General features: G+C 43.4%; 12 protein-coding genes, 3 long non-coding RNA genes and 3 pseudogenes across 28 annotated transcripts; 11 read left to right on the top strand and 7 right to left on the bottom strand.

Moving 5' to 3' along the window:
* Positions 1-5,599: 5,599 nt before the first annotated feature.
* LOC127753495 (aspartic proteinase nepenthesin-1-like) lies at positions 5,600-6,886 on the top strand. Its single transcript, XM_052278978.1, has one exon. The coding sequence runs from the start codon at positions 5,627-5,629 to the stop codon at positions 6,884-6,886; it is 1,260 nt and encodes a 419-aa protein (XP_052134938.1). The 5' UTR covers positions 5,600-5,626.
* Positions 6,887-10,230: 3,344 nt separating this feature from the next.
* Positions 10,231-11,559, top strand: LOC127753425 (aspartic proteinase nepenthesin-1-like). Its single transcript, XM_052278910.1, has one exon. It carries the CDS (start codon positions 10,264-10,266, stop codon positions 11,488-11,490), a length of 1,227 nt encoding a protein of 408 aa, XP_052134870.1. The 5' UTR covers positions 10,231-10,263; the 3' UTR covers positions 11,491-11,559.
* Positions 11,560-13,649: 2,090 nt separating this feature from the next.
* Positions 13,650-14,867, top strand: LOC127752782 (aspartic proteinase nepenthesin-1-like). Its single transcript, XM_052278190.1, has one exon. The coding sequence runs from the start codon at positions 13,650-13,652 to the stop codon at positions 14,865-14,867; it is 1,218 nt and encodes a 405-aa protein (XP_052134150.1).
* Positions 13,794-19,489, bottom strand: LOC127752783 (protein ALTERED XYLOGLUCAN 9). Of its 2 annotated transcripts, none has more exons than XM_052278191.1 (2): positions 15,259-19,489; positions 13,794-14,908 (listed from the first exon to the last, which is right to left on the bottom strand). In XM_052278191.1, the coding sequence occupies exon 1, from the start codon at positions 19,039-19,041 to the stop codon at positions 17,986-17,988; it is 1,056 nt and encodes a 351-aa protein (XP_052134151.1). In that variant the 5' UTR covers positions 19,042-19,489; the 3' UTR covers positions 13,794-14,908; positions 15,259-17,985. The 2 variants fall into 2 exon arrangements, with proteins under 2 accessions (XP_052134151.1, XP_052134152.1); XM_052278192.1 differs by lacking the exon at positions 13,794-14,908 and adding an exon at positions 15,032-15,181.
* A 994-nt stretch (positions 19,490-20,483) lies between these two features.
* On the bottom strand, positions 20,484-21,027 carry LOC127785587 (histone H4). Its single transcript, XM_052312985.1, has one exon. It carries the CDS (start codon positions 20,948-20,950, stop codon positions 20,639-20,641), a length of 312 nt encoding a protein of 103 aa, XP_052168945.1. The 5' UTR covers positions 20,951-21,027; the 3' UTR covers positions 20,484-20,638.
* A 653-nt stretch (positions 21,028-21,680) lies between these two features.
* Positions 21,681-22,661, top strand: LOC127785953 (serine/threonine protein phosphatase 2A 57 kDa regulatory subunit B' beta isoform-like; annotated as a pseudogene).
* Positions 22,662-28,477: 5,816 nt separating this feature from the next.
* Positions 28,478-33,264, top strand: LOC127786356 (calcium-dependent protein kinase 23). The gene is made up of 8 exons (XM_052313735.1): positions 28,478-28,663; positions 29,242-29,942; positions 30,276-30,419; positions 30,502-30,654; positions 30,832-30,947; positions 31,583-31,747; positions 32,047-32,268; positions 32,837-33,264. The coding sequence occupies exons 2-8, from the start codon at positions 29,261-29,263 to the stop codon at positions 32,957-32,959; spliced, it is 1,605 nt and encodes a 534-aa protein (XP_052169695.1). The 5' UTR covers positions 28,478-28,663; positions 29,242-29,260; the 3' UTR covers positions 32,960-33,264.
* A 3,510-nt stretch (positions 33,265-36,774) lies between these two features.
* Positions 36,775-40,201, top strand: LOC127785698 (protein PLASTID MOVEMENT IMPAIRED 1-like). Its single transcript, XM_052313098.1, has one exon. It carries the CDS (start codon positions 37,327-37,329, stop codon positions 39,826-39,828), a length of 2,502 nt encoding a protein of 833 aa, XP_052169058.1. The 5' UTR covers positions 36,775-37,326; the 3' UTR covers positions 39,829-40,201.
* Positions 40,202-49,396: 9,195 nt separating this feature from the next.
* LOC127786455 (monosaccharide-sensing protein 2-like) lies at positions 49,397-53,677 on the top strand. Its single transcript, XM_052313867.1, is given in 7 exon segments — positions 49,397-49,615; positions 49,799-49,895; positions 50,285-50,851; positions 50,976-51,928; positions 52,578-52,765; positions 52,867-53,296; positions 53,298-53,677. Coding segments are annotated over 6 exon segments (2,301 nt in total). The 5' UTR covers positions 49,397-49,615; positions 49,799-49,816; the 3' UTR covers positions 53,382-53,677.
* Positions 53,678-56,273: 2,596 nt separating this feature from the next.
* On the bottom strand, positions 56,274-57,512 carry LOC127752794 (RING-H2 finger protein ATL80-like). Its single transcript, XM_052278205.1, has one exon. It carries the CDS (start codon positions 57,356-57,358, stop codon positions 56,582-56,584), a length of 777 nt encoding a protein of 258 aa, XP_052134165.1. The 5' UTR covers positions 57,359-57,512; the 3' UTR covers positions 56,274-56,581.
* A 409-nt stretch (positions 57,513-57,921) lies between these two features.
* Positions 57,922-62,449, bottom strand: LOC127752792 (putative pentatricopeptide repeat-containing protein At3g25060, mitochondrial). Its single transcript, XM_052278203.1, has 4 exons — positions 60,399-62,449; positions 59,998-60,272; positions 59,784-59,919; positions 57,922-59,670 (listed from the first exon to the last, which is right to left on the bottom strand). The coding sequence occupies exon 1, from the start codon at positions 62,447-62,449 to the stop codon at positions 60,404-60,406; it is 2,046 nt and encodes a 681-aa protein (XP_052134163.1). The 3' UTR covers positions 57,922-59,670; positions 59,784-59,919; positions 59,998-60,272; positions 60,399-60,403.
* Positions 62,410-65,742, top strand: LOC127752796 (uncharacterized). 6 transcript variants are annotated; one of them, XR_008012431.1, is made up of 5 exons: positions 62,410-62,499; positions 62,664-62,754; positions 62,966-63,705; positions 63,910-63,983; positions 65,610-65,742. It is a non-coding gene; the product is annotated as an uncharacterized LOC127752796 (long non-coding RNA). The 6 variants fall into 6 exon arrangements; XR_008012427.1 differs by having other exon boundaries at positions 62,966-63,983; XR_008012430.1 differs by lacking the exon at positions 65,610-65,742 and having other exon boundaries at positions 63,910-64,717.
* Positions 64,735-68,219, bottom strand: LOC127752797 (uncharacterized). Its single transcript, XR_008012432.1, has 5 exons — positions 66,662-68,219; positions 65,740-66,063; positions 65,586-65,660; positions 65,321-65,508; positions 64,735-65,166 (listed from the first exon to the last, which is right to left on the bottom strand). It is a non-coding gene; the product is annotated as an uncharacterized LOC127752797 (long non-coding RNA).
* A 152-nt stretch (positions 68,220-68,371) lies between these two features.
* LOC127752793 (uncharacterized) lies at positions 68,372-80,004 on the top strand. Its single transcript, XM_052278204.1, has 6 exons — positions 68,372-68,642; positions 77,130-77,186; positions 78,655-78,720; positions 79,223-79,454; positions 79,561-79,765; positions 79,863-80,004. Exons 1-6 carry the CDS (start codon positions 68,527-68,529, stop codon positions 79,967-79,969), a joined length of 783 nt encoding a protein of 260 aa, XP_052134164.1. The 5' UTR covers positions 68,372-68,526; the 3' UTR covers positions 79,970-80,004.
* A 67-nt stretch (positions 80,005-80,071) lies between these two features.
* Positions 80,072-86,471, bottom strand: LOC127752795 (uncharacterized). Of its 8 annotated transcripts, XR_008012425.1 has the most exons (7): positions 86,076-86,471; positions 85,016-85,086; positions 84,606-84,764; positions 82,159-83,535; positions 81,790-81,878; positions 81,524-81,681; positions 80,424-80,740 (listed from the first exon to the last, which is right to left on the bottom strand). It is a non-coding gene; the product is annotated as an uncharacterized LOC127752795 (long non-coding RNA). The 8 variants fall into 8 exon arrangements; XR_008012420.1 differs by adding an exon at positions 80,072-80,277 and having other exon boundaries at positions 80,694-80,740; positions 81,524-83,535; XR_008012423.1 differs by having other exon boundaries at positions 81,524-83,009; positions 83,086-83,535.
* Positions 86,472-90,251: 3,780 nt separating this feature from the next.
* Positions 90,252-94,905, top strand: LOC127785595 (uncharacterized; annotated as a pseudogene).
* Positions 94,906-108,927: 14,022 nt separating this feature from the next.
* LOC127752501 (uncharacterized) lies at positions 108,928-112,282 on the top strand (annotated as a pseudogene).
* A 254-nt stretch (positions 112,283-112,536) lies between these two features.
* LOC127752500 (MLO-like protein 9) lies at positions 112,537-117,272 on the bottom strand. Its single transcript, XM_052277899.1, has 15 exons — positions 116,984-117,272; positions 116,819-116,876; positions 116,501-116,700; positions 116,147-116,263; positions 115,931-115,991; positions 115,667-115,755; positions 115,194-115,268; positions 115,027-115,115; positions 114,501-114,550; positions 114,221-114,261; positions 113,953-114,126; positions 113,616-113,651; positions 113,464-113,531; positions 113,317-113,377; positions 112,537-113,149 (listed from the first exon to the last, which is right to left on the bottom strand). Exons 1-15 carry the CDS (start codon positions 117,134-117,136, stop codon positions 112,679-112,681), a joined length of 1,743 nt encoding a protein of 580 aa, XP_052133859.1. The 5' UTR covers positions 117,137-117,272; the 3' UTR covers positions 112,537-112,678.
* Positions 117,273-122,446: the final 5,174 nt, after the last annotated feature.

Raw genomic sequence — 122,446 nt, forward strand, 5'->3', positions numbered from 1 at the left:
ATTATAAGCCAACTATAAATATATTTTGAGGAGATAAAAGAGGAGAGAGGAGAGCAGCGAGCTATAGATTTATAGCCAGCTATAACACGGACTCCAAGATACATGTGTGTATGATAGGTTGGACCATGTATTAATGTATTAATTGTGTACTTATATATTTATAATACCTATTGTATAAACTGGCTATTAGATTGACGGCAACATATCCTATGCACACAGTCCCTCACGTGTACACACGTGCACACCAACTAAAAAATGTCACCAAAAAATCTAGAAAAAATCATACACATACTTTAAATTGTATTACACCTAGGGTTAAAATCTTAACGTCAAATTCATTATATTTTAGCCGTAACAAAAAAAACAAAAAATCTGACAGTTTTAAGGTTGCAATTTTGTCAGAATTTTATCTTTTTTGTTATTCTCTATGTAGAATGAATTTGAAGATGCGACTTTGCACGTAGATGTAATACTATTGAAAGTATATGTATGAATTTTCCTAGAATTTTTTGTGATAATTTTTAGTTGGTGTACACGGTGTGTACACGTGAGGGCCTGTGTGCATAAGATACGCTCCCTAGATTGACTATAAATAATTTAAACAATAGTTAGCTAAACTGCTAAGCTTGCTCTTACGGCAACATATCCTATGCACACAGGCCCTCACGTGTACACACGTGCACACCAACTAAAAAATATCACCAAAAAATCTAGAAAAAATCATACACATACTTTCAATTGTATTACACCTAGGGTTAAAATCTTAACGTCAAATTCATTATATTTTAGCCGTAACAAAAAAAACAAAAAATCTGACAGTTTTAAGGTTGCAATTTTGTCAGAATTTTATCTTTTTTGTTATTCTCTATGTAGAATGAATTTGAAGATGCGACTTTGCACGTAGATATAATACTATTGAAAGTATATGTATGAATTTTCCTAGAATTTTTTGTGATAATTTTTAGTTGGTGTACACGGTGTGTACATGTGAGGGCCTGTGTGCATAGGATACGCTCCCTGCTCTTACTCATCAATTCATGGCATCGTCTCGATAATACTACCACTTACCACGCGTAAATGCGTAATAGATGGCTTGACCATGGCCGTGGCGTGGCAGCAAGAAGCCGCTACCATGTCTACCACACCGTTGGTTGGAAAAAAATATTACTCCCACCATCTCATAATATAACTTGGTACAGTGTTCAAAACTAATCTTTGACTTATAATTTTTCATGTACTATAAGGTTTATTGCAACAAAATTATAATTGACTTAAAGTAAATTTAAATGTCAATATAATGATATTAAGTTTAGCAAATAAAATTTAATTTATATTACAATATGTAGCGCTCGTTCCGTCGTGGCGCCTAGCGGGAAAATTTAATTCTTAAAAAACCCTAATTACGAAATCTGTTTCTTTGCTTGTTGTCAGTCTCCGTGCCAATCTCTGATCTTGAATTCCCTACCCATCGTCGAATTCAAATTCCGAATCCAAATCTTTCCAAATTAAAATTCCTCCGCAAAAGTCTAGTTTGCCTCCCTCAAGTTCGGTGGGCCGATTCCCCTCTCGGCCCATCTCTCTCTCTCTCTCTCTCTCTCTCTCTCTCTCTCCCCCTCCCTCCCTCCCTCCCTCAGCCTTCCCCTCGCTCTGCCCGTGCACCGCGCGCGCGTGCGCGTGAGCCGACGCCGAGCCGAGCACTCTCCTCCTCTCTCGTTCTCTCTCCCCGCTCCATCCCTGGCAAGCTCCCCGCCGCGTTTTCGAGTTCCCCGCGCACCGTTGCCTCACGCGCGCGGTCGCTGCCCATGCCGCGCCTGTGCCGCCTAGCCGCTGCTCTGCCACGCCCTGCCCCGCGAGCCAGCGCGCGTGCCCGAGCCGCGCCATCCGCATCCGTCCAAAAACCGGAGGCAGCGCCTCCCGCTCCCATCTCTCTCCCTCCCCAAATCAGCTAGCGCGAGCTCCCTTTCTCCCCCTCCATTTCTCCCTTTCCCCTCTCGGCCCGGCCCCTGCTTCCTCCGTTCGGTTTCCGCGCCATGGACACAGAGGAGCAGCCGCGCCAGCCGTCGCCCCTGCCGTTTGACCACGCCCGTGAACCCATCCCTTCCCCTCGAAGCTCCCTCGCCCCAGTGCCGCTCGAGGTCGGTTTCCTCTCCTCCCGAACCGACATAGCCACCCCTTAAAAGCCGCCCCTCCCCCTCTCGCTCGATCCCCCTATTTCGCTCCAAGCCGCCGCGCCAATGCCGCCTCGTCCGTGCCCTGTTCGCCGTCGCCTTCCGCCGTTGCGTGTGCCGGAGGAGCCGGTGCGCGCTAGGAACGGAAGGGGACTCCGGGCGCACGTCTTCCTCCTCTTCCCCGGCCCGAGGCCGGAGCGATCACGCCTCGCACCGTCGGCCATCGTCACAGCGCCCTCCTCTGAAGTGGTAGTGCATCCTCTCCGTTCTCCTTCCTCGCTCCATCTCCTCCCCTTAGACTCGGGTAGTAGCTCGAGTAGACCCCCCGTAGCTAGCTGGCGCCGCCCCAAGCCTTGCCGCCGCCCGCTGTGTGCTCGCCGCCGTCGCCGCCCGAGCTCAGTAGCGCCTCTCGTCGCCGGCCTCGCTCGGCGTAGCTCCGCCCAATCCGACACTAGAAACGGACTCCGGTGGCCGCGTAGAAGCTCTGGTCCGGAGGAATCGAACTCCCGTCGCGCCGTCGCCGTTTCCCCCTTTTCTCGCCGCCGGATGCCGCCGCTGCAATCCGCCGCCGTCGAGCATCCCCCGGCGAATCCAAGCCGTTGGCTCGTCCCCTCTCAACCCGTGCTACCTTCCGGTGTGCTCGCTTTCGCCTGTACCGCCGTGGTTCGCCCCGCCGTTCGCAGCCGCCGTCCGCCGTCCATTCCGGCCGACGCCTTCTTCAACCTCCCGCCGACCCGCGTGGCAGCCACGTAGGCGCCACGTCGGCGCCACCTCGGTCAGGACCAGGTCAAGCCGACCTCGGCCCGCCGCTCCCCTCCGCCCCGCTTGCGCGCGCGGTCCACCGCAAGCCATGAGGCTGCGCGTGGGCCCGCCGCATCCGCGTCCTCCGCGAGCCGCGCGCGTGCACCGCGCCCCCCTCCGAACCCTAGCGCCGCGCTGCCTGCTCCCCGCTCACGGTGAGCCGAGCCGCCGACAAGCAGGTCCCACTCGGGGCCACGCAAGGTGGACCCGGCCCACCGGTTCCCCCCCCCTCTCCCCGGGCGTGCCCTTGGGCCGCCTTCTCAGGCCGGCCGGCCCATTTAGCTTGGCCGAGCCGCCCTTTTCTGTCGGGTCGTGCCCTAGCCGCCCGAGGGAAGTCTATTTCCCCTCCCTCTTTCTTTTCTTTTTCCAAAAGGGTTTAATTAAATCCTTTTTCCTTTAGATCAAAAATCCAATAATCTTAGAAATTCAATATCTTCTCAACCATACATCCGATTGACTCCGTTCAACTTCCAAAATTCCTCAAATCTCAAGATCTATCTAATGCCACGCTTAGAGGTCAATAATAGGGCTTTGTTTTCGCCTTTTTTTGAGTTGTCCCGTTTCGCGTGTAGTTTCGGAGCCCGAAGACCCGCAGTGCGAGGATTTCGAGGATCAAGCTCAAGATCTCGAGCAAGGCAAGTCACCTTTGATCATCTTGCACCTATAATTTAAATCTAAGTATTTCTTTTCCGCAAATGTTGCATGAATAGGTTTAACACAAGTAATTCGGCCGCAGCTTGTGAGATAGCCTGCCGGCCCCAATCCTAATTGGTGCAATTACCCTCCGTGAATTATTGAACACTTCAACCTCCTTTATCAACTGTTGTGCTTCGATGCACGGGCCTTCGGGCACGGGCATCGGAACACCTCCCCTCAAATTTAAAATATCCAACGATGGGTAAAACTTGGGGTTTTACAAAAGACTTGGAAAACCCAACACCTGGGTCAGTGCTTGCAAACTAAATGAATTTCCAAAACCGCAGACCGGGGGACATTTCGGGAGTACGGTTTCCCGTTCTTACACTTAAGGACCGTTTCCCTTGGAATTTCATCCGAACATAAGACAAGTGCGACCACATGGGTGAAATGGGACGCCCCTGGCTGAGTAATTAGCTAATCAGGGGAGTCATGATGCCAAGAGACATGTGGATTCAACGGGGTGGTGCCGGGGAGAATCCCCGGGCTTCCTGGCATAGTATGGTCTGGGACCTAACCTGATGTCGGTCTGGGACCCCTCTCGTTGGCATATGGTGAACTTGTGTCGGCTTTCGAAATGCCTTGTCATGAAAGCCTCAAGGTCTCCAGACGTGGCCGTTCTGCACGGGCTGGGTGATCCGGGTTAGTAATGTCGTGTGAGTAAAGTGTACCCCCTCTGCAGAGGTTATTAAACTGTTCGAACAGCCGTGCCCACGGTCATGGGCGGATGTGAGGTGATTCCTAGCGTAGTTTTGTTTGACTACTACTTTATGAAATTATTGTTGTGGAATGGGATCGATGTTTGGAAAATCTGCGGCTGATGGGATCAGCTAGGCCCGGGTGGCCATTTGAAAGCTGTTGGCCAGGTGCCAACCTTGATCAATTCAAAGACTGATACACTGCACATACTCCGACCGGACGAGACGCACTGTCTCATTCGTGTCGTTTGAGAAGCACTCGCTTAGTTGTTTCAAAAAGGAGTTTAAATAAAATCAATTGCAAAAACAACAGCCTTTCCTTTGAAGCCTGCATTAAACACTTAATTCACATGGCTTGCTGAGTACTCCTGTACTCACCCTTGCTCTATATAAATAATACCCCCCCCCCCAAGTTGCTGAAGAAGATAGAGTGGATCCCGCTGATGAGGAATTCTTCCAGGAGTAAGTCAGCTATGATGAGTTTTAGGGTTTCGGTCTAGTTCCCAAGTCGCGCCTGTGATGATTGGTCTAAATCTTGGCTTCCGCTTTCGCTTTTGTAATGCAGTTGTGAGCTCGGGATCTGTCCGCAGCCCAACATGACTGTACTCCTACTCTGTAATAAAGAGACCTTTGTTGCTGTGATATTCTGTCTTCCTGTGATACCAGCACTGTTTCCTAGGACTGGTATCGATTAACAGGTTAATTTAGAGCGTCACGGGCTAGTTCCGTTCGGGGCTAGTTCAGGGCGTGACACAATAATTGTTGGTCAAATACTTTTGTAGTTGAATCTTGAAATATGTCACGCCTTATATTATGGGATAGAGAGGGTAGAGGCTTATTTTTAAATTTTTATTAGAGGAAGGTTCAAAATTTTTTTAAAAATATAGATACCAATATCACTGACGTTTGAATGGTACGTTCGTTCACCATGGTGCTGTTTCGATGGTTTCTGATAATTTCCTATACCTGGCTAGCTCCATGCATGAACAGATTCAGTCTTTTTTCTTTTGGATGGAAACGTTAATGAATATTGAAATGGAGATGATGACTCCATGAAGGCTCAAATGGCTCATATTTACACTGTCAACACCTATTGACTTTGATTAAAAAAAACGCCTATTTGACATTGGTGATCTGATCCTGGTTTTAAACTTTTTATATAAACCATACATCGAGAGCCTGGAGTTGCATGGATTGTGTTGTGTAATCTCGAGGAAGAAGATAACCATGGTCATTAATCCACTCACTAACAGTAGCATAATCATGGGAAGTCTGGCGCCAATGCAACTGCTCGTGCTCTGCTTGATCTCCGTGACGACGTGCGCCGCCGCGCACGGCCTCCGGCGAGGTCTAGACCAGCAAGGCATGCGCGGCCGGATCCTCGCCGACGCGACGGCGGCGCCGCCAGGAGGCGCCGTCGTGCCCCTGCACTGGTCCGGTGCTCGCTACGTGGCGAACTTCACCATCGGCACGCCGCCGCAGGCCGTGTCGGGGATCGTCGACCTCTCCGGCGAGCTCGTCTGGACGCAGTGCGCGGCGTGCAGGAGCAGCGGGTGCTTCAAGCAGGAACTCCCCGTGTTCGACCCGTCCGCGTCGAACACCTACCGGGCGGAGCAGTGCGGCTCCCCGCTCTGCAAGTCCATCCCGACGCGCAACTGCTCCGGCGACGGCGAGTGCGGCTACGAGGCGCCCTCCATGTTCGGGGACACCTTCGGGATCGCCAGCACCGACGCCATCGCCATAGGGAACGCCGAGGGGAGGCTCGCCTTTGGGTGCGTCGTGGCGAGCGACGGCAGCATCGACGGCGCCATGGACGGGCCTTCCGGGTTCGTCGGGCTGGGGAGGACGCCGTGGTCGCTCGTCGGCCAGTCGAACGTCACCGCCTTCTCCTACTGCCTGGCGCCGCACGGCCCCGGGAAGAAGAGCGCGCTGTTCCTCGGCGCCTCCGCGAAGCTCGCCGGCGCCGGCAAGAGCAACCCGCCGACACCGTTACTCGGCCAGCACGCGTCGAACACCTCCGACGATGGCTCGGACCCCTACTACACGGTGCAGCTGGAAGGGATCAAGGCCGGCGACGTGGCCGTCGCGGCGGCATCCAGCGGCGGCGGCGCCATCACCGTCCTGCAGCTCGAGACCTTCAGGCCGTTGAGCTACCTGCCCGACGCCGCGTACCAGGCGCTCGAGAAGGTTGTCACGGCCGCCCTCGGCTCGCCGTCGATGGCGAACCCGCCGGAACCCTTCGACCTTTGCTTCCAGAATGCGGCGGTCAGCGGCGTGCCGGACCTCGTGTTCACGTTCCAGGGCGGCGCCACGTTGACGGCGCCGCCGTCGAAGTATCTTCTCGGCGACGGGAACGGGAACGGCACGGTGTGCTTGTCCATCCTGAGCTCGACGCGGCTGGACTCGGCTGATGATGGCGTGAGCATCCTGGGAAGCTTGCTGCAGGAGAACGTCCACTTCCTCTTCGACCTGGAGAAGGAGACGCTCTCCTTCGAACCTGCAGACTGCAGCTCACTCACCTAATGGCTGCGAGATTTGCTCCGGTCCAACGAAAAGTACTTCGAGGTACCAGTATCTCATTGTACTAAATCGTTTTTAATCGTTGGATCTAATTGGACAGGATGTGCATTGTTAAATCCAACGATCGGAAACGATTTGGTACCGTAAAGTATCAGTATCTTAAGGTTCTTTTTATTGGACCAGAGCAAATATCAATGGCTGCTGCTTCTTCCTGGAAGCATATATATGGTGATTGATATATGTACACATGTATGCAGTGAGGTGTGTGTGTGTTTGTGATTATTGCCAGAATAAACGCAGCTATAGACGGCATGTGCTGCGGTATGTTTTACTGTGCTCTTCAATGTGTCACTCACTCACCTGCGTGTGCTTGTCATCATAGGCTGATATGATGTCAGTTATATGTGAATGTGAGTGCAGACAATATCCAGTCCTGATCTGGAGTTCATGTATCTAATGGTTCATCAAATGGATTCATTTTGTCTAGCGTAGTTTCCTGTGGCAGAAATAATGCTATGAATGCTGTTCTGTAAAAGTAAACATACCATACCAGTGGAGTGCATACAGAGTATGGCTTCATACCTCAATTTCAAGTGGTTATACATATTAACAGCTTCAGAAACAAACAAAAAAATGATTATTACCGCAGTCAACCCTAACACACAGAAATCAGTAATCAAACCTTTAAAATCAAGCAGGTCAAGTACCACATGGTCTAAAAAAATTGAAACACAATTGTAACTTGTAAGACATCTTTTCACGGCATTTTCGCATATTATCAGGAGACTTTGTTTAAGATATATAATCTTGCCTTATGACTACTGCACGGTAAGAACAAATATGACAACTGGAAATCTTAACAGCAACATAAGGATATGTTTGACAAAGACACCTTGCATTCTGAAACACCCATGCACTGGTGCATGGATGCTCAGACAAAGAACTTCCACAAAAGCCGCATCACACTGCCCAACTCGAGGTAAATAATCACCTATATGTAGCATGGAGAGTGATCACAAATAAACATAAAATTATTATGGTGACATCAGACTTAAAAGTACAGGAGCAGAGGCATTGTGAAACATGGTACTCCCTCCGTCCAGGATTATAAGGGATTATTCCCTATTTGGCACTCATTAAGGAAGAGAAAAAAAATGCATCTAGTAATATGTGGAAGTACACATTGGCACATTAAATAAGCTGCAGAATGTACTTATTTGGAGTAAACTATTGCTTTTGGCAGGAAAAAGAGCATCAAAGGACAGTGACTTGATCTCTGCTGTACTGGATAACCAAAATCCCCTGAATCATGGACAAACCAAGGCGCCATTATCCACTATAATTGTGGCCAGAGGGAGTACCTTTGTTGCTCGGAGAAATTTTCCTTTCAAGAAGACTCGAAAGAAGAATATGTACGCTTTATAGTGCCCAGGTTTTAGCAAAATGTCAAGAAATTTGATCAATTTTAATCATACTACAGACATGTGAAAATACCATATGGGCAAAAGGATAGTGGTTCAACAATTCTAACACAAGGATCTAAAAAGTAAATGAACAGATTCACTCAAAAAAGAGTGCTAGTAAAAGTATGTCAAGCTTGCTTATTACTGTACCATAAAAAAATTGCACGGATCAAAGTGACAAATAATCAGCCTTCAGGGTTCACGCAGAGATGGGTTACCTTTACCGCAAGGTTGAGCAAAGTGAGTTCAACTAACAGATATGCTCAAGAGTGAGCGATTGCCATATAGCGCATAGAAGTTTTATTTGCACCAGTTTTTAGTTTGAAAAACGACTACTGTAATAGTGTAATTTTTTTTCAATATTTTTGTAGTATTTTAAAATATCCTCGTAAGTGGAGTACTATATCTGTCCGAAAATAACTTTATTTTCACCCATCCTTAATACATACCAATAAAAAATAAAAAAATACTCCCTCCGTGCCATTTTAAGTACAACCATAAGTTTCCGTGTTCAATTTTAATCATCCGTATTATTTAATTTTTTAAAAAAAATAAAAAAATAAGTCATGCGTAAAGTACTATTTATATTTTATCATCTAATAACAATAAAAATATTAATCATAAAAAAATTCAAATAAAACGGACGATCAAAATTGGACATATAAACTCATGGCTATATTTAAAATGAAGCGGAATCCTCTAATATAAGGTCACCCCCGACGTGGTCACTGACAAGTGGGCCCGAGAGCGGTGGGGGTCCAACTCTGACTTTATGTCAGAGAATCCCAATCCGCTTAAAATGGGATGGGTGAGTACCAATAGATCCTCAACTTTATCAAATCCTTTATCTAGTCTAACCACACACCCCACCAAAAGTACAGTGACTGATTGGAGAAGCCGGCTCCACTTGTCAGTGGCGTGCAGACGTGCAGTAGTGCAAAGAATCCCCATCACTCTATCTTACATAAGGTGTAAGATATAAATCATATTTAAAGTACTTTAAGTGATAAAACAATTCGTGATAAAATAAATTATAATTACATAATTTTTTAATAAGACGAATGGTCAATCATGTTAAAAAAAAGTCAACGGCGTTACCTGCTTAAAAACGGAGGTAGTAAGTCTTAGAGATTTCCCTTACTCCTAAATTTCCACAACAGGAAGGGTAGAAATAAATAAATTATATCCTTACCAAGACCAACATCAGTGACGGTTGAACGATAGATATGTGCAGAGTTGAAGCTTAATTTCGTCTCAATGGCACGCAGTTTCGCTGGTTTCTGAGGAATATCCAAGGTAGCTCCATGAACGTCAATGAATATTGAAATGGAGAGGATGACACCATGAAGGCTCAAGTGGCTCGTAATTACAGTGTTAATGCCTCTTGAGAAGGTTTACCTTTTCGTTTACAAAGTGAAAATCGTTTTTCATTGGTTTATCGAAAACCTAAAAAAATTGACGACTTTCAATCAGTACGGTATAAAAACATGCTAATAACGACAAACTGATAACCAGCGATCTCATAAAAATTGATCAGTTTAAGGTTAAACCCATCAGTTTCGTGAACCCTGACTCATGGTGACTTAGAGCATGTTTGAGGAGCTTTAAATTCTGAGAAACAGATGTTTGGTAGCCAGCTTCTGAGAATCTGGAAAAGCACTAAAACCCAGCTTCTCCAGCTTTTGGCTTCTTAGTTCATTTTTCAGAATATGTAACTACAGATTCTCAAAAGCTGTGGACTGTTTGAGGCAGCTTCTAGCAGAAGAAGCTCCCTAAACAGGGCCTTAGTCCAGGACTCCTTGTTCTTATATAAGCCCATGCCTCGAGTCTCGATTTGTATAGTGTGATTTGGGGAAGAGGAAGATAATCACGGTCACTAATCCTCTCATTAGCTAACTAACAGTAGTCATAATAATCATGGGAAGGCTAGTGGCAACACTAGTGCTCGTGATGTGCTCGGCGGCGTGTTCGCTCGCGCGCGCGCACGGCGGCGGCCTCCGGCGAGGTGTAGAGCGTGCCAACATGCGCGGCCGCCTCCTCGCCGACGCGGCGGCGGCCGGAGGCGGCGGCGGCGTCGTGCCGATCTACTGGTCCCAGCCGCTCTACATGGCGAACCTCACCATCGGCACGCCGCCGCAGCCGGCGTCGGCGATCATCCACCTCGCCGGGGAGTTCGTCTGGACGCAGTGCTCGCCGTGCCGCCGCTGCTTCAAGCAGGATCTTCCCCTGTTCAACCGGTCCGCGTCGTCCACCTACCGGCCGGAGCCGTGCGGCACGGCCCTGTGCGAGTCCGTCCCGGCGAGCACCTGCTCCGGCGACGGCGTGTGCAGCTACGAGGTGGAAACCATGTTCGGGGACACGTCCGGGATCGGCGGCACCGACACCTTCGCCATCGGGACGGCCACGGCGAGCCTCGCCTTCGGGTGCGCCATGGACAGCAACATCAAGCAACTGCTGGGAGCTTCCGGGGTCGTCGGGCTAGGGAGGACGCCGTGGTCGCTCGTCGGGCAGATGAACGCCACGGCGTTCTCCTACTGCCTAGCGCCGCACGGCGCGGCCGGGAAGAAGAGCGCGCTGCTCCTCGGCGCCTCCGCGAAGCTCGCCGGCGGCAAGAGCGCCGCCACGACGCCGCTCGTCAACACCTCCGACGACTCCTCCGATTACATGATCCATCTGGAAGGGATCAAATTCGGCGACGTGATAATCGCGCCGCCTCCGAACGGCAGCGTCGTCCTGGTCGACACCATCTTTGGGGTGAGCTTCCTGGTCGACGCCGCGTTCCAGGCCATCAAGAAGGCGGTGACGGTCGCCGTCGGCGCGGCGCCGATGGCGACGCCGACGAAACCGTTCGATCTCTGCTTCCCGAAAGCAGCTGCGGCGGCGGGGGCCAACAGCAGCTTGCCGTTGCCGGACGTCGTGCTCACGTTCCAGGGCGCCGCCGCGTTGACGGTGCCGCCGTCGAAGTACATGTACGACGCCGGGAACGGCACGGTGTGCCTCGCCATGATGAGCTCGGCGATGCTGAACCTGACGACGGAGCTGAGCATCCTGGGAAGATTGCATCAGGAGAACATCCACTTCCTCTTCGACCTCGACAAGGAGACGCTCTCCTTCGAACCAGCGGATTGCAGCTCACTCTCCTAATCAATGGCTGCTGCTGCTTCTTCTCTCAGGAAGAAGTTCGTGTGCTTAGCTAGTAATAGTTGGTGTGTGCTTTTGTGGACTTTTTATGCTGTGACTGCTTTAGTAATCGGTGTGTGCTCCTGTTTTTATTAGATCTTGTGTTTTCATGTCTCGTTGAATTGATGTAATAATTAACTGTAGCCTTTGAGTAAGGGCCAGGATTCTATCTCATTACCTAAAAAGTTTTTAGCTAGTAACAGTAGTTAGCTTTGCTGTTCAAATTGGCCATATATTCATGTTTATTGTCAGAATAACGCTGCCAGTGCCAGTCGGAATGAGCTGCGGCATGCTTATTTTTGCTCTCCAGTGTAGCATTGTCCAGTACTCCATTAAGTTTCTCTGTTCATTAATACACGACACCATTCAGTTTTGAGAATATTTTGTTTTTTTTTAGAATTACACGTACACTTACAACGCACGCGCACTCACCCCTATGAACACACGCACGCAAACCCTACCCCTATGATACCACTGAAAACACAACGCCATTAAATTCTGGAAAATTCGCTCTCATGGGGAGTCAAACCCAGAACCTCAGGTGCTACTGAGGCTCTTGTAATCACTAGGTTACAGGCTCTTTCGCGAGAATATTTTGATTATTTGTCTTAATTTAAATTGTTATATGAATTTAAAAGATATAAATTATGCTTAAAAGTATCTTTCATGATAAAATAATTTTAAGAAATAAATGTTAATTACTTATTTTTTTAATAAGATAAATATTGAAACATATGTCTAAAAGTCAACTGTCTAATATATTAAAAAAAGGAAGCATTTTTCTGGATGAAACTCTATAGTGTATCGGTTTCACACCTGCTTTACACGAAGAATTTTAGAGCGTTTTGGTATAAATTGCCTACGAGATTTTATAAAATTTGTGTGTTCCAAAGAAATCCTCTTATATTGATACATGGTTTCACCTGCGCTTTATCGCTCTTCTATTTTGCCGTATAAGAGTATTGTTCTTGTGTTGATTTGGCCCCTATAGGCTGACAAGGGCGCTGACTAAATGAAGTGGGCAGGGTGATAAGAATTAAGAATACAACAGTTGGAAAAGAGGCAAAGGAATTAAGAGGAAGCAGAACATAAACGGCGGGATCTGGTGTTCGCGATGAGTATTTGTATTCACTGGAGTCCGATCACAACTACTACCACTGATCACTAGGCCCATGTTATTACCAACATGCGAGATAAACATTGCGCATGTCCTAACTGAACTTTTTGTTGGGATCGGTAAAAAAATGCTCAATAAATCAACCAACCTCAACAAATTTAAATTTTTATTATATAAAAATTGGGAAACTGTGCGTTGTAGTTGTAGATGGTCGATTACTAGTCTAAAAATGATAGAATTGAACGCTCCTTTCATTTGTTAATTTCTCTATAATCAGAACTGTTCAACTTGAGTTGCTAACAAACACAAATCTCAACCATGTAATTTTTAAGAAAAACAAGCTGGTTAACCGGCCAGCTCCCACGAGTTGAGTTTCGTTATAAATTTATGAGTTGCTACGAGTATTTTTAACCTTTTCCAATAATGGTTTGGAAATATTCCAGCAACTTACTATCGAAATTTAACTTTTGTGACACATCACTCTCTTTTTTTCGCCTAAACGATACCACTCTGGCACTATATACACCACGCATAATATAAGCCTCGACAATGGCTGTGGCGTGGTACCAACACCATATTTGCCACACCGTTGATTTTTGGAAAAACTATTAGAGGTTTATTTTTAAAATTTCTATTAGAAGGTTCACTTTTTTTAAAAAAAAATATATCCTTATTGCATAAGTGACGTTAGATTGATGTATCAGTTCAGGATTGAAGCTACCATTTGAGTGGTTTCTGACAATTTCCTATATCTAGCACCATGATCAGATATCTAACAAACGCTACTGAATCCCATTTTGAGTTCATGAATATTCAAACTGATGGAGATGATGACTAAAAAGTGGCCAGTAATTACAGTGTCATTGTCTGTCTTAAATCTTAATTGGTCCTGGTCATTGCATGAACCAGCTATAGCCCCTATATAATCACTATTCACTACCACCGATCGTGTGATCTTGAGGAAGAACATAATCACGGTAGCTAATCCTTCCCTGTCGAAGTAACCATGGGAAGGCCAGTGGCAACACTGTTCGTGCTGTGCTTCATCTCTGTGACGGCGTGCTCGCTCTCGGAGCAGGCCACGCGCGGCCGCCTCCTCGCCGGCGTCGACGCGACGCCGCCGGCGGCCGGAGGCGCAGTGGCCGTGCCCATCTACCTGTCGTCCCAGGGGCTCTACGTCGCCAACTTCACCATCGGCACGCCGCCGCAGCCCGTGTCGGCGGTCGTCGACCTCACCAGCGAGCTCGTCTGGACGCAGTGCACGCCGTGCCAGCCCTGCTTCGAGCAGGACCTGCCGCTGTTCGACCCGACCAAGTCGTCCACCTTCCGTGGGCTGCCGTGCGGCTCCCACCTCTGCGAGTCCATCCCGGAGAGCAGCCGCAACTGCACCAGCGACGTGTGCATCTACGAGGCGCCCACCAAGGCCGGCGACACGGGCGGCATGGCCGGCACCGACACCTTCGCCATCGGGGCGGCCAAGGAGACCCTCGGCTTCGGCTGCGTCGTGATGACTGACAAACGCCTCAAGACCATAGGCGGGCCCTCTGGGATCGTCGGGCTAGGGAGGACGCCGTGGTCGCTCGTCACCCAGATGAACCTCACGGCGTTCTCATACTGCCTGGCCGGGAAGAGCAGCGGCGCGCTGTTCCTCGGCGCCACCGCGAAGCAGCTCGCCGGCGGCAAGAACAGCTCGACGCCGTTCGTCATCAAGACCTCAGCTGGCTCTTCCGACAACGGCTCGAACCCGTACTACATGGTCAAGCTGGCAGGGATAAAAGCCGGCGGCGCGCCGCTCCAGGCAGCGTCGAGCAGCGGCAGCACCGTCCTGCTCGACACCGTCTCGCGGGCGAGCTACCTGGCGGACGGCGCGTACAAGGCCCTGAAGAAGGCGCTGACGGCCGCCGTCGGCGTTCAGCCGGTGGCTTCGCCGCCGAAGCCTTACGACCTCTGCTTCCCGAAAGCAGTGGCTGGAGATGCGCCGGAACTCGTGTTCACGTTCGACGGCGGCGCGGCATTAACCGTGCCGCCGGCGAACTATCTGCTCGCCAGTGGGAACGGCACGGTGTGCCTGACGATCGGGAGCTCGGCAAGTCTCAACTTGACCGGTGAGCTTGAAGGAGCGAGCATCTTGGGAAGCTTGCAGCAGGAGAACGTCCATGTCCTCTTCGACCTCAAGGAGGAGACCCTCTCCTTCAAGCCTGCAGACTGCAGCTCCCTCAACTGATGAATGAACGAACGGCTGCCGCTTCTTTCTGGAAGCACCTCCTGCATTAGCTTTGCTGTTCAGTTCAAGCATCAATATATATGTCAGGTGTTTGTGTGTGTGTGTGTTGCCAGAATAACGCAGCTAGGTGGCATGGCATGTGCTGCGGCATATGTTGTGCTCTGCTCCTTAGTGTCCAGCATTTTCCTTCCTGAACCTATGTGCTTGTATCAGTTTCATGTCAATGCAAATAATACCCAGTGCTGATCTGGAGTTCGTTTTCATTCCCCGTTGAAATGGTTCATCATATAGATCATTGTGGCAGAAATAATGTCCTAATATAATGTCATGTGGTTTTGTATAAGTTACCATACCGGTACAGTAGAGGGCACACAGAAACATGACTTCGTACCTCAAACTCAATTGGCACATTTTAACAGCTTCAGAATCCAACTGCTTATTCTGCTCAACCATAACACCCAGAAAGACCTTCAAAATCAAGCAGGTCAAGCATACAAATGGTTTTAAAAAAAAAGTTGAAACATAATTGTAAGACATATCTGTTCACAGCATATTCGCATATTGTCAGGAGACTTTGTTAAGATATTTAACCATGCAATACTGAACGGCTAGAACAAATATGACAAGTGGAAATCTTAACAGTAACATGAGGATACGTTTGACAATGCCACCTTGAATTCTCTGACAAACTTCTTCCACAGAAAGCCGCTTCACACTGCCCAACTTGTGCTAATTAATCAAGTAAATGTAGTCAACTAGACAAATGGAACTAACAATTTTAACACAAGGATTGTGAAGCAGTCATGGATGTACACTGTAGTTTATCTCTGTTGACATTCTCATGAGGACATCAGACCTAAAGTTTTTTAAAAAAAAAAAAAAACTAAAGAAGAGGCAATGCAAAACAGGGTTTAATGAGTTTATCCTTTCTTGCTCTGAGAAATTCCCCTTTCAACAAGACTCAAAAGGAGAACAATATATGAACAGTATAGTGCTGCAGGTTTAACAAAATGGAAAGAAAGTTGATCAATTTTAATCATAAATACTATCAAATGTGCAAAAGGAGCATGGTAACTCAAACATAAGGATCTAAAAATTTGGTTAACAGATTCACTGAATAAGAGTGCCAATAAAATATGCCATGCTTGCGATTAACACTTACTGTACCATACAATTGCACAGATTAAAGTGGCAAACAATCAGCCTTAAGAGAAGTGAGTTCCACTAACAGATATGCTCAGAGGGACAGCCTTGGCCCATAGAAGTTTTATTTTCACTGGTTTGTAGTTTGAAAAATGAAAACACAGACTACTCTAATGGTCTAATAAACCAACAACAAGCCCACACAATTTGTCCTTCTCTATAGGAGATGTTCCAGAACTTCCATCTAAAGTTGATTAACAGTTTGTAAAGAAAACCAACTCACAGGGTGTGCAATGAAGTGTGAAATACTAAACGAAGCTAACAAAATGTCACAGTTCCAATTGCACAGAAAGTATCAATGTGACTAAGCATAGAGCTATAGTATAATGCATTGAAACAACCTTTGCATTTTTGGCATAATCTTCTTTCTGTCATTGTATTTGTAAATTTCTAACTGTGTGCTCAACTATACATGATGCATCTGTGACCTGTATGCAAGTATTAGATATAGCTAGAGAATCACACAGATATTACATCTTACTCAATCGCTATCCTTATGCAGCATAGTTATTGCTATGAAGTGATGCAATTGTGCCCATTGGTAGAACAACTATGTTGAAAAAGGATAGTAGTACAGTTAAGCTTCAATTTTGCATTTTATATACATCCTAGACTTATACAAGCCAGAAATTTGAATGTTCAGTGGACCAAAAAGAAACGTTAAGCATGTCATAGCAGCAATAGACATGATTCAGAAAACATTTGTGTGTTTATAACACAGAATATCTCCAGCTGCAAACAAAAAAGGATGACTAGTTCTTAGCATTCCATAATCTTCCCTCTCCGACATTTTGGAATCACTGTTTTCAGTTGTTGCCTAGAAACAGTATACAACACACCAGCTCGGCTTGCCATTTAGCCCAAAAAGAAAAATAAAAAAGGCAGTGTTGTTCTAAGATGCCCATTGGTAAGAAATATGTTGACGAAGGATAGTAGTACAGTTAAGCTTCAATCTGGCATTTTCTATCCATCTCGAACTTATCCAAATAAGAAACTTGAAGGTTACGTGGACCAGAAAGAAACACTAAACATGTCATGGCAGAAATACAAATAATTCAGAAAACATTTATGTGTGTGTAACAGAGAGAATACCTCCAGTTGCAAGCCAAAACGATGACTAGTACTTAACATTCCACAATATATCCTTAGCTACATTTTGGAATCACCATTTTTAGTTGTGATCTAGAAAAGATATACTCAGCTGGGCTTGTCATTTAGCCCAAAAAAAAATAGAGTGGTTCCCTTCTGCTTCGTTTAGGGTGTACGGTGCATTCTTCTTTTCTATGAATGGGGCCATTTACTGTACCATAAAATTACACAGATCAAAGTGACAAACAATCAGCCTTTAGAAGTTCAGGCAAACATCGATTACCTTTACTGCAAGGTTGAGCAAAGTGAGTTCAGCTAGCAGATATGCTCAGAGGGAGAGATTGCCATTAGGCCATAAAAGTTTTATTTGCACTAGTTTGTAGTGTGAAAAATAAAAACACAGACTACTGTAATAGTGTTATAAACGAACAACGATAAGCCCTGTTTGTAGGATATCTTTCAGAACTTTTAATCTAAAGTTGATTAAAAGTTTGTAAAGGATGACTAGTTTTTAGCATTCCAGAATGTTTCCTCTCCTACATTTTGGAATCATCATTTTCAGTTGTTACCTAGAAACAGTATACAACACAACAGCTCGGCTTGCCATTTAGCCCAAAAAGAAAAGGAGAAAAAGAGTGTTGTTCTAAGATTCCCTTAAATTACATTCTAAGGTTGAGGAATCCAACTATGGATTCTGGCAAGCGACCAAAATGTTGAAGCGATCAAAAGAACACCCCTAATTCACAACAATTCCTACTTACCCCTGTATTATACTGGACCAAAAGAACAGGGTGTGAGAACACACCTGCTTCAAGAACCCAATCAATCAAATCCTCTGTTGTGACTCGATCACCAATGCATTGAGCATGATGTGCAAGATCGCATCATACACATCGCCGTCATAATGCATTCCATCAGCCGTGCATTGCTGCCCACACCCCCGGGAGAGCTTTCCTACATCAAGCAGTAGGAACGGGCCACCGTCGCGCTGCAAGAGCCCCCTCTGCTCGACCTCAAGGTCGTAGGCTTGCAGAATGGTGTCGTTCATGTGTACTTTCTTGGCATCAGTGTTGAGCATGTGGTTCACCAGCAGCGGCAGGCCGAGCCAGAACATGTGCGGCGGCGGCACGGGGAGCGGCGACCGGAGCGACTTCGCCGCATCGACGACGGACGCCAATGCGTCGCCGTAGCGAGCGGCGTCCGTGACGTGGAGCATGTGCCAGAGGCCGGATCCGAGGACGAGCACGTCCGGTGTGCGCGGCGCGAGGCGGAGATCCTCGTGGAGCAGCCGCGTGAGGTTGCTCTCGAAGGGCGCCCAGACGAAATCGACGGAGATCCCCCTCGCAGGGACGGTGGCGCGGTAGTCGCTGTGGCGGCGGAACAGCTCCGGCTCCGCGGCCGCCGCGGCGGCCGGGTCGAGCAGGAGGCGGAGCAGCGCGAGCACCAGCAACCTCGCCTGCGAGTCCCCGGCCACCATCACCCACGACCCATTCAGCAGCAGCGACGCGTCGTCCCGCGACAGCCGCGCGAGGCCGCAGGTCGACGCCAGCGACGGCGGCCACGCCCACGCCCTACCGACGCCCGATTCCCCACCCGCGTCCGCCCATGACACGCGGTGCAGGAGAGGCACGCACGAGGAGGAGGTGGCCGAAGACGACGACGACGACGAGATGGGATGGGGGTGGAAGGATGCGGCGAGGAGGAGGTGCGGGAGGGAAGGGAGGTAAGGCGAGAGGTGTACCCCGACGGCGAGCGAGACGAACAGCGCCCCGGAGAAGAAGAGCACCTTGTTCCGGCTGAGGTGCCACCCGGCGAGCCCCATGGGGACGAACAGCACGACGCACGCCGCGACCACGCCCGCCTGCGCCGCGGCGGAAACCATCGGCCGACGGGGCCCGACGCCCCGCCACCAGATCTGCTCTCGGAGGCGAGATCGCGGGAAGCGAGCGAGCGATCGGTGGAGCGGCAGGCAGCGAGGCGTGGAGCGGAAGCGAGAAGTAGGGGAGAGGAGAGGTTGGTGGGGGGAGGCGGGCGGCGAGGTGGGAGCGGGATGGGAACAGCGGAGCGGCAAGCGGCAGGTGCGGGGTCTCCCTCCCTCCCTCCCTCCCTCCCGGCGTCGGCGCGTCGCCGGCAATCGTCGGTGGCGGGGGTGCGCGCGCCGCCGTGGATCCACCGGCGTGGTTGGTTTCACACCGCGCCGATTTCGATTGCTTCGGGGAGAGAGAAGGTGGGGATCAGTGGATGGATGGATGACTTCTGTTCCATTAATCACTGCTGTTCCCTCCTGCTTCGTTTAGGGAGAATCCTGATAAACAATTTGAGATGGTCAAATCCAGATGCCTTTACCCATATTTGAATTCTGGTGTTATCAGCGGTAAATTTAAGTTTTGAAAGTCAATTTTAAGTTGATTTTGAGGTTTTTAAGTGTATATCAATTACATTTCTCAATATTAGCTTCTAAACTGCTAACAGGTTGAAAAACTATTCATAAATTATTTTTATTGTTTCGTTTATTTTTTAAGGTAACTTCATTTATTTTTTCAATAACGGTGACAGTATCAATAATAATTTTGTTAATCTCAACATACGACTATTCAGTCTATGGAAATGCTGAGTAGTACTCCTATGTGCAATTGTAATGACAAGTGTGCGTGTTACTGTGTTTGAAAAAAGAAAACAATATGCAGGTAGAATGCCGGTGGGTGATGAGCATGTTCATAGAACCGATGGAATTTCGTGAAAAATGGTAGATTTTTGTGAAACCGTTAGTACTTGATTTGTGAAAACCAATTGGTATGAGCCAGTTTCTGTATGATGTTGACTGAAATTCATTGGTTTTTTTTGGTTCAGACATATTTCGATAAACCGTGAGAATTCTGTATGATGTTGACTGAAATTCATTGGTTTTTTTTTTGGTTCAGACATATTTCGATAAACCGTGAGAAGCGGTTTTTACTTCGAAATAAAAAGATTGGGACGGTTGAAGGCAGAAATGGCCGTGTCGCACCCCGTATAGCGTGTGCTGTACTGTACCCACCAAAGCAGTACTGTGCAGGTTCGCCATGGTCCCCACTCCAGGCGACCGCATTGTCACGACTCACGCCGCGTCGTCTTCTGACATCTTGTGTTCTCTGTACCAACATTTTTCAACTCCACACGCTGATTACACATACTTGGCAGACTACAAATTTCCCCAAATATTAAATGCACAACCAATCTGAACTTCCACGAAAACAAAATTCGTTTCATCCGAAAGGCAGTTTCACGAACTTCGCACAAATTCACATCACAGGAAACAGAAATATAAAATGACGGAATCACAGGGGAACCAAATCTTCAGTTCAGATTCATCGAATTCATTTAAACAGAAGAGTCGCTACACAGAAGCCAACACAAAAGCAGAAATTCCCCCCGAATCCCATCGAAACCCTAGCTCCTACACCACCACCACCACCCGCACGCCACCAGGAAGGAAGGAATCAGCCGCCGAAGCCGTAGAGGGTGCGGCCCTGGCGCTTGAGCGCGTAGACGACGTCCATGGCGGTGACGGTCTTGCGGCGGGCGTGCTCGGTGTAGGTGACGGCGTCGCGGATGACGTTCTCGAGGAAGATCTTGAGCACGCCGCGGGTCTCCTCGTAGATCAGCCCGGAGATGCGCTTCACGCCGCCCCTCCTCGCCAGCCTCCGGATCGCCGGCTTCGTGATCCCCTGGATGTTGTCGCGCAGCACCTTCCTGTGCCTCTTCGCGCCTCCCTTGCCCAGCCCCTTGCCTCCCTTGCCACGGCCCGACATGTCTGACGACGACGACGAGAGCTTGGAGACGGAGGAGGATTTGAGATTTGGGGATTTTTTTGGTTTAGATGGAGAGACACACTTGGGGTGTGCGGATATTTATAGGAGGTGAAGGCGAGGGGTGCGATCCGTGGGGTGTTGGGTTTGGAGCGTTGGATTGGAAATGGAGGGGTGGGATTGGGTGGTGGGGGATCGGTGCGGATCGATGACGTGGCTTGTGACGACGGGGAGGAGGGACGCGATCCGTGGGAGGGTTGTGCTCCACCGTTGGATGAGAATGGACGGTGGATTCTGGTTTTGAAATGGGGGAGTATGGATCGATGACGTGGTTGGTTGTAGGTGCACGGCCACATGGGCCTTGGGCCTTTACAAGTAGATGGGCCTATTTGTGTCATTTCGATTTAGGAAAAAGTCCACTTAGACTCCCTTAATTGTTCACCGAATCTAGTTCGTCACCCGTAACTGTAAAACCGGGTAGGACGACTCCCCGAATTATTAAAACCAGTGCAATTTGACTCCTCCAGCGGTTTTGGAGGGTAGTTTTGCTCACATGGCGCTGACGTGGCGAGCGGGAAGAAGCAGCCGCCGCAGGGGCTGGACCACCGGGTGATGGTGGCGCTGGTCAAGATGGTCGCCGCCAACTTGTTCCTACCTCCGGGCAGTGCCGCCGTCCGCCTACCCGTCGTCGCTCTCGCCGCCGTCCGACGTGCTCGACGACGAGGTCCCCGTGATGGTGCTGCTCCCGTCAATCGTGGCCGCACCTCCACCTCGTCTACGACGTGCTCACCGCCGCGGACGCCAGGATGCTCCGCAACCACGTCGATCGGAGCTTCCTCGCCGGCCTCGTGGCGCTCTTCGCCTCCAAGGACCCGCGCGAACGCGACCGCCTCAAGTACGTCTACCACCAGCTCTACTCCAAGCTCACCGTCGAGCGCGCGTTTATGCAGCGCATCATGGCCGCCGCGCTACTCCGGTTCGTCTACGACACGTCCCCGGCGGAGGCCGAGCGCCACTGCGGCGTCGGCGAGCTGCTCGAGATCTGCGGCAGCATCATCAACGGCTTCGTCGTGCCACTCAAGGAGGAGCACCGGGCGTTCATGGCGCGCGTGTTGCTGCCGCTGCACCGGACGCGGTGGGTGCACACGTACCACCGCCAGCTCTCCTACTGCGGCAGCATTCGTCGCCCGGGACATCTTCCTCCGCCACTAGCCGGCGACCAACTGCCAGAAGGAGGTGCTGCTCATCGACGAGCTCGAGGAGATCGTCAAGATCCACTGTCTGCTCCCGGATTGCTCGCTGCGTCAGCAGCTGCAGCTCACAGGTTTGTGTGCTTCTTCATCCATTTTCACAATCGATTTCATTTCAGTCAAAAAAAATCGATTTCATCTACATTTGCACATTCAATTAAGTGGCACATGCATAATTACTGCTTGCTTCCAACATCCGGGTTCGCACTGGATCCGAGCGCCAGCTGGGCCTAGAGGGGGAGCGGCAGCGGGCCTGCTTGGAGACGGGGCAGGCGGTGGCGCGGCCGTCGCCGCTCCAACCCTCGCCTGCACGCTCCCGTCGCCACTCCAGCCCCCGGCCGCCGCCGCCACCGATGCTTCCCAAGGGGGAAGAGAAAAGGGGGAGAGAGAAGAGAGAGAAGGGAGAGAGAAGGAGGAGGAAGAAGGAAAGGAAAAAGGATGACACGTGGGCCCACATGTCGGTGGGTCCCATAATATATTTTGTGTTTGAATGGCAGATGGGTCCCACATATATTTTTTTTTAATTTTAAATGCCACATAAGCACCACGTAGAATGAAAACCGGGTTAGCACTGCCATATTAGCGCCACGTAAGCAAAACCGCTCTCCAAAATCGCTGGAGGAGTCAAATTGCACTGGTTTCAATAATTCGGGGAGTCATCCTATCCGGTTTCACAGTTAAGGGTCACGAATTAGATTCGGTGAACAATTAAAGGAGTCTAAGTGGACTTTTTCCTTTCGATTTACGGCATGTCTGTACGTATCCCCTTCTGAGTGTCTTGTACTACTCCATTTGTTACGAGTCGCTTTTGACTTTTATTTATCTACTTCCTCCGTTTCATAATCTAAGTCATTTTAGTATTGTCCATATTCATATGGATGTTAATGAATCTATATATATATATATATATATATATATATATATATATATATATATATGTCTAGATTTATTAATATCCATATGAATTGTGGACAATGCTAGAATGACTTACATTATGAAACAAAGAGAGTAAGTTTATATAAAAATATAGTAATATTTATAATAGAAAATAAATATATTGTTAAGATATATTCAATGCTATATTTAGTTAAACTTATTTGGTGTTGTAGATGTTGCTAATTTTTTATATAGATTTAATCAAACCTATAGAAGTTTAACAAAAACATTTACCTTTCGCCCTATACACAATGGGAAGTGAAAATATATATTGCGGTAACAAAATGAGGTACAAACACATTGAGAAATTTTATGCGGTAAGGTGACTTGCGGTGAAATTTGACAACATATAAGAAACAGTTGGCTACTTGGCTTGATTTGGATGAGAATTTGAGAAACTTTTGGAGATACAGAATTCAGTATGGGCTAGGGATGGTCTCCGATCCGACCGTACAACCACAACACTGGGCCCATGTACCGTACTCGGTCCACGGAACGCCGCCCACTAGGCTTTCACGCACCGGACGAGCTGGTGGGCACCAGTGAAAGTGAATGAACGGCTCTGCATGAGTCCCTCGTGCGAAGTTTTTGCCCGGCTGGTGGGCCCATGGGCCCATTGTGGGGCCCAGCCAGCACGCAATCTCTACGGCCACTCTTCTGCCAGTGCAAAGTGTTGCTCTCTCTCTAAACTCTGAAAAATCATTTACCTCTGGCTTTAAAAAATCATCGCATTTACCTCCTGTTTATTGATGGACCATGTTAAAGAAAGTACTAACATACTTTATTCACGTTCTAATCGGAGGATGAGAACGGCTTATTAGTCACATGCAAAATGAAAAATAATTGAAAAATGAAAAATAATCGCAAAATGAAGCATTAATAATTGAATAAATAAATAAATTTAATTTATTTTTCTAAAAAAATGCAAAGTTTAACAATTTAAAAATATGCTAACGAAAATCAAGAAATTAAGTAGCCAATCCAATTTTCCCATTAGAACACAGTAACGGTAGAAATCAACTAAATTGGATGACAGGTTCATCTGACATAAGCCGGTTGAACTAGTGAGACAAGTTTATTATGGATTTATGGATAGAAAAAGTATAATGCATGGTCGTCACAGAAAAGGAGAACTGAAGAAGCACATGGTGACAATTAACCTTAGCTTCGGGTTGGATGATGTTCACTGTCAAGAGCGCATAGTGATAATATTAACCTTGTCTATGAAAGAATGATTCACTGTCATGTAGTACGTGTAGTGTCTAGCAAGTTGTGTTAGTTTTAAACCTTAATTATCTTAGTATAACACAGGTGCTTTCGGAGTTACATATGGTTAGTACCTGCAGCTTGCTTGTGTGGATGGATAAATGCAACAGGAGGAATCATTAAATTAGTAGGGTAGGAAAACAAGTGTGTTGAGCACATAGTTGTGTCTTTTGTTTTTGCCTTTTAGATGCGCCAAAGATTTGTTTAGGGTTAAAGTAGTGACGATCTGGGCAGAAGGCAAAACATGATCTTCTCCTCAATCTCATGTAGTTTCGTTCTTTTTCACACAAAGTTTTTTTTTTCTAAGGTGGGGCAGGTTTGTTTTTATAATTGTATCTCTACTACTTAAATTTGTAATGGTGGTCTCGATTTTTATATAGCAGACACATCTGACAAACATGCTAAGAGCAAGGCTAATAATACAACCAGCTGCTGACTGTATAGATCTTTATAGCCTATCTCTCAGCTCACTCATATAGTGGTTAGCTCTTCACTATAAATATATGATCCACCTGTCTGTCTCACTGATTTTCTTGGTTCCTGTGTCTAAACCGGCTGTAAGCTTACAGCCCGCTTCTCATCTCTATCCTCTATCATCCACCTCAACATTCAGCATTTTTACAGCCCACTATTATTCTTGCTTTAATATTAACCATCAGATCGCCATATCCAATAGCCTGGACCTCCCACCTATCGCGTAACCCACCCATCGCGCACTCCGACTCCTCCTCCGCCTACCCATCCCCGTCGGTGACTCCTCCACCCGCTTGCCTCCTTCGCTCCAGATTCCTGCCAGCGACACTGTCGATGTCCACCTGTGATCGCCGCCAACACCCCCACTGCCTCCTACTCCGCTACAGATCCTCACTGCCGGGCCTACTCCTTCTCCTCCCCGCCGTCGACGCCTACTCCTCCGCCCACCCGCCACACGCCCTGACCACCTGCCTCCTTCACCCACCTACCACCGCCGCCGCCGACACGAGTGATGGTACAGTAACTAAAAACCACATCTCTAGCTAGCTAGTAAAAACCACATCTCTAGCTAGCTAGATAACCTAAAAGATATTTGTTGTCAAAATATAGATGGATTGACGGCACAAATTATGTAGAATTAAAGAACGAGATAATGTAATATATGGCTAGCCATGCATGTTTGTGAGAGTTAGTTTAACTTTGTCTTAATGTTTATGGTTGTGACGGCGTGTTATTGATTAGTAGTATTATATATCAATTAAACAGAATTCATATATAGTCGAGTTATTAAAAATGGTACTCCCTACTTTTTCGAGATTTTTTTTTAACTAGATGGTACTACTAGCTAGTGGTAAATCCACCTTCATGTTTTTCAACAAGCATGCATGTGTGTAGTGGACTTGTGGTACGAATTGGACACAAAACGCAACACTTCACCTAACCCTCCAAAAATTAAATCACATATGAATGAAAGCAACGGGGCCCCATAGGCCATAATTAAGTTAACCAAGCAGAAATCAGGTATGGTAACATCGACGCTTCACCTATAGCTATATATAGCTGGTAGTACATGCAAAACACTGTAAGAACATAGGCAACAACTACTACTTTTAATTTAAATTATCCATAGTCAATTCATATAATATTTACTTATAAACATACAAAATATACAATTAATATCTAGTCTCACATATCATACACACATTACGTTTTAGAGTCTGTAACAGTTTAGCTATAAATTTGTAGCTCGTTGTTCTACTCTCTTCTTTTATCTTTTCGATATGTGTTTATAGTAGTAGGGTGCAAGCGGGCCGATCCGCGAGTTTAAATAAATAATAATTTATGGGTTTTCGCATTGCGGTCCGGCTTGCCGCATCTAAATATATAAGTGGATCGAACTATAAACCCATTTATAAGTCAAATTCATAGTTAACCCGCTAGTCAAACCGGCGAGTTACGCACTATTTTTGTCTATAAGCAGATTCGCGGGTAAACCCACTTACACCTTTAGAAGTTTATAGTTGATTTATAATTTGCTACTGTATCTGCTCTAACCTAGCGAGAGCTCACCCAAGCTTGGGTACGTACGGTGTTCGGAAATCAGCGGAGACGATCGATATTTTATCGCGAGTGACGACGAAACGAAGAGATCGAGCTAGCCAGTACGTACCATCTCGCATGCAGCGTGACACACGGCAGTCGGCAGGCGGCATGGTGTAATGCATGTCAGATCTAATTTGGTGCCTTGTGCAGGGTGCATGAAGCCGTGCGCTCACTGCTGCTCAAGCTGGAGCTTAGCTAGCGTCACTTCGATCGGCCCCGTGAGCGTAAACTCACGGCGATGGATGGCAGCAGTGTACATGTACGTACATCACGATATCCACTGTCATCGTGATGCTCGTCATATATGCATGTTTTGGTACGATCACGATGGCAATATAAATGAGCATGTTAGAATTTTATATTACGGTGAATAAAGTTTTAGGATTGTGCTATGTATTATTAAAAAAAATGTTCTACTAACCATTGGGCTTCAAACCGAACTATCACTTTTACTATTCAACTACCAAAAAAAATCAATATGGCGCATTTTGGCATCAATCAAAAATAACCCACATCATGTACTGTAGGCTATAACTCCCTCTACATTCCCGTAAAAATTATGGTCAAGTCTGTTTTTTTTTACTTTAAACTATAAAATTGATTATTTTTCCCCTGCAACTTTTAAAACTGGACATGTGAAACCCTATAATATATTTCAAGGTGATTTTCTCTATGAAAGTCTTTTCGCTTACAGAAACCCCATTTAGGTAGATTTTATAAGGTGTGTTCTTTTTTTTGTTGGGAACCCCTCCTATCCACACGCAAAACTATGCAATGGATTAATGCATGATTAGTTAGTATTAGCTATAATTAACTTAAAAAAGAACTAATATGTTTTTTAAAACAACTTTCCTATAGTATTTCTTTAAAAAAACATATTGTTTAGCAATTTGGGAAACATGAGCGTGAAAAACGAGGCAGGTGAATTGTGAACTTAGGCTAAAAAACACAGCCATAATCATGGGCCTACCTAAATAACATTTACATCGACAAATTTTGCACGATACGAGCATATGAATTAGTAAACCACCTCTATTTCCAATAAAACATCTAAAATAACATTATAGGGTGTTTTTTTACCTGTTTTTTTTTTCAAGGCGAAAAATAAATTAACTTCGAGCAAGGTTTAAGGGTTGAAAATATACTTCACCCTAAAATTTATCCATACCAAAGAAAGCTAGCTTAAGACGTGATTGCCATTAACTATATAAGTTTGAGACATTTCTTTTATACATTTGAGAAAGGGTTTGATGTAACTAAGCTGCTGAAATAACGAAAAACCCCACACCCTATGTAAGGTTAATGGTTTCTTGTCATATTAGATATAATTTATTAAACTTTCACGCTATATCAATTAACTGAAACATCTAGAACCATCCGTTCAAATATACCATGAGCCAAAATTTCTTATCAGGACACATCACTATTTTTCCGTGACGCAATGATTTCTTCTCTTTACATAAATGTTTTATCGTACCTAAAAGCAACGATAACGTATCCGAAACCTGGCTATTTTATGTCGCGATGTAATTAGAACACGAAACATACCAAATTAGTGCATCCAGCTTAGAAAGGCATTTGTCATTTCACCGTTCTGTTACAACCTTTTACCTTTCCACGTAACACTCGGTTTGTCGTTGAACCCCTGCATCCTCCCGCACTCCACGCCACATCATTGTACCGCATCAACGCCGCGGACACATCTGGCTAAAATCCCGGTAGCAGATCACCATCTTTATCTTAAGCATTGCTGACTCCCCGAGAAACACCAATCACCAGTTCACCACTTCACCATTGCCTTCCAGCAACCCAAAAAAAAAAAAAAAGCTTACCAAATGGCGTGTATGAGTGTATCCTCAATTCCTCACCATGACATCCCAGCCGCTCATCAACGTTTCCATCATCCGCGATCGACAAATCCTGGCCGTTGATGCGTCCAGCCCCCTCCCCCACGAGGCCCTGCTGACGTGGCGCGACCAACCACCCTCTCCTCCCCCGGCCGGGGGTATAAAAGGGGGGTCTCCTGCCACCTCCGTCTCCTCAGTGCTCTCCTCTCCATTTTTTTCCTCCTATCGATTTTGCAATTTAGCCCCTAGGGAGGCAGGGAATCCGGCTCCGGTCCCTGTGCCGCTCCCCCCGGCTCTCCTTGCCTCCCTTGCTCCTCCGATCGAGGCTGAAGCGGCTTCAGGTGAGCCCCCTCCTGGCGATTCTTGATTCGCTTGGATATACATTTTGTAGCGAGTTCATCGTCTCGATTTAGATTTCGTTTGTTTTTGGCTGGCCATGGCTTTGGGGTTGGGTGGATTGGAGGAGGTGAAGTGAAGTGGTTCTTCCAGGAGGAGATTTTTGGTGGAGATTTTGGTGCTGGGAGCCTTTGGGTTGGGGATTGTGAGCTGTAGGAAGGTTTAAAGGGAGATGCCTTTGGAGGAAACTGTACTGAATTTGGTGAGGGTGTAGGATGCATAGAGCTATAGAAGGTTGGGGAATTTGCTGCTCGTAGGAGCTTAGGAGAGCTCGAAACTTTGGATAATATCACAATTGTTTAGGTGATTAGTTACTTGTCGATTGGTTGTGTTTTGATAACATAGTCTGGTTGTTGGGGTGTCCAGTTTTAGGCTAAGGTCTTGCTCTACTCTTACTGTATTACTACAATAAGTACAAGTTCTGAATGAGTACTAAATTAAGCTGGAGTTCTCCTTTTTAGCAGACTTTTCCGGATCCCTGTGAAGTGTTGTAGATATCTAACTTGCATATTGTATCATGCAGGATATACATTTTTGTGGGAATGGGGAATTCTTGCCAAAATGGAACCTATGGGAACAATTACCAGAACAGCAACCGGTTTCAGAATGACCGTTTTGCTTCTCGGTACGTTGATGGGAATGATACTGAGGATTGCTACTCGGGCTCGTCAAGGGCCAGCTTAGCGGGTGCTCTGCGGCAAGGGCTGAACCTAAAGTCCCCTGTCCTTGGATACAAGACTCCAAATGTAAGGGAGCTCTATACTCTTGGCCGGGAGCTTGGACAGGGACAGTTCGGGAAAACATACCTCTGCACTGAGATTAGCACAGGGTGTCAATATGCATGCAAGACTATCTTAAAGAGTAATCTCCGATGTGTGTCAGATATCGAGGACGTGCGCCGTGAAATCCAGATAATGCACCATCTTTCGGGCCAGAAGAATATAGTGACAATCAAGGACGCATATGAGGATGAGCAGGCCGTGCACATCGTCATGGAGCTCTGTGCAGGTGGTGAGCTCTTCAGCAAGATTCAGAAGCGAGGTCATTACAGTGAACGGAAGGCTGCAGAGCTTATAAAAATTATAGTTGGCATCATAGAAACATGCCATTCACATGGAGTGATGCATCGGGATCTCAAGCCAGAAAATTTCCTCTTACTGGACGCAGATGATGAATTCTCGGTTAAAGCAATTGACTTTGGTCTATCTGTGTTCTTCAGACCAGGTATTATGTCAGAGTAAATAAGTATATTCAATGGGGTTGTTTCTATATTTAGTCATGTTAGCAATCAGCTGTTTGATATCCTGCTAACTTATTTAGTTATGATGTAAATAGTTCCGTACAAAGAGCGAGTAAGGTGAAAGTATGGCAGAGTAGAAAAACAATCCCAATCAAATTTTCTACCAGTAATTTAGTCTTGGAAACATTAGTTTGTTGTAGTTCCTTATAATGCAGCTTTAACAAAAACAAATAATAATGCAATTGTTTGCTCTTGCATACAATCTATGCTTCCTTTGGCTGTTTTTCCTAACTGATTCATATCTATCCACAAATCAGGTCAGGTTTTCAGAGAGGTAGTGGGAAGTCCATATTATATTGCTCCAGAGGTATTGGAGAAGCGTTATGGACCAGAGGCTGATATATGGACTGCTGGAGTGATTCTCTATGTATTGCTGACTGGTGTTCCTCCATTTTGGGCAGGTGATTGATTTGACAAGATTTGCAAAATTCTGCTTCATTGGTTTTAGTGAATTGCTAAAAGGACTTCTTTCACTCTTACTAGATACACAAAGCGGGATATATGAAAAAGTACTGGATGGACGTATTGATTTTAAATCAAACCGGTGGCCCAGGATATCTGACAGTGCAAAGGATCTTATAAAAAAGATGCTCTGCCCTTATCCATCAGAGCGTTTGAAAGCCCATGAAGTGCTAAGTTAGTATATTTAATATTTCGTTCATTAGTATCACTTTTATTCAATTTAGTACCTCGTAGAATAATTTTGGACCAATGTTTTTGTTATCCACGAAATTTCATAAGTTCCGAAACTATAGTAAGATCTCAAGAGTAAACAAAGAGCAGTTTCTTACAGTTTTTCTATTATATGTTCAGAGCATCCATGGATATGTGATAATGGAGTGGCTACTGATCGAGCTCTGGATCCAAGTGTACTTCCTCGTCTCAAGCAATTTTCTGCAATGAATAGGTTAAAGAAATTGTCTCTCCAGGTATATTTTTTTTACCGTTTCATCTTGTCATAGAAAAGTCATTTATTTGTTGCCATTTTGTCATCATGGTGAAGCATCATTAAGTGCTTTCACAATTTCCGGGGAAATCATTATTCTATTACTGCTGTCCTTTAATACTAAATCTAACAGAAGTGTGAACCTTTTTAAATTCCAGAAGCATAGCTACTTCTACAAGAATAAAAACAACGCTACCTTGTGTACATCATGCCATCATGGCCAAATTGATTTGCTGCAGTTCAGAATTTTCCTCGTAGGATCTTAAAAATTTGACAGCACTGAAATTGTTTTTAAATCTGACTCAGTAATATTTTCTTCATTGGTGAATTGTTTATTGTTATCATATACGAAGATTTTTTGTCGGTATTGTACCTGTTCCAGCATTGCTTCCAAGTTGAGAGTTACAGACTTTTGTGGTGCACCTAAATTTACTATTCTAAATTGACCCAGATATAATTTCATAAATTGCTATGATACAAAAGTAGGAGATGCTAGGAATCAGGATGAGATTAATTAAGGCATCAATTTTTACTTAAACTATTATGTCTATCTATTTCTCATATTTAAAAATATTACAGATTGCAGTAATCTATGTTTCTTACTTGCTGTTCATCCAGATTATTGCTGAGCGTCTTTCAGAAGAGGAGATTGTTGGGTTAAGAGAAATGTTCAAGGCTATGGACACCAAAAACAGAAGTGTGGTTACATTTGGTGAGCTTAAGGGACTGAAAAGATACAGCTCAGTGTTCAAGGATACTGAAATTAACGACTTAATGGAAGCAGTAAGTGGTCACTGTTATTGCAAAATACGATGCAAAATGTACTGTAGCACACTTAAACCATATACATGGTATCTGTAGTATATAGACTGGATATTGTTTGTCAACCTTTTGATCATGCTGCTTTTCAGAATTCTGTATTGTTTTGAATGTGTGAAAAGTCGGGGCCAACACATTCATGTCAAAAGATTACTTAAACCATTGGTTTAGTTGAAATGGAGTATGTCATGCATCTGTGATGAAATACTGTCTTCATTGCAGAACTGTTTTATATATTTTAACCTTTTTGAGTACTACTTCAGGCTGATGACACCACCTCCACCATCAACTGGGAAGAGTTTATTGCTGCAGCAGTGTCTCTTAATAAAATAGAACGTGAGAAACACTTGATGGCAGCCTTTACATACTTTGACAAAGATGGAAGTGGTTTTATCACAGTTGACAAGCTTCAAAAGGCTTGCATGGAACGTAACATGGAAGATACTTTCCTTGAAGAGATGATTCTGGAGGTTGATCAAAACAATGTAAGTTCTGTACTGTTTTTCAAGCTATAAGATCAGTGTGCTAGTATTAGTTATTGCTGTTCAGTAGCTAATTGTTCTACTCCTGAAGAATTTGATGGCACTGGTTATAGAATAGCAGCATGTATGTGGTAGAAGTTGGTCCTAAATGATGTTTCACTTTCAGTATTACCTTCAGCAATAGATATGAACCAATTTGGATCCTCTGCAGTGGAAGACCTGGATCCGATATGAACACCTATAATGATGTTATTTACAGGCTGTTTAAAAATGTATAGTTTAGAGGTTTCATACTTTTGCGCTTTCACCCCCAACTTATTGTCCTCTTTGTTTGAGGATAAACTGAACAGCTGAGGGAAGACTTCCCATATGTTCAAAAGGGCCTCAATTATTTGGCATATACTGTTGAATTATCATAAGATGAAAACTTATATTTGCTTAGTAACATAGGAAAGCAAGTTATGTTTTTATCAGAACAGAAAAGGTGTCATTGAGATTATTTTTGCTTCCTTGCTGAACATCTCATCAGTAATTATGTTTTTCTTTTTCTTTTTTTTTGGTAAATTTTCAGGATGGTCAAATCGATTATGCTGAATTTGTCACAATGATGCAAAGCAACAACTTTGGACTTGGGTGGCAAACGGTGGAAAGCAGCCTGAATGTAGCCCTGAGGGAGGCACCCCAAGTATACTGAACTCCTGTCGCCTGGCACCCCCAAGAATTCAGTTTGTTCTCCTGAGCCTTTCATCTGTTTATCACAACACATAGTTGTGGATTTGAGAGAAGAGAGCCAAGACTAGATGGTTTATCAGTAATCACCCTATAGCAGTGGTGGAAGAAGACTCTCTTAGTACCTAATAGCATATAAATGTGTGGTCTAAAGACATCGTATATGTATGAACCTCATAAGTTCGTTCGTTCGTTTGGTTGGTTGGTTTGCTACCCTGCTATCTAATAATAATATCAATAATACCCGAAGAACCCTCTTGGTTCTGCATATATCTCTGTGCTGGTGTTGTTAATTGTGTTTATTTTCCTGCAGTTTTTAAGTGATTTTTTTTTGTGCAAGTGGTTATCTCATATCTCTTCGATGGTGAAGAGTTTTGGTGTGGTAACAGCAATCAGAAATTCAGACAGAAACCAGAACTTTTGGAACTGCAGAAATGATATGAAGGCCAGGCGCTGAAAGTCTGAAGAATCAAAACATGACAAACCCGATCAAAAGCTGCGAAGAGAGGATGATGATCCGAGACCTGGATGGATGCTGCCGCAAGCCGCGGCGCGCTCTGCCCGCTCCACCACGAAGCCGCGCCGCGCGCACGGTGGCACACGGCCACACGCCGCGGGGGCGGGCTGCGGCGCCCTCGCCGCCGCGTCGGCGTCGGCGCGCGCGCGCTCGTGTTGATCTCGATCTTCTCGTGGCTGTGGGGAAAGGGGGGAAAAAATCATACGCGGATGCGCGCGCGGTGGTGAAGCGTGCGGCGCGTTGCGTTTTGTGTGGTGTGGGTGGGAGAGGAGAGGAGCAGCCCGGCCGCGCGCGGCGCGTCGCGTGGTGGCGACGCGACGCGACGCCGAGGGGGGGATCTGATCCGAGTGGGCTCGCCGTCCCGAGTGGGCCACAGCTGCTAGCCTGTTTCTTCTGGGCCGCGGCCTGCAAGGGGAAATATCACGTACTCCCTCCGTCCAAAATAAATTTATTTTTTTACTCACCTTACGCATACCCAAAAAATAATAGAATACCCCCATTTTATTAAATTATAATACAGTAATTTTCACTTTATCTACACCCAATTCATTTATCCTTCTACTTAAAGAAACTCTGATACAATGATATTCAAAAATAAACTTATTCTAAAACAAACGGAAGAAGAAAAAATAAACTTATTCTAAAGACAGGGGAGTTTGAGAAACGTGTGTCCGCGTCACTTGTTTGTCTTGCAGCTTGTAAGTTGCTGATCTTTTTTTTTTTCAGGGAGATCAAATTTAAATTTTAAAAGTTGGTTTAAGAAGTTATTTTTTTATCGCTATCATAGTTCAATTTTCAACATTAGCTTTTAAAACATAAGTAGCGCATATATAAAAGTTTTACGTCTAAACTTATTTTTAGCTGTTTATAAGTTGTTTTACTGCTTATTATTAGCCGTAGCCCAAATGATCATTTAAGTACGTTGTCCGGTGCTCGGATAGCTTGCTTGTTTGGGTCACAGGACGGTGGCGACGTGGTGTGGTGGCTGGCTCCGATCCGACCCTGACGTGCCACACCACTCCATATGTCCTTCCTGTACAAGTACCTGCCTCATCTGCCATTCCTGATGGCAATCGACCACGACCAACAAACTGACCAGTTTCTTCTTGTACTCATTAACAAGACCCCCAAGCTAACAGCGAAGAAGAAACTGAAAAACACACAGCCAATCAGAGACCCACCTGCTGGGCACCTCTCTTTTTCGTCCTTTACCAAGTCTAATCCAATCCAATCCTCGCAACATCTCACCACGAATCAGGATTTCAACGGCTGCTTCTGGACACGAACCTGTGAACGGATCCCACGAAATCCATACAGAGATATCACGTCCCTGTCCTACTCGTACAGTACTCTTGCTACTGTAGCCTACTACTCGCAACTTACTTATACACGTGTGAATGGAGAGATATGTTACGGTTGTGCCGTTCGCATCCGCGGTGGAATAGCGACTCGTCTTCAGGGTTTACCTTGCTAGAAAGGATTGGAGGGGCGAGGATAAGGGTGTCTTTAGTTCACGCCAAAATTAAAAGTTGAGTAAAGTCCATCACCGGTCCCTAAACTTGTACCGATGTGTTATCTCGGTCCCTAAACTCGCAAATTGACCGTGTAGGTCCTCAAACTTATTCGATTGTGTCATTCTGGTCTCTAAACTTGCAGATCACTCGTTTAGATCCTCCAACTTGTTCAGTTGTCTCACCCTGGTCCCTAAAGAGGACGGTCTAAAAACTTTATATCAAAAAATAATTCATAATTTTTTCATGTGAACTCTAATGAGACAAACTTTATATCAAAATTGTAGCCCTCGACGCGATCTACAACTTTGTAGTTGAAATTTTTTTGAATTAAAACCGTTTAGGGTCCCAAAATATTGTTGCATGTTTATAGATTTTGAAATTTTAATTTTAAAATTACATTTTGGGACAAAAAATGACTTAAAATAAAAAAAAATTCAACTACAAAGTTGTAGATCGCGTCGAGGGTTACAAGTTTGATATAAAGTTTGTCTTTATTAGAGTTCACATGAAAAAGTTATAAATTATTTTTAAATATAAAGTCTTTAGACCATCCTATTTGACCCAGATGATATTCAAATCTAAGTTTAGGGACCGGAGTGACACATTTGAACAAGTTGGAGGATCTAAACGAGTGATCTGCAAGTTTAGGGACCGGGATAACACAGTCGAACAAGTTTAAGGACCTGAACGATCGATTTGCGAGTTTAGGGACCGAGATGACACAACGGTACAAGTTTAGGGACCGGTGATGGACTTTACTCTTAAAAGTTTGGTTGAAATTGGAACGATGTGACAGAAAAGTTTAAAGTTTGTGTATGTAGAAAAATTTTGATGTGGTGGAAAAGTTTAAAGTTTGAAGAAAAATTTTGGAACTAAACTCGGCCTAAGAAGTAATACATGCTGCATGTCGAAACTAGCTACTATTCTAGTTTCTTTACATTTTCTAAAAATTTTAGTTTTTCTCCCCAAACTTTCTACTCTCGAAGGATCCTTAGGATTCTTTTTGTAATCTGGGTTTGTACAAAACCTTTGTTGTCTTTCTCTCTTCTCCTTAAATGAAATTGGCAGAGCTCCTGCCCGTTACCCCTCAAAAAAAAAATGTCGAAACTAACTAGGAATCTGTCGTGTAGATCTTTGCTAATTTTGAATGGAGACTTATAAATAAGATGTATTTCATTTGTTTTATGTTGAAGTTCTTAAACTTATTACCTTGTCATATATGAAATAAAACTCTATATCGAGTGAATAATGTTTATAACATATCGTTGTAACTTATTTTGAAGCAAAGGTCGAAGGGGTGGGAGGCTACCGCAAATACAAAAGACGCTCCAAAGAAAGCCCTGCGCATGCTAGCGCCCCTGTTAGCTTGGGAAATCTGGAACGAAAGAAACCACAAAACCTTTCAACAAAAGGAGCTATGGTAGCCTTCTGGCTAAAATTAAATAGGAGGCCAAATCGTGGTTCTTGGCAGGAGTGAGAGATCTCGCTAGTTGGCTTTCTTTTTTTTTTTTTTGCTCGGATTGAAGTTCCTGAGCCTTGATTTTTTTCTTTGACACTTGTAAAGTTTACTCCTCCTCTATTCAATGAAAGTGACAGCTTGCCGATTCGTTTAATTTTTTTAAGCAAAGGCCATATATTATTCTATTATTAAGAGAAATAGCGGATCGAAGGGGTTACCGTATCACGACAATAAAACCGACTACCAAGATCAACGTATTACTATTTTTAAAGAAAAACTTGGTAGGATTATGGGACTATCATTGTGGTAATTAACCGACGGTAAAGGAAACCGTAAGTCGTCTCTGGTTACCTCGGCAGCTAGCAGTCATCACCACCACGCGAGCTCGCTCAGCAACACGACACGCTCACCGCTCCCATCCCAGTAGCTCCCATCGCCGTGGCGATCGAAAACCACCGCGTTTCATTTTCCTCCTCTTCTTCTACCAACGCCCATTAATTCCCCTCGCTCGCTTGCTTTGCTCGCATTAACACCTGATCACATCAACTTTGCCCAAGTCGTAAAGCTTCCTCTCTACTAATCCAAGTCACAGGTCGGCCATGACCCAAATCCCGTGGCGTCAATTCGATCACTCGCTCGACCTCGCGTGCGTCGCCACCGTCGTGGACGAGCCGCGGCCATCGGAGACGAAACAGGAACGCCCAGAGCGCTCCTGGCCGTCGATCCGACCAACGAGGCGAATCTGAGCCGTCCGATGGAGTAGTTGCGCCTCCTTTTTCAACCCCCCCACCCTTCGCGCCAACGCCACAGTGCGCGCGCTCCGCGTCGTGACACGGACGGACATGGCGGGCTCCGGTGGCGAGGCGATGGCGAGCTCTGGGCTTGACCTGGGCGAGTACCTCGATCGGCCGGACGCTATCCACCGGCGAGCGGCGTCGGTCGCCATCGTGAGGTCCGGTGGTGGCGATGGGCCGAGGATTGTGGATGGAGGGAGGGATGATCGGAGGGCGCGGTCGTCGCGCCGGCTCTCGCTGTCGTCGTGGAGGAGGCCGGCCGGCGGCGAGACGTCGGTGGAGTCGAGGAGGTATGGTTTTACGGCGGCGGCGGCGGCGGCCGAGGTTGGGGGGAAGACGAGGGCGGCGGCGATATGGGAGTGGAAGCCGGTGCGCGTGCTCTCTCGCATCGGGAAGCGCCGGTGCGGGTGCCTCCTGTCCGTCGAGGTGGCCGGCGTCCGCGGCGTTCCGGCCTCCATGGACGGCCTCCGCCTCGCCGTCACGGTGCGCAAGGCGGAGACGAAGGACGGCGCGGTGCAGACGATGCCGGCGACGGTGCGCGGCGGCTGCGCCGACTTCGACGAGACGCTCTTCGTCAGGTGCAACATCTACTTCGCCGGCGGCGCCGGCACCGGGAAGCCGCTGAAGCTCGAGCCGCGGCGGTTCGTCGTGTCCGTCGTCCCCGCCGAGGCGCCCGGCGTCCGTCTCGGGGCGCATGCCGTCGACGTCAGCTCCCTCGTGCTCGACTCCCTCCAGAAGAGCTCCGAGGGCCGCCGTGTCCGGTGGTTCGACACGGCCGTCACCCTCTCCGGCAAGGCCACCGGCGGCGAGCTGCTGCTCAAGCTGGGGTTCCAGCTCATGGACGACGCCGGCCTCTGCCTCTACACCCAGGCGGCAACGGAGAAGGTCGACGTCGTCGACGACGTGTCGCCGGCTCGTGCCAGAGCTCACAACAAGAACTCGTTCAGCGTCGCGAGGACGTCGGGGCCCAAGCTTTCAGCATCCGACGCGGCCATCTCGCCCTCCATGAGAGCCTACAAGCAGCTCATCGATAGGCTCAGCGTCGACGAGCATGGAGATCCTGTGACGTCGCTGATCCCTCGGAAGCTCGCCGACGACGAACTTTCCGGCGACGTCGGCCTCCCGGAGTACGAGGTGGTTGACAAGGGCGTCGAGACCGTCAAAGAGGTCGTCCACTACCATGCTCACCGCGACGTGCTCAAAGAGCTCGACTCCATTGCCGAGCAGATCGAGGCCATCGAGGCGCTGATGACGAACGGCGGCAAGAAGTCGCCGCCGTCGCCGAAGAAGGTGGATCAGAAGCAGTGCCTCGACGCGGATGAGGAGATGGTGACGGTGGAGTTTCTACGGAAGCTCGAGGTAGTCGACGATAAGGGCAGGAAGCTGAAGCAGCCCATGACGCCGAGAAGCGAGTCGGAGAAGAAGGCGGCGGCGGCGGCGCCGCCGGTGTTGCCGGACTTGGGGCCGGGCCTTGGGACGGCGGTGCAAACGCGCGACGGCGGATTCTTGGTGTCCATGAACCCGTTCGACTTGCCTCTTGAGAAAGGAGATGCACCCCCGAAGCTCGCCATGCAGGTGTCGAGGCCGTTCGTGCTGCCGAGCTCCATGGCCGCGACTGGGTTCGACGTCCTCCAGAAGATGGCGGCGGCGGGCTGCGCCGACGAGGTCCGGGACAAGGTGGCGAGGCTCGGCGGCATGGACAACCTCACGGGGAAGACGCCCGAGCAGGTGGGCTTCGAGGGCATCGCGGAGGCGGTCATCGGCGGGCGGCGCACCGAGGGCGCGAGCTCGAGCGCCGCCCGGTCCGTCCGGCTCGTCCGGAAGCTCGCCGCCGCCGTGTCCGATGGCCGGAGCGAGCGCGTCGCCACCGGCATCTGGACCGCGGCGGACGACCCGGAGACGCTGGAGGAGGTGATCGCCTTCTCCCTGCAGAAGCTGGAGGCCATGGCCGTGGACGCGCTCATGATCCAGGCCGAGATGGCCGACGAGGACGCGCCGTTCGAGGTGGCGCCGGCCGCGGGCGACGCCACCACCGTGTTCGACGCGCTGGTGTCGCCCGACGAGTGGTCGGAGTCACGCGGCTCCGACGGCCGCGTCACGGTGGTGGCGGCCATCCAGCTGCGCGACCCGTCGCGGCGCTACGAGGCGGTGGGCGCGCCGATGGTGGCCGTCGTGCAGTCGGCGAGGCTGCTCGGCGCGGCGGGGAACAGCGGCGGGAGGTTCAAGGTGAGGAGCCTGCACGTCGGCGGCGTGCAGCTGCGGTGCCCGGTGGGAGGCGGCGCCGGCGGCGGCCGCGCGAGCTGGGGCGCGGAGAGGCAGAAGCTGACGGCAATGCAGTGGGCGCTCGCGCACGGGCCGGCGCGCGCCGCGGGCAGGAGAGCGCGGACGCCGACGACGACGACGACGCCGTCGTCTCAGGCGAGGCAGCGACCGGACGTCGTGTGGAGCTTGTCGTCGCGGGTGCTCGCCGGGATGTGGCTCAAGACGGTGCGCAACCCGGACGTCAGAGTTGGCGCCACCGCCGGCGGCGGCGGCGGCGGCGGCAACTGAGACGGCGCCGGCCGGCCGGGATGGCACGTTACACAATTTGTAGGTTTGCATGATATGTATGCAAACTCCAGTACTCCCCGTACTGGTACATTACATAAGTATTAGCATAAAATCGTTTTATCTGAAGTCTGTTTGAAACGCAGGAATTTTATAGAATTTTTAGAAATCAGATAAAATTCCTGCATTTGAAACAGGCCTTGTGTTGTATGTGTAGGCAGTGTAGCCAAGTTGTCAGTGTGTTACTGTGCAGAATCATGCGTTCGCTTGCCTTGTTTGGTACTACAATGTTATCATTTTAATTCATTCTTAACTACATATGAGAGTAAAAAAAAAAAATCAAAACTACTATATTGGACATACTTATTTTTCCTAAGTTAACATTCTGGGAGGAGCAGTCTAGTTTCATATAGTAAGTTGATATGAACAGTCCTGATCGAACTGATTAACTAGTAGTCTAGTTCTGATTTCTGAATCTGCTTCGTAAAGCTGACTGTTTGTGTGTAGGAAAGTTTTGATGTGATGGAAAAGTTGGAAGTTTGAAGAATAACTTTGGAACTAAACACGTCGTGATTAACTGTTTCTGCACATTGGGCCTCACAAAAGCCCAAGAAAGACAGGTATCGCCATTGCCTGTCAGACATGTAACCCAAACTGCAAATTAACCATATCAAATGCCATGAGCCCATGAGAAAATTTCTAATTAACATCTTTCAATGCAACAATACGTTTGTAATCCGTACAGCAACAGTGTCAGTACGTGATCGACTCGAGATCATTGCCACAAAGTACAGTACTTTGGAAGGAACTAAAGCTCGTAGCGTAGCGATCATACACTCGTATACAGTGACCCGTCGTCAACCGTGTTCACACTAATCCAGAGAGCCGTCTCCTTCGTCTTTGCTCCGGGGAACGCCATCGCAAAGGTCGCTGTTGCATAGTTATGGCGAGGACACTTCAGAGCTATCCATGGACCAATGACCATGGACACAAATTTGCTTTCCTGTTGCTGATAGTGGCCATGCTCCCTCTCCACGTTGCTGTCCATTTTACGAGCTTGGAGCTCATCTTTCTGTCCTAAAATATAATCATTTTTACTTGTCAAATTAAAATTTATATGGCAATGTAATTTTTTTGTGGGCGCTGATTTCATTACGCGGAAATTCATATATTTTCAGCTGATCAGATGCTTGGGAGGTGAATCTAAATAATTCAAAATTTAAAATTCGACCACCGAGACAACTGAAAGACGATAGTTTTCCTTAATTTTAATACTTATTAAATAATTAAGAAATGTTTATATTTTTCGAAGGGAGAAAGTACATGAGAGTGCAACAGTCAGCGGGCTCAATTTTGGTACGGCTCTAGGTCTGAAAATGACCCTGGTCCAATGCACTGCAGGGAGGGAAAGATGCTAGCTCTCGGATGCATCCTCTGAACAGAGAGATTCTGCATTTGTGATTTGAGTTTTTGGGCGAGATATTTGGAGGGCCATGACCGGTTGCAAGAGGCCACTATTGGAGAGGAGCAGAGTAGGAACAAGTCAGGCTCGCAGGTGGGCCGGCATATATGGGCCAACCCATCTAGTGACAGAGTGACACATCCTAGTCATTCGACGAATAATTTGCAAAGTTCATTTGGAATATGATTGCTGCCCACTGTTGTTTTTGCTCTTAAATATGTTTTTTAGCAAGCTGAATTTCATGTATTTTAAACTTATGTGAATTAATGCATGTTGTTTTTTTCTCCAAAAACAGAAGCCATGTTTTTTTCAGCTTATTCACTAAATTATTGAAACGGATTATTAGCTCCACATGAAAAATACATTTTCTCAAAAAACTTTCTTCGATTGTATTATTTAGATTACTTGTTTTACAATACTCCCTCCGTCACATAATATAGCAACCTAAGACTGAGTCTCTCTGTTCAGATTCGTTGTACTATGAAATGTCCCATTCAGTCCTAGGTTGCTATATAATGAGACGGATGGAGTATTTATTATGTTTATTTGTAAAAAAAATTAATCTAATCTTATAATCAAGTTGATAATCAATTAATTAATCAGTGATGATAATTAATCTAAATGAAAGCCCGGTTACTTGCTTAACGGCAGAAACCATATCTAAGAGCAAATTTATCTGAACAGCTAACCAAAACACCGGTTTTTAGATGTATCTCATAGCTCCAGTTGCTAAACGCAGAGAGCAATTTATGCTCAAATTCGGTCAAATTTGGATGAAATGGTCCAGGCATGACAGAAAAAAAAATAATCCAGATGACCAGAAACCGATCAGAACCCATATGGATGTTAAGAAAAAATCAGAGTTTCAGATGTCTCCAGAGCACGGACAACTCCTCGCTCGTCTCGTCGTGGCGTTCGCAGCAGATGCCCAGCTAGCGAACGTCACTCTCGCTTCCAATCCAATCCAATCTCACCCCCATTCGCTAGCGCCGCAGCACACGCGTGCCCACGCACGCGAGCATCCAGCCGCCGCCGGCGCGACGCGACACCTCATCTCCTCGTCGCCAGCAGCGGAGAGCCACGCGTCCATGCCTGCGAGAGCCAGAACGTAGCGAGCGAGTAAGCAAGCGCCGGCGCCGAACGCGCGCGCGGGGCGACGTCAGCGTTGCGTCGGCGCGCGCCCGCCGCCGTCGCGCGCCGTCGCGCGTGGGGGGTGAGGTGGACGGGAGGGGGAATATATCCGCAGGTGAAGTTACAGCGACGTGGCGGTGGATTAATCAGTGGGCTGGGGGCATGGAATTTTTTTTACATTTTAAATCTATTTAAAAATTTACTCCTCCCAGAATTTATAAAACCGTACGATTATCCTATTATCCTAGTTATATATCACCTGAGCTAACCTTTCCGGATTTTAAAACCATGGTATACCTCGCGATAACCGCCAAACTGCGGGGTGGCGGCAGGGGCGGATCCAGGAACAAAAAATTTAGGGACTCAACGTACCGAGTACACCGGCATAAATACATCAACTCAATATTAAACTATGTTAAAATACTATTAAGAAACCTTTAGCACATTCTATCATATTAACAATGACGAAAAAATTGAAGGGGAGATTCAGAGGGTATCCATGGATTTGGGTTTCCGCCCCTAGGTGACGATAACTCCACCCTAAATGGTTTGGTAGAATAATGACGATGAGTTTGTTTTTTTATGGGACGGAGAAGTATTTTATAAATAATCCTTTAGACAAACTTATTTTACAAATGATTATAAATAAGTTTTTTTAATTATTTTTATAAGTAAATCCTTGGCTCTAGTGTTATTGACGCCAAACACTATTGAGCTTTTGCGGGCGGGTTTTCAAAAAGGAAAAAAAAATCATGGGGCTGTGGCTAAGGAAGCTTCACTTCACAAAAGCTGCTGCTGAGGATAATACGTTAAAGCTGATGGCAATGTGCTGCTGAAAGCAACGTTGTAGTGACGCAATGTAGGCCACACGGTATGATAAATCTTTTTGGCGTCGCTCACCCACTAGGTTCCGTCCCATTTGGCCATAATTTGGTTTGAAATATTTCACGTGACACTTAGTTTGTGTGGAAATTTGACGATCAAATAATGGAGCGTGATAGGGAAAAAAAAAGAAGAAGAACGAAGTAAAGCAAACAAGGTAAATCAACTCTAGAGGCTGCAGTGTTCTTGTAAAAGAAAATCCCAAAGGTAATTCTGGAGGGAACATGTGAAAATTGTGTTTTTCAGAAGGGCAAGACTATATTCTGCACGTTTTGCAGGTATTTTTAGGCGAGCGGTTGATTTGCAATACAGTTAATCGCCGATGATATCTTTCATTTCGGTTCGATGTTGCTAGCAAAGTTCCAATCGGCGGGAACAATCAGGCATTGATTTCGAGGAGTTTGTTTTCAGGTTTGATGAGAACAAGGACTACATACAAGCAAATTGTAGATTTTTCGCCAACTATAGATAACGCTGTCTCTGTCTTTAGGGTGATGTTCTGATTAATTTTTTTATCTAATTTCTGTTTCAAAATATAACAATCTTGAACTGAATAGAACATATCCTATTTCCTAGAACAACATCCTGTTCAGATTCATATTCTTAGTACGTGTCTTCTTCAATAGCAGGTTATTATGTTATGAGACGGAGAGAGTATCAAATTGTGATATGTAATGGCAATGCATAGTCTTTCAAGCTGCAAACACTGTAATAATTAACTATAATTTCTTGGAAACAAGGTCTGAAATAAATTTCATTATCTTAAAATATACATTACTATAACTATTTTAGATTGCCTATAATTTAGTAATATATGAATAACAAACTAATAGCCCGCAAATGCCACCACTAGGCCACAATAGAAACTTCCATGGTTTTCTTTCTAGAATTGGAGTAAGAAGACACTTGCGTTTGGAGCATGAATTCCATTAGTCCCAAAGTGGAAAAATACCTTATAATAATTCCGATTAGGTTATCTTCCCTTATTCTCTCCTTCTCGAAATGACACAACACCTTTACAAGTTTGCATTCTCCGCAGAAAATATAAATTAATTTAGGAAGAAGAAGTTGTTCAGACTTGTACAACGTAGAACTCTAGAATATCCAGCTCATAGAATAGACCTCGTGTGACGTGTGAGCTCCAATAAATAATTAAATTTGATAACCTATTGTACTCCATCCGTCCAATAAAAAATCCAACCTAAACATGCTTATGTTTAGATTCGTTGGTCTAAAATATCCATGTCTAGGTTGACTTTTTTCGGGTCTGCTGTGTTTAAGATAAGGAAATAGGAGAAGATTGGGAAGATACGTAAAATAAAGTGAGCTATTAGCACATGATTAATTGATTATTAACTATTTTAAACTCCAAAAATAGATTAATATGATTTTTTAAAGCAACTTTTCTATAGAATTTTTTTTAAAAAAACATACCGTTTAACAGTTCAGGAAACGTGCGCGCGGAGAACGAGATGAATCTCCTCTTTCTCACAATCCCTCAAAAGCACACACATAATATATATATATATATATATATATATATATATATATATATATATATATATATATATATATATATATATATATATATATATATATATATATATATATATATATATATATATATATATATATTTATAAAGAAATGTACACACGATATTAATTGCTTTCTGGTGAGTCAGTAGGATCTAAAACTCGGAGGAATTGCCACGGGAAGAACAATAGAACATCCAGAAAAGCCAGCACACAAAAAAGGGTACAATTAATCTCTGCAGAAAAAGGAAGAAGAAGAGAGTGAGAGGTGGACTGCTTTTGCCTCGCTGTTGCAATCAAATGGCGCCATTTGGAATAAAGTAATCCAACATGCTGCGTCAGATTGACAAAAATAATTAACCACTCTAAACAAAAGTGTCATTGTCTTGATAGGCATCTTAGTATATAGATCGGGCCCAACATGTCACCCATTTTCTGAGAGCCTTTCTGAAACTACTGCAAAAATGTTCGGCGAATTTGATCTGAAAAAAAATGTTCAGAGATGGGGCCAACTCTTATTTTGGAGAAACCTGGTCCGCTGCTGTCCGTTTCATAGAACTATTGTACCCATCTCTAGTTATAATCCTACCGAAAAGGAGGCACCAATGGGTATATTGATTGCAATTGTCTGGCACATTTTTCTGTTTTTGAGAATGGAAAATTGTGCTAGACATAAATAAGCTAAAATGGAGTGAGATCTAGATCTATCAGTGGAGATCATCAGTAGGGGAATATGTGATGTGCATACTTGCATGTTCTGATTTTAAGTGCTTGCTAATTATGTGCCATTAGGCTTGTGATGTTTGTCACCTAGTGTTCACCTGCTGCTTGATCATTAATTTATTCAATTCAATCACGATGCACAGGGCTAATTAGTAACAATGTAAGTGGGGAGCAAAGGGCCTTTTTATTTGACTAGGAAACGGAATTAAGTTGATGGTAGAAAGTAGTAGAAGTGTAGAACATGGTAACACAATAATATCAACATTTTGGCACCCTAGGAGATGTGTTCAATGAAAATGTTGGTGACCAACTGACCATAGATGAGCATACAAAAAGTCATGTGTATTAAGAGAAGTTTGAAGTCTGGTCCTCAAGGGGGTCACATTTATTGTGATTATAGAGTGCTAACACCAACACACGTCATATGTGTTCCATCGATATTCTCTGGCTACCAAATCGCATTATAAATAGTTCAATAAATGTCCTCTCCAAAAAAAATGATCGATGCCTTCATGAGACATAGCACTCATATTCTAACATATTATGTGATTGATACTTTTTACACTAGAAGTTTGATAATATGAACATTCAACACTTATGAATACCATAGGACATTCAATTTTGTTCCCAATTAACGGTTATAACTGGAGGGAAGACCGAAAAGGAGATATATGTATTTTTTTATTCACCACTACTAAATAACGGTATGTGTTGGATTCACGTTTAAAGGGTCATATGTGGATCATGCAATTCACTTCTCACTTCTTTTATTTAGACTCCTAAAATTGAGTAACACTAGCTCACACACCCCTCGATATTTACATGCCTTACCCCTCTCTTGCACGGCGATGGTCAAGCGGTGGCGGTCAGCATGACCATTGGCACGTCAGCATACTTCCCCTATTTAGAGACCTAAAATTGAGCAACCCTAACACACACTCCTCAATCTCTACACACCTTACCCTTCCCTTGCATGAGGTGATGATCGAGTGGCGGTGATCACTGCGACCATTGGCACGTCGACGCACTCTCCCTATTTAGACTCCTGAAATTGAGCAAACCTAGCGCACACTCCTCATCTCTATAAACCTTACCCCTCCCTTGCACGGTGATGATGGAGCAGCGGCTGTCACCGCGATACTTGTCTTGTCACCACACTTCCCTTCTCCTAACTGAAAGGGATCAATCGTAATATACGCCCCTTATTCTCTACACACTTTACCCTTCCCTTGCAATGATTGTCTGGTGATGGCTATCACCATGATCCTTGGCTCGTCACCACACTTCCCCTATCTAGACTCCTAAAATTGAGCAACTCTAACACAAGTCCCTCAATCGGTACAAACCTTATCCTTTATTTGCATGGGATGGTCGGTGGTGACAGTTGCCATCATCCTTGACTCGTTATCAGTTGCCTATGTTCCCTCAAATCTCTTCTATCCTGAAACATGTGAACGGGATTTGACCGATGATGTTAAATCATAGCGCCACTACAATCAACCCTAATTTTGGTACCTAAGGCGACATCATTTTGAAAGGAAGAGTCAGAGAGGAAAGCCATGGAGTAAGGTTGATGTGCCCGCCGTTGTGATTGATGGCATCCTTAGATCAGATCTGATGGTGTCGCCACAATCAACCCTTATCCGATACCTAAGGGACATTGTTTCCAAAGGAAGATTAAGTGAGTGAAGCCATAGAGCAAGTTTGATGTGCCCACCGCCACAACTAGATCCCCTATCTGCCGCGCCAAAACCACTCAAGTTTTATCCCCCTTCCTTTTCTTTTTTGAAATAGTACTAGAACTCATTCATACCTTATGAAACCTAAACTTGAAATGTGCTAAAAACACTCTTCTATAATTTTGCAATCAATGCAAATAGTTTAAAAACCAACTTCCAAAGTATTTTAGAGGAATTTTATAGGAATCCATTCCTTCACGCATTATCCTTCCCTTGCATGGTGATGGTCGGGTGGCGGCGATCCTTGGCTCCTCATGGCTCTTCCCCTATTAAGACTTCTAAAATGTAGCAACTCTAACACACGCCCCCTCAATCTGTGCACCTTATCCTTCCCTTGCATGGTGATGGTCGGGTGGTGGCGGTCACCGCGTTCCTTGGCTCGTCATGGCTCTTCCCCTATTTAGACTCCTAAAATTGAGCAACTCTAACACACACCCCCTCAATCTGTACACATTATCCTTCCCTTGCATGGTGATGGTCGGGTGGCGGCGGTCACCACAATCCTTGTCTCTTCTCCAGTTGCCCATGTTCCCCTCAAATATTTTCTATCCCAAAACTTAGGATGGGGATTTGGCCTATGAGATTAGATCTGAGGCACCACCAGATCAGATCTGTTAGCGCCGCCACAATCAATCCTAATATGACACCTAAGAGGACACCGCTTTCAAAGGAAGAATCAGCGAGCGAAGCCATAGAGCAAGTTTGAAGTGCCTGCCGTGGTGATTGATGGCGCCACCAAATCAGATCTGATGGTGCCACCACAATCAATCCTAACTTGGTACCTAAGAGGGTATCATTTTCAAGGAAGAGTCGACGAGTGAATCCATAGATCAAGTTGGATGTGCCCCGTGGCTGCATCTAGATCCCCAATCTGCTACGCCAAAAGCAGTCAGGTTTTATTCCCTTTTCCTTTTTTTTGTTGAAATACTACTTGAAGCCTAGATCTTACTCATGCCTAACGAAACATAAGCTTGAAACATGCTAAAAACACTTTGAAGTTCTTGTGTAATTCCACAACCAATGCAAATAGTTTTAAAAACTAACTCTCAATGTATTTTAGTGGAATTTTATAGGACATCTGTGGTCTTTAGGACAAAGGACTGCACCCGTATTCGTATGATTTGGGATGCACCCATATTTTTTTAAATCCCTATGGAATGTCTCATTCTACAGGAATTTTGGGAGCATCATTTGTACCAAATTTCGTATCCAAATTCCTCAATTATAATCTATCCCGAGTTTAAGATTAGGACTTGTTTGGTTAAGATTGATTATAGAGCAAAGAGAAGGGTTTCCGATGGAGTGTTAGTGGAATAATATATAGAACTGAATGTTTTTTTTTAATAATGAACACTAATAATTAGATACTTTGTAGGGTAAAAAAAGAATTTGGTGCAACAAGAAACTATACATGTTTCTATTCTCCCAAAATTCCTATAGAACGAGATATTTCATAGGAATTTTAAAATATCATATGAATACATGTCTATCTAAAAGTTGGAACCAAACATGTCTTGTTTCTTGAACGCGGAGATAGACTAAAATGAGGAAAATAGCTTTTAAAATTGGCACACATGATGCATCCCTTTGCTCTATAATCCATATGAACCAATCAAGTCTTGCATCTCAAACTTGGGTTGTATTATAATCGAAGAATTAAGATCTGAAAATTAGTACACATGACACATCCCATTACAAGCTAGCATTTCAACCTTAAAAAAACTAAAATGGTATTGATTTCCTCTGATACACCACACATAGTATGCTTTCAAAATTCTTGTGGTGAACATGGCAATTCATCAAAATACCAATTTTTTTGCCAGCATCAAGTACATAATGGTTGGTTGTCCTACATGGAGCACAAGGATGGATCCGAAGGCATCCAGCTCAATAATTCTCCTCTGACACTGGCTGGCTCTACTGCTAATGCTCACCTGTCAAATAAACATCCCAAAATCAACTTCTCACCTGTCAGATCACCACCCTCTCTCACTGAACCAACTGGCCCACAACCTGCATGGCCCCACCTGTCAGTCACCTAAGCAATGCAAAGAAGGGGTAGAGGAGAAAAAAACATTGCCTGTCTAGAGCAAAATCTATGGTAGTCCAAAGAGTCCACAGCCCACACTCACACTCCTCACCCCCCCCTCGGCCCTGGACTCCCTCCTCCAAATCTCCCCTAAAATTCCCAATTTGGCGAGAATTCCCCATATATTTGCCCCATCTCGGCGTCCCAACGAGCCCTTCCAGATTCCCAGCCGCCTCTCTTCTTGTTAGGGGATCCGAAATCTCGGTGGACGAGAGACTTGGGTAAAGAAAGGTTTCTTTCTCTCTCTGGGGGGAGGCATGTTCTTGATTCTAGGAGGGGATTTGTTAGATCGAATCAAGTTTTGTTTGTGGGTGGGGGGAGTTTTGTTGTAAGATTTGGGTTGCTGATGGCGTTCTTTGTTGTGGTGTTGATGGTGGTGTTCGTTGTTTTCTTTTCTTTTTCTTTCTTGTGCAGTGGTAAGATTCGCCGGCCATGGCGGGCGCCGTGCTGGTCGCCATCGCGGCCTCCATCGGCAACTTGCTGCAGGGCTGGGATAATGCAACCATTGCAGGTAAGTTCGTGGTTAGAGAAAAAACGAATCTTTTTTTTCTGCCATAGTTTGTGTGCCATGTCGTTATGTGACGCTAGGGCCCGTGTTTGGTGGCAATTATTGTGATACTTGTGGAGATCATGATGGATTTGGTGGAATCATCTGCAGTAAAAATAGTTTTAGTTGTTCTTCTCTGTTCATGATATCACAAAAAAAAACAACTGATATTTTTTTTCAGTAGAATTTTGAGTCAATTATGAGTAGGATTTAACAAATGTACGGATCTCATGAATGATCTGTATTTATGGAACTTGATACTGTCTGCATCGTAAGGTTTCAGAAATTTGATTGATACCGATGGTTTTGACTTCTTGCTGACCCTGTGGACTTGTTGGGATGATCTTTATCAGGTGCGGTACTGTACATCAAGAAGGAATTCAACTTGCAGAGCGAGCCCCTTATCGAAGGCCTGATCGTGGCCATGTCGCTCATTGGGGCGACGATCATCACGACGTTCTCTGGAGCAGTGGCTGATTCTTTTGGTAGGCGGCCCATGCTGATCGCGTCGGCTGTCCTCTACTTTGTTAGTGGGTTAGTGATGCTTTGGGCGCCAAATGTGTATGTGTTGCTCTTGGCGAGGCTCATTGACGGGTTCGGGATCGGTTTGGCTGTCACGCTTGTACCATTGTACATCTCTGAGACTGCCCCGACGGACATCAGAGGACTGCTAAACACGCTGCCGCAGTTCAGTGGGTCTGGAGGGATGTTCCTTTCATACTGCATGGTATTTGGCATGTCCCTCATGCCACAGCCAGATTGGAGGATCATGCTTGGCGTTCTATCGATACCATCACTTATATACTTTGCATTGACCATCTTTTACTTACCTGAATCGCCGAGGTGGCTCGTGAGCAAAGGAAGAATGGCTGAGGCCAAGCGTGTGTTGCAAGGCCTGCGTGGAAGAGAAGATGTTTCAGGTTTGTATGTCTTACCCAGCATTTTTCCCTGTGAGGATCTAGAAAGTGGAGAAACTATTTAATGCTATCAGTATAGGTATATAATCTATGCGATGGAGTTTCTCATGTTGAATTAACTGTGCAGGAGAAATGGCCCTTCTCGTTGAAGGTCTGGGGGTTGGGAAAGACACAAAAATTGAGGAATACATAATTGGACCTGATGATGAGCTTGCTGATGAAGGGCTGGCTCCAGATCCAGAGAAGATCAAACTGTATGGTCCTGAAGAAGGCTTATCGTGGGTTGCCCGTCCTGTTCACGGGCAAAGTGCACTTGGAAGTGCATTAGGTCTCATCTCTCGTCATGGTAGTATGGTCAGTCAGGGTAAGCCCCTTGTGGATCCTGTTGTCACCCTTTTTGGAAGTGTCCATGAGAAGATGCCTGAGATAATGGGAAGCATGCGGAGCACATTGTTTCCTAACTTTGGCAGCATGTTTAGTGTGGCGGAACAGCAGCAAGCTAAAGGTGATTGGGATGCTGAGAGTCAAAGGGAGGGTGAAGATTATGGATCAGACCATGGTGGGGATGACATTGAAGATAGCCTCCAAAGCCCACTTATTTCTCGTCAAGCGACAAGCGTGGAAGGAAAGGAGATCGCTGCACCTCATGGCAGTATAATGGGTGCTGTGGGAAGAAGTAGTAGTCTCATGCAGGGCGGGGAGGCAGTAAGCAGCATGGGCATTGGTGGGGGATGGCAGTTGGCTTGGAAATGGACTGAGAGAGAAGGTGCAGATGGCGAAAAAGAAGGTGGCTTCCAACGTATCTACTTGCATGAAGAGGGTGTGACAGGTGATCGCAGGGGCTCTATACTGTCATTGCCTGGAGGTGATGTTCCTCCTGGTGGTGAGTTCGTCCAGGCAGCTGCTCTTGTCAGCCAACCTGCTCTTTACTCTAAGGAATTGATGGAGCAACGCCTTGCTGGCCCTGCTATGGTGCATCCATCTCAGGCAGTTGCTAAAGGTCCAAAATGGGCAGACTTATTCGAACCTGGAGTGAAGCATGCTCTGTTTGTTGGCATAGGGATACAAATCCTGCAACAGGTAACCCTTTTTCTGATTTTATGTCATGTACGAATGCATGTGCTATGGTTGAACCTAATTTTCTAGCTCCAGTATAAATTACTCTGATTAATGTAACTGGTTAAAATCAAAGCAACTTCATGCAGTGTCCTTCTAGGTTTCTAGCGAGTCTCTCATTAAAGCTCTTACTTACCTTACTCGAAAAACATGTTTAGCTGTTACGTGTTTTTCTTGCATATATATTCCATACAAGGACAATGAGCTAACCTGCACAATAAATACACCTTTGATGATTAGAATACAAATGCCATCAATGTTTGTTTAGTTTTTACACTAGTAAAGTCAACCTTAACATCTTGCAGTATTCATTATTAAGAAAACCATTGGGACTGGGCTATGTCACATGACCTGATTACGGGTATTCTATCTGAAGCACAGAAACAAATGTGCATGCCTTCTTTTATTCCTGAATTTATTTGCTGAATATGGTTCTAGTTTCGCAGAATAACTTTCAGAAACTTTTCACAGTGGCATAATTATGTATATTCTTCTTTTACTTCCCTCCACTCTTCCTATTTTCCCCTTGTATATTTTATATCAGTCTATTCATGTTTACCTCACTATAGCATACTGAATGTTAATGTGCTATCAACTTTTCCATTATGTGCAGTTTGCTGGCATTAATGGAGTTCTGTACTACACTCCACAAATTCTTGAGCAAGCTGGTGTTGGTGTTCTTCTTGCAAACATTGGACTTAGCTCCTCATCTGCATCTATTCTTATTAGTGGACTGACAACCTTGCTGATGCTTCCCAGCATTGGTATTGCTATGAGGCTCATGGATATGTCTGGAAGAAGGTTAGACTTCATATTTTACATTTTTTTTTTTTGTGATTACATGCATCACTTCTAAGTGAAAGTATTATGCTAACCACTATTCTGCGTTGTTTCTCATTCAGGTTTCTTCTCCTTGCAACAATCCCTATCCTGATAGTAGCACTAGCTATCTTGATTCTGGTCAATATTCTGGATGTGGGGACCATGGTTCATGCCTCACTGTCCACAGTCAGTGTCATACTCTACTTCTGCTTCTTTGTCATGGGGTTCGGGCCTATTCCAAACATTCTCTGTGCAGAGATTTTCCCGACCACCGTTCGTGGCATCTGCATAGCCATCTGTGCCCTAACATTCTGGATCGGTGATATCATTGTGACATACACCCTCCCCGTGATGCTCAACGCCATTGGACTCGCTGGAGTGTTTGGAATCTACGCAGTGGTCTGCATACTGGCTTTCCTGTTTGTCTTCATGAAGGTGCCGGAGACAAAGGGCATGCCTCTTGAAGTCATCACCGAGTTCTTCTCTGTCGGAGCAAAGCAGGCCAAGGAGGACTAGTTGCTCGGATCAAGTGATCAATCAGATTGCTGGTGGTAATTTTGTTGCTTCCAAATCGTGCTGCGGGTTAAACCTGTGATGGATGCTTTGTTAAAGAATCTTGGAAGAGATCAAAATGCAGTGAGCCTAAAGAGATGATTTGGCTGTACATCATGAGGCTGAATCCTGTCGTAGACTGGATTTTGGAGCTTAGGATATGTAGATCATCTGTTCCTTTTGGTTTGGTCATTTTCCATTTGTGTTTCTTTGGAATTCTTCTCCCTGTAACTAGTGGTCTATCACAGTTGTGTTACTGGTTTTGCCTTACTCTTGAGTTTGTTTTCTTCTCTCGGTTGTGAGTTCTGAATATTAGCATAGCCGAGTACTAGTTCTGAATTGGTTTCCTCTCTGCTGAACATCTTGCATTGATGCTTGATTTCATCAAGCAAGTACTAAAAACCCAAGCTCACAGGGTAAAAAGAAATGGTGAAAGGTGAAAGGGGAGAAAAGGAGAAGCAAAGCAAAGGTAATGCTTTGAGTTCCATATACCCAGGAAAAGAATTGTGCCCACTCTTGTAAAGGAGTTCAGGAGTAGAAGTACTTTGTGAATAAAATTTCAATTTTGTTAGCTGTCAGAGTGGAACCCAAAAGCTACTGTCCCAGCAGAAAAGCTTCGAGTTCTAGTGGCAGCTTATAAATTAAAGCGATGCATGATGGTGGGAAGCTGTGGGTTCAGCATGCAGCAATGTGCAGTTTGGGGACAAGCTGGAGCAACAGAAACTGTGTTGGACTCTGGTGTACTCCCTCCGTCCAAAAAAAAAAAACACGAAAATACGTTTGATCGTCCGTCTTATCTAAAAAAATATAAAAAAATTAGAAAGACAAGTCATGCATAAAATATTAATCATATTTTATCATTTAACAACAATAAAAATACTAATTATAAAAAAAATTCATATAAGACGGACAGTTAAACGTTGGACACGGAAACACAGGTTTGTCTTTTTTTTTTTTTTTTTTTTTTTGACGGTGGGAGTATTGGTTCAGAGCTGAGACTTCAGAAACTCTTGTAGTACTGGAGCTCCACTTGCAAAGCTGCATTGCAGTTGGTTAGATCAGGTCTTGGAACCGAAGATTGATTGAATCGAAGAGAACATCTCCATCATGTTCTGTTTGTACCTGATCCAAGAGGGCAACAACCGCTGGCAGATGTTTGTAGTGGTTGCTTAAAAAATAAAGATTGGCAACAACAAAAAGACGCTACTACTCCAGTACTAGCAGGTAGCATAAACTATAAACTACAACTACACCTGTAATTGTGCGGCTGTGCTATTTATTCTTGCATATTATCTTGTATTTTTTGATATATATCTGTGAAGAAATGTCTCAAAAGAGAGGAAGTGCTGTCAAAATTTTTCATTTCAAACTTACTCCTGAAAATTTCGGTCAGACCGAGACCGAGACCGAGACTGAAAAGACCGAGACCAAATTTATCGGTCCTGAATTTTTTGGATGAAATTCGGTCCTGAGTTTTTAAAGACCGAAAAACCGAAAACCGAGACCGAATTTTTCGGTCTGACCGAATGTCCACCCCTACCTTTAAATACGCAAGAAATGGGCAAGCCATAGGTTGGCGGCCGCCGCGCAGCTGGAGGTAGCGTCATTGCCTGATCGCCGTCGCGGCGGACCACCACGGTTTCGTGCGGCGGGCAGCGGCAGGTGGCCGTTGACGACGCCATTTATTTATTTATGCACACGTCTTTCCCTCTCCCTCACGCTCGCTCGTGCCACCCACATGTCTGGTGGCCTCGTGGAGGTAGAGCCATGGTTTACACTTCACAAAACCAACAAAAAAAAAAAACAAACCACACTTCTTAGGCCAATTTGACAACACAGACAGTTCAGTTTCTCAATAAGTTAAAAGTTTTAGAAAACCCATCCGGTCCGATTATTGTGTGTGATTTGGTTTTTTAACCTTGAGCACATCTACTAACCAGTGATTCTAATCAGTAAACATGTGATTTTTTTGGACTAAGGTAAACTAGTACGATCATATTTACGGCTAATTATTCCTTTATCATATTTACGGCTAACTATTCTTAGTAGTATAGCGAGACTTCCGCAGTAACTTTGTCAATCTCAAGATATATTGATTTAATTTCTTAAAGGTACTCATACGGGTATTACGTGCGTGTTTGCTCGTATATATGAGTGTACACGCGTTTTTAGCGTCTACGCTTGTATTGTGTTTTTTTTAAAAAAAATATTTATAACAAATATTTAATATAGTAGTTTTTTTGGGCTCTAAGAAAATCTGTTGGCGCCGTGGCGGTGGAGAGCGCGCCGCGATGGAGACAGCCGGAGAAGAGGCTAGTACTGCGGTTGGTGACTTGTCACACGCACGCTCGCCGCGCCGTCCCGGCGCGGACAGGCAATTATGCGCGGGAGACACGGAATTTTCAGCGGGTCGCCATATTGCTATACTCCCACTGCCACTAGTGACTTTGGACTGAGCTGGCCGCTTGACACGTCGTGTTTACAAAAATCGCTAAGCTACACTCGAGCCGGTGAGCTGAGCTGGACGTCTCCAAAATTTCTACTTCTAAATTGATCGCCAATTATTGGGTGAGGCTAGCACGTATAGTTAGTTAGTAAAAATGGAGTAGGTTTGGGATCTAAGTACGCTTTTGTTTAAGCGCTGTTAGTTGCTTTGATATGATATATGGCTTTGTTCCATGTTGTTCCAATTAATGGAAGACAAAAACCTCACGGTCACATGGCGACTGATGATTATTGTCACTGACCTAACGCCCCTGAGGCAGACCACCCGGCTACTCCACTTCACACGCTCCCTCTCCTCGCATCCAACGGCTGCGGATTCCTCCACGTGGCATGCATCTGCTCAGCTGGGAAGTATCATTACTCTCATGCTGCATAACTGATATAATTTCAGATGGGATTAGTTTGCTAAAATTTGCAAGACACTTAGGTCTAGTAAAAATCTTTTTTTTTTACCCCAACCATAACTGATATAATTTTTTTTTACAGATTACATCAACAACGACTGTATGTGATGTCATGCCCCCGACAGAAGCTGGAAGGAACCCAAAAAGGTGTAAAAAAAAGAATCACAATTCATTCACAAGTTCTAATTATTCTCCTTTCCATTTCTTTTTCTGAAGAAAACTTTTTCAAGAGCTCTCTCTCTACTGACATGTGGGCCATGGGTGGAAAGGAGCAGCTCAACTACCCACACCGACCTGGGCCCCACCCGTCAGGGACACAACCATCCTCCCTACACTACGGCAAGAATCGGCCACCGCCACCGCCGCCGCCTCCGCCGCTGCCGGTGGCGGTGGCGGCGGAGGAGGAGGAGGAGGAGGCGGCGACGACGGCCTCGAGGACTATGGCCTCGCACTTGCGGCAGCGCTTGGGCGGCGAGGGGTCGTCGAGGACGATGGGGCGGCGGCAGGAGGGGCAGGAGGAGTTGGATCGGAGCCAGGTGTCGACGCAGGCGACGTGGAAGCCATGGCCGCACTGCGGCATCACGCGGACCTCCTCCCGCTCGCCGAACTCGGAAAGGCAGATGGCGCACTCGGCGAGCACCTCCACCTTCCCCTCCTCCTCCTCCCCCACCACCGTGCCCCTCGCCGCCGCCGCCGCCGCCACCGCGTCCGCGTACGCCAGCTTCGGCAGCGCCTTCAGCGCCTTCTTCTTCAGCCCCTTGGCGGCGGTCGTCGCCGCCGTCGTCGTCGTCGTCGTCGTCGTCACGCCGCCACCTCCGCTCCCTCCTCCGCCGAAGTGCCCCGCGTGGGCCGGGCTGTGCGACGGGGAGGCGGAGCCGGCGCCGGCGCCGGCTCCGCCGCTGTTGCGGCGGTTGCGGGCGCAGCGGGCGACGGCGGCGAGGCCGACGACGCAGATGAGGGCGCAGAGGAGGGCAGCCAGGATGACGACGACATCGGAGCTGACGCCGCCGGAGGGGGGATCGGCGGGCGGGATGCCAGGGATGCGGTTGGGGTTGCTCCCACCGCCGACGCTCTGGAGGAGGCGCCGCGTCGGCGTCGGCGGCCGGAGCATCGCCGGCCGACGGGTGGTTGAGCGGGCGAAAGGGATCGGAGGAGGGGAGGTGGGGGGGAGGAGGTGGTGGTGGTGGTGATGGCGGCCGCGTGGGGGAGGTTGGGAAGGTTAATGATGACGGCCAAGCTAAGCGTCCTACCGAAGCTTTCCGGACGCACGGAAGAGAAGGGAAGGGGTCACCTCGTCTCGTCTCGAGCGTGGCCGCTTCGTGGTGGAGGGTTCTATACTTTTTACCATTACACCCCTTCGAGTTCATGTATTTTGTATTTCAAAGGTCTTCCTTTTCGATTTTGTCTATTTAAAAATACAATATAAACGCAGACGCTTACAACACGCGTACACTCATCCTTATGCGCACACACGTATAGATCGATGAAGTCAGCACGAATGCCTCGTTATCGATGGCTATGTAGCCTATACAACTTAAAGGTGTTTCTTCTTTGGTCACATGGAGAAAAAGGAGGAGAAAATGATGCGACATTTTTTAGTTTTTGCCGATTCCATTTGGTGTAACTATAGGTGAACCTACTTTCAATAACATAATTGTAAATTAGTAATGAGGATTAAAGGCTATAGGTGAAACTTATGTTAGGTGAGTATTCTAAACAAAATGGAATTCTTTGCTAGCTGAACGGTGACGTAGCGCTGGTATCAGGGTCCGTGTCTATCACTAGACTCAATATCATATGACGTTGGACTAGTATTGGGATGGCGTTGTCTCTATTAGTAGAGATAACGCCATGTTGAACAGGAAAAGCTATGTGGTTGTGATAGATTTATCCAATATCACTTCTACTAGTACCATGGCCACGTGGTATTGGAGATAGTAGGGAATAATGTTACATCCATATATACTTATAAATACATTCCATTGCTATTGCTACAATTAAATGGTCTCTATAGTATTGGATGTTCAGTTGCTAGTTTCATGGCTGTGCCACACTCAGCACCAACAGTGCTGCACGCACAGAGCGCAGCCGCTGCAGCCGGCTTGCTGAATGACCCATTGCCTAGGATGCATTATCAAGCATGATTTTCAACACTAGGGTGCACAATTCAAATAGATTTACCTTCGATGATCAGAAGGTTACATTGTTTTGTTTTATTCTAGTTTTTCAAGTGGAGAGTTCTAGTGGCCTTGCTTTCTTGTCATGTCCTCTGCTCATAGTCACCAATTGTAAATGCACATGGTAAACTGACAAGATATTCAATTGCATGTGCAATAACATAAAAGGAGGGCCAACCACAGGTAGAAATAACACCAATAAATATGTAATAAATTCCACCTTTGGTAATGCATTTCTATAATCTAGTGGTTTTAACTTCTATTTTTGGTGCGTTTCGTTGCCACAAACAAAAATAAAGTTTATGTAACCTACAATATAATAATAATTGATAAATATGTTCATGTACTATTTAACAACACAAAAGGTAGGGGCAAACATGGATATGAATAATCTCTACATGGATAGCCCGCAAAATTGAGTCCGTGACAAACCAATAGTTGTTGGTATACTAATTCTACTGAGGATGTAGGTAGGGGTAGTAATGGGCAAGACTCATGGGTCACTCTCATATATTTTTATATGAAAAATATGTAAAAATTAGCTCAACCCATTTAAAATCAAATCTCAAATTTCCTAGATTATAGCTCTTTACCAATCCTAGATATAGGTGATCTCCACAAGAACTGATTGGATATCAAGCTAATGTGGATGGCAAATCAGAAATGTGTTTCATGGTATATACACATGACGAGATTCCAGCATATGACTAGTCGAATGTGTGAGGTACCACCCTTAATTTTCCATCTTTGAAAGGACCACATTTTGGATTGAGGAAGTCATACAACCGATATTTGCTATCCCCACGAAAAGGGGGACAACGATGTATCTGAGCATATCGCCAGCCAATCGCCCATGGACAACCAATTCGGTACTTTTTTGTTAAGGAAAAAAAACCTAATATCAATTCGTTTCTTTTCAAATTAGAACACAAAGGTTGGCAGACAGTGAGATGAACCCTGTATGATTACACTGGACACACTAAATCCCACCACGAAATTAATGAATCTTTTATGAAAACACTGCCTTCGTCCACCAACCAGATTATTACAGAATCTTGTGAAAGATAAAATGGTCTTCAGAGTTCAGACTCACCTGGGACCGAAACGGGCAATACCACTATACCAGTGGAAACAGAAACAGCATGTAACTACCATGGCTCACACATATGCACAGCAAACCAAACGCCGAATTTCTTCTGGCCACACCCGTAACAAGTCAACGGCGAAGAAACCTTTTTGCTTCTCCCTGTCATATGCACAGTAGTTAAACACAGAAAAGACTAATCTGAGGCCCCAATCACCACTTCATCAGCACCAGACACCAAACTGCCAAATAGTTTTCTAAGGGCTTGTTGTTACCGGTGTAGCGTTGCGAACTGGCCATGCTGGATGCTGCTCCCACATGGGGCAGGTGCAGTGCAGCGGTCTTGGGTGATCATCCTACTGGGGAAAAAAGCAAGTGTCCTAGACCGCAAACCACTCCAACCAACGCGACCTGCGCGCAAAGTCCAACGTTATCACGATCTGTCTGGGCCAACACCACCACCACCACTTCCCCCCGCGAGATTCGTACCGATCACGGCGACGCGCGCGCCCCAGCGGGTAGGAAGCAAAAGCCTTTGCCGCCACCTCCCGGGTCGTTTTCGCCGCGACAGATGACGCCCGCGGCCGGGAATGGCGAAGGCGACGGGCACCGCACCACTACCACGCCGCCGGGTCCCCCGTGACGGACGGACGGACGTGGCCGCCTTGCGTGGCTGAACTTCTTCTGATGGCCCCCGCCTAGGGGGATCAGTTGGGTATACATACAGCAACACGCATCCTCTTGCCATGCTGGTTCTCGGTAGCCTGCACAACAAAAGCGGCAATAGCCAATAGGGGTTACAGTGAACTTATCTTGCTGCCTTGCTACCTAAGTACTATGTAAATAGTGGGTGGTCTCGCTGGTGGTCAAAATTCAGATGAAACTGCTACCTTCATCACCAGTAATCTCTGCAGGAGCAGACTCCGTCTTTGAAATGGTGGAAGCGTTTGGCGTCTCGCACTACGATCTCCCGGTCCGCGATCTTCGAGATGTACTTGATGGCATCATGGCAATCACCACAGACCCTGAGGTTCTTTATGACCACAAGCCTTGTTCCTGGGCCTGTGTTCAGCAAACCGAAGGCGATGGCCAGCCTCTCGCTGTGGTAGCTGAGCTGCTGTTCCTTCACTTCCTCCTCCAGATCGTGGTACACAAACTCTGTTCTCGGAATGTAGCCCATCTTCCTCATCTCTAAATCAAGCTTTGCCACCTTACTTACGATCTCTTCACGCTGAGGATGGCTCTGGTCTTCCATCACGAACGCGTGGCGTGTTCCGCGTATCTCTATTGAGCTACAGCCAGGCATCTTCTTGCTTCCAGAATCTTTCATTAGCTTTCTAACTTGTCTGACTTTGTCCCATTTCTTTGTAGCAGCATAGAGATTTGAGACCAACGCAAGAACGCCAACATCGTCAGGTTGCAATTCAAGGATATTGTCTGCTATACTTTCTCCAAGCTCCAGCTTCTTGTTATTCAGACAGCCTGAAAGTAGAGCAACCCAAATGGCAACGGTTGGCTCAGCTTTCATTGATGTGAGCAGGTCACTGGCTTCTTCCACAAGACCGGAACGTGCTAAAAGATCAACTAGACAGACATAGTGTTTCTCAGCAGGTGTGATCTTGAAGTGATTAACCATGCGACCAAACCATAGTTTCCCTTCCTCCACAAGACCAGAATGGCTTAGAGCAGACAAAAGAGAAGCAAATGTGGCATGATCTGGTCTCATTCCAGTTTCGTTCATTTCTTGGAACAAAGTGAGCGCATCCTGGCCTCGTCCATGCGCACCACAACACGCAATCATGGCATTCCACAAGATCAAGTCTCTATCACTGATCATGTTGAAAAGCATCTGTGCACTTGCTAGGGAGCCGCATTTTGAGTACATATCAATGGCTGCTGTACCGAGGATACAATTAAAATCAAACCTCCTCACGATGAAACCATGTACTGACCTCCCTAGCTTCAAGAATCCAATATTTGAGCAAGCTAGCAGAGCACTAACAAGTGCTCCTGAGTCAGGCTGAATACCAGAAGCCTGCATATTTCTGAACAACCGAAGTGCCTCATCCGATTGCCCATTCTGTGCAAAACCTGAGATCATCGCGCTCCATGAGACATCATTCCGGTGCACCATCAGACCAAAAACTCGGCACGCCACATCAAGTAGTCCATTCTTTGCATACATGTCCACGAGGCTTGTTGCAGTAACAACATCCATCCTCATTCCATGCCGTAAGAGATGCCCATGAACTGAAGCTCCCATTCGGACATTTCTGGCTGCTGTGCACGCTTGTATAACCCCAATCATGACCACCTCATCTCCCTTCACACCATCCTCCCTCATCCTCCTGTACATCTGAATCGCATCCAGTGGCTGTCCAGCACTCACGAAACCAGCAACCATGGTGCTCCAGGTGACGCGGTCCCTCCTCGGCATTCGGTCGAACACCTTGACCGCGTCGCCCATGGCGCCCCATCTCGCGTAGAGGTAGAGCAGCGACGAGCAGACGAAGACGTCGTCCTTGTACCCGGCGTCGAACGCGCGGTCCCTGACGGACTCCCCGCCGCGAAGGTCCCCGAGGCGCGCGCACGCGGAGAGCGCGAGCGTGAAGGTGGTGCTGTCGGGGCGCGCGGCGGGCGGGAGCGCGCGGAAGACGCGGAGCGCGGATGCCGGGGAGCCGCGGCGGGAGTGCGCGGCGATGATGGCGTTCCACGCGGCGATGGAGGATGAGGCGGCGGTTGCGGTGAGGGTGGACTCCGCGGCGGCGAGGTCGCCAGCGCGGGCGTAGGCGGCGGCGAGCGAGGAGATGAGGGTGTGGGTGGCGGAGGAGGAGACGATGAGGAGGGCGTGGAGGCGGGCGAGGGTCCGGGCGGAGGCGGAGGCGGCGGCGGAGGAGGAGAGGAGGCGGCGCGGGTCGTCGAGGAAGACGGGGAGATGCATGTGCTTAGCGCCGGAACGACGGATCGGTCATCGAGGAAGAGCGGCAAAAGGTGCGGCGGATAAAATCGATTTGATGCTGTCATAGCGTGTTTATCAATGTCATAGTATATTAATTATGTTTGGATTATAGTATTATAATATATGAATAATCAGTTTCGCTATAAATTTTATCGAAAGTCGTCCGTACCATCTGACACCGATCCTTCTACTGTAGATCTACCTCTGGGCAGTCGAAGAAGGTGGCGGAGGATGACAGGTCGAGGGTGAGTAGATGGCGCAGCGGCGTAGATTTGACGATCGAATCGGTATGTTGCAAAATGGGTACCTTATTCATTTGAGTCTCTTTTTTTTTTGCGGGAACATATAGATTTATTGATTAAGTAATAGGATTACACTCTTATTGCAGTACATGCTTAACACAGGACGGGGCATGATCGCGCCAAACCGCGTAATGTGCCGTCCGTTTAGCAAACTGAGCAAGTTCATAAGATACCCTATTGCACTCTCTTTTGCTAGGATGCACACGCACCATCTGAAGAGTTGCCATTGCTCGCCGAAGCTTCTCTGATCTGAAAGGACCATTGCGATCTGTCTTGTACTTTGCTAGTCAGCCTTGTTGCTACCATTGCACAGTCCATTTCCAATTCGACCCGCATTATTAGGCCTTCGCAACACGCCAGGATTTCCGCTTCCTCCGCAGCCTTGCATTGCCGAATGAATTTCCACGACGATAGCAGGGCTTGGCCTTCAGAGTTCCAGAGATATGCCGTGAATGCGCCATCAACGTTGATCTTTGCCCATCCTGTTGGCGGCGCCTTCCAAGGTGTTAATCTTCTTTGACCCTCTGCTGCTATCAGGCTTTGGATGCGTGCGGCTGGTCATTGTAGAGAGCTGTCTGCTTTGCCCTTTAAATCACTTGTTTTTTTGTCGGATGAGCAGCAGTTTCTCTGCATAGTTTTGCAGGAACTGGACAGAGCCATCTACCGAGCTGTTGCCTTTGCCACGAAAAGAATCATTCCGCAAGTGCCATGCTCGCCGTAGCAACATGAGGGTAAGTGATATCATCTGCGGTTCTGCACTTCTGCATGATCCAGCAAGAGAAGTAACCAATCAGGTTCGGCTTGCACAAATTCACTTTCCGGCGCTGTGGCATGGCACATTGGCACCCATCCTCCTGAGCAAATCCACATATTTTGCACGTCGGCCTTTTTATGATGCGTCGGCGACTTGTGTGGCCAATCTGAGTTGCTGATCAGGTAAGTTTAAGTAACTAAGTATATTGTGTGGATGTAGATTGGCAGAACATACTTGTGGCACTTGTTTACCTTCACGTCGATATATCATATTTTACGTCCTTTTTTTATTATTCTGAACAGGTATGTGTCCCTCCTGAGGATTGTACAATTTTATTCTAATCTGAGCGGTTATAAACATCTAATGCATTTTTTTTGTCTAAACAGGGAATGTGATTTCAACAATTTATGAAGAATCTGGTTTCCTGTGCTATGTCGGAATGTGGGTACATTTTGATTTAGTAAGGACATGCTTACAATCTGCTTGATCCCTCAGTTAGCACAATCTTAATTTCCTTTAAATAATCTTTGGATAATGCCTTGATTTCCTGTTATATTTTTTTACTGTGACCAGTACATAATAAAGCTATTTGTTTCCACAAATCTTTGAACAGAACTATAAGTTTTTTTTATACGAATATCGTGGTATCTCCGACGAACATTATAGTAGACGAAACAATTTGTGTATTATCTGAACTTTGCATAACAAACAAGTTACCTATTTACTCCCTCGGTTAAATGCATTCCATTTTCTGCTATTTGTACTGTTGGGTGGCTGCTGAATATATATTTTTCCTTTTATCTCTTCATAAAAGAGAATAAAGTTTCTGTATAATTTATTTAAGGCAGTTCCCAACTCACACATATCATTGTGTGAACATATATGTCGCAGTGTCCGAATGGATTAAAACTGAATATCTGTGGTGTGCTAACTGCATTAGAAGTGAAACATGAAAAATTCTTGAAAGCAGTAGGATTGTTTAGTTTTTTTTATTATCAAATTGAACTGATAATAATTTCTTGCTTATTCTTTAAATATGGATATAATTCCACACTACTGCATTAATAGTCACTTAAGTTGTCCCATTTAACTATACTAGTAGCATGCTAGTGCTAACGCTACGGCAACATTTATACAAGAAGATGCACGTGCACATATGCAGAAATGAATTATAACCATTCCGATAAAGAAGAAAGAAGCAAATTGTCTTTATACAAAACCACATCGTATACCCATCAGCTGTATTTGTCTTTCTAAATAACCCAAAAAATTGATATTACATACTGAAATTCCAGCATTACAGTAGAGATGTCAATTTCAACCTAACCTACAGAATTACAGAATTGTCCTGTCAAAAAGTTTTGGCTGTTGTTTTTTCACATTTGTCAGCATGTTTGATCTCTGAAGTTTGGCGCTGCCTGCTTGAATCCTTCTTTGGCAACCATGATCAGATTTAAATGCCACAAGGAGTAGCAATTTCATCTAAGAAAATATTTTGCACATGAGAAATCAAAAATTATAAAAGGATTAGGATTAACACCTGAGCAAGAGCGTGTGTCTCTTGCTCTTCCTCCAACACACCATATATTCAACATCAGCTTAAGCCTCCCTTATCCTAATAATTTCTTCGATTGAGCATGTCTCTACAAGAAACAAACCAAAATTAAGGCATGTGAGGCCTTTTTCACCAGACAATGACCATCGGTTTTCTTCCGATGCATCCATTTTATGCACCAATGGGGATCTTCTTCCTCAAACATCAAAGGAGGGGAAAATAGCTTCCAGCAGAATACTCACCTGTGCTTTAAGATGTACCCTGATCATCTCCTCATTTAAAAGATGATTATAGGACAAACTTGCACTTATATACAGACTAGTCAGCATGCACGTGGAATCCACGTTACTAAACAAATTTGTGAAAATGTTGAATGTCCCATCTGAATCTCTATTTAGAAAGAGGCTTGAAAGCAGTGCACCATAACCACCTACAACCACCCAATTCTTTACATCAATAGAAAGTAATAGGTAAAATTGATGATAAAATGCACAAGAGCCATTGCACCTCCGTTAACGTTAACTTTTGCAGGATCAAGTCCCAACTTCTTGCAGCAGTATGCGTACTGAGAAGCAAAAAAACCTATGTACAAGAGCAAATAAATATTACCATGCAGATCTGTTGTCTGGTGGAGAAACTCCATGAATGGATGAAAGTATACCTCATTAATCTCGAAAAGGTCAACATCATCTATTTGAAGACCAGCAGCTTTCCTCGGCAACAGCAGGACCAACACCCATTACAGCTGGGTATATGAAATCGCACATTCGTGCAACTATGACCATCCTTTTATGAACAGTGTGTAAAAAAAAATCTGCATGTCTAATTCTGCAAGATGGCATTACACATCTTCCCCGTTATAAGTGAACTTGCTAATGTAGAAGCAGAGTAAAAATAGCACGAACAGCTCGCTTGGCAGCTCTGTCTGCGCTGGTCAATGTTGATCAGAATTCAAGATCGATCCAGCAAGCATTCCCTCTCCTTGCTGGATTTGAAAATGGAGGTTGTAACTAACCCATGCAAAGTGTAAATGTTAGCCAAAAAAAGGTAAATGGCAGCAAACATGCATGTACTAACTCTGAGATTTACAGGAAGAGTATTACTATGAGAACAACCTGCTTTCTGAAAGCAAATAATTAGCTTGCTAGAAAAGTAAGTGTTCGTAAATCATCTACCTTACTTCATATTGTGAGGTAGTTACGCAAATTCAAAGTGCAATTTATCGAAGTGTATAGAATTAGGTATAGCAGTGGAAGTGTGTAATCAAGAGGATTTTCTTAATACTGTTTAAGCTGACTTAAAGATCATTTTTACAATACAAAGCAAATATTAAATAGATTATGTGAAAGCTATGAAGTTGTGGTGTAACATATGGAAAACAGAAACAAGATAGTTTTGGTAATGGTACAGGGTAGCATCATCTGAATGTCAAGCAAAGCAAGCAACATATAGCTTAGTTGTAAAAAGAGTGGATTCCCATCAGTTTAAGTGTAATATTGCTTATACACAGGTAGTTTCAAGGTTTGCTAAAACCTAGCTAGTTGAACATAGAAAAAAGGTAACTGATATTTTCCAACACTCACAAATTCAGCATACCACCAACTTCCAGATTAGCTCAAAACCTGTAGAAGTAATATGAGAGAATCAATGTTCCAATTTTTTTACTTGCTTCATTCATTGTTGCCGTCAACCTCTGATATCCTTAAAACAGTTGGATCACTGTTGGATTGGTGAAAGCCAGAAATAAAGGCTCCCCGAGGACACCCAACATTTGCTCTAGTTCGAGCTTAGTGTTTTCTATATTTTGGATTTCCTGAGGTGTTAATGGAACAAAAACAAAATACCAGAAGATTCAAAGCTTATCTTCATCATATATTTTATTATGGGTAAAGCAAATCTGTCTTCTACTAAAACTGCACATAGTATTATCAGCATGTAAGTTATTTGAAGGAGAGTAAGTAAAAGAACTGAAAAGGATCAGATTAAGTTAAGGTTTCAAATTTTATGTAAATTAGAATGGTTCTAAATATAGTGAAGGAAGAATGGAATACAGAGAAGGATGCATATGGCCATATGGGTTGTGTTTTACTGTCTTACCATTTAATTACTCATTGGCAACTTCTCTTATGCCTACTCTTACACTACTATATCAAGTGGATATTGGGATAAAATTACAATCCACTTAGCATTACCCAAGTTCAGCAAGTAGCCACAGCCAGAACATTAATTCTTCTTAGCTGGGGATGAAATACTTGTCTCCCTTGATGCCACAGACAACAGCTTCCAGAAGAATCAACCTAATCCCCCAGTTTTTTTTTTTCACATGCATGTTCTTGTCAGCTAGGGTGTTAGTTTTAATATTGTCGAGGAGGCCAGTTTAAGATGGATGAAGTAGAACTGCCCAATAAAGGAATATATTTTCTGTTGCTGCTTACGGGAGAAGACAATCAATCCATATGAACAGGAGTAAAAATTCCAGTGCCAATTGAAAGTTTTCATTTAGGAAGCAACTAGTATTTTTGCAGCACAACTATTATTCAGAATATCATTCAAGCGTACCCCATTCGGTTGTAGAGAATGAGCTGCCATGCACTCCTAGTGTCTAACCTTGGAAGTTGGGGTAGTAGTATCAACAATTTGTGCAGTCAGTACAGTAGAAGTCAAAGAGCCAACATGTTAAATTAAAGATGAGTAGAAAACAAAAACAAAAAAACAAAATCCTCATCTAATAATCTTAACAGATGCTCCCACAATCCCACAATATCACCATCTAAGCATTGAGGCAAAACAATAATCATTATTTCAACCAGGAGCAATTTGATCAGATCATGCACCGACGCTGAACGTTTCGATCCCCGCGGGAATTCTCGCTCCCTCGGTCTCGGAGGCGCAAGTGCGGGAGCGGGAAGGTGGACGGCGACGAGAAGAGGAGGAGGAGGAGAGAGCGAAGGCAACGCCGTCGATGGCGACGAGGAGGGAGAGGTGGACGGGTGTCTCGGCTTCTCACGGTGGTGGGGATGAGGAGGGGATGGGGAGGAGGCGGCGCCGGCGCTCGCGCGAGAGTAGGCGGAAGCGGCGGGATGGTGCGGCGGCTGAGTTGAGGAGCCGGATATGGGGGCGGTGATGGATAGGAGGAGGAGGCGGCGGCGGCGAGGGGATTCGAAGCGGCGGCGGGGTGTATTTTGAAATATTATTTTTTTAAGGTTTAATTTGTAAATATGTATTTTAAGAAGGTTCCCGTTATCCCTCTCTTTCCCTTTTTTTTTTCGCTGCCTAGGGTTTGCGGCGGCGGTGCCCGCTCACCTCCTCGCCGGCCGGACGGCGCGAGGAGGAATCTCTCCACCCCCACGCTCCTTGCGCCGGTGCCCTTCCCTCCCCCTCCATCCTCCTCGCGTTGCGCTTCCCCTCTTCGCACTACTCCGACTCCAAGCCGGAAGCGCCGGTGTCGATGGCGGACGATGTCGGTGCCGGTCGCAGTCGCAGTCGCAGGGATCCTTCCGATCGCCCTACGCGTTCAGGCCAATTTCTAATCAGGGCCTTGCTACGAGGCGATTTGGAGGAGCGGTAATTTTCCATTATTTAATTTTCTTTTAAATCTCCTCCTTGCTACTAGCATGTCGTTGTTTTTTCCCTTACAATGTTGCTGTGTAGGAGTAGTTTTTTTTAATTGTATTCATACCATTATAAATATGCCTGTTTTAAAAAATAATATTATAATTCATATAATCGAAACAATGCCACTAAAACTCCTATGAAATCCAAATAGGAGCGGTTGGGTAACTTCGAGGCGCTCAACGGATCTTGCTGTCGTGCCATCCAGTGCCCCGGCAGGTGCCCTCAGGCTAGCTAAGAGCAAGTTTAATAGTATCGCCCGTTGATGGGCTAAAAATTTATACACGTAAGTAATAGATGGTACTAATAGATAATACGTATAATAACTAGCTGCTAAGTTACCTACCCACACATCCCTAAGCAGTTGATTTTTATTTATTTTTAATGAGACTTGTTTCCTTCTACCCAATCTTTGATGGAGCAATGGTTAAGTCATTGGGCAAAAGCTAGGACTAAGGGCTGGTTATCAGGACTTGCATCGTTTCCTGTGCTGGAGCTCGGCGATTGCATTAGCGCCCGCTGCCTTCTCTCTCCGATTCTCTCTCTTCCACCTATGATTTCTATGACGTGGATGCTTGTGTCGCCGGCTTATCGTACTCTATTATACCTGCTCTAAGGAAGACAAGGGCATCCTACCTACTCCACCGGCTTCCTCTAGGCTCGCTGTCCCACTGGAGTTACCTCTCGTTCCTTCCTCCGGCTAGAGGGAGTTCCTGTGCCCAACACCTCAAAAATCATATTCTTTAGCTATTCCATTCCTTCAACACCCCTTCCGGTCCTTTCCATCCCTCTCATCGCAGATCTCTGTCTCAGACCTTTCTACAAAAATCAATGGTATTTTCATTCAAAACCCTCCCAACCGCTTTTGGTATCCTATATTGCTTTGGGCATCTTCCGCACCTAGGTTGCAAGTTAGAATGTGGCAAACTATATGATTTTGGTGGGGGCAGATAGTTTGCATGGAGCAGTGTTTCAGTTCCATAGTTCGTTAATTCAGGCAGCTTGGCCAGAGCAGCATTCGACAACATCTTCTCAACTCTGTCAGAAATTACAATGGATATCCCTTAGCAAAAGGCCTCTACGCTTGCCCTAAATGTGCCAGTCTCTTCAGTGCTAGTTGCCCTACCATTTACTCCTTCGAAACCTAACAACACGCTCTCTTCACCCCCCCCCATCCCAAAAAAAAATCATGGAGCTTCCTCGTTAGGAACAAGAAATTATCGCGAGGCTTTACTCTCCTCACCAACCGTCCCTCTTCAAGCCAATGCTCCTCCTCAGAGAAAACCGATGCTTCTGCTTTACCGCTGCTTCCGCTACCTCGCTACTGACCACAAGGTTAAACACTGTAGAGATCCAGTTGTGTGCACCGCCTGTCGTAGCTCTGGCCACCGGCAGGACAACTGCCCCTCCTTTGTTGCTTCAAACTTTCCTTTCGGGGGATCTGCAGTTGTTGCTTCCACGACCTCTTCCTACGTGAACCTCTTGCCTCTGACTCCCTCGCCTCTGCCTCCACCACCACCCTCACCACCACCGCAACCTCGCTACCCCTCTTCCACCCGCTTCTCGGCTAAGTGGGTCCGCAAAGCCAAACAAGCACAACAGCAGTGACGGATCCCCTCTTCTCCCTTCCCAAAATCCATCCAATCTACTGCCATGCAGCCCTCCTTGGCTCCGCCTCTCTCCCTAAATTCCATGCTAGCCTTCGCTTTTGAAACCCTAACAGATGAGGAGCTTCTCAAGTTTCTTGCGGTAGAAGTTCTGGAGGTCGCTATCCGATCCAATGTGGACCACCATGCCGCTAACAGGGGGCAAGAAAGGGAAATGCTATTGTTCATGCATGTGCGCCTCCTGGTAGCCCCTCATCCCCTTCCTAGGATGTGTTTATTTGCCAAGGTACCTTGACTGCTATGCGATCCTCATCCCTTGACATTCCTCTGAGCTCCTTTTCCCCTCCACGCCCTGTTGCTGCTGCTGCTGCTGCTGGAGGTATTGTTCATGCTGGATCTAGAGGCAGCGGATCTGGATCTTCGAAGGAATTAGAGTCTGGAGATTCTGTTTCGGATGACTCCAATGCCCCCACTCACCCTAGAGGACCGGGTACTCCTCCGGAACCGGTCTCGAGCTAATCGGATGCCTTGGGGATTACTGACTTTGTGGATGTTTTTGCCCCGTACTCAGATATGAGACTTGGTAGTCACTATGCTTATGCTTTCATGGTCCCCTCTTCTCATCCCCCGGCTGGAATCATTGGCAGCGCGATGAGGGAATACCTGCCTGACATGCATTTCTCCCTTCATGCCTTTTGTCATGGTGCTATGATGGTTCATTTCAATTTGTTGCAAGACAGAGAGGTTGCTGTTGAGTATGAAGGAAACCTGGAAGTTGGCCAGCATATTCTGATCCTGCAGCGCCCTGAGGATTGTGAGGCTCGCTTTGTTCAAGATCTCTCTTGCTTCTCGGAGATCGACGTAGTAAATTGGCCCTCGGAGCACAGGACGCTTGGACGTGTCATAACACTTCTCATGCCCTTAGGGTTTGTCACTGAGATCGATGAGGAGTGCATCTACGAGGAGGATCACTCCTCTCTTCGTCTGGTGCTGCAATACTACCCAGCAAGTGCCTTAACTCGCACATGCTAGTTAGGCACAAATTGGGTCTGGTTTGTGTTACAAAGATTCAAGTGGTTAGCACCTAGGAGCTGGTTGCCAACATCAACGATGAAGGAGAATACCACCACCACTTCCCACGCTTCATTGCTGCCATCCACCTTTGCCTCGTGGCTCCTTCCACCAGTTAGGAAACATCCAAGAGCACAACCAAGGGTTCCAGGGGGTGGCCAACATTGAAACCATGCCTCCCACTCTCTTCTGTTTGACTGTGTAACCCTAGCTCCACCCATGATCACCCTGCTTCTGTCCAATGGAGAAGAGGCCCTCTGCCCGTCGGATTCTGAGTCTACTCCCCTGGACCAGCAAACAAAGGTTTCAGCGTTGCCGTTCCCGGTTCTTGGGTCTGGATCCTCGCCTGGGGTGGATCCGGGAGACTGTGGGCTAGCTGGAGAAGGACCCTCTGATCAGGTTCACGAGTTGTCCGTGAGAAAACTGGACCGGGTCAGGAAACGAGGAGTTGATATCCAAGATAAACGTAGAAGCGACCGACTTGCAGCAAAAGAGACAGCTAACATGCAGACTGTGGAGAGCAAAGCGGATTGGTCTAAGAAGATAAAAGAACAACTAGTCAAGTGCAATATTAAACTGAATAAGTGGTCACTAAGCATAACCTTTTGGACCTTGACAATCCAACCACTCCAGCTGCTCTCGCTGACCATGATATCGCGTGCTGCATGGACGACCACGATGTCTCGGAGTTGAACAAGGTGCTTGCAAGTTTGGGATGATTTCGGCAATGTGTTTTCATCGGCAGGGATGTTTTGCAACCTGGGTGCCCCTGCCTCTACCGAACAAATCTGCTGCATCTACCATATCCCTTTTAATTTCTAGGTCTATCTCTTTGTTAGCATGTTGTTCTACTTCATCCCCTAGGTTAATTTGTTGTTTCAAGACTGTTACTGTTGTTTGTTTCCTCCTCTTAGTGCCATGAGTGTTTGTTATGAATTGCCCTGGTCGATCCTTCTCCGTCCTTTCCTGGAATGTTAGAGGTCTGGGAGACGGCAACAAATGTGACCTGGTTAAAGATGCGCTGTTGAACGCAAACCCCTCCTTCGTCCTGCTCCAGGAAAGAAAACTTGTTGATATCCCTTCATTCAAAGCTCGCTCCTTTCTCCCCGCCCACCTTTCCGATTTTCATTTCAATGGCGCCTATGGCTCGAGGGGTGGGCTCCTCACCACTTGGGATCCTAACTGTTTCACGCAAATCTCTTTTGTTGCTCGCCATCATTTGCTATCTATCCGCTTCACAAACCACCTTTCCTAGATGAACTCCTTTCGTTCTCGTCCTACATCTAAGGCCCCTAGCTGCTCCTAGGAGACTTCAACCTCATTAGATGCTCGTTTGACAAACAATCCCAACTTCTGTCAATCCATGGCTGACTCCTTCAACGAAACTATCAATGCGCTAGCTGTTTTGGAGCTCCCTCTTTTTGATAGGCTCAACAATGATTGGAACAATATTTTCCCAAATTCCTTTGTCTTCCTTAACGAGAACAATATCGGACTATGTCCCTCTTTAGGTCCTTGTCAATACTTCCATGTCTAAACTGTCTATGGCCCTGTTTCTTTCAGCTTGGAATTATTATAATCCAGATTATTGGGAGTAAGCTGAAAGAAACAGACAACTTATTGAAGTAGCTTATTATAATCTGGAGCCCAGCTTATTATAATCTGATAAGCTCATTTATGTGAGCTTTTTCCAGATTATTGGGTGAAAAATTACCCACCATGCCACCCCACTCCCTCTTTAGACTTGCAAACCCAATAATCTAGGAAAGAAAACAACTAACCACTTATTCTACTACAGATTATAACAATCTAGCTTATAGTAATCTGACTCAATAATCTAGATTATAATAATCCCAAACTGAAAGAAACAGGGCCTATGTTCCGCCTTGAAAACTTATTTCTTTCCAACAACAACTTCCTCCCCAACATTCTAGCACACTAGAACTCTCTTCTCTCGCCGATGGACCCTACGGCTTGGCTAGCCCTAAAGCTAAAGAAAACAAGAACTGCAGCAAAGGCCTGGGCAAAGAATGCCAGGAAGAAGCAAGCGATTGAAGAAGACTGCAGACTGGTAATTGATATCATGGATGCACTTGAAGAATTCAGACTATTAACTAGGGGTGAGAGGCTGCTTAGATCTCTCGTGCAGAACAAGCTCACCTCTCTGATCCAAGACAAAGCTTCTTATTGGTGGCAGCATGGAAGAGTGCGGAAGATCCACCTGGGAATCGACAATGTGACCTTCAGAGCACTCGCCTCACAAAACTTTAGGTAAAACAACATAAAGACCATCAAAGTGGGGGATATTCAGGTTCAGGACCATGAGACGAAGGCACGGATCCTGTACAACTTCTTCAAAGAATCCCTTGGCAAGACGGTTCATATCAGTTGGACCTTTGATCTTGCTGAGTTGTATGACGATCGTGCTGATGGTGCCCTGATACACCTGGATAAGCCTTTTTCTGAGAGATTTTGTATGCAATCAAAGGAAAGGATTCAAATAGTGCTCCAGGCACGAATGGTTTTGGTCCAAGCTTCTATCAAGCAGCCTGGCAATATGTCAAGGGGGACGTCTTGGACCTTATGTCATCTTTCTACCTAAATTCGGTGTAGTTGGAAAGAATCAATAGAGCATTCATAGTTCTAATCCATAAGCTATACAAAGAGAGTACACCAGACAGTTTCAGGCCGATCTCCCTCCAAAATTGCTCAGTGCAAATCCTAACTAAATCGATGACGAACAGGTTGCAGAAACAAATGGCACACCTCATTGACGACAACAAGTCGGGTTTCTTGCCTGGGAGAAGCATCTTTGGAAACTTCATGTTTGCATCTGAGCTTGTTCAGCGCTGCCACAAGAGAGCTGCCCAACAATTGTCCTCAAGCCTTGATAGGATTATGTAGGCAAAAGGTTTGCCTCCAAGATGGAGAACATGCATTTGCTCAACGGCATGCCTGTATGTTGGATAAACTGCAGGAAGGGCCTAAGGCAAGGGGACCCCTTTTCACCATGCCTATTCATCCTAGTTGCGGATGTTCTCGGCGTTTGATCAGGTGGTCAGCGGCGATACAACATTCAATTTGCCAAGACTTGCCTTGCTCCACTCTTCAGTATGCAGGCGATACGCTGATAATCTGTCAAGCAGAAGAGCGTCATGTCCTAGCCCTAAAAGATATTCTTCTGCAAATCTCCGATGCGACTAGTTTGTGTATCAATTATAGCAAGAGCAGTATGGTTTTCCTACACGTTCCGTTGGAAGAGCATGTAAGATTGGTAGGTTTGCTATAGTGTAAACTAGATTCTTTCCCTTTATTATATCTCGGTCTATCGCTTTCGGCGAGTAAACTCCGGGCCTCAAATTTACATCCGATTGTTTCAAAGTGTGACAGTTACCTGGCAGGGTAGCAATCTGCCTTGTTATCATACACGGAGAGGATCATCCTAGTCAATGTTGTTATGGATAATCTCCCAGTCTATGCAATGGTTGCAATCAGATTTCCAAAAGGGGTAATTGAGAAGATGGGTAAAGAAGCGGCGGCCTTTCTTATGGATAGGTGAAAAGTCATGTCACGAGTCCAAGTGCTTGGTAGCCTGGGATGATCTCCGCACCTCGCGAGCTTTGAGAGGGCTTGGAACAAAAGATATTAAGTTACAAAATGAGGCTCTCCTGGTCAAGAGACTACATCACCTTCATTCCTCTGATTTGCCTTGGGCGCGTTGGATGTGGGAAGAGTTTGCTGATGAACTTCTCAGTAAGGACATTCATATTGGGCCTCACTAGGACTCGATATAAAGCCTCCTACGGGTGCTTCAAAATCTTACTAAGTGTAGCGTGGGCGACGGTTGACGAACATCCTTCTGGCATGATGATTGGATCGATGGAACAACCCTAGCAGCACTATACTCACATGCAACCGAAAGGGACACTTGTGTCTACAGAGTGTTACACAAGGGGATTGACAATGTGTTGACCTCGCGCCTCGACAACAAGAGGAGTTACAACGTCACCTTCAAGTCACCCTATTGTCGGACAAAATAGATGAATGAAGACCATCAAATGCTCAACAGAGATGTAATCTTACCTCCAAGCTCATCTACAATTCCTTGCTTCAGCACCCGAAATGCCCCAATTGGAAGTTCATGTGGCAAAATCAAGCGCCGCCAAAAATCAAATTCTTCGCTTGGCTTCTAGCAAAGGAACGCCTACCAGCAAAAGAGGAATCTTGCCAAGAAGAACATTGTTCAATCACCTTTTGTGATCTATGCCGACAAGCAGAATAAATGGCTTCTCACTTTTGCCTACATTACCCTTTTTCGTTGTCCTTCTGCCAAGATATTGGAGTGCAACCGGGGATTGCAGATGTCAAGGACCTTGCTCAAATTATTCCCTCAACTAATATCCTGGGGAAACAATGTCGGATATTTTTCCTCCTTTGCTTTTGGGGTATTTGGAACCACCAACACGATGTTGTTTTTAGGGCCCTACCGCCGTCAGTGGTGACACTGTTGAGAAAATGTATCCTAAGATGCCACCTTGTGGACTGAGAGGCTCAAGGTCAAAGAGCAGTCTATAGTAGATATCTGAAAAACATTGCTATCCTCCCCTCCTTCGTTCAGGATCAAATGTAACTTAGACTTTGCTTCCTTTGATGAAAATTCCGGTGGGGAAAACCCCCCCCCCCCACCCCCTGGGGGGACCAGTAAAAAAATACAACTGTTCTAAAATTGATTCAAGCCATCATGTACACCTGGTACACATTTTGAGTTGTTTTTGACTAATGTATTTTCGTATGGACAAAATTACACATCTTCTTCCTTCATCTCCTTCCATCTCTCATTCTACAGAAGTGCAGATCCGATCAATCCGATCTTAGTTTCATTTTCCCTTTCATCGGGGCATCATCTCCCTGCCATTGTATCATTTCAAGCAAGCTGTAGGGCTCAACAAGAAGCTAGCTGACCAACAAAAACAAGAAACAATCAAGAAGCCATCAATATTCATCGATCCGCCGGCCAAGCGACATGTCTGCTCTCCCACCACCATCTCTTCGCCTCATCCTCGACTCCTTCCACAGCCTCCTTCACTTCCAATTTGACCTACTGCTCCACGCCCAACTTCATGTCTCCCACACATCCCATCCTTAGGCCTTAGCTATGTCGGGCTGCCGGCAAGGGCGTCGACGGAGCAAGCGGCAGTGGACGACGGGTCCAGCATCGGCGACACAGCATGGAGGGAGGAGGGCGATGGACGTGCCATTGGGTGGCCAGCTCTATGGGCCCATCCTGCCGGAGTTCGGGATGCTTCCGGCACGTTCCTCGCTCGATTGGAGTTCATCTCTGCAGCGGGTGGAGCTCGCCGCTACGGTGGTTGACTGGCTTTGACCTTGGGTGTTGGTCATCACCGGCAAGCTGTCGATCCTCCACACTGGCTTTATTTTTCTCTTTTTTTTTCTTTTGTTTTTCTTTTCTTTCCCTCCGTGTAAATTCCTTTTCCAGGGGTGCTTTCGTTCGTATGAAAAAATAGTAAACATAAACACTTGATAACATGGATCAAACGTATGGCATGGCATGGAACCACTTTTGAGAGTATTGCAGTGGCATCGATCTAATTATATGAATTATAATGTTATTTTTTGAAACGGTAAAATTTATAGTGACGTGAATCCAATTAACCCCTTTTTTCTTACAGTTTTGCTTTTGTTTCAAGCTGTAGCAACTGACACATTTTCTCTTTCCTCGCATTCTGATGATGAATCACAGCACTGCAGATGCAAGGTTTATCCCACTTACACCAATAATGGAGGATCTATTTTTCAGGTATGCTTATTATCATGTCTTTCCTATATTTTTCTTGGCTAGCTTAATGCTCGAGTGTTGCAACCGATTCTAAAAAACATTCATTGACATAAATTAAAATCATAAACAATATAGTACAATTGGGCATAAATAATGAAGGAAATATAACTATAGAAATAATAAAATGAAACTACAAATAACTTTGGCCGGAATAATAATTCAATATCAAAAAAATTATATAACTAAATCCCCATTTTTTTCATTTAGCTATAAATAATTCAATACAGAGGAAAATTATAAGTTACAATAAATTTTAATGGATCAAATAGTGTTAAAACTAATAGAGTAAATTTCAGAAAACTGCAACTTTAGTGACAAAACTATCAGTTTGCTGCAACATTAGCAACATGTTTCAGTTTGCTGCAACAATAGCATGGGAAATTATCACAAAACTGCAACTTTTACGTTATATGTACTGTAGCATCATATAACGTAAAAGTTGCAGTTTTGTGATAATTTCCCACGCTATTATTGCAGCAAACTGAAACATAACACTAATGTTGCAGCAAACCGATAGTTTTGTCACTAAAGTTGCAGTTTTCTGAAATTTACTCTAAAATTGTAAATAAAAAACAACTGAAATTAGCTATAAAATGAAAAAAAAACCTATTTTAGCTGATAGATGAAAATCTGACCCATCATTTCTGAACGGGTGCCCGCTTCATTGAGATAAATTAAATTTTTTCGGTTCTATTCATATTCCTATTGTCTCTATTATATGAGTGATCTAGGAGCATGGTATGGCTAGACTAGGAAGGAATAGCATTGTTCATCGTCTTCCTTGGCCGAAGGCAAGTAACAAAATATGAGGGAAGATGGGTATCGGTGCTCCGGTGACCAAATGGCGATGAGGAAACGATGTGACTCGTATATAGATGGTAAAGGCTGGGAACAAGAAAACCAGAACAGCAGTAACACGTCTGGCAACGACGTGGTCCCGATAGAGAGAGAAATGGCAACAGCAAACTTGTGGTGAACACGACAGGGTGAGTGCGTCAAAACGTGTTCTCGGTCGAGGGGGTTCTGTTTTCCTTGAACGTGTAGGAGGGAGGGAGCGCAAGGGAGAAGAGGGGCGCTAGGAGGAGGGGTGATGGGGAAGAGAGGGGTGCCTAGGGAGGAGAGGGGCCACGGGGGGAGGGGGAGCATGTGCAGCGAGGGAGAGATGGGGACGCCGGCAGGAAGGCCGAAGCGGAGACACACGGGAGGGAGGGAGGGAGAGACGAAAGAGATAGGGGGCAGAGAGGGAGGCGGAAGCTAAGACGCGCGGGAGGGAGGGAGGGATGGACGAAAATCGATCTGGAAGACTTATTTTTTAATTAGGTATAGATTTATTTAGTTTTTTATGTTGAACTAAATAATTACTTGTGTTCAAATTTTGCTTGTCCTCATTATTTTCAATCACTTTATCTAATGGTGTTACGCTTGTCAGCGGCATTGAAGAGATTCCCGAAGACACTTCTGTGCATCACCAGCAAACTGATGAGCCACCACCATCGTAAGCCTCGTGCAAGATCTCTTAATCAATTTCATAACTATTTATCTATTTGTATTATTAGACTGATTATGGTGCTATGAACTATAAATGTCGTATGATTTGCCTTCTGGTAGGCATGTGTAGTTGTTTTTATCTCTTGTGAATGTGTGAAAACTTGCCTTGTATATGACTAGCATTTTCTATCTTCTTCTTTAACCTTAATCTTGATGAACAACAAAAGAGTGGTGATTTCATCAATATCTGAGTTGCTAAAATACTGTTTGTTATGTTTGTTACATGCTTGTATATTTGCATGAGCTCTAAATTTTACGAATATTACTTCTTAAACATTGCTTGCTTATATACAAGCATATATACATGTTCTAGTTCTAAATTTTATATGTAAAATTTATTCATTTAATGTCTATATACCTGCACAGTGCTAAAAAATCATTTATGTATGGTCTAAACTTTACAAATGATATTGTATTGATTGTTATAATATGTAATACCGTTGCCACAGCTACAACACCATTAGGAGGGGTGAAGGCACATTAATGGCTGAACTGCGTGAGGCTACGGAGCAACTGCGTTTGTCTCTCTATGCCAACACAGATGAAGAAACTCGGGCGCAAATGAAACAGTTTTGGGATGAAGAATTCAATGCAATATCTGAAGAAGCAACTATTGAGAGAGGTTTAGAGTGGATGCGAGCGGAGGTTGTTGAGGCATTCAATACACACAGTGGGGCTAATGTATGTATTTGTTTATATTATATATAGAAATCACTGCTTCCATTTTTATATTATATATAGAAATCACTGCTTCCATTGTTCAATTTTAATTTAGAATGTTTTCCAGGTGGTTGAATATGAGCTTGAAGATATTTCTCACCAGTGTTTGATTTTTGATGATTGTGCCAAGTCTTATCATCATTACAATTTCATAATGAAGTCGAAGGGTCCTGATTCTTATTTGGAGGGTTCTTGTCGCTTTTTTGCTGAAGTTAAAGTTGTGGATGGAGAGAGACACTATTTTTGCTGTCCCATACAACCTGATGACGACGGTATTTACATTACTTATATTTATTGTTTATCTCGTATTTTTTTCACTTAAATTTTATATATTTGGAACCATTAGCAAATTAATTAAATTTTGATTAGGTCATTGTCACGGATGCCAAAACTCTGGAATTGATCTTAAGCATCCTTCAGACGGTGGCTACGAGGAGGGTAACGCTGACTCTGGATTCCCTTTCGATCCAATTTAATTTGATGGATGAAAATTCAGAAATATGTACTAAATTGAGCAGCGCCTGAATTGAGTTGTGTAATGAATGCTCCTACATAAACCTTGTGTTCATGTTCAAACTGGCTATTGGTATTGTGTTTTATTCGGTAGCATTAGCAATCTATTAGCAATATGTTGCATGTTCGTGTCTGGAGTACGTGCGAAATGCTCATGGGCATGACTATTATTTCTTATGTGTGAAATGCTTGTATTGTAAGGTCGCCAGGTTTGTGATTTATATATCCTGAACAGGTTTGTGATTGAGATGTCCATCCTTGCACCCTGTTCCTGCATACACGGTAATTTGCAGTTGAAAAAAAATAGTTGAATAGGTCCCTATCAGATATTTGGCACTAACCAATAGCGGTATTTGTTGAACTCAGTTTGGCAGTAACCGAGTAAACCACAAAATGTTGTAGAGAGTACTCAAGAGGGAAGATAAGAGCATGTGCACAATAGTTCAGATGTTTCTAGCACTACAGAAAATTCAAATAAACAGTAGCAGAGGCACATAATCAAGCACATTTCACATATATGTGACACCACCAAATGCAGAGAGAAAGAGCAGCTATGTGAGCTTCATACAGACATATGCACACCCTCTAAAGTCTAAACTTCTTACTGAGACAGTAACGAATTTAGATTAAGCAGTGCAAGTATGAATAGTAACTCTCAGCCTGCATCATGGGTGTAGAGCAAAATACCTAGTTGAATTTGTTGCTGCAGCCCTCAGGACCACTTGATGCTCACCCTGCATCAAACACACTTATTATGCTCTGGATTGTACAAGATTACGTACTGCAATCAACATGTTAAACGGCCACTTTGCTTCAGGAAAATAGGGGAATAGAAGACAGCGAAGTCATGTGGAATCGAAGACAAAATATATTTGAGCCACATTCAGAGTCAATGAACAATTTTCAGATGGAAAACAAAAACAATAGTTCAATAGGTTCCTGTCAGACACTTTCAGTTTGGCAGTAACCAAGTACACCACAAAATTATATTTGGCAGTATCCCAATTCCCAAGTACTTGTATAAATATAAGGATGCAGTTTATGAATAGCTTGAACTCAACAAAACTACAACCTAGACTGCCCTTATCGAATCAACACTGAATATCTCATATGGCCACTCAGTATTCCGGACAGTATACATAAACTGAACCCGATGTATTCCTAGTGAGAGTATACATATACTGAACCCAATGAAATAAATGTATTTGTAGTATCCTTGTTGACGATGATTTCCTGGGCATCAAAGTCCAGCCAAGCAATACACAGAGATAGGGTAAATACTCTATTGCATGGCGCAAGCAGGTAGGCACCACATAAAACAATAGGGGGGATATCTTTCTTCAAAGTCAGCAACACTGTGTTGGTGAATGATTTTTAACAGTATTCCAATGAGAGAAAAAAAGGATCCACAAATCGATACATACATCAGTAGACCACAATATTTTCATTTCATCCTCAGCATCAGGAAATATTAAATATTTTCATTTCATCTTCAACATGGTTAGATAATGGTTCACCTTGTTGAAGGGGTTCAAGTCGTCCGACAGAGCGTGGGTGGAGGTGGAGACCGGGATAGGACGTTGACGACCCCCGATAGGCGGTGATTACTGGTGGACTATGGGAGGAAGTCGAGGGCAGCAGCGATTTTAGGGCTATGACGGTGAATCATGGGCACCTGTGGATGAGAGAGGTTGATCGAGGAACACGATTAGGCTTAGGCACAGTGGTCCTGGAGAATTGGAAAAGAAGAGGAGAGCGATGAACCAGTATGCAATGAGCCAACCTCGAGGACTGAAGGTTGTGAATGAACACAAGAAATGAGTTGCATGAAGTGGGAAAATTTCGTTAGAATGAAATATAACTTCCATATTTCTGGGGAAATAAATCAAAGATCAGATTGTGAGCTTGGAGGTAATTCACCAAATTCGGAATTTAATGCCATCTGAATCCCAAGATATGAAAAAAACTTCAGAATCAAAATCAGAAGTTCTTTATATAAAGTTGAGTAGTCAAAATCATTATTATCTAATGAATTAAACATATCCCGTGCACATATCATTGTGATAACCCGTGCTGCGTGCAAGAGCTCCTCAGTTCGTATGTCCTGCTGCATCACAAGAGAATACGCCATTTCAGTCTTTCAGAGACATACCAGGGAAACGCCAGTGAGTGTACAACGATGAGTAGATGGACGAGGAGATGTTGACGAGGCACCGCCGGGAGGACGACTCCGCTGGCGCAGGCAACCTGGCTCAGCACAGCGCGGCAGGGGCGAAGCCGATTGCGGCGGATGCCAGGCAGAAGTAGTCGAGGGCAGCTGCAGCCATTCTAAGAATTCTGAAAACTTAACATCCGACAGTACTTTTCAGAAAGTGGCAAAGAAAATGTAATACAATACTTCTCATAATAGAACTATATAAGTTTGTCCCCTTCGATCTGATTATACAAGAAATCCATTCCATATAGTACTTTCCAAACCAGTAATGTAAAAGATTTTCCCCTTCAGTTTCAGGTTAATTCAAGGCACCAACATCAGGTTAAATACCATTAACTACCAAGCCATTAATTTTGTTTATAATCGTGATTGTGTTTTCTGAGCTCAAGAACCACCTTAAAACAAATTAGTTTTTCTTTTATAATCATCCAATACGAATTCAAGAAACATAACTTTTTATAGACAAAATCATCACCTTTCTGAACAAATAAAGATCTAACAACTGCAAAGTTTCTAGCAGCAACAGAAAATTTGGGGTCTTGTGTAGCAGCAACAACAATTGGTTTCACAGCTAGCATGGAGTGCAGGCAAATCTAAACAAGTGAAAGGAGAGTGTCCTTTCTTGCAAAACTATGTATCCACAACTATGTATCCACGTCGATGGCAAAATGTAGTCCATTCGATATAGAGGTTAAGAAATGTGAACCGTTAGATCATTCGCATCAAAATTTCATAAAGTTCCCATCGAGAAACTTCTATTTCAGAAGAGTCCTCTGGCCTCCACGTCCCTATAAAAAAAACTTTCAACGTTTTGTTTTCATCCGCCGTTCTTCTCTTATTTACCTTCCAGTCCTCCCACCTCACCTTATTTTTCATTTTCTCCCCTCCAGATCTCCTCCGTGTGTGCGACTGTGAACCCAATGCTGCCGCCTCAGAGTCCTAACTCCTACGCCACCGCCACCACCACCGCCACGGCACCACCTCCTTCTTTGACCCTGCCGCTGCCGCCACCCTACCCACCTTCCCCACCATCGCCACGCTCTCTACCTCTTCCACACAGCCATCATCTCCCTTCCTCTCCCATCTCCGCCGCTGTCTCCTCTTCACCCACATGCACAGTGCCGCTGCGGCGCTGCCTCTACTACCCTCACCTCTCCCCGTCTCTGGCACCACCTCTTCCTCCCCACACACCTGAGCCCCGGTGCTTCTGCAGCCGGCGCGTCCTCCCCGGTTTGCCACCAAGCAGGTCATTTTCTTTCTCTCTTTTCCACTAAGATATCTGTTTTATGGCTGCTTTACTTATCACCTTGGTACCTGTGAATTTGAATCATGTTTGCAAACTTTTACCACTGGTTAAAAAGGACATAGGAAAAATATCAAAATTGTCTACCCTGAGCCACCAGTTTGGAATAACAAACAGGTAAGCCTTCTCTGATCCAGAACACATAGAATTTGATTTTCTTGGGATTCAAACTGAATTTGTTTTGTTTATGGAATTTGGCATCGACAGGGACTGGCGAGAAATATTATGTCTAGGTGAACTTTTCACAATGCAGATTAAACAGCACAAAAGATGAAATTGCAAAGTTAAGTGTTACAGTACACCATGTTAGAATATGTCAGATCAATTTTCTGTGCAGCTAGATTGTCAATTTCTTATGATTGCTTTATGTGCTTGGCCATCCAAATTGTGTTCATACTACACAGTAGTGTTGCTGCATGTGGATGTGCAAATCCAGTTAAACTATGTGGATAAATGGCTAATAAATGCCACCTCTTTGCGTTTTAGGATTTTCTAAAATATCTGTTAAATATTATCCAATAAAGCGTTTGGCGATTGTAACCAAGTTCAGGAGTTGGAGAACAAGAGCAAAGGCATAATAAAATTGAATCACATAAAACTTCAATTTCCTACTTAGAACGGTATAATAAATTAACTATCACAACATGGACATAGTAAATTTGCTAATATTTAGATGTGGCATATGCACAGTAAATTATATAAATTTGCAACTTGGACATATGAAATTGACGGCAAAGTCAACAATATGCCATGATCATGGTTCTCATCGTAACATTGTTCATGGTTCATGCATATGGCATGTACCACATATAACATTTGTAAGGACCCACATATAAATTTAACAGAGAGGAAGGTTATAGTCGCGCGATCGTGCGGCATAATAGGCTAGTTAGTACAGAAAGAATTCACATTAGCCTCAGTGAGAAGCAATCATAAAACTTGCATCAGTGAGCAGCAATCAAGAAACATAAATCCACATAAAAGTGTAAGGAGATGATCCTCAGAAAATGGGATTGCACATTGACATAGCAATTTGGTTAGAAAACAGTATAACTCGATTACAGTATGGAAAAACAATTACCTATTTGAAGTTCAGAAATTTGATCTGAACCCTTTCCTGGGGTTTAGGGTTCCGATCTGACGACCTCACCACCATGCAGACACACACGATCGAAATTGGTGGCTGTAGGGCGATGTACATCTTCCTGGCGGCAGTACCCATTAAGCAGGATATCCATTCCTGCAGTAAATGAGCCAAAAAAATCAAAATTGTAGAGCTCATAATTGGATGTCTTATAGAGACAAGTTATTTAGGCGAGAAGTAAAGAACAGCTACATTGCACACGCCTAAAACAATAAAACTCACTGGACCCCACTATCCAGTGTCCGCCTTTGATGCTTCTTAGTCAAATGATGAAAATGAACTTAACTAAACATGTGATAGAAGACTGAATTAACTCTGGTATACAGTGAGAAATTGATGGCACTTACATGGCAATACCTCAGATTGAGGGCAAATTACCCTGTTGCAACAGGCATTGGTATTCCATCAAATTTTATGACTGCAAACAAGTACAAAAGAAAACTTAGCTTTGATACTGAATACCATCAAAAGTTCCATTTTCTGCCCCTCAAATCTGTGATCTGAGGCCAAGTAGAGGGAGGAGAAGAACAAGAGTTACATGAATAAAGAATAATGCAGGAGAAAATATGCAGTAATTGTAAACATCTTTACATTTGATTTGAGAAAAAAATATAAGCAAATTATTGAGCGGACAGAATCATGTATGAATGATCTACAGTTATCAACTGATCTACGATACACTAAAGATGCAAAATCTCCACCTTGACTATTCACTAAAGCTTTATATCTCCATGACCAGAGATTTGAACATGTACATGTAATTAACAGATCAGGGATTTGTTATTAAGAAAATAAAGTGAAACTGAATTCATTATTTTTAAGCAATGCATTTGCTGCTGATATGGAGAGGATTCCTAACATCAGGTGCTTTCATGTTTCATGAAAATCGTAAGATATCCATGGCAAAGGGAGTAAAGCATGAAGAAAATGGTAAAATGTGCTCCCGGTCAATATTCTACTGTGAAAACAACTTTCATTAAGTATCGGCTGGAAACAAGTTATCTAAGGTTCTGTGCAATAATGAAATCTATGGTCTTACAAAACGGTGAAATCAAACGCTCAAGAGTATTGGGCTGTTTCCTGATGGAAACCATCGTATTTCTATCCAAGAATTAGTTTCGATATCTTCAGACAGCCTTGAGGACTTTCAGAAATATATACATCAATACATGCATGAATGATCCAAATATATGTTCTAGCTAAAGGGCAGTGGCGGCCGTCAGATTGTGTAGTTGCATGTTTACATGTAGCACACAAAAATTGGTTCTCTAGTGCTTCTACAATCAGAACATAACCTCTGATCAGGAGAAATGTAACACTGGAACAACAAGAGTTTCTGCCCCTAAAAGTAACATTATGGATAGGGATTTTTACAGGCGACCGAGTGAGAAGGTACCGGAACCGCACCACCTGAGAGCAGAGGTCGTTGACGGTGAAGATGGCGGCGGCGCCGACGCCTTTGGTCAGCACGGGCCATCGAGGCGAGGTACCACGCGACCACCCCGGACCCGACCCCGACCCCGACCCCGACCCCGACGATCCTCCTGCTCCCGGGCGGCGCGAACCCCCCGTCGGGGGCTCGGTCACCGCGACGACGACGACCTGGCGCTGGGGCATCGGTGGCAATCGCTGACGATGACGGATGTCAGGGAGATCAGCGCGACGACGAGCTGGCGGTGGGGGATCGGCGGCGCCGGGAGAGAGGAGGAGGTGGCGGCGACGATTCGGAGAGGGGAGGTGGGGAGCGATTGGGGAAGGAGAATGCGCGGGGTAGGGAGAGGTGCGAGGTGGAGTCGATCTTGAGCGTTGGATTTCACCCCCCAGTGATGAATAAGTATTATTAAGATATATAAATAAAAGATAAGTAAATTGAGTGAACTGTAAGATAAGTTAGATGAAATAATAATAATAAATAAAATTGTTTCATCGCATCCAATAAACCATAAACCGAGAACACTAATCGGCGACTAGTGGCGCGCCCTCTCCTCCGCGCGACTGGACGCGTGTCGCGCGTGGAGAGATGGCGCAGGCGGCACGTTTTTTTTTTTTTCCAAACGATTTTTCTTTCTTTTTTTTTCGGACGGTTTTCTTTCTTTTTGTTTTTTCTGTTTTTTTTCTTTCTGTATCTTTGCCGTGCGGTTTTTTTTTTGTTACGCACGTTTCTTTTTTCTGTTTTTATTTCTTTCCATATCTTTTTTTAGTTTTTTCGGTTTTTTAATATGTACATATACAAACTTTGTATATACGTATACAAACTTTGTATGCACGTATACAAACTTTATATACGTGTAATTTTTGGGTTTTATACCTACGTATATCAAATTTGTATACACATATACAAAGTTTGTATACACATATATAAAGTTTGTATACGTGTATTTTTTGGGCTTTTTTACGTACGTATATCAATTTTGTATACACGTATACAAAGTTTGTATACACATATATAAAGTTTATATACACGTATTTCTTTTCTTTATTCATACATAAACAAACTTTATATACATATGTATATTTTTTTATACATTAAAATTGTATGCATATAAAAAATTATATATATATATATATATATATATATATATATATATGTATATGTATATGTATACACGCATGTATATACTATCTATACATATGTATAAACTTTGTATACGTATATACAAAGTTTATACATATATACAAAGTTTATACGTATGTATAGATTGTATATACATGTATATATACATATAGTGGTATATATAGTAGTATAGAGGGGGGGCAACTGATTGCGCGCCGCGCGCGACTGGTTGCTCATCAGCGCCCCCCTCCAATAAACTCTTTTCGACCGATCGGCTTTTTGATTGATTGCCTTGTTGTTGGAGTGGGGAACGTTGCTAAAGCAGAATGATGATGCTACGAGAAGTGGTTGATGATCTTCGTCCCTCGCGAGTGGGAATTGGTTAGACTGGATGTTGCTTAGAGCAAGTATAACAAGGTCCATGAAGCAGGCGATATAAAATCCACATCGGACTCAATGATGACCTGGATGACAGAAGAGAGGAAATATGGTATAACCGGGTGATAATAGATAAGTCGCCGCCTTCACACCGGCTCCAAGACACCCTTGCGATACTTTGGGCCTGTTTGGGGGAGCTTAAAATTCTGAGAAGCAGCTGGTTCATAGCCAGCTTCTGAGAATCTGGAAAAGCTAGGTTTCCCAGTTTCTGGCTTCTAGTTCAATTTCTGGATTCTACAACCGCAGCTTCTTAGAATCTAGACCAAAAGCTGGACTGTTTGGAGGAGTTTCTAATTATAGGAGAAACTGCTGCAACTAGAAACTCTCCCAAACAGGGCCAAATGTCAGTGTTGCAGCAGAAAAGAGCACTAAAGCACGAGCAGAGAAAGTAACTGGTGTTGGTAAAAAGATAATAAAGATTTTGCTTGTTTAACATGCCAATAGCTGAATAGCATGTTATTATACTCTTCAACTATTAGGCTACTTTTAGATGATGTGGCACACATATATAGCTAGTAATCATATTAAATCTACTCTTAGACTGTGTTCGATTTAGGAGGATGGAAACTAATCCCTCCCGCACGGAAAATGGAGCAGTTCATTAGCGTATGATTAATTAAGTTTTTAGCTATTTTTTTAAAAAAAATGATCAATGTAATTTTTTAAGCAACTTTCGTATAGAATCTTTTTTAAAAAACGCGTTGTTTAGCAATTTTAAAAAGCGTGCGTGTAGAAAACGAGAGGGGGAACCGCTGGAAACGAAACTTCTTCCACGTAAAAAAAACGAGGTATCTTATTAGCTTATGATTAACTAAGTATTAGCTAAAAGATGTTTGGAAATAGATTAACATGGTTTTTATAAAAACAACCTTTTATAAAAATTACATAAATAAAACAATACGAATGGTTAAATATATTTCAAAAGTCAACGACATTCTAAATTAAAAGGGAGGGAATATTTATTAGTCCATTTTGAATTGGTTCATAGGATATGAATTTATGTCTCTTCAGTACATAAAATTTCATAACAGCTCTATGCCTGTGTCTCTAGGAGGACTGCTACAGCACGAAATCTCGTCCCAACAGAATAACTTAAAGGATGACTATTTGACTAGTCAACCACTCCTGTTATTTTATCAAATTCACGTAAATGCCCATATGAGGATCCACATATCAATCCACGTCTCTTCGTGTCCTCTCAAGGGGCCACACGTCAGCGCACGTCTCCTCGTTGGATACACAACACATCATCTTCGATTGTTATGATACTAACATCAATAGCTATTTGGGTACCAGTCTACCAGACTTACCTAGGTACTAGCTACCTGATACCCAGTACAAGTCTAGTACCTACAGATATCAGACCAATCTAGTACAAGGTAACTGATATCTAGGAATCTGATACCTAATACCAGGTATGGTACCTATGGTATCAGACTGGTCTAGATAGATACTAAGTATACATGATATTTAGGTACCTGATACCCAATATAAGGTCTGGTACCTATCGGTGCTAGACCAATCTATGTACTAGGTATCTCGATACCTGAGGTATCATACCTAGTATCTATGGTACTAATTAGAAAAAATGGATACCAAAAAAAGGTGTACCAACAAAAGTTAATAGTACTTTAGTAGAAAAGTATAGTATAAAGTGTACCACTAGTACAACAGCATACAGAGACTCGGAGGTAAGTAGGCGTATGTGCTACTCTAGCCTCTGACCAACTTTAGTCACGCACTCACACTTAGCCTCCTCACGTCACGTCTGGCCCTTCTTCGCATGCACTCAGAAACATATCTAAATCATGAAAAATAACGGTTTACTGGTAATTTATCCCGTTGTTACGGTATCCCGTTCTCTATTTTTTCTGCTAGGAGGAATAAGGTTATTTTTATTGACGGTTCTTTTAAAGGTCCGTTAGGCTTTTTTTTTTATAAGAGTAAAGTGCATTGGCGGTCCACTTGTAGGGTTGTATCATATAGGTCTCTAAACTCTCAATATGCATATCCAGATCCCAGAACTTGTTAAAGTGTATCATCTAGATTCTAAATCGACACATCCTCTCTAAGATCCTACATGGCGTCGATATAGCATGCCACATGGACATGACATGTCATTTTCCTTTTTTCTTCTTTTCTTTTTCTTTTTCTTCGTTTTCTTCTCATTCTTTTTTTTTCTTTCTTCTGCTGCTTGGGTCACAGAGAAAGAAGAAGAAAGGAAAAAAAAAGAGAAGAAAAAAGAAAAAGAAAAAAATTAAATGGGACCCATTTGTCAGCTAAAATGATGCCATGTCATTCCATATGGCATGCCACATCAACGCCACGTAGGATCCAGAAGGGGTTGTGGTGATTTGGAACCTAGATGACACAATATGACAAGTTTTGTGACTTGAGAGTTTAGGGATCTAAATGACACACCCCTACAAGTAGTACACTTTACTCTTTTTATAAGCGGCCTTCTCGAAGACTCCATCCATAAAAAACTAAAACTTGTACAAACGGACTTTTAATATCCGTTTGAAAAAATAGGGTTATTTTCGCAGGCGGTCGTAGGATTCGGCTGTACAAATCAGATTTGTTCTTGCAGACTCCTCTCTCTCTCATCCTCTCCTTCCCCTCACTTTTTCCTCCCTCTCCCTCCCGTGGCCCCCATTCTCCTCGCCGGTCGCCGCCGTCCTCCGCGCCACGGCGGATCGTCGACGACTGCGGGGGAAGCGTGGATTCGGCGGCGGTGGAGGAGGGGGAGGCGGCAGCGGAGGGGGCGGCGGTGGAGGAAGAAGCTCCAGATCCAGTGGTTTCGGGCGTCGGGGGCTCCAGATCTGGTAGCGGCGGGCCTCGGAAGCTTCGGCAGGATCCAGGCAGCTCGTCCACGGCGGGAGCGGCGGCGACCGAGCAGCAACGGAGTGGAGGCGACGACGTCCTCGGATTGGTGAGCGGCGACTACTCCTCTTCCTTGTCTTGGCTGCGGGAGAGGTGACGAACTTGCATCAATTTGCATCAATTTGTAATGAAGCAATTATGTGGAAATGATGCATCGATGTGCTTGATTTCCGTGGCATTTGTTTGACTTTGATATCTGGAAATGCTGATTCCGTGTAAACGACGCACCAATGTGCTTGATTTTCGTTGCATTTGTTTGATTTTGATATCTGGAAATGGGGCAACGTACAGCCTGTGTAAATGATGCCGTACTTTTTTTTTTTTTTGCTTTCCAGGGAATTTACCGCAGTTGGGATTATTCTTAGGTGCCTGACGGTGAAAATTGTTTTCACAGTCGGTGGTCTATAGTTGCCCGTCTAAATTGGCTGTCAGAATGGTACTAATTTGGTAAGCATGTGTAGTAAACCTTATTGAGATTTAAATATCATGTGTGCCTTCAGTCTTCTATATTTCCTTACATTTTCCTTTTTATGCATATAACAGTTCTGAAAGTTCTGATGACAAAAACAAGTGCGGAGATGAATTGATAAACTATATTTTATCATGGTCATGGACAACTTGTATTGAGTCCAATTTTGAAAACCCCCAAGAATCAGCTGCATCATCATATGCAAAATCACTGTTAGAACCACTTGTCGAGGAAACGGTAGCAGCAGTTCAGTCAGCCTCCAGAAGCTGTGTTTTGCACCTCAATTCAAGATAATTGATATCCTTCCTGCTGCTGGAGCGAATATATCATTCTTGGATATAGATCTTCAGGAGGTTATTACTCACAACACGGAGAGGGGTGATATCTTTTTACTGTGCACAGAACTTCCTAGGGACTCTTGTCAGCTATGCAATGATGAAGCAGTACTTGCTATGGCAACTTGCTCAAATCTTTATGACACATTTCAGAGAAGTTTCAATGTGAAGATTCATCAGAAAGTTAAAGAGACAAAAGTTTAACCATGCTCTGTTCTTGTGCAATATCTTGATGAATATTCAGATCTGGGAATCACTGAATGCGGTGATTCTATATGACTGCCCGATAATCAATGATCTACTGACGCCACCATCCATGGTAAAAATTCTAGATCATGACAATCCTTCGCATCATTTTCCAGTTCTGTAAGTTCCTTTTTATTCTTCACTACATTACCTAACCTCTGTTCAATTGTCCATGCCCAGGTTGTGGCAAATGCATCTTTGACATGCTGCAATGAGAAGTTGGCTGATGTGTTAATGTCTCAAAAGATTACTCTAGATGAGGTCCAGTTGGAAGCTGCCAAAGCAATTTATTCAGCTGCACGGTGTAAACATAGTAGAAGCATCCATGTTATATCTGGAGCCCATGGAACAGGCAAAACAAAAATTGTTTTCTCTGCAGTGGCGTCACTTTTGTCAGTAAGTGAAAAAGTTATTGTCTGTGTCCCCAATGCTCAATCGTTTTCAGCAATGTGTTCTGATTTTGTTGAAATGGCTGAGTCTCACATGGATGAGGAGTTGGGAGTTTGCTTGGGAGACATATTGGTACTATCCAACGAGACTGGGCTAGAAGATAATGTTCAACAGCTTACAATCATTACAAGAGTCAAAGAAGTGCTGCCTTTGATGATATGGCATGATATGATGAAGGCACTAAGGGAACCATTGGCAGCATTTAAAGAGAAATATGCTGCTTCAGCTAAAAAACATGATTGTCAGCCATCAGCCAAAAAGTTGCTGAGTTCATTAGTTTTCGAAAAGGCACGTTTTCTGTTGATATGCCTTGCAACCTTGAGGAAACATTTCCCAAAAAATATGTTTTCTGAACAAGTAAGAAAGAGAATAAAATCTCTCATCAAGTGTGTCTCCAAACTTGAGAATCTCTTGAAAGACAAGGATCTCAAGGAATATGATGTACATGTTGCTTTTGGGATATTATCAGGAAAAAGGGAAACAATTTCTGTGCTTGCCAAAGATTTACGCCAAACAAAGAATCACTGTGTTACTGCTTTGGATGACCTTCTCACTAGACTTGACCTGCCGTTCAACAAAGATTGCATTTGGCTCAGGAATTACTTCATTAGCAATGCAAAATGTGTGCTATGCACTCCATTATCAACATTTGATCTTCAGCTTTCAGCTGGTTCTATCGAGACACTTATTGTTGACAATGCTGATCAAATAAGAGATTATGATCTTATTCTTCCTTTAACTCTCCGCGATGTCAAAAATATTGTATTAACAGGAGATCCAAGTAAGGTAAGTTCTTGTCTATACGTCCTTCTCGTCATTTTTGAATAACTGTCATTGCTGACTATTGCCATCTCGCTTTGATCTTAAATTACTTTTTAAATGGTTACATTATGATGAAAGAAAGTTGTATGGTTATATATTCTTAAGCTATGTTTTTTGCTAAATGGATATGCTCAAAGATTACATTGGTAAGAGCTAATGCCAATTATTCAATAACAAAGGTATTACATTTGTCAACTAATTTAATTTAGGTGAAGGAAGGATCATTCTTTCAGAGATTGTTGTCAGTCGGCTTTAGTGTCTTTGAATTGAGAAGGCAATACAATCTGTTGGATGACAAAGAGAGACATGAGGCAGATGGACAAAAAACCCTTCCCGAAGCTTTAAACGACAAGATAAAGGCTGAAGAGCTGTCCCTTACAATTGGTTCACCGGTAAGTTTAGCTTGTCTTAAATATGTATGTCTTTACTAAATTACTTTTGAAAAAAAAATAGCAGTTGCTATTAGGACAAACATTGGTCGTATAGTAATTGCTGTAAAAATAGGACTGAGCCTAACTATCAAGTGGTCAAGTAGGGAGTAAGGACTGAAAAAGGCTTATGATTCAATTTAGACAAAAGATGCTACTAGCTGATACATGACCCAAAGAGAAACTATTTTGTGTATGAGAGAACAGTTAACAACAACCTGGAGATAGCTTCATAGTCTCACTTGTTTAAATGTTTCTTACAGAAACAACTATATTCTGAGTTCACCTGGCTCCATTGTCCTTACAATCAGAAGTACATCTTACCTCAGTTGCGCGACCAGAAAGGACATCGTATGTTTTTCTTTTCCATATCCAGCCTTTCAACTTTTTCAACAAGTTCATGTGGTTATGATGTTTGTGTTGTGATGATATGCAGCTCACTGTACTGTACATGCTAGTTTAGCGGCTTTGGAATTCAAGTACAAGTATAAAGCCGCATCAGAAAACCCTCCCCATGATTTCAGCTCCAAATTCTGTACAAAGCATATGTTGAATGTATATGCTGCTAAGTACGGCGAACTAGGAAGTGAGCGTGAAAGTACAAGGGGTAGCAAACGCCTTTCAAATGTCTTGGATATATTGCAAAATGATGGAGCCAAGAGAGAAGCAATGATGGGCAAACAGGTATTAGATCATCCATTCTGCATTACTTCCATATTCATTTATGGTTTAATCTTATGTTTAGGATTGTACAACTAATTCAATAAATTTCATTTAAAAGTTTCTTAGCATTATAACTGAAACTGATTTTCTGATTATTGTTAGATATATTTAATTTCTAATTACATTATTAATATTTTTAGGTCTATAAAATCTCTTCATATGCGTGTACATACAAAATTGGAAAAGATACTGAGTGTCTTCAAGAAACCATCGATCATTTGAAGATAGGCGACATTTCAATTGGATCATTTAAAGTTTCCGAAAATCTCAGGTTTTTTAAGCCCGGAGAAGTGTACATTTACAACCCAGAAAAGCCAGTACTCACTTCAACAGCAAATCAGCCAAGTGCCCACTGCGTGCTGGTAATAGGAGGTGGAGGCTGCCCAAACGACAGTACTGCGGAACCTGTCTTAGCTTGCAACATGCAATTCATGATACAAAATAGCTATGGCAAAGGTTTCGGGGAACTGGGAATTGGTAGAGTACGCGGAGATTCGTTCAGTACCATGCATCGGATCAGTTTGTAGGCTGAGCGCCTCTGAGGTTCATATCTTGGTGGTGATGTCAATCTGTAATGACTGATGGTTGGTAGATTAGCATACGGTGGTAGTTTTGCAGGATGTAGATTGGTCTAGCTGAAAACATGGGCTCCTTGGTGGGAGATTGTGACAGCATGCTGAGTAGGTCTCACCTCAGGTTTAGCTTAATTTCATGCTGAGTAGGTCTCCTCTGTTTCAAAAAAAAAAAAAAAAGGTTGCAGCCTGAAATACTTCTGTTCCATACACTAGTTGCAGTAGAGCTTCAGACAGTCCTCACCATCAATCAAGATAAGTTGATGGGATTTTTGTGAATTGTGAGAATGAAATGATACTGCTACGGATCTGCGACAGTTTTTCTCCTTCGGCTTTCGTTTTTTCAGCCGTACATTTTGCGCCAAGATTCGTGCTCCTGGGAACCCAATCCGGCTCGGATCCGACCCGCTATCGTGCACACCTCCCTGATTTTGAACGGTAGCCTGGACCCGCGCGTCTTGTCTATTCCAGAAATTTTCCTTCGTTCTCTTTCTTTCTCCTCGTCTCGAGGAGGCGGAGGTGGAGGGTGAGGCGATTTTCGCCGTCGCCGCCGCCTTCTCACCGACGATTTCTCCTCCCTTCCCGGCCTGACTTCCCCGCTTGCTTTTCCCGTTCCCCGGTGTCTGTATCCTTGCTGACGTTTTTGGTCGGATTTTTCCTCACTGTTTTTTGGTTCTATTTTTGGGGCAAGTTTGTAGGTGCTTTGATTTGAGTCGGATTGGCTCCAGATCCAGCATGCTTGTATGTTTTGTAGAGGTCTTTTAGTTTGGTGGCTGTTTTCTTTTTTTCCAAGATCTCGTTCGCTTGTGTTTGGATAATGGAAATGAGGGGTGAGATTGGAATTGGAAAATGAACGTTGGATTAAATGAAAAGGGGAGAATGAATGGTTAGGATTTAAATATTTCTTTTGATGGGTGGGAATTCATTTTCCTATCCCATTAGCCAAACACTGCTAAATCCCCTATAACCTGTTGCTTATAGGTAGAGCTATAAGCAATGTTGTGTTTTACGTTTTAGCTTGAGCTTTAATCTTCCATTATGTTTTCGTCAGATCTCAAAACCCATATGGTTTTTTCGTGTATTTTGTAGCAGATCTGGATGAGGCTATATAGAAGCTTTGAACTACAAATGCTTTTTTTTTGGGTGATTTGAGTTCTTAGACGGATTTATCTAATCCGCGATTTCAGTTCATTGGTGGGATTCGGTTGCAGGTTTACAACATTTTAGTGCTCGATGGATCAGGGATGCTTCCCTGTTCATGGATTTTTTGTTGTTTTATTGCGCAAATTGCAATCAGATCCCTGTTCATGGTGTGAATAGAACAGAGAAGGGGAACCATTGTTATTCTGAATCGGATCCGTTAGTTTCAGAGATGAATGGAATGATCTGTTAGTTCTAAATTTTGATCCCTTCGCATGATGTTCGTAGTTTGGTTGATTATTAATCGCTCAAGTTCATGCACGTGTATGAAATCTTTCTGGATATGAGGCATTTCGGTTCATGTACGCATGTCAACTGATCTCCCAGTATTTCTGTTTAGATAATGAAATTGGTGAGTGGTTGCATACCTGCATACAATTTTGCACTAGGCAAATGTGTAATCTGTACAGAGCACGTTGAGTTGCATAATATGTATAAATAAGATATAATTTGATTATCAAAACTAAAACAATTTGATACAATTTTAAGCCTAAAAATAATTAAGATAGCATGTTTTTAAGAGAGAAGAAAGAAGAGATAATTTGGATCATAGATCTATCATCCAAAGGCTAGAAATAATTGGAGTGATAGTTTAATGAGAGAAGAGAAATAATATTAACTACATTTAGTAGGGATGATTTAGTTACATTCTAGTTAGAAACTAAATTAATCTCTAGTTAGAAACTAGAGATATCTATAGTTACGGATGCACTTATCTCTACTGATATAAAAAGTATGAGTTCATCAAATATTCTGACTCTTAGAACTATTTATCCTATCCAATGGCTCGTATGAAGAAGAGTTGGATCTGCCCTTGCAATTAGCGATCTCCCACCAATCTCATACTCCTACCTCGAGTTAGAAACAGCGTGGAGCTGCAACCGCCGCCATCAGAGCCGTGGATCCATCGCTGCCCTGAACTCCACCTGCGATCCGGCGTGACGACAGGAGCGGAGCTGCGACTACCGGGCTTCCATGGTGCTGTGCTGCTCACGGTACGCGGGAGGGGTTCTCCTCGGCTCCTTGGTTCAGCTGCTGCTGCCTGCGTATTATTCTGATTGTGTATTTGGGATTTTATATAGATTAAGCCAGTTGGGGATTTTTATCTAGCTCACCCACCCAACGAATTTTAGACTAGCGCCTAGAGGCCACGTTGTTAGCAATGACAGTGGTCGTTGGGGGTTAGCAGCGCCAGCTTGCGGGGATCCAAGAGTACCAGCGCAGCCTGCAACCAACAGTATGTTGCTAGAGAATGAACTAAAGCTGCAGCCAACCATGTCCTAGAAAATAGTAACTCTCTTATCAAATGTTGTTTTGGATGGATAAATTGTGATTTATTGTTTGGTAGGGGCTGCGGTGGAGTTACAAATTATGAGAATGAGCTATAAGAGAAGGGGTAAGAATGGAATATAGTAAGAGGTGATCAACAACAGGTGAATTAGTGAACTTGTATATTATTGCTATCCAACCCAGTTCAATTTCATCTAGAGGGATTATTGCTTTCCAGTACATGCTTCTGATTTTTCTGTAACCTCCTTGTTTTCCGGATGTGAGCTCCTTGGTCAGAGAGGTAACAAACAAAATGCTCATATCCTTAGCTAGGCTCTCCACCGCCTCCACTCAAGTACCTTACATTTATTTGCAAGCCCATCCTTTGTTGCCCTTCCTCCTCTTTAGTTAGTATTAGTATGAATGCCAATATCAATTTCCTTATTAGTGGTAGCACTGACTCAAAGCATGTTTTGTACGTGGGAAATGATACAACTGAGAGATAGATGAAGGAGAAGACGGCACCAGTACCTAATTTGCTGAAAGAAGCAAATCATCCGTGAGTACCTAATAACCTGTGAAATATAATCTTCTTTAGACAACTTGACTTATATAATATTGGATGATTTTTTAAATCTAGGAGGAGCTACCTCCCAATTCTAGATACAAAGACGCGAAAAACTTTTGTATATTCTCGAGAAAAAAGTCTAAGAGGGACTATAGTAAAGAAAGTGGTGAAGTTATAGAGATTTGATTACTGTCGTACTGCAGACTTCCCCTGTCATTTTAGACATCTTGCACATTGAACAATTAACAGTGTATGATGCCTTGCTCACTAGCTTTTTTCTGAAATATGCAAATAATAGTACATTGTCAATATAAAATTCAACCTGGTATTATTACTTGATTTCCAGAGGAAATTCCAAGCTGAAAAGGGCAGAGTAGGATATTCATTCTAAAGGTGAGCGCTAGCAATGTGAATCTTCTGAGATTGAGAAGGTCATTACTTTCAGAAATATTTTTATAAGAGTTTGTATGCATGGATTGTTCTAGACGTTTTGTTTCGTAGATCTGTACAATTTTTACCAATAGGCATTGTTAGTTACCTCATGTGCTTCTTGTTGATGCAAATTTTGTTTTTCTCCTCCCACCGCTTGGCCCAGACCACATATGTGACGGACTGTGTGACAGTCCCTATATATCTTTGTCACTGTTACTACTAAAGACATGTGGACACCATTATGGACTACAAATACTGCATACTTTAGTTTCAGGATGAGGCCATTCTAATATTTCTGCTGCTACAAGCCCCTATAGTCCTATACTTCTATGCACCATCACTTGATACTTTGGACATCATTATAAGCAATGGTATTGCATGCAGAGTAGTCTATTGATATTACTGGATATCATGCTTTCATACACATGACAAATTCAGATTTGTGCAGTGATAATATTTTCCTTGAACATGTCAAGTTTAGTTCTATACACATAATTCATGATAACTGAATATGTAAATTGTTTTTCCTACAGTACAAAGAATTTGTCTTTCAGTTTTCATTGATAGGAAACCCTGAATTGAAGAAACGGCTCTGGAGTGCTTATGTTCTCCCCCTGTTGGAGCTGGTTCTTCCTTAGGCCTGTAGCAATGGTCCACTTCATTGTCACATATTCAAACACCATGTACTCATGAGGTATGCAGTATTTTGTACACAGTTTCATCTCAGAAGAAAAAACTAAGCTTTTGCATCTAAAAAAATCTGCATGCCATTTGGCTCATAATTATATTGGATAGTTTTTTGTTTGGTGCAACATTAATTTGATGTGGTAAAAAAAATTATTAACTGAACTTCTTGCTCATCTATTATGAACTATGGAATGATTACAATTATGAAACATGTCATGTTAATTTATGGTTCTTTGCCTTGCACATGCATTATTCTATAACTTCTTTTGTCGTTCTATTTCTATTTTTGAATAGTACCCTAGCTGGATGTAATTCGATTCAATCATCTCCTCTGTTGTAAACTCAAATGCTATGGAACTGTGACTTCCCCTCTGGTCTTGAGGCTTGATTGTTGCAGGTGAAGGTGTGCTCTGTTAGAGGAAAACACGTAAATGTTTTGGCAGACCGCAAAGCTAGACCATGGATGCCATCCTGTGGTTGGGGCTTATCCTATAGGCTTTAGTTCTTGAGCTCCACTGTACTTTTGTTCTTAGGCTAATTTTCAATATCATATTCCCATGTGGCAGTAGATTATTATTACGTGGTAGCTCAAACTAATGTGATGCAGTTTCTGGGTATTCCAATTTGTGCATTTCTTAATTTAATCATATATTTGACTGGAATGGGCATATATGTGACTTTGATAGCTAGATATGTAAAAAAGTTTTGAGATTTCTGGACATCTTTCATTTGTCAATGCAGTTCCATTTCTTTTCTACTATTGAAGGCGAGAAATATAATTTACCTTACCTTTTTTTATCAGCTATAATGTTTTTGTTGTTAACCTACTAATAAAAACCAATTTTTAATTTTGAAGCTATTGCTTGTGAAGTGCTGTAATCATCTCGAAAAATAATTATTTCAGCCAGTTGACATTGCAAGTCAATTAAGTAAATTTACATGTGGCATAAATCCTTTGTAGCTTGTTTATCCTGTTATGATAATTCCCCATATTTTAGATACCATATTTGAATTGCACTGCCACAAGGATCACTGCATATCTACAATATTGTTGGTAAGAAATATATACATTGTTAATACTCTTATTTCATATACTCGCAGTAGGAGTTATGGCTTCAATCCATTTCACTTGTTTAGACTGGAGAGCATTGTAATGGACTGAGTATAGACAACATGTCTCAAGATTATTGAAATTGACGGAGTGTAGACAGATAATTGAAGCAGGGAACGATTTGTTTAGACAGGAGAGCACTGTAAATGTTGCTGCTCTCCAAATTCCTTCTGTAATGTATCTCTTACACTACCTCATATGTATGTATAGTGCCTAAAGGGACAATTTAGGCCCATGTGTTGGATACTGCCTAACCCGACTTTGGCGATGAACATCAAGGTTCAGAGAAAAAAATATTTTTGTTTTACCGTGATTCAGCAGATGGAGTTAATATGCGAAGTTCAGATAATTTCAGCAGGGTTTTGTTTTAATGTGTATCTGACAAACCACAACATTCAATTGGATAATTTTGATAAAATTGAGAAAAACAATATGTTCTAAGTCTATATATAGAAAATGGTTTTATTAGACGTGTATTAAATGTGCTTGACCATTGCAAGATTTCCATATATTAATTTTGGCAAATCTGGAAGCTGATTGATTGACAGCCGGAGGTGTGGTTTTGTTTGCAGGTGCTCAAACCAGGCTGCTTAGGGCTTCAACTAGCTCATTCAAGACGTCGCCTCTCACATCTACCTCAACTGAAAAATGACAAAAAATTGCTACAATTGTAAACAGATTTGCATACTTTAGTACCATCAGCGTGACAGATGTCACTGTGCCTGTATTCTGCCTTTTGGCTCACAACTTCATCACTATAACTGCAACCTTTTCTTGCAGAAAGATCATATTGTCACTGCAACCTAATGATATTATTAGCCACCATCCAATTAGCAACCTAATGATGTTATTAGTAATTATCTATTCAAACCGTAATGAAAGAAATGACCATTTGCATAAACACTAGCAAACAGTTACATGACCATGATAATTTGTAACTTGTATTTCATAATCAAATTTTCTCTTACATAGCATCAATGCGAGACTCTTGAGTATTGTTGCTTTATGCCATTTTTCTCAGAGATTTATCCCTGTCACTACTAGCTAATGCTTCCGTTAATCATCCGATTTTAAACTGGACCAGCAAAGCAATAATCTGTTTGCACCATCGTTAACAAGCAGTAGCACCATTTTGGATTATTATAAATACTAAAAAAAATATAACTGAATTCTCTCTGGCTATAAAAAGAGAATGTGGCTTGGGGCCAAAATGCAAGGCATTCAGTAGGCGGGGATGGCAATGGGACGTAAACAATTCTCGGTGATATATTATTTGATTTTTTTTAGAAAAAAATAATCGATTTGTTCTCTCTATTGTTACGGTAAAGGTTAAGTTTTTTCTGTTCCATATATGTAAAGTATTTACTGTTGGATATTGTTGAGGTGCCTTGCACGTATACCCTAACTAATATGTAGTTAATACATAGCACTTACGGATTATTAAATTTTTGGAACAATTGTGTATTCGACCTTATTCGGAAAGCTAACTACTAATTTGATGCTATTTTTTAAACTATGCTAATTTTACCCTCTTTTTTAAAATTGGACTTGTTGTTTGGCCCATTCTAACTACAGTGCTATAAATGTATTTAAAAAAATGCATATCTTCTTTCTAAAGCTGACCTGTGGTTAAGCCATGTCACCATTTAATTCTCAGCCGTTTGATCTAATCTGGCCACTCGCACACGCGTGAAGCTCAGCCCACAACTCTTTCCATGGTTTTACATCCTTCATACTTTTTTTTAAGTAGGGATGGCAATTTTGCCCATGGGTTCAGGCATCCGCGGATACCCGACCCAATGGGCACGGGCGTGGGTGTGATTTTTTACCTGTGGGCACGTCCGCCCGAGACCCGTAGACATCATGGGCAACAACCGGGTTTCATTTTTTACCTGTGGGTAACCCATGCCCGACTCGATACATATGTATTAGCTAATTTTGACTTATCTCTTAATTCTTATACCCCTTTCTCTTGGTTCATTTGTGACACTAACCATTAATAAGTTGGGATGTAATTCAAATTATTGCTGATAACTGATAATTAGGTAAATTGTTAATTTTATTTCTCTTTGTTAAATTATATATCTTTCGAGTTATTATTCATGTGAGATCCATTGGGTACCCGCCGGGCATACCCGTGCCCGTCGGGTATGGGTACGGGCACAGAGTTTTTTTGCCCGCTAACCCTAATGGGTAGGGCTTGGGCGGGCGACGACGGGCATAGGATCGGGCATGGTTTTGCTCTACCTGTGCCCGACTCGACCCGTTGCCATCCCTATTTTTAGATCAAAGGCCTTAGGGCCCGGCTTTTATACAAAGCCATAAAGGTCCAATACATGCATACAGCATCAGGGCAGAGACCATGCCCTAAAGCAGCTCTACAGAAAGAGTCTGACTAATTAACTCCACACAGCAAGCAACATCCCTCCTGCTTTGGGCTTTACACTGCAACAATTCATCAAATCCATAGCTCCTCACATCCCACCGCGCACCGCTCCCATCCCACGGAAACCGCATCCGCCATCATCGCCGTCCTATCCACACGAAAGGGATTGTGCATTACGAGATCGAGTCCACCGTCGTCCACCTCCCTCCCTCGAAACGCCCCCGTCTCCCTCATCCCCTTTATCGCCGGCCGAGCACGCCACCCCCGCCCTTCCTTGCCGCGAAGGCTTGCCCCTCCTCTCCGGCATCATTCATCCTCCCCACCTCAGCCGCCACGCCAAGCAGCCGGTCGTGATCCACCGCCGTTGGGCCGCCGGCCGCAACAGATCAGTCCGACCGCAATCGCTGTTTCTTTTGCTGCAGAACCTGAATAGGTCAGGATAGCACCGATATGTACTTGATTTTGACCTGCTCTTTTCTGCTCACTAGGGATCATGATATACGATAGGCATTTCAGACTAGTACTTGCCACTGTTTATAAGACAAAGTAACAAATCACATCGACTGATCGACACATGGTGCAGATATGAACATCGTAACATATTATGATTCTGGTATTTGTTTGAGCCCGTATAACAGCTGCACGCACGCTCTCCTTAAATTATCGTCACTACATCATATCACAGGAGAAACATCCAGGGGTCTTCGGCTAGCTCCAAAAAGTGATGGGCTAGGTGATCTATCTTCGAAGTCTCACCACTTCTAATTATTTGATATCAGTTTATTTCCTAATATTTACATTTTTTTACACCATGTCACAGAATTTGTTTCAGACATCCGTGAGGGGAAGAGCACTATTTAACGTCAGTATTCTGTTGGTAAAGCTTTGCGACAAATGGCCTGGTTGGGTCTTGCTGTTCATCGCTAGCTACGCCATCGATCGTGACCCGGTAAGTTGTTAAGATAAGAAGTTTTGACTTTTTTAAGTTAAATTTATAGAGGTTGGATCAAATTTATAAAAAAAAATAGCAATATTTTCAACATTAAAATTTAAAATATATATTCAATGTTAAATTTAATTAAATTAATTTAATGAAGATGTTGTTAAATTTTTTTATAAATGTGATCAAATTTAAAAAGGTTTGACATAAAAAAAATCAAAGACATCCTCTTATACGAAAGAGAGGGACTACTATTTATTTATATGTACTACCTCCGTCCCATAAAAATGACAATGCTAGCTAATTTAGGACATATTAGGAGGATAGACAAATGACCATAATAACCTTATTTAATGAATCTAGGGATCACTTACACATTTGTCGACAACTTTTTTTCTAAAAATTTAACAGATGTAATTATAGTACAATCATGATGTAAATACACTGTAAATTATATGTAACTTTCAAAAATCTCTCCGTAACATGCTATTTCGGTGAAATGGAGGTCGTGGGAACGAATCCTCTCACATATGTATATGCAGTGACTTTTTTCCTTCTTCACTTGGATAAATCTTAAAACAAATCTAACGGTTTAAAATTATGTGAAAGTTACATGCAAATTACATTGTAATTACATATACGAGTTACAGTGTAATTACATACAAAAGTTACATTGTAATTACACTACGATTGTATTGTAATTACATCTGTCAAATTTTTAAGAGAAAATTTATTGATAAATATATAGCAAAATTGATGAATCCATGCATACATTCCATATATAAAATTGATTAAACGGATTTTTGAGACAATTAACCCCATATAATTAGCAGTATTAAATTACTTGCTGGTCCCACGTGATTAGAAATACAATTTTTTTAAAAAATAAAGCCTCATAGCTAGAATTTTAATTTTTAAGGGAAAGTTTCACGTGATTAGAAATACATTTTTTAAAAAAACAAAGCTTCATAGCTAGAATTTCAATTTTTAAGGAAAAGGGTTAGTATTCAACATATATTGTAACGCACGGGCACCCGATTAGTAGCCGAGAATATGTCTATCTAGGACGTGACTGCACAGCTAGTGGTCTAAACCAACTACCACTCCATCTATAAGATACCCTATCCACCTATACTTTAAATAAAATTTTCTCTTAAACTACTTATTAGATCTACGATCCGATTACATTGTTGTGTTCGTAACAATTAGATTTTATCATAAGATCTCACATGATTATATTTTGATAAAAAATTATAAATTACTTTTATAATATATTTAAATTACTTTTAGATTTCACTAAATTACTTCTTAGACATATAAAAGTAAATTCAATAAAGCCTAAAGGTAATTTACATATATTATAGAAGTAACTTATAAAAAGAAAATGTAACTTTAATTCATGTCTTTTTTCATTGGACGTGACTACACAGCTAGTCGTGGCTGGTTTATACTCCATCTAGTGTTTTCCTTTCAACTTGAAAAATGCAATAGTATGTATCTTACGTGCATTGAAGTTAACATAAAGTTACTTTTAAAAATTGTTAAACTTACGAGTCTAATTTGATGAATTAGCATAGGATTTAGTTTTAGATTTATTTTTGAGCCTACTTAGGAGTTTATCTGACAGACTTTAATTTAAAATATCTGAGCCATATTGCTTGAACAAATTTGCTTTTGGCCCAGGTCTTCCCAAGCCGACCCAAACTTAGGCTGGCCCATCTTTGGCGAGCCGAGTCAATTCAACGGCCCACAAGCCGAATAGCTGAGCGCGACACATATGCGGGGACGGTCCAATGCACTTCCACAGCCCGTTGGACGCAGCGTAATCAACAGCGGCGGCAGCGGCCTGACGTTGGGTGAATCTGAGCTGTCCGATCTAATGGACGGCTCCGATCGTCCCCACGCCGCGTGAAGCGCTGACCGAGAGAGAGGGGCAAAACCCTATCTCCCAAATCCCTTTATCCCGATCCCATTTCTCTCCGACGACGAGCGAGCGGATTTTTTTTACCGTGTCACATATAATTCCTTTTTTTTTGAATCGGACAAAATTCGTTTTTTTATTTTTTTTCGCCCTATTTTTTACCGCGTCCACGGAATCAGATTCTTTTTTTGCTCGGTTTTTTTCACCCGATTTTTTCGTCCATATTTTTTTACCCGATTCCTTTTTTGAATCGGACAGATTTGGTTTTTTCCCGCCTGGTTTTTTTGCCCGATTTTTTTTTGAATCAGACAGATTCGATTTTTTTCTTTTCGTCTTTTTTTACACGGGATCGGATTCATTTTTGTTTTTTCGCCCGGTTTTTTCTAGCCGGCTTTTTCGCATGGACTAAATTTCGTCTGCTATTTCGCATGGACTACGAAAACACCTCTTATTTTTTAAGTAGTAGGGAAGAGACAGAAATATATTTCTCCCCCTTTTTAAGGGATCGGATTTTTTTCCAGGGAAATCGGATTTTTTTTTCTCTAGGGGAATCGGACTCTTTTTTTGTTTTTTTCGTATTTTTTATTTAAACGGTTTTTTCCCCTTTTTAAGGGATCGGATTTTTTTTTGCCATAGTCATCAGACTCTTTTTTTTTGTCTTTTTTTCGCTTTTTTTATTTAAACGGACGAAGGAAACGTTTCTTATTTTTTTTAAGTAGTAGAGATAGAGATAGAGATTTTTAGAAAATCATATGAGGTTTTTTAAAAAGATTTCTTATGCGACTCTTAACAACCAAATTTGGTAATTCAAGTATCAGAGATGAAGATAAAACCGAAGTGGAATCCAAGATGGAGATCGTTCCGGAAACAGAGCGAGAATCAGCTAAAGTCCGAATCGGCTGCGATCAGGATCGGCAGAGTTCGAGTCGGACAAGGTTGGCCGATTGAGCCGATTACGACAATGTGACTCGATACACGGTGTCGGGTTGAGTTAATGTGCTTCATGTGGATTGCCATGTATGGATTAAGTCCTGAAAAGGCAATTGTATCTATTAATTAGGGTATTTTGTGTAATTTCCTTAGAGATAAGTTTCTGCAAAAGTCTGCCGCAAAGACTTATGGTATCTTAGAGTTTGTTAGAGATAAGAGTCGTGTCCGACATGGACATATTATGTAATCTCGGGTATAAATAGACCCCGAGCCCCATGTAATTAATCGAACACACGTTCAATACAATCTCGGCGCATCGCCACCCTTTACTTTCGTTTTGTTTCGACGAGTTCTTGCTTTCGGGTTGAGCTGCATCGGTTTCGATCTTCAACTAGAGGTAAAACTTGTTATGGCGGCTTGTGTTCTCGGGATTAGTGCTTTCATCTTTATGATACTCTAATCTTGTTTATGTAATTCGTCGAGTTATCATATATTCTATATAATCTCTGGCAATATTGTTATTTAACCCTCAGTCGGCTAACATCTATCGCTAGAAGGCAGCCGATCAAGTTAAATACCAACGTTGACTTAGATTATATAGGGTATCTGTTGGTATTTCTTACGATCACAAATAGAATCCGCAAGCGCACGGATATACCGATGTAGCACTTCCCCTACGGAGTATTCCAAGGGTATCGAATCCAAGGGAACGTGTGTGATTATCTCTTCCTCCGGTTTATCCAAGGGCACAAGATAAATATGGGCAAAGGGTAGAGAGGATTTCCTAGTGAGAAACAATGTCTAAGAAAAGGTTAAGTTTAATCCTAACGCGATACTTCAGGCAATGGCAACCCGTTGTTCCCAGATATCATTCTACTACGTACCTGGACAGGGAGGACTTAAGTGCTCTTGAGGGCTGTCACCACCTCTACACCCACCTCTAATGTTATACGCAGCAACCACTGGAAATTAATTGCCAGACACCGCGTCTACGCAATTAATAACTACTCTAGCACTGGCCAAGCGCTAAAGCAATCACTGTCAATTACTGGACTATAGTGAACAATGATCTCGTATGCTAATTAGGAACTAACCAAGAATAATTATCACTAAGCAAATCTTAATTACTCAGAATGATATTTCTGTTAAAGCAGAGTAATTACCAAAATACAAGAATAAGGAGAGGATTACCGACAACTCCGGAATTCCTCCGACTTCTTCTACTTCACTCTCTCCCTCTTCTAAGTACACTATAGACCATATAATGAAGCTAAAGTATACTTAGAGCCTCTTGTAATTCAGCTCTACATCTTGGTGTGTGTCAAATGAGGGAGCGGAGAGGGGTATTTATAGTGTGGAGCTTGCTTGGGAGTGTGGAGATCCTCCATGGAATCCTATGAGCATCTTCACTCTCCTCATGCCAAGTGTCCATTTGGATGACGGTTGGAGCGCCGGAAACGGTCATAACCGCCATCAGGAGAGCGTTATCTACCAAACTAGACTTGGGCCAGGGCGAACGGCCTCTGCTAGGGTTCGGCCGAACTCAGGGGTTCGGCCGAACCCGGGGCGGCTCCGTTCGCTCCGGTTTTCGTCCTGGACACTCATTTTGGGTCCCTCAATTCATTGGTACAAATGTTTGGCCCATTTGGAGGTGTTTAATTGGGTTTCTGGGTCCAAAACTCCATAAGTTCGGATACGAGTTTTATTCTCATCCTCCTTCATGTATATTTCCTCTCAACTTTGGTAGTTTGTCACCTGCATATGAATATACATCAACACTCGTGGAAATTGTCAGAAATAAGCCCTACCACTATGTTGGATGTTCCATGTTTATGGTCTTATGCAGGTATTGACGACGTTAATTTGGTACTTAACAGCCGTCAACAGTATCCACCACTCTATGAAACATCCAACGGCTTGATTGTCTAGATATTGTTCTTCTTTTCATACTTAATGCTGCATCAGTTAAGTTTGATCTATTAAGTCGTGCTTAGAATCTCAATCTCTAGCCTGCTTTTGGTTGTCGATTAGGGTAGCGTCGGGGTTTCAGCCGATCTTACCTGATTTAGCTTTATATGTTATGTGCTTAATTGATATGCTAGATCTGCCCTTTACGTTAAGATCTTGTTGCATTTATGTATATTAAGCTTCCTCTTTGATATATTTTGATTGCTTTAATATCTTAATATAAAGTGGTATCGGAGTAATAGCCGTTACATGCTAGATCTATCTGATCGGCTATGCTATAAATGTTTATAATATTCTTGTTAATATATATTTCGATCTAAGTGATTTGTACTGTCTCGGCATGGCGACCGATCTATCCCAATCACTTGATTTAAGTACATATCAATAAAAGTATTATATACCATTGATATCTACAGCCGATCGGATAGATTTAGTTCTTTTTTGCTTATTTATAACTGTCGATCGATTCATATATGCCATCGGCTCAAAGATAAATGATACGTCATCGGTGACTGGCCGATCGGGTATCATTTATGGATGTAACCACGGTTTCTTTATCTTTATTTCTTGTTGATTGCAGGATCAAATCAACTGGCTCGCTCACGAACCTAAAAGCAAGATTTTTGGACCTGTACTGAAGTTAAGCAGATCTTTCAGGCCTCGTGTTTTCATATCAATAGTGACTTCTTATGTATTTTCAAAAGCGAACGTACTTAGAAACCTACTCATATACGGATAACACACAAAACCGACTCGTATACGGATGATATACTAAAATAAAAAAACATCTTTAATTAGGATTAGGAAGAAGAGCCGAAGGGACTCGGCAGCAAGATGTAGCGGACTACGGAAACTGTGGAGGCCCACTTAAAAAACTCAAACCAATAGATAAAGAAGTGACATATGTACGGGGAGTAGGATTTCGGAACAGGGAAGCCGCCGCATCCCCAAATTCGCTGGCTTCCTCCCTCCCGAGCTAGGTTTCCGTCTCGCCGCCGCCGCCGCCCGCCTCCTTTTACTTTTTCCGCATCCTCAATTCGCCCCGCTGCCCACCTCCTTTCCTTTTTCCGCTGCCAGCCGCGTTTCCGCCGGCTCCCTCCTCGCGTTCCGCTTCCCTCGCATTACAAGCGGCGCCGGTCCCGGATGGCGGAAGATGCCAATGCCGGTCGCAAGAGCTCTACTCATTCAGCCCAATCTCCTGAATTGCACGCATCTCTTGAATCGCAGGAGTTGTAATATTCCTTTTTTTTTAATCTCTTTCTTTTTTTTCTCTATCTAAGCATTTTTTTTCTTACAGTTTTGCTTCAAGCTGTAGTAACTAACACACTTTCTTTTCTTCTTCGTATTCTGATGATAAATTGCATGTATGCTTATTACCATTCCCTTTGTATATTTGTCTTAGAAGCTGAACTGAATTATTACTTGTGTATTGAAATGTTCCTTGTTCCCATTATTTTCCAATCACTTTATCCGATGTTATGCTTGTCAGCAGCGACAGAGAGATTCCCGAAGACGCATCTGTTCATCAACAGGCAATTGATGAACCCCAACCATTGTAAGCCTCGTGAATATCTCTTAATCCATTTCATAACTATTTATCTCTTTGTATTGATCCAGATACCTCTTACCATAAATTTAATGTTTTAATTTTCAATGTAATGTTTTAGTTGTACTATACAACTGATTATGGTGCTGTGAATTATAAATGTCATAATTTTTTATCGATTTTATAGGAATTGACTTTGAAACTCTGTATACTCTTATCAACCTTCTGATGGTTAGTGTAGTTGTCTTTTATCTGTTATGAATATGTGAAAACTTATCTTGTATGACTAGAATTTTCTAACTTACCTTTGAACTTTAATTTAACGAACTACATAGAGTGGTGATGATTTCATCAATATCTGAGTGGTCAAAATACTTGTTTATTATGTTTGCTACATGCTTATATATTTATAAACTTTACGAATAATACTTCTTAAACATTGGTGCTTAATTACAAGCATATATATGCGTTCTAGTTCTAAATTTTATAAGTGAAATTTATTTATTTAATGTCTATACATCTGCACATTGTTAATAAAACATTTATGTATTGTTTAAACTTCACAAATATTATTATATTGATTATAATAATATGTAATACCATGGCCACAGGTACAACATACCTATTACAAGGGGTGAAGGAACATTAATAACTGAACTGCGTAAGGTTACGGAGGAACTACGTGTCTTATTATGCTGACACAGATGAAGAAACTCGGGAGCAATTGAAACAGTTTTGGGATGATGAATTCAATGCAATATCGTCTGGAGAAACAACTATTGAGAGAGATCTAAAGTGGATGCGGAAGGAGGTTATTGAGGCATTCGAGACATACAGTGAGGCTAATGTCTGTATTCATTTATATATTCTATATAGAAATTAATGCTTCTATTTTTAAACTTTTACTTTAGAATGTTTGTTTAACTTTTTACTTTCGAATGTTTATCAGGTAGTTGATTATGAGCTTGAAGATCTTTCTCGTCAGTGCTTGATTTTTGATGATTGTGGTCAGCCATACCATCATTATAATTTCACAATGAAGTCTAAGCGTCCTGATTCTGATTTGCAGTCTAGTACTAATTGTCCTGATTCTGATTTGGAGTCTAGTACTAATTTGGAGAGTTGCATTTCTCGTCACTATTTTGCTGAAGTTAAACTTATGGATGGAAAGAAACATTATTTTTGTTGTCCATTGGAGTCGTTTGACAATGGTATATACAACACTTATATTTATTGTATATCTTATATTTATGTCACTCAAATTTTATACATTTGGAACCTTTAGCTAATTAATTAAATTTTTATTAGGTCATTGTCATGGATGCCGGAATTCTGGCATTGATCTGAAGCATCCTTCAAACGGTGGTTATGAGGAGGGCAACGCAGACTCTGGATTCTCTTTTGATGATGATGAATTCGATGCAATCTCTGAAGAAACAACTAAGGAGAAAGGTATAGAGTGGATGCGGGAGGAGGTTATTGAGGCATTCGAGACATACAGTGATGCTAATGTCAGTATTCATTTATATATTCTATATAGAAATTAATGCTTCTATTATTAAACTTTTACTTTAGAATGTTTGTTTAACTTTTTACTTTCGAATGTGTATCAGGTAGTTGATTATGAGCTTGAAGATCTTTCTCGTCAGTGCTTGATTTTTGATGATTGTGGTCAGCCATACCATCATTATAATTTCACAATGAAGTCTAAGCGTCCTAATTCTGATTTGGAGTCTAGTACTAATTGTCCTGATTCTGATTTGGAGTCTAGTACTAATTTGGAGAGTTGCATTTCTCGTCACTATTTTGCTGAAGTTAAACTTATGGACGGTGAAAAACATTATTTTTGTTGTCCATTGGAGTCGTTTGACAATGGTATATACAACACTTATATTTATTGTATATCTTATATTTATATCACTCAAATTTTATACATTTGGAACCTTTAGCTAATTAATTAAATTTTTATTAGGTCATTGTCATGGATGCCGGAATTCTGGCATTGATCTGAAGCATCCTTCAAACGGTGGTTATGAGGAGGGCAACGCAGACTCTGGATTCTCTTTTGATCCAATCTAATTAGATCTATAGACTATAGAGTTGATCATACTAGATGGGTAGCGTTGCTGTGGGATAATTGTCTAATAAAACAGTAAATATGAGTTGTAAAAAAAATCTTACTTATTGTACGATTTTATTTTGTGTGCTTATATATTTTTTACCTTGATCAATTATTCATATTCAAAGATAATAAATGATTTAGGTTGTATGATATGCTTTTGAGTGGGAAGAGATGTAATTCGCACCCTTAATGAATCATCCAATGGCTAAAATACAATTGAGCTAATGTGACTTAATGAGAGAAAGCGAATTAGCATTAATTATGCTTAGTGGAGCTTTATGTATTTCATACATATGTATTAAATTGAAGACCCTAGATTGATGAGTAGAGTTGTATAATGAATATTACTACATAAGTAACATAACCTTACCTCGTGTGTTCATGTTCGAACTGGTATTGATTAATAATTATATTTTTATTTGGTAGTGTTAGCAATATATTGGCAATATGTTGCATGTGTGTCGCTATTGTTTCTTATGTGTGAAATGCTTATAGTTCCAGCCTACATGGTACACGTGCTTTTTAATTGTGATGGCTGATGGACATGATGCTGTATTAGGTCAAGTCTCTGTTCTCCGTTGATTTCCATGTTATACTTCAACTTAGAGGAGTTTTAGGGGTGATAAATGCAAAATCACTTGCCATCCAAGCGCCCATTTTGGCATAACTCATGCTCGGATATTCTTATATCTGTGGCTCTGTATCAAACACTTTAAAATCATGGATAACATAGAGTATTGTGGCTCTGTATCAAACACTTTAAAATCATGGATAACATAGAGTATTAGAGTGGAGCTGCCAAACCGCTCCTGAAAATTATACGTGAAATGGCATTTTCTCAGCTCCGCTCCACCCTCAGAGTAGGAACTGGACCAAATGGGACAGCACCAAGTTTCAGACTCCACTGCTCTACACACACTTGTCACCACCATCAATTTCAATTACATGTATAGTTGATGCTGCTACTACTACTACTGATGGTTAGGAACTTAAGATGGATGATCATTTGGTCATTTCTGCTGCAAATTGTGAGCAGGCAACCTCGGGAAGGAGAAGCTGTCATGGCGCTCCGTCGTCTGCGTCGGCGTCGCGTCGACGTCGACGTTCACGCGCACCTCCGCCCTCCCTGAGTCGAGACTCCGCTGCTTCGTCGGCGGTATCAGGAGCCTCGTCGGCGACGCGAACGGCGTGTCCGTGTCGGAGCAGTCCGAGTCGGACAGCGTCCCCGTCGCGCCGACGTGGGCGATGGTCTTGTAGCGGTGGAGGTGGCGCACCGGCAGGGCGGCGGCGTCGCGTTCTCGCTGGCTCTCCTCCGTTGCCGTCGTCGTCGTCGTCGTCGTCTCCGTGCCCGGTGTCTCTGAACCTGGCTCATGGGATGACCCCTTCTGCTGCTTCTTCTTCACCACTGCTGCCTTGTGCCATTTCTTCAGGGCCTTCGCCGTCTGCTCGTCGAAAATCGTTCTCTTCATCTGTGAACCCATCTGGAGAACAATCAATCCTTCTCCGGTTAGTCGTCGGCGGGATAAAAAGAAAAAAAAGAGAGAGATCTTAGGTTGATTGATAGCAAGTGCAGCTCAATATCTTCTCTGAAATGTTAGCTGAAAGTGAGGTGTGTTACTGAACTTTGTCAGATGATGTGAATAGTTACCTGAGATACGAGAGCATAGAGTGGAAGTGTGATATAGCTGCACATGAATTGAACGACAACCCTGTAGACATGGGTTGGAAAAAAATATTAATTTATTAGCATTCAGTAGAAAATTGTGAGAAAAGTAAGACAAAGTATGAAAATTACCCAAGGCAGACTCTGGCGATGATAAGCTCAAAGTTGTCATGGAAGCAGGATCTCAACCCGAATTCGTACTGCACAAAAGTTCAGCATCATCAGAGAAATTATAGTTGTGCCGTAAAACAGTTTTTCAAATTTTGAAATGGAGACAATCTTACCCAAATCCAAAAGAAGTATGTAATTTCAAATGCATTCTGCAAGAACAATGAAGAGCTATTAGATGAAGGAAAAATACACTCCTATTTTTGCAGCCTTGTGGCTTCAGATTCAAAAGTAAGTGCATGCTAAAGACTAGAGATTAAGTATTCCGTAGCAACAAAGTATTCTCTAAACACTGATACTTTATTTCCTTAGCAATCATGATAGTGAAAATTCAATTTGACACTGCTATCCAGATGTCTATGGTGCATGACATTCATCATTTGGTGGATGTAAGTGAGTCAAGGTTGTGCATTTTACGCAAAAGCTTTTCCGCAAGCTTTATGTTCAAGTTACCTGAAATGACGCGAAATGGATAAGATGAAGAACCAGACGTGGCTTCCCGAACCAAAAATGTTCATCACTGAGTTTCACCACCGGCATTCCTTGAATTACTGTATGCCTCTCTTTAATTTCAACAGCCATCATTGCAATTATAGCCTGCAGCTTTGTTCCAACTGCTAAAGTTACCTACATTTAGGATGAACTGTTGGTACCAGTCATAAGAGATATGTGACCATAATGAGAACCATAATATGTAGTAGGTACCAAACTGAGCACTTACTACAAGGGGGATTGTAGAGAACCAGAACAAGTTATGCCATCCTGGAGAAATATGTAAAATAAAAAGGAAGTTAACAACATTTCCATCAGAGTATCTTGAGTCTTCTGAACTATATCCATTGCATCTGAACTTCAACAAGGAGCTAAACTATTTTAAGAGTTCAACTCAATGCAAATAGCATTCCTTCAGTAGAGGCAAACTATGTGAAATACAAAAGATTATTTGACCACAACGTAGATTTTAGGAAGTTGATGGTAAAAAAAATAGGATTGTAACTCACCATGAACATTGAAGAGCATAATGGCCAACGCAGAAGCCCATAAGGGTGCACTGGTAATGTAAAGGTTGATAAAACAAGTTAATCGGTAATTACTTATTAGGAAGACAGAGCATGGATAATAAAGAGAACAAGAAGACAAGATATTGCAATTCAATAAGATAATGGCACAGTCAGAGACAACTTCCAATCTGCAATCTGTAGGAAATTACATCAAGAAAGTGCTTGCACTTTTTCTGTGGGAATGAAACATCCTAAATTGTAACTGCTGCTATTTCCATTCGTTTATGCACCATTTATTTAAATGTAGCTAACTCTGAGTTGATATAGAACAATGGACAATGGATAATGAACAAAGCTCAGTTAAATGTTTAAAGACAACCGCACATTTTATAACTCATCCTCTTCTGTAAATGAATAAAAGGGTCCAAAGAAATGATTGTTTTCTTTTTGTCAATTGCAACAGTACTCTTAAAAAGAAGCAACAAAGCTATACAACTAAAAATGCCAGATTTCAAGGCTTCCTTACCTAATGCCAACAACTGTCTTAAAATCGTCCTCCAGTGATCTTTTGATGTACTTCCGAAAATTGAACCTAGTCCCTGGAGATAAATGAGCCTACAAAGAGATTTTGTCAGAAGCACCAAATTAACATAAGAAAATCACTGGTACTTTGGCAAGTGACAAGCTACTTACAGCAATGAATCCGTGCCTCAAAGTCAGGTAGTCTGTCCTTCTAACAGATCTGAAAAACTGCCTAAAGAAGCTCACCTACATATTTCACATCAAATGGAGTCATAGCAAGCCCAATGAGAAGCCACGAAACATCATTTCTAGATAAAATATACATAGATAATCATGAGAACATGTTTAGCACTCTATCTAGAATTGCTTGTCACCCATAGACTATGGTTTTGCTAATTTATTGTTTTTTACTTTATATTAATGGAAAACCCTTTTTTCCTTCTTTAAACAGTAATTTCTCCTGGGAATAAGTAGTCTGTTCAAGTTAAAACTTTTGATTTCCAGTATCTATGATTATCCTTATGGTTTCCTGGCAGATTCAAGTTAATGTTGTATATTAAGATGACAACTTGAAGTATTGTAAAACAATCTATATGCTAACCAGTAACAATAAGTAGCCAGAAAGGAGCCGTGAGCAGACTTACAAAATAGAGCAGAATAGTACTTTTGCTCCAACAGCTTGCATGTTGCCTCACAAAAGATGTTTGATGAGTAAGCCTAAACTTTGAGGGATCTGTGAAATTGAAATGTGAAACAAATTCATAAATAAAAAGAATGAAATATGGACCATCCTGAGGCCCCAAAACCAAAGAAGATTTATGCACCATGGATTTTCTTCTAAGCTCTAGCATGAATTTCACATAAACATATGAAACAATAACTTTTCTACATAGATATTAGTACATTACCATATGAAAACTCGTAGGTAAGGGAGCAAGTCTCCTTCTCCCACTCCTTCCATATACGTGTCTACACAGAAGAGTTCAGAATGGTTTCAGCTTTATGTATTTTTTTTTCTATTTTTCACTCCATAAGTCCATAAAACTAATAGTAAAGAAGGTACTAATAAGATGATCCTGGTACAGGAAACCTTCACGAAGTTGAAACCTTTAGACTGACCTTACCTTCGCTCTACCCAGAGACATTGTAATAGCACTGAATGCGACATGAAAGACTGCCAGGAAGAACACGAAGATATGCAGCTGGTGAAGCCCATCAGCTGAAACAAGCGACACCATACCCTGCCATGTTGTCATTTGCATTTTCAGGGGTTAACAAACACAACTTAGGAATGATCAGGCATATCTGAAAGATGCAGTCTGAACAGAAGATCAGAAACGACTCCTGCCACTGAACAAATGTGAACTCCTAGCACACAAGAATTGCTCACTTTGCGGCATGTAAAGCTGAACAGAAGAACAGAAACAATTTCTGCCTCTGCAAAAATGTGAACTAGTAGCACACAAGAAATTGCTCACTTTGGCGCATTTAAAATTGGTTGGATCTCCAGATAGGTGTCGCCGGCCATGGCCACCACCGGGCACCTCCTGCTCTGAAGAACTCCTCCGGAGGCTGCAGGGAAGCATGGTGTCCGCGGCTCCCACCGGGATGCAGATGCGCGATATGTACCTCCCCGTGACACTGAGCAGCAACGAGATGAACCCCAGCGTCATCAGCTCTGCACATGTTAGTAAACCTCCATCAAATTCCAGCTTCACCCGGAGACGACGAGAGCCCAATCGATTCAGAAAATGAAAAAACAAAAAACTTTATGAAAGAAACGCCGCAATGTGTACCGGATTTGACCTTCTCCAGCGCGTCGAACAGCGCCTTCTTCCTCCTCTTGCTGAACCACTGCAACCCAAGAAACACACAAATCAGAACCTCGAGCCAAAAAAAGAGAGGAAAGAAACCAACAAGCGGAATGATTCAGGGGGGGTTTGGAAATGGAATCAGCATACCTGGCCAAGGTGGTGGAGGAGGCCCTCGAGGAGGATGGAGGCGGCGACGATGACGGCGCAGACGGCCGCCACGGCCCACGTCGGCGTCTGGTCCAGCGCCCTCGCGCCGTCCCCGCCGGCTCCTCCTCCTCCGCCTCCGCCGCTCCCGCTCATCGTTGCTCCGCTTGAGCTGCCGCTGCAGCTCTCTCGGCTGCAGCTGAGCGTTAATGGCGGCTGAAACTTGAAAAAACCACAGTGAAGTGAAGTACCGAAGCGCGTGCTGCTGCAGGAGATGGAGACGAGGAGGGGTGCGTGTTTAAACGCGGTCCGTCAGACAAACTGACAAGGCTTTGAGAGGGAAAGGAAAAGGGGGGCCATTTATTTTCTGGGGTCCGGCTATTTTTCGCATTTTAGTCATTGCCTTTTATACAATTGTGACAAGGAAATTCGATGATATGTATTCCCATTCTACGAGTGGATCGCGAGATCTATTGACCCCGTAAGAGGAAAGTAAGAAAATGACATTCCATGATGGGCCTCATCTTTTCGCATATGCTTATCAGTCAATATTTAGATTTTCAACCTTAAATTTGAAACTGATTTTAAGATTTTTTTTTCATCGAAGTTTATTTTTCATCAGCCTTTGCTTTTAGATCGCTAAGAACATGTATATAAAAGTTTTATTCACAAATTACTTTTCATTTGCAAATATATCGTTTCGCTTATTCCGTGAATAAGCGAAATGATGGCTTCGGATATGTATTCCCATCACACGAGTAGACCATGAGATCTATTGACCCCGTCATGGGGAAATAGGAAAAGGACATTTGATGATATATATTCCCATCCCATGAGTGGACCGCAAAATCTATTGACCCCGAGATCTATTGACCCCATCAGAGGGAAATCAGAAGATTGTTTCTCTCACATTGCTATGAAGTGAAATTACTATTGGCTATTAGACATTTTGAGACGGAGAGGGTATGTTGTTTTGGTCTGCATTTTGATGTGACTTTATGCCCATTTTGTCATATAGAAATTTTATACTAGGATGTGTCTATAGTAATATTGTCCTTGCAATGTGTACCTTACAAGGAGAAAATAATGAGGCATTGTGTTGGTACATCGATATTGTTTTCCAAGGAAATAATCATAACTTCAAGTCTTTCATGAAGGACATGTCAGGCTATCTAAATTACTTTTATTTCAGGGACCTACACAGAAAACTTTACTTTCCAAAAAACAAAAACGCCATATAAGGAGAAAACAATATTCCCCCCAAATCCAGTTCACGGGAACCGTGTTCTGGGTAGATGGCCCCGTAATGGCCAATCCTAAATGCATGCAAATTGTGTAGGCCACCCCAACCACATCTCGAAATTTTATCGGTGTCATCACAACCAAATTTCTTTTAAACTTCCAATTCTGCAGCGAGAGTACAGTACTGTAGTAGTGTATCTTCATCCCTGCCAAAACCGGCGGTTTGTTATTTCTTCGGTCCCCCATCTGGAGCCGACCATGTCCCATGTCCCATGAACAATCAATTATCAAATCTCTCTCGATTTCTGGCCTCTGTTCGTTCTCTGCATGTTCCAAAGGGAGCCACTTGTTGTTGTTCAGGGTGAACTGGAGAAGAAAGAAACCATGAGCAGGTGAAAAGATTGTTAATTACTTCCAGGCGACCATCAGGTGCTGTCCCAACACATCACGGCGAATTGTTCGCGCACGCGAGGGAGACGCGCATCAACGCGTGTTACTTCACTACTCCCTCCGTCCAAAAAAACCCAATCCTAAACCCAGGAAGTATAGATAAAAAAGTTTTTCTTTTCTTTTTTTTAAATCTATACTCACTCCATCCTAAAAACCTTATTTTTTTTTAACTCAATAATTTGGTAAGAGAAACTTATTTTCAGTAATGGGTCCACTGGCCTTCTTTATTATTGTTCTTTTCTCCCTCTTGTTTAGAGACCATGGCCTACCACTCTAATTATCATGTGCAAATGTTATTAATTAATTAGAGCTTGGATGTGCCAAGAGTCTAGCCATATCAAGAACTAGGAAAAACATATAGTTTTAATGGAGAGCATATTTGTTTTGTAACATATATTAATCTGTCTGAGACAAGTTGAAAATAATTTTTTTTCTCAGGATAGCGGGAGTAGCTAGATAGCTTTGCCGGACAAAAGTTTTCTGAACTTGTAGTAGCTAGCTTTAAGGGTGTGTTTATTTCACACTCAAATTAGAAATTTGGTTAAAATTAGAACGATACGACGAAAAAGTTGAAAGTTTTTATTTAAGAAAGTTTTAATATGATAGAAAAGTTAAAAGTTTAAAGAAAAAGTTTAAAACTAAACAAGGCTTAGCCTCTTTTCTTCGGTAGTGTACTGACATTGACTAGGAGCGGCCTCTTTCATGTCGGCGTTGTCGCATTGATATTCATATCACACGACTTCACGAACCGATATCACAAAGAATCGGCAACCGGGGGTTGTGCTAGGACGCAGCTGGGATCATGGATTGCAGCGCGGTAGGCATGCCCACATGCTGCTGTGCAAATCAATGTCTCGAAACCGATGGGTTCCAACTCGTATCTGCAGTGCCTCTGTATTTCCATGCTGCATAGACATTGATTTGCAACTTTTGCCACCTCGGTAAGTTTCTCGACGTCAACGTACGTGGCGCTGTTTAAATAAGGTTTTTAAAAGGAACAAATGATTAATTTTTTGGCAAATTCAGTGGGTGTCAAGTTCTCTTTTTCTTTGGGAAGAAAGACATGTCAGTTCATTTTGTATTCAGAAATTCAGATGGGAACAGACAGTCAGCCAGACAGCTATTGGGGATTAGTGTCACGTCGCTCCACCGCTAAGCTAATTGTCAGCATTGCTTGCCAGAACATGGCATGCATGAGGAGCAATCGACAACGACAAGAGTGTTTGAATGCAACGGATTTGGGAGAAAAATGGCCAACCAAATTAGCAGTGCCAGGATTATCTCCTTCTAGATGCGTCATGCTTCTGTTTTAATCCCAAGTTTTAACGCCACGTTTAGCTGATGATTTCAATCTCAGCAACAGCGATATGCCAGCTGAATAATTGATTTTCATGATACCACAATATTAGCAAGGTTTTATATGGAAGCAAAAAAAATGGAAATACGTGTGCACATTTGTTGCTAACTTTAATGACACCACCGTTAAATTTGGCCGCTGTTTCCAATTATTATGACTGGGATTATGGCTCCTGTCTGTCACCAACTGACAGAACAACAAGAACACCGGACACCAGAATTCGTTGTTTTTCTGTAAGGAACCAAGTGACTAGTACTAGTACAAAATTGCCATGCATTTTAGTACTATAATTTTGGGTTGTCAGCCAAAAAAAAAAAACAAACAGTTGGGTTTCGTGAGTTTTGGATTGAATTTTTTGAAACCGGTTTTGGATTGAATTAGTGTTGTGACAATCATCAGAAAGGAAGAGCGTTAGCATCTTCTGAAACCTAGCACTGACTATAAGCTGAGACTTGTTTGTGTATATATTCATGAAATGAAGCATATGGTAAAGAAAAAATTCGATCCATAGCGGTAAAAAAAAAAATTAGTGGCATGTCCTTCTGATCAAAAGCGAAAAATTCTTGTGTAATTTTTTGGTACCGTCTTTTCATGTGATATGGACCGAATTTTCTTGATGGTAAAAACTAGAAAGATTAGAAATGCAGAATAGCTAGCAAGACAATAGAAGAAACAGACGTGCATTGCGCCCCATGCCCAATCAAAAGTATTGGCGTTGGCGGCCGTGCAGTTCAGTACAGAGTACAGTATCCCAATGCAAAGATTGCAGTGTTGCTGTTTGCAGTGCCAGTGCCGACATGTCGTTGGTTGCAACCACTTCACTGACACCACCACGCGCCGCCGCCCGCCGGCCGGCCTCACCTCACCGTCTTTCTGGGAGCCCCGCCCGTAAAAATATTTTTCGCCGCCAATCACCTGCTTCCTGTTAGGAACCAAGTGGGCTACTAATGGGCCAGTACTCAATTCACACAAGATGGCTCAAGTACATTTAAAGGAAGAGATAGAAAAGAAACAACAGCAGCTCTTCCAGGGGATCGAACAAGAGGCGGCACAGGACGGCGATTAGCTCGGCTAGGCGATCGGCGGCAGTGGTGGCTTGGATCCAGGCTTGGATCCTCGTCGAGTACCTATCCCCTCCTCCACCTCCCATCCCCTTAGCTTTTAGAACCTTCTAGCTCCTTTATTTCCCATGTTCCACTACCGAAACATCATTATTGATTGGATCGGTGTTCATAGGTGAAGTTGTTGTTATTTGGTGATTTGGTTGGTAACACTTCCATCTCGGTGGCAACCCCGTGGAGCACACGCCGCCGGCGAGGCGAGACGACGCGTACGTACATGGGCCGGGGCAGCGGCAGTATGGAATGGGCCGTGACGGTTAGGCTACAAGGGCTATATTTCGAAGGCATGGGCCTGGTTTATTTTTGGGCTGCTACAGCCACCCGCCGCTGGTGGCCCATCTGCGTGATGTCGTCAACGGCGAGACCACACGGTGACGTCACCGTCCCGGACCCCGCTGGTGGCCCCCACCTCCCGGGAGCACACAACAGTCGACACGACGAACTGTACCTTTGGGGCGTGAGAGAAGTTGTGGTGGTACAACGTTAAGGCTGTAGCCACGCTGGCAGATCAGACTCCGGACAGCATTTAACACGGTCGTTGCAACTTGCAACTTAGGATTATTTTTTACTATGGTTGTTTAGATAAGGGATGTAAAATTTTTACGTGTCATATCATATATCATATAGGTATCACATAGGGTGTTTGGATAGTTACATAATCCGTCAGTAAACCGCGAGACAAATTTAGCACCACATTGTTAAATCATGAAGCAATTAGTCTTAAAATATTCGTCTCGCAAATTAGTCGCAATCTGTATAATTAGTTATTTTTAGTCTATATTTAATACTTCATACAGGTGTTCGAACATTATTTTAAGGTAGGATCTAAACAGGGCCTATTTCATCCTCTCAAAATATAAAAAACTAGAATTGTTCATTACACTATGAAATATCTCATTCGATTCTAGATTCTTATATTTTGAGATTACGTCCGTCCTAACATAATTGAACTTAGAATACGATGTGACACATCCTCCGTTTTATATTATAAGTTACTTTTATTTTTTTCTAGTCATATTTAAGCAAATTTATAGAAAAATTTAGCAACTTCTAAAACATCAAATTATTTTCGTTAAAATCGACATTGAATATGTTTTGATAATATATTTGTTTTGTGCTGAAAATATCGCTGCGTTTTTTTATAAATTTTATTTGTTTTACCTTAAAAAAAGGTTTAACTAAGATACCAAAATAATTTATAATATAAAACGGAGGGAATGATTTATTTTAAAATGAAGGGAGCAGTCTACTGTGGACAGGTCCAGGAGAGAGGCTCTGTTCATCGCCATATCAGGG

This window comes from Oryza glaberrima, chromosome 10 (genome assembly GCF_000147395.1).
Source record: "Oryza glaberrima chromosome 10, OglaRS2, whole genome shotgun sequence".
In the NCBI taxonomy this organism is placed as follows: Eukaryota; Viridiplantae; Streptophyta; class Magnoliopsida; order Poales; family Poaceae; genus Oryza; species Oryza glaberrima.

Coding starts and splice junctions, on each gene's coding strand:
- LOC127753495 (XM_052278978.1), top strand. CDS start 5,627: ATGGGAAGTCTGGCGCCAATGCAACTGCTCGTGCTCTGCTTGATCTCC.
- LOC127753425 (XM_052278910.1), top strand. CDS start 10,264: ATGGGAAGGCTAGTGGCAACACTAGTGCTCGTGATGTGCTCGGCGGCG.
- LOC127752782 (XM_052278190.1), top strand. CDS start 13,650: ATGGGAAGGCCAGTGGCAACACTGTTCGTGCTGTGCTTCATCTCTGTG.
- LOC127752783 (XM_052278191.1), bottom strand. CDS start 19,041: ATGGTTTCCGCCGCGGCGCAGGCGGGCGTGGTCGCGGCGTGCGTCGTG.
- LOC127785587 (XM_052312985.1), bottom strand. CDS start 20,950: ATGTCGGGCCGTGGCAAGGGAGGCAAGGGGCTGGGCAAGGGAGGCGCG.
- LOC127786356 (XM_052313735.1), top strand. CDS start 29,261: ATGGGGAATTCTTGCCAAAATGGAACCTATGGGAACAATTACCAGAAC. Junction 30,655..30,831: donor GAAAGCCCATGAAGTGCTAA/GTTAGTATATTT, acceptor TTATATGTTCAG/AGCATCCATGGATATGTGAT. Junction 32,269..32,836: donor TGGAGGTTGATCAAAACAAT/GTAAGTTCTGTA, acceptor GTAAATTTTCAG/GATGGTCAAATCGATTATGC.
- LOC127785698 (XM_052313098.1), top strand. CDS start 37,327: ATGGCGGGCTCCGGTGGCGAGGCGATGGCGAGCTCTGGGCTTGACCTG.
- LOC127752794 (XM_052278205.1), bottom strand. CDS start 57,358: ATGCTCCGGCCGCCGACGCCGACGCGGCGCCTCCTCCAGAGCGTCGGC.
- LOC127752792 (XM_052278203.1), bottom strand. CDS start 62,449: ATGCATCTCCCCGTCTTCCTCGACGACCCGCGCCGCCTCCTCTCCTCC.
- LOC127752793 (XM_052278204.1), top strand. CDS start 68,527: ATGGCGGACGATGTCGGTGCCGGTCGCAGTCGCAGTCGCAGGGATCCT. Junction 68,643..77,129: donor CGAGGCGATTTGGAGGAGCG/GTAATTTTCCAT, acceptor GATGAATCACAG/CACTGCAGATGCAAGGTTTA. Junction 79,455..79,560: donor ATACACACAGTGGGGCTAAT/GTATGTATTTGT, acceptor AATGTTTTCCAG/GTGGTTGAATATGAGCTTGA.
- LOC127752500 (XM_052277899.1), bottom strand. CDS start 117,136: ATGAGCGGGAGCGGCGGAGGCGGAGGAGGAGGAGCCGGCGGGGACGGC. Junction 116,264..116,500: donor CCAATTTTAAATGCGCCAAA/GTGAGCAATTTC, acceptor ACAACATGGCAG/GGTATGGTGTCGCTTGTTTC. Junction 113,150..113,316: donor TCTATGCTCTCGTATCTCAG/GTAACTATTCAC, acceptor ATTGTTCTCCAG/ATGGGTTCACAGATGAAGAG.